We start from the raw sequence: 144179 nt of genomic DNA, 5'->3' as shown, positions 1-144179 counted from the left end.
ATTTTCTGAGCCGCTTCTCCTCACTAGGGTCGCGGGCCTGCCGGAGCCCATCCCAGCTATCCTCGGGCAGGAGGCGGGGTACACCCCGAACTGGTTGCCAGCCAATCGCAGGGCACATACAAACAAACAACCATTCGCACTCACGTTCACACTTACGGGCAATTTAGTGAGCGATGTCTGTTTTTAACACATTAATGTAGTAAGTAGCATTAAAAATTCTGTTTTCTTCAGAAACTTTTCTTTTTCTTGTTCTTTTTCAGTCACTGATGGTGTAGTGGTACACTCGTCTGACTTTGGTGCAGGCAGCGTGGGTTCAGTTCCCACTCAGTGACGTTGTGAATGTGAGTGTGAATGGTTGTCCGTGTCTATATGTGCCCTGCGACTGACTGGCGACCAGTTCAGGGTGGAGTCCGCCTTTTGCCCGAAGTCAGCTGGGATAGGCTCCAGCGTCCCGTGACCCTAACCAGGATAAGCGGTGTTGAAAATGGATGGATGAATGGATGTTCTTTTTCATGTTTTACCTACCAGAGGTCAAATAGCTCAATCAATCTTGGTGATAGGTGTTGCAGATCGGCGCATGTGTCCCATATGTAAACTAACAAATAAAATAAAAAAACATTTTATTTTAATGTTACAAGAACACTATAACCTTCAAATTTAGTATTACATTTGAAAAATAAATGATTGAACTAATTTAACTTTAAATTAAATACTCATTATTTATTTTCTAAAGTAACAGAGAGGCACAGCAAAAGGATGAAAGTGCCACATGCCGCTTGGGAGCCGTGAATTGCAGCCACCCAGCCTAGACATACTATACACATATAGTAATAAATAAAAAGATGTTCTGTTTTTGCACAGATATTAAACTAAAATCCTTATAGCACATCTTTTCAACACGAATGTATCAAAATAGGATTTTTTTTAAAAAGATTCAGCCCTATGGGGGGCACAAGCCAGTGCAAACTGCAGTCCGGTCCCAAGGCCGGATAAATTCAGAGGGTTATGTCCGGAATGGCACCCGGCTTAAAACTTTGCCAAACAAATATGAGCTTTCATCCAAAGAATTCTATACCGGATCGGTCGTGGCCCGGGTAAACAACGTCCCCCACTGGACGCCGGTGGAAATTCAGCTACTGTGGGTCGAAGACAAAGGAGAGGTGGAAAGCGGGTTCTTAGGCAGAAAGAGAAGAGGAAAGAGCAGAACCTAGAACTGAATGTGGGGACTTTCAATGTTGGGACTATGACAGGTAAATCTCTGGAGGTGGTTGACTTGATGATTAGAAGAAAGGTTGATATTGTGTCCAGGAGACCATGTGGAAAGGCAGTAAGGCTAAACGTTTAGAGGCAGGCTTTAAATGATTTTACCATGGTGTAGATGGGAAGAGAAATGGAGTTGGGGTTATTTTAAAGGAATAGTGAGAAATTGAGGGTGTTATGTATAATGTGATTAGTGGCTATGCCCCACAGGCAGGATGTGACCTAGAGGTAAAAGATAAATTCTGGAAGGAGCTAGATGAAATAGTTCTGAGCATCCCAAACAGAGGGAGTGTCGTGATTGGTGCAGATTGTAATGGACATGTTGGTGAAGAAAAAAGGGGTGAGGAAGAAGTGATGGGTAAGTACGGCATCCAGGAAAGGAACTTGGAGGGACAGATGGTGGTGAAAAGGATGGAAATGGCTGCAGTGAACACTTTCTTCCAGAAGAGGGACGAACATAGGGTGACCAACAGGAGCGGCGGTAAAAGCACGCAGGTGGATTACATTTTGTGCAGACGATGTAATCTGAAGGAGGTTACTGGCTGTAAGGTAGTGGTAGAGGAGTGCGTGGCTAGACACCATAGGATGGTGGTGTGTAAGATGACTCTGGTGGTGGGGAGGAAGATTAGGAAGACAAAGGCAGAGCAGAGAACCATGTGGTGGAAGCCGAGAAAGGAACAGTGTTGTGCGGTTTTTCGACAAGAGGTGAGACAGGCTATCGGTGCACAGGAGGAGGTTTCAGAAGACTGGACCACTACAGTCAAGGTGATCAGAGAGACAGGCAGGAGAGTACTTGGTGTATCTTGTGGTAGGAGAGGGTAGAAGGAGACTTAGTGGTGGAACCTCAAAGTACAGGAACTCATACAAGCTATGAAGTGGGACACTGAGAGGACCGAGGAGAGGCGAAAGGATAGATGGGAATGTGTTTAATGGTGCCAGTAGTGTGCTGGATAGATGGAAAGAATACTTTGAGAAGTTGATGAATGAGGAAAATGAAGGAGAAGAAAGAGTAGAAGATGTGTGTGGTAGACCAGGAAGTAGCAATGATTAATAAGGGGGACATTAGAAAGGCATTAAAGAGGATGAAAAAGGAGCTACATTGTCCCTTTGTATATCACATCTTAATGGCTTTGTCTCACTCTCTCTCTACAGAGCTCTCCATAGTGTGGTGTGTGACGGCAAGAGGGTACTGGCCTACGCAATCGCGAAAAGGATGGCTCCTCTCAACAGCTTAGACCTAAAAGATTCGAATGGGATGGTACAGTACAAATTTGAAAAAGTTTCCAGCATTTTTTTTTTTTATTATTAAATAAAGCTTCATTGCCACCAACATTTTACAGAGTGTGAAAACAGAAGGATACATGTTTTATTTGCCAGATGTGTTTTAAAGTTCTACTTTACAATAAATCTAAAGCCCGTGCAGAATGCTTTCACCAAAGGTTTAACACCTTTGATTTTAGGGTGGTTCAGATACCCAAAACAAGTCAAGAACTGTTAGCTACTGTATTTGTAGCACTGTTCGAATCAGCTGGACCCATCACTGGCTCTATAGGATCCAACAGATTTCGAAAACTGATTACAAGCAATGAGAAAATGCTCATTCGGTGAGCTTTGTAAAATGCCCTTGTCAACAACAACCAAAAAAAACTCTTTTATGTTTGCAGACTGCCCTCCTCCTCGCAGCCAAGCACAACCATCACCTGATAGTTGAGGATCTGATTAATTTGGGTGCTCGTGTCAGTGAAAGAAACAACTCGGGAAAGTCGTGTCTTCACCTCAGTGCTGAGAAAGGCTTCATCCGAGTGCTTGAGGTTAGAACCTTGGTTGGAGTAAAACGCCAGTAAATGTGTCCTGATCCCCGCCTGTGTGGAGTTTGCATGTTCTCCCCGTGCCTGCGTGGGTTTTCTCCGGGTACTCCGGTTTCCTCCCACATCCCAAAAACATGCATTAATTGGAGACTCTAAATTGCCCGTAGGCATGACTGTGAGTGCGAATGGTTGTTTGTTTGTATGTGCCCTGCGATTGGCTGGCAACCAGTTCAGGGTGTACCCCGCCTCCTGCCCGATGACAGCTGGGATAGGCTCCAGCACGCCCGCGACGCTAGTGAGGAGAAGCGGCTCAGAAAATGGATGGATGGATATATATATATATATATATGCACTTTTCCCCGTGAATATGAGGAATGAAGTGGAAATAACAGTAATGATTGCTATAGGTACTGATTATCCATAACCAAAACTACAAGCAGTTATTAGGTTTATACATAAATTATTGTCATGTCAATACAACATTTCCTAAAAAGGAGTAAGCCAAAGATGCATTTAATTTGCATATAGAATCTGACGTAGTGCATTTTATTGTATTCTCAGTTTATAGACTCTATTCCATTTGCATTGATGTACTTCAATCCCTGTACCATTCTTTCTTTCCATTTTCAAGTGGCAATCGAAAATCTAAAATAGAAAAAAGGGACTCGTTATTTGGTCATTTGTTTTTTATTTCAACACATAAAAAGAATAATTCATGATTAAACTCAGATCAAAAATATGAAATGGAAAAACAGGCTACAGGACTGAATTTGATTTTAATAATGAATTTGTCAGGTTTGCGTGACTGAAATGTTTGGTAACCAGCGTTAGTATTCCACTATAGCTTGTGAGCGACCGCAGTCAACTGAGACATATCCACGCAGTTCCTCGCGTAAGAGAATGAAAATAAAGGTAACATAATTTTCCATCTTGGAAATTGTCCGTAGATGTGAATGTGATTGCGAATGGTTGTTTGTCTATTTGTGCCCTGCGATTTGCTGGCGACCAGTTCAGGGTGTACCCCGCCTCCCGCCCCAAATCAGTTGAGACAGGCGCCAACACGAGGCAACCCGAGTGAGGAAAAGCTGTTCAGAAAATGGATGGATGGATGGATATTAAATGGCTGATGCATCGTGGTCAGGTGGCATCAGTACGGACTGATTATGGCGGCTAACAAGCTGTATTTTATTTATTTTTTTGCTAATGTTCATTACAAAATGAACATTAGTAATGACCAATTAAATTCAGTCCTATATATCCATCCATCCATTTTCTGAGCCGCTTCTCCTCACTAGGGTAGCGGGTGTGCTGGAGCCTATCCCAGCTGTCATCGGGCAGGAGGCGGGGTACACCCTGAACTGGTTGCCAGCCAATCGCGGGGCACATACAAACAAACAACCATTCGCACTCACAGTCATGCCTACGGGCAGTTTAGAGTCTCCAATTCATGCATGTTTTTGGGATGTGGGAGGAAACCGGAGAAAACCCACGCAGGCACGGGGAGAACATGCAAACTCCACACAGGTGGGGCCGGGCATTGAACCCGGGTCCTCAGAACTGTGAGGCTGACGCTCTAACCAGTCGTCCACCGTGCCACACAGTCCTATATATGGCTTTTTTAATTGTTGTAATTTTGTTTTAGATTTTAAAAAATTAAATAACAAAATTATGGGTCACTTTTTTGTTTTTTTGTATTTCAATTTTCAATTGGCAGTTGAAAGTAAATGAAGGAATGATACACAGATTTGTCCCTGTCATAGATTAAATGTTTGATGCAAGGTGACACTTTCAGAAAAAGAAAAAAGAAAAATCGAGCTTCTGACCGAAATAGAAGCACATTGAACCTTCAAGTAGCAGTAAAATTGGAACAGTGATGACCACTAACATTATTTGCTACAAGATTGCCCACACGTTTTTAAAATACACATTACTTTTTAGTCCCTGTGCCACAGACAAATCGACACCACTAAATATACAAATCAGATGTTACACAAGACATAATCAACTGATCACAAAGCCGAGACAATATTGTACTATGCGTACTACACAGTAAAACATATTTTGTTCTACCTGTATATTATAAAATCGTATATTGCAAAACCAATACACCTTCTAAAATATCTTGAAACTGTTGTTGAGTTTAAATTAATGTCCATATCTTCATATTTCAAATTGTTTGTAGCCCAGGGTGTGTGCTTTTTATTTTCAATTGACTCTTGCCAACTTGACTCTTCACGTGACTCATTAAAGCTACGACTCGTCTTTGAACTCAATCACCTTGTTTTTTTTAAAAGCTAGCAACACAGGTGATACATAACTTGCTTACCTGTAGGCTTTCTTTTAGGTTCTGAAACGTGTTATGATGGAGGGTGTGTACATTGATGTTGAAGCCACCGATAAGTCTGGTAAGTTGTTTTGTGTTTGTTTTAAAGGAAGTCCCCTGTTGAAAACCTTATGTGCTTTAATGTCTCCATGGATCAATTGCCTTTGCCAAGGAGAATTTTCATTGCCATTGGTGCATTCGAATGATTGTTACTGTGCAAATATTTGTTTAGTTTTATCAGAGTTTGGGAGGAAGTCACATATGCTCAGATCATGAGTACGTGTCAAGTGTGACCCTTCAAGTTTCAAGCAAGTACCAAGTAACTGTGGCAAAAATCAAGAAATTCAAGTCGAGTCCCAGCTAAAGTTGAGTGAATTAATCATTTGGGTTAAGCAAGTCATAAATTAATTGATCAACTTTGTAAGTTCATACAGTATAATGCAGTTCAAAAGTTTGGGTCACCCAGACAATTCCATGTTTTCCATCGAAGCTTTCATGCTCATTCATCAAATAGGTTGCAACATGAATAGAAAATCTGACAAGACATTGACGAGGTTAGAAGTAATGATTTTCTTTTTTTTTTTTTTTTTTATTAAATACAAATGTTGTCCTTCAAACTCTCACAAGCATTCATCAAAAGAATTTACCGTTTCAGACAATTACAGCCTTGCAGACCTCTGACATTCTGGCAGTCAATTTGTTTGGGTAATCTAAAGAATTTTCACCCCACGTTTCCAAAAAGGACCTACAGCGTCCAGATGGCCCATCTTTACCAACAAGTTCTCTTTGTGTTTTTTTTAGCCAAGAAAATGGAATTGGCAGTCATATCTAATAATATCAATCTGTTTTGCAGCAATCGGTTAATAACCAATTGCTCTGGGAACGCCCCTTTTACAATGCCAAAATCGATATGCCGCCATGTCATGATGTGACGTCAGCGACAGAACTGGAGACCAAATTCGCTACATAGCCGGTGTGGAAAAATTGAATGTTGCATACTATAGAGTGGTAGTATTTACTCATATTTTATACATCGCCGCTGTCGGGCAGAATCCTCGCACCTCAAAAATGACAACTTTTCAGGAAATAATAAAAAAAAAAAAAACGCCATCTTGCTTGAGGCTCCAAACATCCCTTTGTTCAAGTCGAGATTACACCTTATATTGCTATCATACAACGACAGCACAACCAAATCTCTGTTCAATTGCTAATATAATATTCAGAAATTGTTTTAATTTATTACGCTGTCATTGATTAAAATGGTACAACCACGGCACCAGTACCATCAAAGTCCGTGTTCACATGGCAACACCAACCGTACAAAAGGTCCTTACCTGCACAAAAGCAAACACCTGTTATGTCAACTTTCCAGACTCTTTTTCAAAGTTAGAGCCACAAGAAATTTGATAAATACAATAAGATGACTAAACCCATGTATTAGGCAGAAATGAATCTGCACGCACTTACCTCCATGTGGCTCATGCGGCGTCCTTCTGCAACGAAGCATTACAGCGATCGATTTAACAAAACAAGCTTACTCAAATGTATCTAAACTCGTTATTTTCACTTGTTAATGTCTTAAAACGATCTAGATTTTCAATTCAGCGACAATGATGCCGCATGGCTTTCGCAGAACGAGGAACGAGGCAGAGGCTTCCAACAATTCTCAGACGTTTTGAGCGTTCAAGAGCGTTTATAGATTTGTTCTCAAGCTATTTCACCACTTTAAATTGGTTAATATTCCATAAAGATAACAAACTAAATGGGGACGACGAGTAGTATTGATTTGTGACGCAACCGAGAACACATACTAGTATAATGAAATGTGCTCGTCGTTCCGCGCTGACATCAGCAGGCTGATGCGTCAATCAGGCAGGTGTTCGACCTAAATGTGGGCAGGCCAAAATCTAACTGAAAATCAAATATGTCATCAGAAAACAAGCCAAAAATTACTACTGAGTCTATTTTGGTGGGAACTACTTTGCAGACATCGTTTTTACGTCCAGAAAAATGCAAAAAGTGCCAATGTTTGCAGAATTAGATCCTGCACCAGACACACGTTGGACTGGTCAACAGGTCAATACGATAGAGATTTGATGACTGTGATGGCCACTTAGAGACATAACATTCATAACACCAGCTGACTGCTTTTCCCCTAAATAATTCTTGCATAGTTTGGAGGTGTGTTTTAGGTCATTGTTCTGTTGTAGGAGCAAATTGGCTCCAATCAAGCGCTGCCCACAGGGTATGGCATTGTGTTGAAAAATGTTTAATTTGTAAAAATCTCCCACTTTACCAGCTCTAATAAAATTAATTGGAAATTCTGTTCAAAGTAGAAACAAACAGTAAGATATTCACAAGCCTGAAAATACAGAATAGACACGGATTACAGAATACCGACTTGTATAAGCAGTTATTTATTTTTCTGCTGGTCAAATGTAATTTGATGTTAAATTAACCCAGCTAATGGATAATTAAATTGACTAATAAACATTATTCATGACATAAAAATGTAGCCACAATCTACTTTTCTCATTGGTCCTCCTCAATCCCTCAGGCAGGCAGCTACCTTAGAACCACTGATTATTGACCTAGATTTCATATGGTGAAAAGGTATTATTTTAGGATGTTCACATTACAATCTGGTCAGAATCTACACAATCTGATGTTTTAATTTTTTTTTTTTTCCAAAAGAAATAAAATTCTATCCCATTTGAGCAAATATTTCACTGTGACTACTGGGTAAAATGATGTAATTCATTCATATCTGATCCAGATTGTGCATTTGGCAACTGTTTAAACATGGTCAGATTCCAGGAAGTATGTGTTTGTGCTTTATGCAGATGAAGAATATTTTATGAATCCCAATATAAGCGAGTTCAGGTAGCAGATGACAAATATTTAAGCAATGAAAGTTGTCTGTGCTCTCTGGCTTGTTAAAAATTATATGTCCACTACAGTTGCAGTCCGTAGTCCTGTACTATAGTGATTCCCATTTTTGACACAAAGCAGATAAGTAGCATATATGCATATGAAATAGGACAGTGAAGACTGAAATTTTGTTAACAGCGTTAACAACAAAAATGTACGAATTTAAATTGAGAAAAAAACAAAAACAGGCAAAATGACAACACAAACACTGTAACGGCAGATTTGCCACCATTTTGAAGAATATAAGAAAATGTATAGTATATGTAATTCCTTTTTTTGTATTGTTCTTGTTGATCTGGTATTCACTCAAATTTGAACCACCATTAAAAGTCTAGTCATCCAACTATGTATGTGTTCATAGGAATGAGCGTTCTTCAGTGTGCTTCAGTGGCCCTCAAGGTGACATTGCAGCAGTTGGAACTGAGAAAGAGCCTCAATCACACTAAGCCCCACACACTCCGCAAGGAACAGCTCCTCAAGACCCTGGAGTGTCTCCTGCAAATGGCCAGCTACTCTCATGTCATGGTTCGTACGAGACCAGAGAATGGATGCATAAAGGATAGAATATGGTACTCTGTATGTCCATAGTCAAAACATAAGCTCTCGCAGGAACGAAAATAATGCAATTAACACATAATGGAAATACGAACACCACTGAACAATACATTAAAACCACAACACGACGACATTAACACACAACGGAAATGCAAACGCCACAACATAGCGACATTAATGTTGTGGATCAATATCGCTATGTTGTGGATGGATGGATGGATGTTGCGGTGTTTCTATTTCGGTTGTGTGTTAATGTCATTGTGTTGTGGTTTCAACGTGTTGTGTTGTGGGGTTTGCATTTTTTGTTGTGTGTTAATTTTGTTGTGTTGTGGTATTTGTATTTGTTGTGGCATTTGCGATTGTTGTTACCTGTCTCGGCCACTGCAAAACTATGTATATGATTGCATTGTCCCAAAATGCAATACCTGCACATCTGAAAAGTACAACAGAAGTCTATTACTTCAGAAATGGTTGAGGCATACAGCACAGGAGCAGAAAAAACCTAAATGTTAAGAAATTAAGAGGATTAAAAAATTAAAGAATTAAAAATGAGAGGATTCTGATATTGGAACTAGATCTCTGTATCACGTAACGTGACACAACTGCATTGAACAGACAATATTGTGTAATGAATAAAATACAGGTTTACGTTGGACCCGATTAAGATTGTTCACATGATGTTGTTTATGTCCAGTCATAGCTGAACAGTGTCAATTATAGGTATGTTACAAAAACAAAAAAACTTCAATCACATATATCAAAATAGATGATATAATTAGATAAATAAAATGAGCCTTAGTTTGTAAAAATCAGTTCAGGATTAAGGATTTCATGCCATTTTTTTAACGTCGTGAATCGGCCCAAATTGACGCCGAAATCAGGGAACATTTTGATCTTTGTCAGACCCACAGAATATCTCATCTTAATTGAAAATTTTAAAAAATGAGGTGTTGAAAGGATTTCCCAACAACGTCATCGGCCAGTAGAGCGAGGATTTCATTGAGCGAAACAATGAGAATCGTGATTTCAAGTTCGGGAAATCTGTCACCACGAAATGGAAAGAAAATGGCGGCTGATTTTGTAAAATATTAATGCAACCGGTTGCTTGGTCTTTTCTGAGTTCACCAATAATCATCTTCAGATTTGGATGAACTTTATTGTCTCTACTTAAAGTAACTCGTTCGTATGTCCGTGACAACGCAACCGTGTTTTGATTTCGTGGGGGGGGGGGGGAGACATTTCCAAAAAGGTCATCCAAACATTGCATCTGAGTGGGGAAAAAAAAACCTTTCTCTGAGTTTATTTTGTCGCTTGGGAAGTTTACTATAATCTTTGTCAATATTAGCATGAAGTGAGCTGAAATGACGCTCCAGGTGTCTTTTAAACATGACTGGAAAGTCCCGCATAGCAAAAAAAAAAAGAGGCTCCCAATTTGCTTTACAAAAATGTAGTTCCTCCCATTCAGATTAGCCCCGTGCTCCTCTTCAACTCTGCCATTGTGATTCCCACAGTTGTGCTGGCAGACAGCGAACAGCAATCAATGACTTACGGCTATGGTGTGTGTGTGTGTGTGTGTGTGTGTGTGTGTGTGTTTCTAATCACAAGTTCATTTTCCTTCTGTTCTTTACAATAGGGAACCTGGGGTAAGAACGCCTAAGCCGCAGCATGTCAGCTCGGTCGAGACCCGACAGTAATGTTCTGAGTGTGAACAGGCACGGTTTGTGATAGTGACCATAATTCATCGTCTCTTCCCTCACAAATCCAGTCCTGTTACGTAAAGCATCTAAGGTTGTGTCAATTAAAAAGGCCAGATTTGGAATCAGGTCTTTAAAAATGTTCACAAAGTGTAGGTGCTTATGAGATGGTTTCTGTGAAACGTCCTTGTTTGTTACGTTCAGTAACAACTTGCCTTCAGTGTGTGATCCAGTTGTAAATGTCTAGCTTGATGGTGTATGCTTGTGTGCTATGTATTGTATTTGGCTTAGTTTACTAATTCATGATTTGGATCCCATAAAGTTCCCCATAATTGACTGGTTTGTTTGCATAAAAATGCTATGCCATGCATGTACCAAACAAACAAGTAAACCCATCAGCAGAAAATTAACCTGACCACCTAAATAACCATAATTGATACCATCTTGTTCAGATCTGGACCTTTTGCAGCAGTATCAAATTACTATTAGCTGACTTGAAGATAATGTGCTACTGTAAATATAGCCGAGTCCAATACGATTGTGTGTATCAATTTCCAGCATTGCCCATCGTTATATACAATACAGCTAATACATTTACAACCATGATACTGGATCAAGATCATACTTTTGTATGAGAGGGCATTATATTATGTGTGTTGAACATTTGTAGTGAGAGGTTCTGTTGTTTTATATGTGTTTTTAAATGGTGTGTTTCATGCAGGCTCTTCATTAATGTCACCTTTTACCGTATAATCAGTAAGTGTATATTTTGCGCACATTTACAACTGTCAAACAGTTGAAGACTCACTTTTGGGTCAAGAGCAGCGCTATTATACTGCCAGTTGAATGGAATATTTACTGTACATTGACAATTACTGCATCTAATCAAATAACTGTGTTACAGTGGCATTTCCACTTAATATAACTACTCTTAAACTGTATCGGTATTTGTGTCAAATTGGTATTTGTGTCAAATTGTGAGTACTATACTTATTATATTATTATGTATTATTATTTCATATTTGTACGTATGTTTTGTGATTGGTAAGGAACATAAAGAGAACCCTTTGATAAACGGAGATTTAGACATCACTGTTAATTTTCTTATTGTTATTAGATGGTAGACTCGAGTTGGCAAGGCTAGTATACTGGAATTTATTTGTGTGAAAATACAGCATTGTGTTCTGTATTATGTGCTTCCACGTGACAATGACTCTCTGTGGTGATGTGTGAATATAATAACTGTGCATTGCCATCTTTATGTATGAAAAAAAGTCTATACATACAGTATCCAAGTCTTGCAGCTTTTATTTGTCATTTCTCTCCCCCACACACACACAAATTGAAGGTTAGTACCACCTTTTGATTTGTGCCACAGCCGTTCAAAAAAAGTTTCAAAAAAAATAAAAATAAAGCATACAGCAAATCATGTTGTCAAGAGTCAAATGTTGGTCATATTTTGGGTTTGGAGCGTCTCATGTTTTGTACTCAACAACAAGGCAGACTAAAATTAAAAACCATTTCATCCCTTTTTATACATTTTATAAAGATGAACGTCATTGATTTTAGTGCAAACTGAAATCAAGTTAAACTGCATAGTTCATGTATGAAGTGTTACACAAGACAACAGACATATTTGTTCAGACTTGTGCTACCGGTGTAGGCACTGGTTTTTAATGTTCTTCTTGGATACTCGCAACTAAATGTGTCATCTGGTGACAAAAGGAAGCCACCGAAAAGACAAAAATGTTGTAGCCACGCACATTAGCTTGCTACCAACTTTATTGTGACAGGTACCATGGCATCCAGTAGTTAAATCAAGAACAAACGCGACAGTGCAATTGAATATAAACAGAATTATGATCACCGCTCACCTTTGTGAATGTTCAAAGAGGAACAACAGGTGATTAGGCCAAGTAATTATGGCACATTCAAGTTAAACCGGTTCCCGTGCTCATTTTGTTCAAATAGCATTCTTCTTGAACAGTCGCCGAAGCCCCCTAAAAATAGAGCTAACGACACCACGGCATTGCACCATAAAATGTTGAACTGTTGCCGTAATAAAGACATGAATCCTTCATGTTCATGAACGATAGGGATTAACATTGAGCATGTGTGTTTATGTCACCCACAGTTCATTGAATGTGTGTCTTACTTAACTCTTGCTTTACATATATGTTGCCCTTTTTTTTTTTTTTTTTTGTTCTCATGCAACCTTGACAGTTTGATTGTGTGCAATAGAGTCAAATGACATCCAGCCACTTCTGCTGCATACCAGGTGAAGCTAAAAATAAGTGTTACCTCACCTACTTATCCTGTGTAACTCAGCAGCACCACAGTGAACAGAAACATTGATCTGACACTGTTGTCAGCAAGTTGCTGTAACTCAAGTTAACAGTAACTTACTGGCAACCCTCCTATGAAACGCCTAACAGTGCATGTGCCCATCTTTAAACTTTGAGCACCTTTTATACCTTTTATTCATCATACGTCATAACGTGCTGTCATTTATGACATAAATATGTATGTTTTTCATATTATACAGTTTGTTGCATGTGTATTAAGTCGCTTTTTTTACATTGGAGTTTTATTTTGTTTTGTTTAACTCAGCTTTCTGCAGCCAAGACAGCATTCCGAATGAGAATCTGTTCTCGACTGCCTTACCTGGATGAAGGTTAAATAAAATAAAAATGTATTATTATTTTAGATCTTGATGTATACTACTCATAAAAATGTAATGATATTCTGCTTTCTAGTGAAATTTTTAAATGAACCTAAAATGCACTATAACCTTTACAGGTGAACTTCCTTGGATTTTATCTAAACCTTAGAATGTACAAGTAATGCCCACATTTTCATGGTTTCAGTACATTTTGCACAACTTGGTGCTCTCTTAAAAAAAAAAAAAAAAAAAAAAAGAGTTGAACGGCAAAATTCACAGATGTTTGATCCAGGAAGCGACCAATACATTACCTGGGTCAATTTAAATTGGCATTTAAACAGTCCTCGTCATCATGCTGTTAACATCACGAGACCAAGACATCACTTAAAAATGTATCAAAAGTACTTTTTCATTGTGAGGCTTCAAACAGGTTGTTTTCAGAGGGAAGTGGCCACTGATCTTAGAGGGTCATAGTATCATCAGCAGGTTGGAAGAAAGAAAGCAGCAGTACCAGCCCTAGCAGTCAATGGGGTGGCGTGAGACAGTGCCGAGTATTTGGACGAAAGCATGTGGAAGACATGCTTTCAAAACACTTGGGAACTGTTTTAAATTCAGAAAAGAATGCAAAATATGTCTCCTTGAAAACTGTTTCCACATCTTAACATCTGTGACATGCTTTTGTCAAATCAAAAATGATTGCGCACTTCACTTTACATTCCTGTCCTGTCTCATGCAAATGAACCACTGCTCATCCTGTCCCGCTTCGCAGAGAGGCCAATGCCAAGTATTGCTTCATTACCAAAATGAGCAGGGGCGGAGCTAGTACGTTTCGACAAGTCGAGTTGATATTAATGCCCATGGAGTTATATTAAATGTCAAGGTTATTGTGACTTCTAAATGTAACTTCAGGGCCTTTCCGCCATAAGTGAAGACACACACACAGGGCTGACACATTAAAAAAAAAAAAGAAAGAGGACAACTTTGCGTGGACAATAGAAAAAGGAGAAGACGGATATGCTCATGACATAATGGGAGTTCTTGGCCTTTTGGAGCCTATGGGGGACCGAAAGTAAATAGTTTAACAATTAAATAAGGAACATTTTGAACTAACAATAGCAGACTTATGTTCAGTCTCTCAGATGCTTTAGATTACATCACTTTACAATGGAGACGTCACGTATGTCTTTTATTTCTTATCTTAGACATAACCAGACGCCATTGTTTCATTTATTCCATCTGCATCAACAAGCATTCAGCCAGCATCCCAATGCCACCCCCGTCCATACGGCTGCTCATAATGAAACGAAACCCTTCTCGCTGCTGCAAACAGAGCTTTAGACTGCTGCAGGCCATTGTAAAACAATGCTCATCCACTGTTCTGCTCCCCACCACCACTGGATGTGCTCTGTAAATCCTCCCCGACCCACATAAACCCCCTTGTTTTAAATTCTTGCATCACATCACATGCTCCAATTCTTGAGCAAGCTCCTCTTTACACCTCATGTGATATATATGTATATATATATATATATATATATATCACAAAAAAGGACATACAGTATTATGTAATTATTACCTCTCTGACAGTGTCAATGAAAACTAAGCATTATTATGTGTGTAAATTTATTAGCACTATTGTATATATAATGTTTTTATAGGATCCGATTACATCAGGGGTGTCTAAAACTAACAACTGATATGGCCCATTTTTATTTACAGTACTTACATTTTTCACTGGGAGGCAAGGCAAGGTAGACGTTTTTACATTGGTTTTATAAAGAGCTTTCCGAGATTTGCCCCCCCAAAAAAAATTATTATTATAATTATTTTGAACAAACAGTAACATAGTTTCCATTAGTCGGGCCCTGATGAATAAATATAATTCAGTGACATATAAAAAAATACATCATTGCTTATCATGTCTTACCTATACTGATGGATTGGTTTTAGGGTGTCAAATAAATTCAATCCAAAAAATGTCAAAGAGGCCATTTCATCCTTCGATTTTTTTTTTCTTTTTTTTTTTTCTGTACGTTGGGCTTTGGAAAAGAAATGCGGACACTCCTGCATTATTCCACTATGCAGGTGTTTTCAGGTGAATGCAGTTTGTCGTAAATTGTTTTCTGTGCTTAGAAGGACACCTGGTGGTGGAGGAACCGCTGTGGGTCACGGAAGTCATGACCTTTCCCAGGACTGTTGACTCCCATGAGCATTGTGTCCATGGCTCCTTGCGCTCTTGCTTGTGCTGATTAGGGGCCACCGCCAGGGATTCGGATCCCGTGAAATCACACATTTGCGCTTTCCCATGTCAATACCGCAAATTAATAATGCCGTTTTCTGTTTTGCCCCTTTTATGGTCCCTCCTGGTTTCATTTTTCCCGTCCGCAGAACAATGCACTGTATTCCCAATTGTAAAAGTAACTTCCTAAATAAACTGCGTCATCCTGACACATCTTGCATCCCTGCAATAATAATGTTATATTCATGTTGTGTTCACATTGTCACTAGAACTGTACAACTAATGTAGGTTTTTTAATTGTCACATGCAGATTTTATGAACGCCTTGTGTTCCGTTTGTGACATGCACTCACCATTAATATATTGTCACACAATCTGTTGTACATTTACTGCAGACAACACGCGTGTGAGTAGTGATGTAAGATGAACACTTTAAATGAACAGCTACAAACTGATATCCTTTTGGCATGATTTTTGGTTGCATTTAATTAGATGTGTGTGCCGTCGTCAGTGTTAATTTTGTTTTTTTTCTTTTACATTTTTTGCAGTGCTCAATATTAGTACCTGTGTAGCTTTGTAATTCAGCAAAAGATTGTTTTTGTGCAATCTTGATTCCACAGCTATAGATTGTAAAGCTTTTACTATAATGTAGTATTTCATTCAGACAATAAACTCATTTTCAATCTTGACCTTTTCTCTGTTTACTTTTATGAAATAATGGGTTACGTCGTACATGACCACACAGATGATGACCACTTAGGACAATGACACCCTTTAGAAAAATCCATCTGTATTAAACGAACTAGAGAGTGAATAAACACATTTAATGCCATTCGCTGTCAGCCCAGTCTTTCATTCTGATGGTTCAACTTGCATCTCTCGCCCCTTCATGAAAGTATTGTGTGATATTGCCTCATGCACTTGAAAGGCCTTCCAACTGCTGCGAGAGATACCAAGAGACTTCACTCTCTCTCTCTCTCACACACACACACACATATACACCCACCCTTAGCTTTAAAATGAGATCGACAACTTCTACAGAAAAAAACAACAACAATGTTTTGTCGCACAACGGAAAGCTGCCCTTAGTGCCCTGGTGGCAAGTCCTGGATCAAAGACCTGGTCTTAATGTAAACAAAGGACAAGTATAGATTCATTTTGCATGGTTTTTCCATTCCATGTCGTTAAATCCATCAGTGTTCTGCACTGCTTATCTTCAGTAGGGTCGCAGGTGAGCTGTAGCCTATGCCAGCTGACTTTGGGCGAGAGGCGGAGTACACCCTGATCTGCTCTCAAGCCAATTACTGGACACATGTAGACAAACGAGCATTCACACTCATATTCACAATGAGATGGACAATTTATTCTTCAAGTAGAGGGAGGAAGAAAAGAAAAAAAAGTCTGAGGCAGAGATGAATGATACATGACTGCTTTATTTGGCTGTAATTCACCTGATGCATAATTTCCTGACATTGATTAATAAAAGGACCTGAATTCTCACAAAAAACAACATATCGGTCAGTCAATAACAACAATTCCGTTCAGTCGCACTCATTGTGAGCCAACGTTAATCGTTGTGTGATTGTTTTTTCGCAAAGTACAGCCGAAAAAAAAAAAAGGTAAAACAAGAAGTTAAGGAATTTAGTTGGGACAATGAATAATTCGGTGTCTCTCTGAGTCCAAAACCAAAACCTGAGTATGAATCACACTGGCGAAGAGAACAGAATCTTGACCAGATGATGAGTTGAACTGATGAGGTGGAGAGCTGGAAGCCATGCAGTGAACAGGATAATGCCTTCAAATAACACTCGCACATGCTTTTCCAAAATCAAACATGCATTGGGTATTTCAGTGGGGTTAAGAAGTGTAAATACACAATAATTGAGCGATACAAATCCTCTTAACGATTCAGATTATGAATAATTGCAGAGCATGTTTACATACCTTTTCAGCAATCCCTTAATTCACCTTAGCGCAAATGGTAAATGAACATCATTAAGTAAAAATAAAATACAAAATAAATATGTACTGTAAATATATTATTTAATGTGGATCTGCCTTGATGCCGCTAATGTGTGTCGCAAAAACCACACGCAATTCAATCACTATTCACTAATTCAAGGATCTTTTTTTTTTTTAATCCAGCCGCAAGCTCAAAACTCAAAGTGGTCACAAAGGCTTGTGAGTTCAGTTGGGATCACAGTGGTCACGGACAAGTTCAGCATCTCCTCTGGAAGCCACGTAACTAAGGCTTTGGAGAGTTCATCACCCGTTTAGGGAACCTCTTTGTTTTTCTTTATGGAAACTATGTTTTTATGCGCTCTCCTCTTGGAACATTATTTAAGTAAATATATTTTAATATAAAATTACTACCAAAATCATGCAACTACCGTTTCATTTTAACAAGAATTAAAACCCGTCTGTGCTCTTGGGTGTGGAGGTGGGGTCAGCGTGGGCGCATTTTAGGCACTGCCATCTTGTTTGAGCCGCTGACTGCGAGCCTTGTAGACCTCGATGAGTAAATCTTTCACATACTGAATCTCTCGCTCCACCGACTCCGCCTTGTCGCGAAGTTCCCTGTTCTGCCCTTCTAGCCCATGAAGCTCCTCTTCCAGAGAATCCAACTCTGCCCTTTTCCGCAGCCTGTACCTGCAGAGGATAGGTTTTTGGTTTATTGCCTCGCATCTTGATTAAAGAGATGAATCTCTTGGGATGTAACGGCACTGCAAAAATGCAAATCTTACCATGTGAATTTATCTGATTTCTAGTGAAAACATCTTACTCTACTTATTTTCCTTTTTTCAAAATTTACAGCAAGAAAAAAAAAGACTTGTTTTAAGATACATCATCTTTTTTTAAGAATTCTATCAAGTCAATTCATACCAGTTCCTTTGGCAGAGTCTTCCCAATAATTATAGGGACAAAATGTTTTGTTTTCAGTGAAAGAAATCTGCCAACGGAAATCTGGTATGAAGTGACTTAATAAGATTCTTAAAACAAGATCTTGCATCTTAAAACAAGTATTTTTGTCTCGCAAAAAAAATTATACAAAAGTCAAAACTGCCTTAAAATACAGCAAGATGTTTTCAATAGAAATATGGTAAATTCACAAGGTAAGATTGTGAGTTTTTGCAGTGAGCGAGGACTGCAGACTCAACATCAATTTAGCTGACAAACTTGCGAACATGAGGCTAAATCCCTAAAGCACCAAAACAAACCCTATTGATTCTAAAGGACTACAGCTAAAAAGAGGGAAAACAATTGATACCTGTGAGCAGCGGTTTTGTTTTGGTCTCTCTTCTTCTGCTTCCTCTCCCCAGTGTTCAAATCTAAAGAAGCGCCGCTGACCATCAGCGTGGACTTAATGGAGCAGGGATCGTCCTTTAGCCTCTGGGTCGGGCGGTGGATGGGGGCGCCCAGCAGCGTCCCCTCGCCCTCTCCTCTGGACAGACATTGGTAACTTTGGTCCGCAAGGCATTCTGGATAGAGGTAGTGGCCGTGCTGGGGCTCTACAGCTTGCGACTGCTGGTCCAGTTCGCCGATAAAGCTATGGTATGGCTCTGTGCCGGCCATAGATTGATGGAAGTAGCCGTCGGCAGCCATCATTGTCTCTTGGGGAATACTTCCAGACAGTCCTCCATCTTTGCTGCAGTGCAGGACCTCGAGCCCTGCGCTGTCGTAACTTACATTAACCTTCACGTTGTGCATGAGCTGTCCCTCTCGCTTGTGGTGGCCATCGTAGGAGCCACCGAGGCAAAAACTTCGCGCAATCTCTTCACTGCAAAACATTCCTTCGGAAAAACAATAGCTCTCCTCTTCCTTCAACGATAAAGCACATTCTCTCACCTTCTTGATGCCGCCGAGGCTGTTCTTGCTCACTGTCTTCAACGTGGAGTAGTGGTTCACAGAAAACTCTGTGCTTCCTGAGTAACTTCCCTTGGAGCCCCACGTATCGAGTCCAACTTCCTCCCCGACTTTCACCGCCTCGCTGATGATTCTTCGCCCACTGTTGTGGTGGTAACGGTGGTGATAGTTGTACGGAGCAGGTCGAGCGATTTTTGATCTGCCCATGGGACCGCCACAGAAGCTGGCCAGGTCCAGTTCCCCTGTTGCCAAGGTAACCACAACAGGGCTGCTGTCTGATTGGCTGGTCCCATACGAGCCATAGGGTAACTGGTAATAAGATTGTGAGCCCATAGCTTGGGCACCTTTGTCACATTTCGAGGATTTCTCCAACTTGCTCGCCGTGCCTGTGGACTCGGAGCGGAAATAGTCCTCCAGCTGAGCTAGCTCCTCCTGCAATAGAGAGGTCATGACCTCCAGGTCTGAGGGCACCTTGACATCTTGTTCTAATGGTGAGGGTGGAAGGGATGAGCTGGGAGACGACTCGGTGGTTGACACGAATGAAGATAAATCAACTTTTTCCGTCATCCAATCAGAGTGACCATCACCTAGAAAAAATGAACATCAAGTTGAATAAAAACAGTAAAGCAATCCATTTCTCTTTTGTTTTGAATTTTTTTTAAATGATTCAAACAAAAACTGAATAATAAAAATGGATCACAAAATGTTGAAATACTGTTGGAAAAATAAACAATAATGTTGAAATCAAGCAAAAAACTCTCCCAATAAAATCCAACAACTAACCGATCATCTGAAAATGATTGAACAGCATCGTCTGCGTTCGATATATATCCACTTAGCTGTACTCACTGTACGACATTAGTCCCGTGCTGCACTGCGGCTCCGACCTCGGGATGTGGCAAAATAAAAAAGCATCTTGGCAAATCTCACCAATTAAGCGCTGCCTTTCCACTGGCTCCGCCCCCGTCGTGGGCCGCAATTGGCTGGGGCTAGCCTGTCGGAGAGGGAGAACGTGGAGCCCGCCTGTGGAAATGAGGTGAATTTTCCTGCGAAGGATCGATGCCGCCATTGTATCGTCTGCTGCGATTAAATTGTGAAATGGCACAAATAGTGCAATGGATGGATGAAAGTGTCACACAAACACCTGAAGACCTGGAAAAGGAAAAATAATTAATTTTGGGGGGTTTCACACTTCACACCCAATGAAACAATTCAATTATACATAAAAGAAAAATAACAGAATTCCATGAAAACAAGCAATCGTGAATAACTGTTTTGAAAGCTTCTATACAACTTTTTTTATTTGTTTAAAAAAAATCGACGACTCTTGTCAATTGTTATGTCATTCAAACAAATTAATTGACAATAACAGTTTGAGAACCAATGACACATTGAGATAAAAACGTGCATGAACAAAAACGATTTTTACAGTCCATTAAAAACTTCATTCAAATAATTCCAAAATTGATTTACAATGTTTATTAACATAATAATCAAATAGAATGGTACTTATGCAAAAAGACACATTTTAACAATGGAAACCCCACTTTAAAATGTCATTCTTCAATTCCAACAATCCCAAATAAACAACTTGACAGTCATGTGAGTTTAAACTGGGTCAGCGGAGTTTAAGAGTGAAAAGTAGACATTGAGGCTCCCTTCTCCCCACTAAGTCACAAAGTAGTTGTACTTACCCCATAGTTGTATGTGGTGTCAAGTGCGTTGCGGAAGCAAAGCACACAAAGCTTTCGAATGAGGACGGAGACGAAGTCACGCTTTAAAAAGCCATATCTTCCCTTTTAGGAAGACAGCAATTGCTCTTGAAGCGATATTAGCGGCAAGAACACTTGAAGACACAAAGTTTGGAAATCAATCGCTGACTTCTACAACTCCAGACGCCCCGACCGGATCACATCTCGCGAAATCCCTCCGCGCTTTCCAGCGTTCAGCCGCCTGTTACGTCATCAACTCGACGGGACTTTCCCGCTGCCCAGAGACCTCCACTCACATTCACCACTTTGACTTGTTTTCCTTTGCATTTAGCTCTTGACTGCTACGCATTTCAACGAATTATTTACTTGGCAGTTCATACGAAGGCGTCCAAGGCTAGAGAGCATTTCCCCCCAAAACAAAGTAGTGAACTGTTTTCTTTAAATGGGCAAAATATCTAAGGTACCTACTCGTTCGCCTTCAATTGTGAATTAAAAGTTGAATTCTAGCGAACAAAACAAACAAATAAAACAAAAACAAAAACGTTTACATTGAGAGAGTGGAGAAGTGTGGCTCAGACACTGGCACTAGTTTCCGGTGCGCCTCAGCGGAAGGACACCGTATTGCAGCGTGAAGGTGTAACTTTCGTTGCAGCCCTGTTGCATCAGATCCGCAGGGGGACTCAACTCTTGTGGGCTCACTATTGGCTTATACTGGGAACTTTTCGGTGTGTGTTTCTATTGGCCTCCCATCATTCTTACACTGATTGCTCATCATTTCACACGAGCACCGACCAGGGAGTTGTGTTACTGACCTCCAGAAAAAAAAATAAGATCCCACAGGTCATAATACAATTAACCAGCTAACTGCAATTGAGCTTATCAAAATTGTGTTCATTTTTATGGATCTATTTCTATTTAATGATTAGCGTTAAATTAATAATAAGCAAGCAATTGTGAAACGGAATGGTAACTGAAATACAAATTAATACACTTTAATTCCAAAATATTAAATCAAGAATATGATTGTTGCACATTACAGACTTTTTATTTTTCCCATTCATGTTTTTTAAATCTCTTTATCCCCTTTCTTAAATATTCCATGCATTTCAATCCTCTTTATCATAGTTTTTTTTTTCACAGGTTGATATGGGTCAACAACAGTGGTTGCAATTCATTGCTCAGACAGAATAATTACGACATTAGACAATAGCAAAAATAAAATGCTAAGGTTTAGATTAGTAGTTAGTTAGGTTGATATGGGTCAACAACAGTGGTTGCAATTCATTGCTCAGACAGAATAATTACGACATTAGACAATAGCAAAAATAAAATGCTAAGGTTTAGATTAGTAGTTAGTTTGTACCAATTTATAACAAGAGTATACCCCAAATAAATAAAGGGTTCATAAAATGTTTATAACTGAGTTAATAATTATGTCAGAAACAGTTGCAAAACATTAAAAAACAGTTATAAACATCTCATAGCTCACCATTTCACCCGTTCAAGGTTATTAAATGACATGACATTACAATTTATCACATTTGAATAAAGTGTTGACAGCACGTTATTACACATCTATAAACTCATCATGAGGGTACCCCTTATTGTAAATCCACTTTTTACAGCATTTCCAAATTGTCTACAATTTTACCAAATGCACATTAAATATTCAAATTACCTAAATACAAACTAAATGTTGATTCCCATGTGAGCTTGACCTGGACCTTTCCTCTCACCTAAAGTCAGCCGGGATAAGCTCCAGCTCACCCGTGACTTTAATGAGGACAAAACAGTATAGAAAATGGATGTATAAATGTAACTAAAGCATTCATTCATTCATTCATTTTCTGTACCGCTTGTCCTCACTAGGGTCGCGGGCGTGCTGGAGTCTATCCCGGGTATCTTCGGGCGAGAGGCGGGGTACAACCAGAACTGATCGCCATCCATTCACAGGTCACATAGAAACAAACAAACTGCTCGCACTCACATTCACAGCTCCTGGCAATTTAGAGTCTTCAATTAACCTATCATGCATGTTTTGGGGATGTGTGAGGAAACCGGAGTACCCGGAGAAAACCCACACAATCACGGGAAAAACATGCAAACTCCACACAGGCGGGGCCAGGTCCTTAATAAAACTGATATTGACTGTGTGTTTAATAAGGATTTAGGTAGGCATTGATTGTACCAATGAATTTTAAAGGTGATATTGTACATTTTTCACAATTTAAAACCCAAATATTACCATTCCGTTTCACATTCGAAAAACTCTATTGATCCCTGTGGGGCCAAGTGTTATTCAAAACCCTCTCGGGACAATTTCTCAAAACGTTAGTGACTTTTTGTGGTGGTATTGGAAATATGATTGTGATTGTGATTGTTTGTCTAAAAAATAAATGCGCATGCCCGCTGATCCACAAATGCGCCTTCAACAATTCACAAGGAGAATTGAATATTTACCGTAATTTCTCATGTATAATGCACATTTTTTTCCCCCCCAAAAAACTGTCAAAAGTCAATCGTGCACATTATTCATAGGTATAGGGGGAAAAATAGAAAAAACTTTCACATTTTATAAATGTATGCCGCAATCTAGAGGTTATGAAAAAGCTGTACATTTTCATTTTAAAATGCCACCGTCACCTTGAGGTTATAAGAAAGGTGTAGCCTACACTTTCATTCCAATATGACAGGGGTACGTATGACTGCATATATGTACATTTGTGCTCATAAGTTTAAATACCCTGGAAGAATTTGTGAATTTTTTAATTTTTTATTTTTTTTTAAAATATGACTGATGACTGAACAAGAACGATCGTTAATTTCTTTATGGTTATGTTTTGATTAATGATAATGCTTTTCTGAAATGCTTGACTTTTTAATTTGAATATCATTAAAATAAAATTAAATGTATTTCGCCTGGCCCTTCATTTTTTCTTTTAAGAATTGTACCTATCTTACAAATTCTGCTTGGGTATTCAAACATATGAGCACAACTGTGTGTTTTCTAGTTTACTTAATTAAAGTAGGGCTATGAATTTCAAAATAAAAGCAAGTAAATAAAAAAGAAAGTATTACGTGTTCAAATAAAGTGCTTAACTTCAGAATAGTTCTATGAAAAAAAACTAACAAAATACAGATAACACTTAATGTTTTGATCATATGGGTAGAAGGAAAATCATGCATTGTAAAAATGCATCATACATAGATAGAAGGGTTTTCCAGAATTTTGAGGTCAACTTTGGGAGTGCGTATTATACATGGGTTCGCATTTTTCATGGGAAATTATGGTACAAATTATAAGTCATGATATATAGTCATAACATTAAAAAACACATGTAAATCGCGAATATATTTGTGAATCTGTAAAACGTGCAAATAATTTGTGGATTTGACAAACGTGTGATTCACGGATATATTTGTGGATTTGAAAAACACGTGGAAATAATTTTGAGACATACCTCTTCCCATGTTGATTCACACTATTGTTTTCCCACAAGCGAAAAAAAGCAAGCCATATAAGAGACTCACAGTCAGATTACCCTTTTTATTATTTGTATTTAATTGTTCTTAACTTGGCGGCACGGTGGCCGACTGGTTAGAGCGTCAGCCTCACAGTTCTGAGGACCAGGGTTCAATCCCCGGCCCCGACTGTGTGGAGTTTGCATGTTCTCCCCGTGCCTCCGTGGGTTTTCTCCGGGCACTCCGGTTTCCTCCCACATCCCAAAAACATGCATTCATTGGAGACTCTAAATTGCCCGTAGGCATGACTGTGAGTGCGAATGGTTGTCTGTTTGTATGTGCCCTGCGATTGGCTGGCAACCAGTTCAGGGTGTACCCCGCCTCCTGCCCGATGACAGCTGGGATTGGCTCCAGCACGCCTGCGACCCTAGTGAGGATAAGCGGCTCAGAAAATGGATGGATGGATGTTCTTAACTTCTGATCTGAAAGACCTGTGGGTAATAATATTAATGTAAAAAATCACCAACTCATTGCTAATTATCCCTTACCATTTACGTTACCCCATATTGTGTAATAAGTTGGCCACAATAGGTTTTGAGCTTCTTGCAGGCAAGTTTGCAACAATCTCATCTGCTTTGTGAGTGTTTGGTCGTCTGTGTGGTGACTCTTCATAATGCATTCAAGGACAGATCAGAAAAACCTTATGACACGATTTGTTGTAATGTCTGTTAAAAGTGTGGTGAGAACAGATTCAAAAAGTGCCTCCTAAACTAAGCCCCTGCTCCCAGCTGCACTCAGAGCAGCCACTGTGTGAAGCCACTGTACAGTATGTGGACAGCTTGAACATTAACAATGCACTTCAATATTGGAACATTTAAAAAATAATAATCTTAAATACTGATTCAATTAAAAGGCATTACACATAAAGCTTAAATGAAAATGTTACCTAAATAAATTACTTTTAGTAGATGAAATGCAAATATATTGTACTTATAACTTAAATACAGCTGAATTTAAATGGTTCAATTCCTACCTGAAGGAAAGGAGTTATTTTGTAACCATTGGAAGTGTTCAATCTCATCGAATGGCAATGACCTATGGGGTCCCTCAAGGGTCTGTACACCCCCTGTTCAGCCTGTATATCCTACCCTTGGGTCAAATTCTTCAGAACTTTACTTTTGACTATCATAGCTATGCAGATGACACACAGTTATATCTAGCAGTGTCACCAGATTACTTCAGTTCAATTGAGGTGTTGTGTCACTATCTAAAACAGATACATAAGTGGATGAGCCAAAACCTTCTTCAATTAAACCACAACAAAACTGAGATAATTGTTTTTGGCAATAAAGAAAAGAGGATTACTGTTAGTAAATACCTGGAGGCACTCTCTTTAAAAACCAAAGATCAAGTCCGAAATCTTGGTATACTGATAGATTCCGACCTGACTTTCAACAGTCATATCAAATCAATGACTAAACTGCCTTCTACCATCTGAAGAACATATCCAGAGTGAAGGCTTGCATGTGCCAAGCAGACCAGGAGAAGCTCATCCATGCTTTTATCTCAAGTAGACTTGACTATTGTAATGGTCTTCTAACTGGATGCTCCAAAAGGAGCATTAAACAGCTGCAGCTCATTCAGAATGCTGCAGCTCTGGTTCTGACCAGAACAAAGAGGTCAGAGCATATTACTCCAATTCTAAAGTATTTACACTGGCTTCCAGTCTGCTTTAGAATACATTTTAAAGTTCTGCTACAGGTCTATAAATCACCAAACGGTTTAAGTCCGGCATACGTGAATGAAATGCTAATGGAATATAAACCCAGTAGGGATCTGAGATCGGCAGTCTCAGGTCAAATAGTGGAGCACAGAGTCCAAAGCAAACATGGTGAATTAGCATTAAGCTATTATGTTGCGCACAATGGAATAAGTTGCCAACAGAAGTGACATCAGCCCCAAGTGTGAATGTTTTTAAGTCCAGCTTAAAAACTCATCTTTTTTCTCGTTTTTTAGAGCATTTCCACTTTCAAATGATATTTCTTACACTGCACACTGTTTTAATTGTGCTTTTATTTATTTTTTTCTTTCTTTTAAATGTCTCTAAGCTGTTTTTCCTTTCTTTGTTTTCAAATGCTTTTAATCATGTAAAGCACATTGAGTTACCTTGTGTATGAAATATGCTACATAAATAAATTTGCTTAGCTTTCCTTTCTCAGTGGGAAGCTCCCATTGGGAGCACTTTTTAAAAGTGCATATAATATGTGAAAAGCCATTATGAAACAAAACAAAGATTTTGAACAAACCTCTAAAACGGTTCAGTTGTTAAGATTTGTTAAATTAGAAAAGGGGAAACACAAACTTTATTATATTTCAAGGGGAAACACAAACTTTATTTTTCTTAAATTGAGCATTTTATTTGAACACATAACTTTCTCCTTATTTACCCAGTACTTGCTCTTATTGTGAAATGCAGCCCTACTTTTTTATTTTTTTGTAAATGAGAGCACATGTGCTCATACTGTATGTTAGATTACCGGAGCAGAATTTGAAAAGGACACTTACACACCCACCTAACCGCACCACCGACCACAATCAAACCTCTGACTTCTTCTGCGTTGACCCTCCACGACCAGGAAGTGAGACGCATCTTCAAACAACAAAAGATTAACAAAGCGGCAGGCCCAGACCTTGTGTCCACATCCTGCCTCAAAGTCTGCGCGGACCAGCTCGCTCCAGTCTTCGCACAGATCTTCAATAGATCTCTGGAACTGTGCGAAGTACCATCTGTTTCGAACGCTCCACCATCATCCCAGTACCCAAGAAACCTGCAATCTCGGGTCTGAATGACTACAGGCCTGTCGCCTTGACATCTGTTGTCATGAAGTCCTTTTAATGCCTCGTGCTGGAACACGTCAACAGTGTCACAGGTCCCCTGCTGGACCTGCTGCAGTTTGCCTACAGAGCAAACAGGTCTGCGGATTAAGCAGTCAACATGGGACTGCACTTCATCCTAAAACACCTCGACGGCGCAGGGACCTACTCAAGGATCCTGTTCGTGGACGTCAGTTCTGCGTTCATCACCATCATCCCTGAACTCCTTTCCTTCAAGCTTCTCCAGCTAAGTGTCTCACCTGCCATCTGCCAGTGGATTTACAGCTTCCTGACAGGCAGGACACAGCAGGTGAGGCTGGGGGAGGCCACCTCATCGACACGCACCACCAGCACCGGGGCACCCCAAGATTGTGTCCTCTCTCCGCTGCTCTTCTCTCGCTACACGAACGACTGCACCTCAACGCCCCCGGCTACCAAACTCCTGAAGTTTGCAGACGACACAACAGTCAAGAGCACTTCAAACGCCTCTAACATACCAAATAAATTCACAAAAAAATCATGGTTAAAGCACATTATTACATCTATTCGACTACGCACACAGCTCTTCTCACGAATTAATGTTCCATTCGCATTTTGTTTTTAATTATTTAGGTAAAAATTTTACTATGTGAAAATTTTTTTTATTTCCCTAGATTTAAATGCAGTGGTAATGTTCAAACTGGCGGCACGGTGGACGACTGGTTAGTACATCTGCTTCACAGTTCTGAGGACCGGGGTTCAATCCCCGGCCCCGCCTGTGTGGAGTTTGCATGTTCTCCCCGTGCCTGCGTGGGTTTTCTCCGGGTACTCCGGTTTCCTTCCACATCCCCAAAAAATGCAGGGTAGGTTAATTGAAGACTCTAAATTGCCCGTATGTGTGAATGTGAGTGCGAATGGTTGTTTGTTTCTATGTGCCCTGCAATTGGCTGGCAACCAGTTCAGGGTGTACGCCCGAAGATAGCTGGGATAGGCTCCAGCATGCCCCGTAACCATAGTGAGGATAAGCGGAACGGAAGATGAATGAATGAATCTTCAAACTGCAAAATGTTACAGTGCCGTGTAATAATAACTTCCCTTTTTAAGAATAAAACCTAATTTTTTATTTACACTTAAGCCTCCTATGCTACTATATTTGATACGTTGGTCACGATGGTTGTACTTAGAGAGCTAAATACTTTTTTCGGTGGTATTTTGTGTAAAAGGTTTGGGAACTTGTACCACACTTTGGGGCTAATAAGAGGCGCTTTAAATAGTGGCTGGTGTGGGCTGATTCCCATGACCCATTCCCATTTAACATGAGTTTGAATGTGATTTGTTAATTTAGAACACAACCACATATAAGAAAGTGCGCACACTTGTCCAAGCACATTATTTTAGTTGTTTGTTTTTACTAGCCCATCTCGAAAAGATAATTTTTTAAAAATATATATATTTCAATTGAGTTGTCCAGGTTATAGGTCACAATGACGGAAAATGTTTTGAAATGATTTATGGTTTACAAAAACGTGACTTTTAAATAGGGAGGGGGTGTGCAGACTCTGGCTACAGCCACTGTACATATAGCCTTTGCCCGTTTTTATATTGCTAAGTTTATAAACAAAAAGCAATGGTCAATTTAGACAGATAGGTCACCTCACTCACATCTTGATTGGTTTCTTTCAAGTCCAAACGAAATAAATAAATAAATAAACAAATCAACCCCTGTCATTGTTCAAATTATATATATTGTGTATATTGTGTTTATTCTGGGAAATGATTCAAATTCAAATTACATACACATATTGAGGAGCAAAAAAAAAAAAAAAAAAAAACATAAAAGTGAACACAATCTTATAGAAATGTATGTTTACTCTCCCCCACACCCCGGAGAACTGTGGCTTGTCAACTATGTTTCTGCATCCTGTGACCCTCAGACCGCTCAAGGGCGTTGGGAGCAGTGTGACGGGAAGGACGTGGATATGGGAGAGAATGGCTGAGTCCAAACAAGTCTCACTCCACTCATTAGTAAAACCCGGATGGCTCCGCATGCTCCCTGGCTCCAGTTTCTCTGCCTATCCTCAGCTTCCCTCGCAAACCAAAAGCTGATTGAAGCAGCCTAGTCTTCCTGTTGCTATAGTAATAGGCAACACTGGCTCACCCCTCTCAAAAACATGTTTTTGGCATTCCTACCGCCATGGCTTTTGTGGCCTCCCCCTCCGAGCTCTTACACCCCCATTGTTTACAGTGTGTGTCTTGCTATTTTTGCCGACAGTGCACTTTTTTTTATTATGCATGATGCGCCTCTTTAGTCTCGCATTAAATCGTAATCATACCGGGTCTCCGGGAAAAAGAACGGGGTGCTATGTGCAATACCCCTGCAAGAAATTTGCATCCCATCTGTTCTATAAACTTGAACAAGTTGTTTATGAAGCTGTATAATGAAGCCCATCAACGAGTAATGTTTTTGCAATAGTATTTTGTTGGAAAAAAAAATCGAATATACAGATATTTTTTAAAGATTTTATGTTTTTTATCTTCGTCAAAAAGTAATTAAAGCATTGAAGTTTAAATATTATCCATAAAAGTATTAATAATCTAAAAAAAAATTACATAAATTAAATATAGCAAATATTTCCATGTAATGTAGAACAATAAATTTCCTATGAACTCTCTCTCATTTTCTACAATTCTAATTTCATTTTCAATATGATTGCCTGCTTTTTGTATAATATTGCCCTCCGTCTGTTCAGTTGTACTGTACAAGTGTACAGGAGCCCTCTCCAGTGGTGCATCGTGGGAAGGGAAGAGTCTGTTTCAAAGCCGCAGATGGCCATGCACTCACTCCTCTACTCTGGCACGTTGGCATCAGTTACACCATAATTTCATCACCAGCTGCTCCTTGAGAATCCTGCTTTACATTAACTTTTTACAAGGATTGGCAACACAAAGGCAGGGGTGCACAGCGGTGCCAGCGCTTGAACCCGTTTTGCCTCCAATATTCAAGAGTTTATTTCAACATATTGTTGTTTGTTGCTGAAGCTCCGTATTTGTTGAATGAAATGAATTGAACAAAATCCCTCCTGTTAGACTCGGATCAAAAGGAGGGGAAAACAATAAGGATTAAAAAAAAAACAAGAGACTGGAGACGTATAAGATTGTACCAGTGTGCAGGGCTGTGTTTGAATGATGGCTGGCATATTGTTTTGATAAATGTTCCCTGAGGAGAGTGAGTCACTTTCTCCATGCATCTTTGTGATGGGGAACTAGGCACTGAGAGACAGTCAAAACAAGTCATCATAATAATTAAAGCATTTATTCTAAAATACTGCAGAGCAGCAGGCTCACACTCATACAGGAGCACAAACACAGAAACACACATACTAAATTCAAATTAATTAGTTTCACAGGAAGCCAAATGAGCATGTTATACCCTGACATGGTGATAATTACACTGGCACTCTGCGAGCAAGGAAGAGTATCAAATATAGAGTCTGATCCTGATGATAGACACATCTTCTTCCTGTGATATTATCATTTATTGCATGAGATGTTTGAGACAAAATACAATGATACAAACAGTGTACATTTCCATATACATTATTACAGTGAGAAAGTAAAATATTGAATTTCAACTGCAAATGCAAATGCAAAAAAAAAAAAAACATTAATTAATAATCACTTTAAGTCGGACTTGAAGAGCTGGAGGCTGATTAAATATTTGTACTGTATCATTCAAAAATAAGTATTCTGATAATATAAGTAATATCATAAAGACCACATCTTTTTCAGCCTTTGCATTCACTGGAATTTCTACAGCTTTAATTCATTTGATCAAAAAGTACAGTTATAAGTACTGAAATGTTTTGTTATATGTCAGGGACGCTGATAAGTGATTAGTAAATACACTTTTATTCAACATCTGAAGTTTGACTTCGTGTATTTCACATTTTTAGCATTTAGCACAAAGCATCTCTCTGCCATCTGATGCCTTAATATGGTGAAATGGAAAAAGTCCACTATTTACAACGATTTTGACTTAAATTAACTACAATCATGGAAAAAATGATAAGACAAACATTGTTTTTTTCAATTTCTTGTTTATTTTCATGCTTGCATGCTACCACTAAAGGTACATTACCTTAAGAATACATACAGCCATATTATTTTACGGGCATAATTGTATTCACAGTAAATTTGGTTAATGTCAAGAACACTACGAAAACTGGCTTCATATCAGCTCTTAAATGAAATGTTTATGAGCTGTTTTTGTTGTCACCATTATATTTGTCCAAACATGCCATTCCATGACTGTATATATTCTAATATTTTTTTGGGTGAAAAACCTAGCTCACAGATGGCATACCAATATACAATAACATGGTCTCAATAAGAGGATAATTTTAGGAAAAGTGGCATTAATAGTGCAAGAGTACCCGTTAATGAGTCAAAAGTTAATGAGTAAAAAATTTCAGAGAGAAAAACATTCGTAATATCCTATTTTCATAGTTACTTGGTTTGATGCTATATCAACTTATTGTCGTGTCAAAAATGTGAAAGGGTTTGCTAGAGTGTCACTAATCTGACATGTCCTTCAACAAACATGCCTGATATTCATGAGATTCCTCCATGGTGACTGGAAAGCTTCCTGCGATATTATGTGAGGCCCTGTGTAAAATGCAAGCAAGGTTGCCTGAAGTGTCTATGAGTTCACATCTGGAGAAACCCATATTACTCGATTACTGTTGTCTTTTCACCACAGTCTCTCATTACAACATTGCAATGTGAGGAAACCAAGCTGTCCCAGCATTTTCAAGTCATGGCGGTCTCATTACAGCCGATTGTTGGTAATCGAGTTCCTTTGATCTGGGAGCTGATGGGAGCTGTGTTTTGCTGCAGTTCAAACAATGTTCTCTCTGCTCCCTCAGCACCTTCTGAGAGTCCCGTGGTAGAGCTGGAGCTACCGCCTGAGAGAGAGACAGAGAGAGAGCGTGATCAATGCGGGTAAGATGAAGACAGAGACTCAAAGTAAGTGACTGCTGTTTAGAAGCCAGTCTGAGGTTGAACCAGAAGGGGATTAATTCAGACATTTCATTCTAAACCATTCAAAATACTTACGGTAATTCATACCAACCAGTGTTAACTCATGGTAGAGGTTCCCTAAGAAGGAGCCCTAAAAAAAAATTACATGCAAATATCATGATATACACTCACATTCTCTCTCTGTCGAGGAATGCTCCAATTTAATGTTATAATAATAAAAAATCAAATGTTAACTATTCAGCTGAAAACCAAACAGCTCTATTTATGTTCTGTTGAGCCGATGACCTCTAAGGAACCGCCACTTCCTCATTCATTAACTTGACCCATTACTACCAATATAGTGTGCAATTGGCCATCACACTATGCCCACAACTCAGAAAAATACATCTTCTCTGAAGTGTAATGTATTTTGTGTTATTTTGCACTGCCAGGCAGCGGTGAACCGGACTATGTCCACTACCCGTGGCCCCTTCCTAGCTGGTCAGCGGTTAGAGTGGGGGCCGGAGGTTCTGAACATCGGCGTTAAGGCCGTCAGCCACAAACATCGTGAAGCGAGGAGGAGAGAGAGAAAAAAATAATCTGGCTGTGGCTGCCTAGGCAGCACCTCGGCAGCCACAGCCTGGATGACTTCCTCGCCCTCCTCCTTCTCCTCGATTACCGGCCCGCTGAATTCCAACAGAGACAAAGCGGTGGCCAGCCGAGAATGTCTCTCTGTGGCCCGTGAGAGGGTGTGCTATCTGCATCGCTGATAATTCTTCTCTCCCCACTTAGGAGGAGCCTTGAGTGGTGGCACGTCTTCGATTGACAACTGAAAGTTACGGGAAGGCAGGATTTTGAGAGCATTTACGCATTCACGCCCACAGCATCTGGAAGCTGAAAGAATGTCTCAATTCTTGACCGTTTTGAAGCCTGATTTCACCTACATAATTTCTTTACCCATTCATTCATTGTCCATCTTGTTAACAAGCCTCTTTTCTCTGATGTGTCAAAAATGTAAGGCATTTTTTTGGGTCTGTTTGGCTTCACTTTAATATGACTGATGAATTGGATTTATTTAATAGAGCTTTGCTAACTTTACAAAGAACAAAAGAGTGATACAATTTATCTTCATAAAGGTGAATAAAGTTGATTATGTTTCAGAAGCAAAAATGGTTTCCTACACTTTCTGTTCCGTGTCATGTTTTAGTGTGGTATGGTCAGTGGCGGTTCTAGCATGAATGGGGCCCTATATGAGACCCTCTTTGTCCCCCCCAATCCCACCAAAACACACATGCAAGAATGCACACATACCAAAACACAAAAACACATTGGAGTGAATAAAGCAACAGCAAAGAATAATTGAAATGAAGGAAATTGAGAATTATAGCAACATACATCTTACATTGCACAAATGAAACAAAAACCTAAGGGAATGTTATTTCAAATAAAGAATAATTTTGAATTTTTTTCCTAGAATGTTTGTTTTTTCTCTATAACAATTATATTGCATTACATTGTTAGTCATTTTCTCCATGCAAAACCATTTTTGCATTACATAAAAGGTTATCGTTGATTTACTGATGGATCCCACTCCCCACAAGCAACCAATAAGAGTAGCCTGGGTTGGTATTCGCAGACCCAGCCGCTCAGACAAGCTGGTCTAGCCAATAGATGACATTGGCTTGCTGTCTGCCTCAGGGTAATGTCACCGCCTTCCTCTGACAGAGGGGCTGCGACAAATTTCAGTTCCCATGGGCACAAGCTGGGATTTCCCCGATGCGGGACATGAAAGCCTGGTCAGATGACAAACTGAGCCAGCTGAGCCTGTGCAACCAGGCCACCGTCTGGTTTGGACCATTCTTGGGCCCCTTTATCTCAAGGACTATGTGACTGACTTTTTTAAAACTTCAGTCAGAGCTTTGCTTGTAATGTGGCAGAATAACGCACAAGGCCAAGGCTATGTGGGTAAACTGGCAATCTACCTGGTTTACTCAGCTAGGGAATGCCTAGTTCTGGCCCTTATTTGTATGTGTTTTTTGTTGTTAGCTCTAGAACGGCGGGTCAGGGGTGGGGGGTGGGTGGGGGGGTAGTAGCATACGGCTGTATGTGTAACGACAGCGGTACATCGAGCGACATCTTGTTAGAATCAGTAAAAGCTCTCACTAGCACACAGTCGTTATCCGTGAGTTACTGGACAAAAGACGAACCAACAGGGGACACATACTTAGAAGAGAATGAACTGACGTGGACACAGCCAAACTGGACTGTGGGTGAACTGGTTGATTATTACTTGGGAAACATGGGGAAAATTGATCAGAAAATTCACAGCAGAAGTATCTCTATTTATGTACTGCATATTTATTTCTAAACATTCTGAAAAAAATGGATACTTGGTGGTTGGACAGGCTGATGATAGACAAGTGACTGTCTGGCTGGCTGACGCCTGGCAAAATTGTCGCAGACAGCCAAAGAACAAACATTTTCTGGTGGATCATTTGCTGGGCAGTAGATTGTTATGGAAAAGGCTTTGTGTCATGGAAGAGCTACTGCAGGTGGTCGCAAATGCATGATGTGGGGGCAAATGCAAACAAGAATAATCATTAAAAAAGAAACAACAAAAGTGAACTGACGCAGGGGAACGAAATGCACTCAGACTACTAACACGATACACGAATGGACACCCTTATGGTGAAACATGGTGTTCATTATGGACAATCCGTGATGAGCACAGAAGAACACCGCTCGGGTTATTCCTCCCAATGACGCCCTTCCAGGTCTCACTGTTATTGCCCCCATGAGCATTGAAATCCCCCAGCTGGACCGCTCTCCAGCACCCCCTCCAAGGACTCCAGAAAGGGTGGGTACTCTGAACTGCTGTTTGGTGCATCGGCACAAACAACAGTCAGGACACGTCCCCCCACCCGAAGGCGGAGGGAATCCACCCTCTCGTCCCGACCCGGCCACCAGGCGCTCGCGTTTGTGCCCCACCTCCAGGCCTGGCTCTAGAGGGGGGCCCCGGTGACCCATATACAGGCAAGGGAAACCTAGTTCCATTTATTTTATTCGTCTTTTAGCCGTGCTTTGTCTGGTCCCTCACCTAGGAACTGTTTGCCATGGGTGACCCTGCCAGGGCATAAAGCCCCAGACAACTTAGCTCCTCGGATCACTAGGACACACGAACCCCTCCACCACGATAAGCTGACGGCTCAGTGAGGGGGTCAAATGACTGTATTTCCTCAAATATCTAATATTGTGTTGCTTCAATAATGTGTTTGATGTCTGTAATTAATTATTCATAAATAAAATAAACACAACAGTTCCCCCCATTGATGATTTAACTTTTAAAGATAGTTGTGATTTCCCTTCCATATACTGTTAATAAATTAAATGAAAACATGCTTCATTTACTCATGTTTTTAGCAAACCTGTACTTCTACTTTAGACCAAACCAATCTTTATTTCATTTCTAATGGAGAGACAAGCAAAACAACACCGTTTGTAGGCCCCAGCACTCTGGCATCTCTCCTTGCATGCCTGCATGGGTGTGGTCAGATTCTCTGCGGTGGGCAACAAAAATATGCAGTAAAGCAGTGGTACAGTTGTCCCAGGATGACAACAGTTGAGAAACATTGCTCTATTATCTAGTTTTTAAGTTTTGATCCATTTTTATAAAAGTTTGGCATAGTAAAAAAAACAACAACTATATATATTGTTCAAAAATAGACATTTAAATAATATTTGTAACCATAACATGCTTTTATGCTCAAAGTGCCTTTTAGAGAATCTTATGAAGAAACTGAGGATGAACATGACAACTGCATGCACACAATGAAAGTCAAATTAAATACATTTGCACAAAATACAGCTGAAAAATCACACTTATCTTGGCACTGATCTTTTTTTTTTTTTTTTTTAGAAAAGCCTAACATCAGGAGCTCATCTTATTTTTAGGAAATGAAGGACACAGGCAAGTAGACAACTATGAATATGCCATAAAAAACATAACAAAGAAAACAATACAAATATATTTGTAGACCATACATACAAAACATCCATCCATCCATTTTCTGTGCCGCTTCTCCTCACTAGGGTCGCGGGCGTGCTGGAGCCTATCCCAGCTATCATCGGGCAGGAGGCGGAGTGCACCCTGAAGTGGTTGCCATCCAATCGCAGGGCACATACAAACAAACAATCATTCGCACTCACATTCACACCTACGGGCAATTCCATCCATCCATCCATCCATCCATCCATCCATTTTCTGAGCCGCTTCTCCTCACTGGGGTCGCGGGCGTGCTGGAGCCTATCCCAGCTATCATCGGGCAGGAGGCAGGGTACACTCTGAACTGGTTGCCAGCCAATCGCAGGGCACATATAAACAAACAACCATTCGCACTCACATTCACACCTACGGGCAATTCCATCCATCCATCCATTTTCTGAGCCACTTCTCCTCACTGGGGTCGCGGGCGTGCTGGAGCCTATCCCAGCTATCATCGGGCAGGAGGCGGGGTACACCCTGAACTGGTTGTCAGCCAATCGCAGGGCACATACAAACAAGCAACCATTCGCACTCACATGCACACCGTTTAAGCAGTTTAAAGTGACGAGCAGTGCGATAATCTGGAATGATGTCAATTGTGCAAGTGGTGCAGAAACTTCTCAAGCACATGAGGGGCCAGTATGGGTCAACAACAGATATGCAAATAGTGCAGAGTGACAAGACTACTACAGTGAGTCCACACATATGTATAATAATAATATAAAGTACAATAGGTATAATTTGTAACATATAAGTGGCCCGACAAAGGTGTGACAAAAATCTCAAGACAAAAATTTCATTCCATGTTAAAATGCATATTCCATGTTAAAATGGAATGTTCTGACCCAGCAGTTGAGAATCACTGCCATTAGAGTGTCAAGTGAATTCATAATTAGTATAATAAATTAAAATTAAATTAATTTAAATTCTGAATCAAAGGTTCAGCACTTGCTAGCTCTCAATAGTCAGTCTAAAAATTTTCAATATAGGAACTGTAGATAAAGATAAAAAGAAATACTGGCTTCATTCACATAGATTGATGATCTCAGTAGCAGAGGGGATCAAAGCCCAGAGATGACAAAAGATAAAAGAAGTCCACTGGTGATAATCTTGCTCCCTTACAAATCCAAATAAATGGACTTTTCTGTAAAATACACCGGAGGCACTCACCCACAAGACTGTCACAGAGGTTGTTGATAAATGGTTAAAAAACTGGAACAGTCAGACCACATTTTTTCACACTGTGGAAAACCTTTCCACTTATTGACAAATATACAGAAAAACTATAGTTATACAATTTTTTGAATGTTTAATCTTAGACCCTAGATTTAACTTTATATTGTTCCATCTTATTTTTGAATGACCAAATGCAATACCCTTCAGTAAATATCAAGTAACTGTAACACTAGCCATGTCAAATACAATGGCAAGTGGAGTCCACATCACCTGTTGTGTAAAATACAATCTGATTAAATTCTGGAGTCTTGGCTCTTAAGAGGGGACGACACATACCGCTAATTGGGCGGAATCCCCCATGTCCAATCAAAGTACGCAAAAGCCTGACTAGCAGATATCTTCTATCCATCCATCTTTTGTATTCAGCTTTTCCTCACTAGCATTACTGGTTAGATGGAACCATTCCCATCTGTCTTTGGCTCAGAGGTAGGGTACACACTGAACCAGTGGCGCAGCCAGAAAACTTTGTGTGGGGTGGCCAAGTTTAATCAAAAAATTTCCCCCTTGAAACACACCAGTTTGGGTCACCAGCGTGGTGGCCGACTTTCAGCCTCGCGTGGCTGCAGCCACCCCTGGCCAGCACGTAGTACCGCGCCTGCCCTAAACTGGTCGCCAGCCAATCGAAGGGTAGATAGCTAAAGTACACTGATTGATTAACCTGTAGTTTAGGGTGTGTTATGAGTGATTTTTCCTACCCAATCGGCTCGGGAAACAGGCCAAAAATGTTACATTTTAACCTGCCTCAGACTTCGTGATTGTGCCATGGATTGTAATGATATTCATTTAGGAAGTGACCTGAAATAAGCACTGTTGCCGTACACAAATCGAGGTTGCGTTGAGTGTGTAACAGGTCTCCCAAATCACTCAGTTTGCAATATTAAAAATTATAAAAATGCACAGCTTACTGTTAATGTGTAGAGGTGATGTTATCAAAATGAGTTGTCTACCCCAGAAATTAGGGTTACAATGTGTTTATTATTATTCCAATCCATTCCTTTTTTTTTTTTTGCTGTGGCAGATTTGATGTTTTTTTGCTGCAGATTTGATGGTTTAGTCACAGACTTTCTCAAAAAATGTTGTGCCTTTCTTTCCTACAGTGAAAGTGAGAATAAAACTGCATTAAAATGTACAAAACAGTTTAAATTTATCTTGCCTGGTTGGCAGCTCAGCACCCCTTAACCTCTGATCCTAGAATCACCCTTGATACTATTACTTTGGTACTACAACAGACGAGTAAATATCAACAGCCTTTGAGACTTCCCATTTCACCACCAAAAATGAGATTTTTCATTGAACTTCATATTCATCGTATTAAGGAGATGTCATGCTGTTAGAAAAGCGTATATTATATAAATGAACTGCAAGCAGACAATGTACATGCAAACAGCAAAATATGTGAGCTGGACAATGATTGGGTTGACCTTTTGGCTAATGTTAGCATTTTATGAGCACATAGTGGACCTTCACTTAACATTATTCATTTAGCAAGCTGACTGTGAACAGATTTGCAAATATATGAAAATTTATGAGCGGTTCAATCCCCCTCTTGGCGGTGAAGATGGCGTTGGAAGAATGGCGGCATGTCCTGGAAGGTCCCGAATACCCATTCATCGTGTGGACCGACCACAAGAATTTGGAATACATCCGCTCTTGCGAAGAGGCTGAGCTCCCGTCAAGCCAGGTGGGCATTGTTTTTTGACCGGTTCACCTTTACCTTGTCCAACTGCCCAGGGACCCAGAACACCAAGGCGGATGCTCTGTCCCGCCAGTTCGCCTCGGAGAGTGTCAAGAATGATCCAGATCCCATCTTGTCTCCCCGTTGCTTTCTGGGCTCAATCACATTTGAAATAGAAATGCTGGTAAAGGAGGACCAGGAAGAACAAGCTGATCCTGGTAAGGCTCCCCGGAACTCCCTGTTTGTCCTTGATTTGGTCCGCCCCCAGGTGCTACAGTGGGCCCATTCATCGCGACTTACCTGTCACCCTAGAATCCGCAGAACATTGGCCTTCCTCCGTCAACGCTTCTGGTGGCCCACCATGGAAGATGACACCCGGTCCTTTGTGTCTGCATGCACAGTATGTGCTCAAAATAAGACATCCTCTAAAGTGTTCGCTTCCCATTCCCAGACGCCCTTGGTCGCATGTCGCCGTGGACTTCCCTTTCTGGGCTTCCCCCGTCAAATGGGAACACAGTCATTCTCATTGTGGTGGACAGGTTTTCCAACGCAGCACACTTCCTGGCACTTTCCAAGCTTCCATCTGCCAAGGAGACTGCCGAGCTGTTGGTGCAGCACGTTTTCCGCCTGCATGGCATCCCATCTGATATGGTCTCTGACAGGGGCCCCCAATTCACCTCACAGGTTTGGAGAGCGTTTTGCACAGCCCTTGGTATAGCTGTTAAGTCTATCCTCTAGCTATAAATCCTCAGACTAACGGACAATGTGAGCGCACCAATCAACAGCTGGAGACGTGCTCAGTTGCATATCCCAATCTCGTCCCAATTCATGGAGCACCCACTTTGCCTGGGTTGAGTATGCCCATAATTCACTGCCCAGCACCTCCTTGGCTGTGTCCCCTTTTCAATGCTCCTTAGGCTAACAACCTCCACTGTTCCCATCGCAGTAGCATGAGCTTGAGGTCCCTTCAGTGCAGGCCCACTTATGCCGGTGCTCCAAGGTCTGGAAGCAGATCCGCGCTGCCCTTCTCCGGTCCTCTGCCATGTCTCAGGTACAAGCCAACCGCCGCCGCATCCATGCACCTGCTTACACGGTTGGTCAGAAAATGTGGCTCAGTGCGAAGCATCTATCACTCAAGGTTGAATCCAAAAAAACTGTCCCCAGCCCGTTTCATTGGCCCCTATGAGATTGTGGCTGTGGTACATCCATGTGCGGTACGCCTTTAGCTCCCTGCCTCTCTCAGCATCCACCCCACCTTCCATGTTTCCTAGATAAAACCGGTTTCTTCCAGTCCTCTTGTTTTGGGGAACGTGGGAGGAAGCCGGAATAGAGAGAGAAAACCCAACCAACATGGGAAAAAAACATGAAAACTCCACAGGCCAGAGCCTGTATTTGAACCCCCAACCTCAGACCTGTGAGGCAGATGTGCTAACCACTCAAACACCATTTATTATTGTTGAAATAAATGTTATTTATAGATTGGGTTGCTGAGAGGTTGAGTATTCCTCTTCATTGCTTAATTGTCTATAGTTCAAAATGAAAAGCAAAAAGGGCATAACATCCTACTTATATACCATGAAGATGAAAAAACAATGAGGCAGACACTGAGACCAAATGATGGGGTCGAGAGAGCTGAAGAGAAGCAAGTTGAGAGCGCCACTAACAGAGCAGAGGACTTGGGAGACACAGGTGTTCAAAGGGAGGACATAGAGTAGGAAAAAGAAACGGATGGAAATCCTGGGAGTCCTCCTTGAGCTGTTACCTTATCATGGTGGATGGGTTTGTGTGTCCCAATGATCCTAGGAGCTAAACTAAATGGCAGGGTCACCCATGACAAACAGGTCCTCGGTGAGGGACCAGACAAAGCACGGCTCTAAATACCCCTATGATGATTCAAAACAGAGAAAAGCGTTTGCCCTTGTCCGGACATGGGTCACCGGGGCCCCCCTCTGGAGCCAGGTCTGGAGGTGTGGCTCGAAGGCGAGCGCCTGGTGGCCGGGCCTGCACCCATGGGGGCCAGCCGGGCTCAGCCCGAAAGGGTAACGTGGGTCCCTCTTCCCATGGGCTCACCACCTGTGGGAAGGGCCATAGGGGTCGGGTGCATTGTGAGCTGGGTGGTGACCGAAGGCAGGGACCTTCGCGATCCGATCTCGGACTACAGAAGCTGGCTCTAGGGACATGGAATGTCACCTCTCTGGGAGGGAAGGAGCCCGAGCTGGTGTGTTAGGTCGAGAAGTTCCGACGAGATATAGTCGGGCTCACCTCCACACACAGCTTGGGCTCTGGTACCCGTCCTCTCGAGAGGGGTTGGACTCTCTTCCACTCTGTAGTTGCCCGCGGTGAGTGGCGCTGAGCAGGTATGGGTATACTTATTGCCCCCCGGCTCGGCACCTGTACGTTGGGGCTCACCCCGGTGGACGAGAGGGTAGCCTCCCTCCGCCTTCGGGTGGGGGGACGTGTCCTGACTGTTGTTTGTACCTATGCACCAAACAGCAGTTCAGAGTACCCACCCTTTTTGGAGTCCTTGGAGGGGGTGCTGGAGAGTGCTCCCACTGGGGATTCCGTCGTTCTGCTGGGGGACTTCGATGCTCACGTGGGCAATGACAGTGAGACCTGGAGGGGCGTGATTGGGAGGAACGGCCCCACCGATCAGAACCCAAGTGGTGTTCTGTTATTGGCTTTTGTGCTCATCACCGATTGTCCATAACGAACACCATGTTCAAGCATAAGGGTGTCCACACGTGCACTTGGCACCGGGACACCCCATGTTGCAGATCGATGATCGACTTTGTGGTCGTGTCATCGGACTTGCTGCCGCATGTCTTGGACACTCGGGTGAAGAGAGGGGCAGAGCTGTCAACTGTTCACCACCTGGTGGTGAGTTGGCTCCGATGGTGGTGCCCCCGCGACCCGACCTCACATAAGCGGAGGAAAATGAATGAATTAATGAATCCTGGGAGTGAGGAGGCTGGGAGTGAGATACAATCAGAGAGTAAGACAGAGAAAGAATATACAGGTTTGTGCATCTACAAGCACCGGACCATTAAGTTTGTGTAAACTTGTGTAAACATTTGCCTGCTCAATGTGTGCACGCAAGTGACTTTATTTTAATAACATTACAATTAACATCAAATTAATGTTTATTTAACAGGTATGATATCTACAACCTTGCTTTAAAAAATTGAAAATTTTGCAGTCCTAATTCCTGGTCATGCTTTAGAGTAAAATGAAAGAATGCACTGAATACAATAAGAATATCAATCAATGTAATTCATAAATAGAATGCATATCTAAATACAGTGAAGCCATTTAAACAATAGTCTACAGTATGTGTACTCTTCATTTTTAACTAAAGACAAAAAAGCATCCATCCATCCATTTTCCGTACCGCTTCTCCTCACTAGGGTCGCGAGCGTGCTGGAGACTATACCAGCTATCTTCGGGCGGGAGGCGCGGTCTACCCTGAACTGGTCGCCAGCCAATCGCAAGGCACATACAAACAAGCAACCATTCGCACTCACATGCACACCAACGGGCAATTTAGAGTCTTCAATCAACCTACCATGCATGTTTTTGAGGAATACACAACATTTCAGCAACTCAGTATATAAATAACATTTATTATAATAGGATAATGTTGCTGGCTTGGTTGGTTTTGTGCTGTGGTAAATTCAACTAACATTAGCCAAAAGCATACAATCAACTCCAGGCTGCTATGATAATTCATAAAGTTAGCCTACAACACTTCTTCAACAGAAGTCGTACCAATAATTCAATGTCCGTGGTAATAGTTTCTTGCTCATTCTATCTCCTGTTGGGTGGATACTTCTAGCTCATGGTGTTTATCAACAAAACTTATTATTGACCATTATTTTTCATTTAAACAACACACTAAAGCAGGCATCTTCAGTTAAAATCCATTGAGGTCAGGTTGTAAGGTCTGGGCAAAGGTCTGGACCTCAGAATGTTTCGATTTGCATAGCCGACCCATCCATTCATTTTCTGTACGCCTTATTCTCACTGGAGTCGCGGGTGTGCCGGAGACTATCCCAGCTTACTTTGAGCAAGATGTGGGTAGCACCCTGAATAGTGCTCCAGCAAATCACAGGGCACATATAGACAAGTGAGCATTGGCACTCACATTCACACTATTTTGGGTTTGCACTGAACATGTTTTTTAGAATGTGGGAGGAAACCAGAGTACCCCGTGAAAACCCAGTCAGGTACGGAAAGAACATGCATGCATCTATGCATCTATGCATCTATGGGGGGCACAAGCCAGTGCAAACTGTAGGCCGGTCCCAAGCCCGGATAAATGTGGATGGTTGAGTCAGGAAGGGCATCCGGGTTAAAACTTTGCCAAAACAATGTGAGCGTTCATCTAAAGAATTCCATACCGGATCGGTCGTGGCTCGGGTTAACAACGTCCGCCCCCGGCACTGTTGACCTGCAGGGCACCGGTGGAAATTCAGCTACTGTGGGTCGAAGACGAAGGAGAGGTGGAAAGCAGGTTCTGAGGCAGAAGGAGAAGAGGAAAGAATAGATCCTAGAATTGAATGTGGGGACTTTGAATGTTGGGACTATGACAGGAAAATCTCGGGAGTTGGTTGACATGATGATTAGGAGAAAGGTTTAAATATTGTGTGTCCAGGAGACCAGGTGGATAGGCAGTAAGGCTTGAAGTTTAGGGGCAGGCTTTAAATTATTTTACCATGGTGTTGATGGGAAGAGAAATGGAGTAGGGGTTATTTTTAAAGGAAGAGTTAGCTAAGTGGACGACTGGTTAGCACATCTGCCTCACAGTTCTGAGGGCCGGGGTTCAAATCCTGGCCCTGCCTAAGAAAAAGTGGGACACTGAGAGGACCGAGGTGAGGCAAAAGGAATACATTGAGATGTGACGTAGGGCAAAAGTAGAGGTACCAAAGGCCAAACAAGAGACATACGATGACATGTATGCCAGGTTGGAGACTCAAGAAGGAGAAAAGGATCTATACAAGGTGGCCAGACAGAGGGATAGAGATGTGAAGGATGTGCAGCAGGTTAGGTTGATGACGGAAAGAGAGGGAAATGTGTTGATTGGTGCCAGTTGTGTGCTGGATGGATGGAAAGAATACTTGATTGTAGTTTCTGTGCAATGGAGTTGATGAATGAGAAAAATGAGAGAGAAGGAAGAGTAGAAGAGGCAAGTGTGGTGGACCAGGAAGTGGCAATGGTTAGTAAGGGGGAAGTTAGAAAGGCATTAAAGAGGAAGAAAATGGAAAGGCAGTTGGTCCTGATGACATTTCTGTCGAGGTATGGAAGCATCTAGGAGAGGTGGCTGTGGAATTTTTGACTAGCTTGTTCAACAGAATTCTAGCGGGTGAGAAGATGCCTGAGGAATGGAGGAAAAGTGTGCTGGTGCCTATTTTTAAGAACAAGAGTGATGTGCAGAGCTGTGGAAACAATAGAGGAATAAAGTTGATGAGCCACACAATGAAGTTATGGGAAAGAGTTGTGGAGGCTTGACTAAGGACATAATTGAGTATTTGCGAGCAACAGTATGGTTTCATGCCTAGAAAGAGTACCACAGATGCAAAATTTGCCTTGCGGATGTTGATAGAAAAGTACAGAGAAGGTCAGAAGGAGCAAAATTGTGTCTTTGTGGATCTAGAGATCTATGACAGAGTACCCAGAGAGGAACTGTGGTACTGCATGCAGAAGTCTGGAGTGGCAGAGAAGTATGTTAGAATAATACAGGACATGTACGAGGGCAGCAGAACAGTGGTGAGGTGTGCTGTAGGTGTGACAGACAAATTTAAGGTGGAGGTGGGACTGGATGAGGGATCAGCCTAGAGCCCCTTCCTGTTTGCAGTGGTGATGGATAGGCTGACAGATGAGGTTAGACTAGAATCCCTGTGGAACATGATGTTTGCAGATGACATTGTGATCTGCAATGAAAGCAGGGAGCAGGTGGAGGAACAGTTAGAAAGATAGAGGCATGCACTGGACAGCAGAGGAATGAAGATTAGTCAAAGTGAGACAGAATATATGTGGATCAATGAGAGGGGTGGAGGGGGAAGAGTGAGGCGAGAGGGAGAAGAGATAGCAAGGGTGGAGGACTTGAAATACTTGGGGTCAGCAGTCCAAAGCAATGGTGAGTGTGGTCAGGAAGTGAAGAAACTGGTCCAAGAAGAAGAAGAAGAATCATATTTTATTGTCATGAACATGCATGCATGCATGCACACGAAATTTGTTCTCTGCATTTAACCCATCACAGTGAACGGGTGGAGGAAGGTGTCAGGTGTGTTGTGTGACAGGAGAGTCTGCAAGGATGAAGGGCAAAATTTATAAAACAGTGGTGAGGCCAGCCATGATCAGAATCAGAATCATCTTTATTTGCCAAGTATGTCCAAAACACACAAGGAATTTTCAGTTGGAGCCGCTCTAGTACAACAGACAGTCAATTTGCAGAACACTTTGGAGACATAAAGACATTGACAAAAAACAATTGTGCAAAAAGATGCAGAGTCCTCTAGCAGTGCGAATGACTAATATTGCAATAGTCCGGTGCAATGACCATTGTGCAAAGGGCGCTGAGACTTCAAGGAGTGTATGCGGCTTAAAGTGACGAGTAGTGCGATAATCTGGGACAATGTTGGTTGTGCAAATGTTATAGATAATCCTCAATCAGTGTGCAAATGGAGCAGATTCTACTCTGGCATGATGTATGGATTACAGACAGTGGCACTGAAGAGACAACAGGAAGCAGAGCTGAAGGTGGCGGAAATGAAGATGTTGAGGTTCGCTCTCTGAGTGACCAGGTTGGATAAAATTAGAAATGAGCTCATCAGAGGGAAAGCCAAGGTTAGATGATTTGGATACAAAGTTAGAGAGAGCATACGTTGATGGTTTGGACACTTCCAGAGGAGAAATAATGAGTATATTGGTAGAAGGGTGATGGGGATGGAGCTGCCACGCAAGAGAGCTAGAGGAAGACCAAAGAGAAGGTTGATGGAAGTCGTGAGGGAAGACATGAGGGCAGTTGGTGTTTCAAGAGGAGGATGCAGGAGCTTACATGGAAAAGGATGACACGCTGGGGCAACCCCTAACGGGACAAGCCGAAAGGAAAAGAAGAAGGATGGAAAGAACATGGAAACTCCACACAGGAAGGCTGGAGCCTGGATTTGAACTCATGTCCTCAGAACTGTGGGGAGGATGTGCTAACTCGTTGGCCACTGTGAGTCCATTTTGAAATATGCAAATGTTTTGTTTCCCGTTCAAAACAATTTTGAGGCAACTACTACAATACATGAACAGTCATTCATTCATTCATTCATCTACCGTTCCGCTCATCCTCACCAGGGTCGCGAGCCCATCCCAGCAATCTTCGGGCGAGAGTACACCCTGAACTGGTCACTAGCCTTTCGCAGGGCAAATAGAAACAAACAACCATACGCACTCACATTCACACCTACGGGCAATTTAGAGTCTTCAATTAACCTAACGCGAGAGTTAAATAAGACACACATTCAACGAACTACGAGTAACGTAAACACACATGATCAATGTTACATTAACCCTTATCGTTCATGAACATTAAGGATTAACGTCTTCATTACGGAAACAGTTCAACATTTTATGGCGCAATGCATACTGGGAGCACATGGCTTCACAATTCACTTTTTATACGCTTAAACACCTTTTAAACTCTTAAACATAGAGTAATGTGCAGTAGTACTGTACACGATGTACATTTTATTCCTTGTAATATGTATTTTAATGAATTTTCTTTTTTGTCGAGCCGGGGGCCAATAAGTATACCCGCACCTGCTCGGCGCCTCTCACCGTGGGCAACTCCAGAGTGGAAGAGAGTCCTCCCCTCTCGAGAGGACTGGTACCAGAGCCCAAGCTGTGTGTGGAGGAGAGTCCGACTATATCTAGTCGGAACTTCTCGACCTCACACACCAGCTCGGGCTCCTTCCCTGCCAGAGAGGTGACATTCCACGTCCCTAGAGCCAGCTTCTGTAGCCGGGGATCGGATCGCCAAGGTCCCCGCCTTCGGCCACCGCCCAGCTCACACGGCACCCGACCCCTATGGCCCCGCCCACAGGTGGTGAGCCCATGGGAAGGGGGACCCACATTACCCTTTCGGGCTGTGCCCGGCCGGGCCCCATGGGTGCAGGCCCGGCCACCAGGTGCTCGCCTTCGAGCCCCACCACCAGGCCTGGCTCCAGTGGGGGGCCCCGGTGACCCGTGTCGGGGCAAGGGAAAACGAAGTCCATTGTTTGTCGTCATCATTAGGGGTCTTTAAGCCGTGCTTTGTCTGGTCCCTCACCTAGGACCTGTTTGTCATGGGTGACCCTCCCAGACAACTTAGCTCCTAGGATCACTGGGACGCACAAACCCCTCCACCACGACAAGGTGACGGCTCAAGGAGGGGGGATAACAATTTAAAAGTGAATTTTAAAGTATAACTGTATTGATTGATTTTATAATCTTTGTTTTGGTTATCCTCTTCGTTGGGGGAGGGGGGTGGGCCACAGCATTGTTGCCCCCTCAAGAACCGGCACTGCTTTAACAGGAAGATGAATGAGTTGGTCAGCATTCCTTTCGATTTATTGGCACTAACATTGTGAGCAGAGTCGAGAGTGAATTTGTAACATTGACAGCCTCAGGAATTACAATAACGTATGTGATCAATCATTTTGAAGTATTCTTAGGTGATGTTGTACGCTTGAAAATTGCGACAGGAGCAACACAAAAGATGCCATTGGCGATTCCCCCACCCACCTCTCTCAAATTCTTCATGAATTGTTGGAGTGGACAACTGGCAGCAGGCCAGTCCGGTTTTGAACTTTTGGGCAGTGAAGCTCGTTTGGCAGCAGGGTGGAGAGTGCAAAAAAAAAGCAGAGAACGCGGGGGAGTGTTCGTGAAGGCGGATGGGTGGGGGGCGGTGGCTCGCTGGACTCTATATAAAAAAAAAAAAAAAAAAAAAAAAAAAAAAAAAAAAAAAAGCATAGTCCAAAAGGTTTGCACTCAGTTCACCAGTGTCCAAGTCCTCCGGTGCAGAAGTTTCTCGGCCCCGTCGGAACAAGGCGCTGTGTGTGCGACACAAACATGGCACCTGTCCTCCAAATGCTGGCGCTCATGCTTGCATCTGTCTTTCTGCAAAGTGCGTCACCGGCTCCTCTCAATGACACGTAAGTAGAGCCAATGTAGTCGCGACTGGTCCGTGGAAACATCAGAAGTTTGTTGTCCGCACGACGTGTGTATGCATATTAGGATTCCTAGTTTTGGAATCATGTGCGTTTAAAGTTGATTGACCTCTATTTTTTAACATGTCATTTTCGTATCGACAGTTTACATTGTAGTACCGACCAATCAAGTTCGTCACATACTTGGTTAAGGGCCTCAGTATTCAATGTACCACGAATTCAAACTTATGTCCTTTATTTCTCATTGGCAGCAGCGTGTAAGTCCAGCGATTGGAGGCTGTGGTTGCAATTGGGAAATGAAAACATGAGAAATAACTCGGCTATCGTGCTACGTTCACGTGTCATTGCTATTTGGTGACTCGGTATTCATCCGTTGCACATTACACATGCACATACAGATAAACACAAAGTATAAATATTGAAATAATGAGGATATTTTCTTAATTTACTCTCTAATTGACTTAGTGTGGAATCTGGGTCGGTTTAGTTTGTAATAGAAAGCTGATATACTGGCAGGAAGCCATTACTTATTCTGTTGCATGAATGGCAACAGGTGAATGCACAGGTTTATTGTACCTTATGCCAAATAACGGAACATCATATAATTGCTTTGGGTGTCATTATACATCATTGGCATAGATAGATACCAGATTATTCAGACAAAATAAGTGAAGGTGACAAGTGGCACGACCAGTTAGCGCATCTGCCTCACAGTTCTGAGGACTGGGGTTCAAATCCTGGCCTGGCCTATGTAGAGTTTGCATGTTCTGGTAATAATCTTTGTTGGGAATCACTCCGCTATTGGTTCTCTGGATTGGATTTAAGGAAGCAAGGAGCAGGGCTGACTTAACTTGTTGGTACAATGAACATGACTCGGCTGAAGCTGTAAACATGACCAAATGTCTGCTGTGAAGTTTGCTCTTTGTTTATTTGTTAAGCTCTGGCCACAAAACTTGATAGTTGTTCTTAGAGAGGAATTCAGATCATGAATGTTCACTTAAAACCCACGGTTTGTTTCAATTGTACACGATAAACAGATGTCTGACATTTCAGTCTTTAATATTTTGCTAAATTTGCTCTCCAAAATATTCAGGTTATGTGACACCGAAGTATTTTCCCAGCGCAATTTTTGTCTTCTCTCCATCCGTGCAGCATCTTTGCGGTGACTGTGAGCTCCCAGGTGAGCGGAGGTGCGCAGGAAACCTTGTGCGCCATCATCCAGGGCCCCACGGAGCTCGTCACGTTGACTGTCACCCTGGACATGGACTCTGGCAGCACTGTCATCCTGGAGAAGGAGGTCAAGCAGGACTTCTACCAGTGCACGAACTTTCAGGTCTGTCATCAACCAAAATATATTTATCTATACAGCTATCCATCATTATGTACCAAATTATGTATCTGGCACCATGAATGAAAAGATATCAGTACAGCTCTTTGGTAAATAACTGCTCTGGACTGTGTCCCACCACAGCAAGTTGTTTTGAAACCAAACAGGCCTTGTTCGTTTTTTTTTTTATGTGAAATGACCGTCCGAGTGACCCCAATCAGTCTCTGATAATAATCTGATAACTTGTGATTTCACTCAGTTCCCCAGAGTTTAACCCGAGCTGTGTCAGACCTGGTCTGGCATTTCTCGAACTGGAGCTCAACAAAGGCCGCTTTCTGCTGGAGGCCAGCAATGTACCTGCATTCCTCTGGAAAACATTCCCCACCCCCGACCGACCCTTAGTCCTTCAACACACGCATGCATGTGGACCAAAAAACGGCCCTCACATATTTTGGAAGCTATCCCTTGTTATGTAATAATGGCCCCATTTGCATTGTGAAAACAAGTGAAAACATATGCTTGCGAGTATAGTGATTTCATAGTTGACCCCGCAAAGTGGTTTACTGTTACAACACAGGGCCTTTTGCAATTAAAATGGCATTAATCATATTTGTACAAAGAGCCCTTATATCTGTTTGTCACTCCTCCCCTTCCTCAATTTACAATCTCTCTGTTGTCTTCTGTCTGACGTGTGTGATTCTTGGCGCCGTAGGTCCCAGCAGTGCGCACTAATACTGTGGCAACCATAAATGTCACTGTTAAAGGGGAGAGTGCCTCCATGAACAAGAAGACCAAAATCCTCATTGTTCCCGCCGCGTTTATCCACATTATCCAGACTGATAAAACTGTCTACAAACCTGGACAGACCGGTAAGTATCACCACAATCAAAATATTCAGAGTTGAGAACTCTTTTGAGGTAGAATAGCTTGTTGCTGTATAACCAGCCTATCTCTACACTGTATAACAATACATTTACAATAGTAGTAATTCTGTAATAATTGAGCCAGAAGAGCCGATTGTAGCCTCAATTTATTAATTACTATATAATTAACGAGTTAAAATAAAAATTTATAATTAAATTATTAATAAAACAATAAAATTAATATAATAATTAACCCTCTCCTTGAGTCACTACCGCGATTCTCAAGCATGGCTTTTGTTAATGGTATGCGATAATGAATTCCTTAGTGGTGGTAAATGGTCACGAACGCTGTTTAGCTTCAACAAAACAGCAGCGCTAGCAATATTAAGCTAGCATTAGCACTGTAAACAAGGTGACATTAGCCACGGCTGCTACGTTGGATGATGACTTGACTGATTCATAATGGAGTATTGATTTGAAGTTTTACTTTTGGAATGTACAAATCAAAAATAGGTGATAAACTTACCTGTTGAACAGAAATGAAAAAGTTGCTAAACTAATCCTGCATCACTTCTGAATCCTCCTCAGGCTGACCCAAAGCGACCAATATAGCCAAACCCTACTGAACTGTTGCGCAGTGTGTCGAGTTTGGCACCTGTTGTCATGATTACCCGATTACCGTAATTTCTCGTGTATAATGCGCACCTCCAAAATTGACCAAAATTCTGGAAAACCCTTCTACCCATCTATAATGCATTTTTACAATGCATGATTTTGCTTCTACCCATATGATAAAAACAAAGTATTTTTTTCAAGGAATTATTCTGAAGTTAAGCACTTTTTTTGACTATATATATATATATATATATATATAATACTTTATTTACTTATTTTGAAATTCACAGCCTTACTTTTTTTAGTAAATGAGATGGGTAGAATTCTTTAAAGAAAACATGAAGGGCTAGGCGAAACTTAATTTTAATGGAATTCAAATTAAGCTGTCAAGCATTTCAGAAAAGCATTATCATTAAACGAAACAGAACCAAAAAGAAATGAATGATGGTTGTTGTTCACTCATATTTAAAAAACAAAAAACAAAACAATATTTCACAAATTCTGCCAGGGTATGTAAATTTATGAGCACAACTGTACATACAGTATAGGCAGTCATTCGTACCCCTGCCATATTGGAATGAAAGTGTAGGCCACACCTTTTTCATAACCTCAAGGTGGCGGCGACATTGGAATGAAAGTGTACAGATTTTTCATAACCTCTAGATGGCAGCATACATTTATAAAATGTGAAAGCTTTTTCATTTTCCCCTATACCGATGTATAATGCGCACTATTGACTTTTGACAATTTTTGGGGGGAAACTATTAGTATGCTCGTGAGTGCACGACAAATAATCGAGTCAGTGACGCCTTCACTCTCTGATTGGTTGTTATTCCTCAGACGCGGTGGATAAAATATGACCAAAAATATTTTTGGGGAAAATTATGAAAATCCCCTTCCGACTAAGACTGAAAAACAAAATTTAATAACTCAGCCTTGACATGTGACATGCAAAGCAAACAAATAGGTGAGTAGAGGTGAGTCAACTTAACGAATCGTGCTTAACATCCTTATCTCTCGCAGTTTGTAAAACTAAGTGAATCACTGTACAGTGAAACACAACAAATGATGTGACCGGCATTAACTTTGATGAGGCTTGGAGGAAGGTGTAAGATATTAAACATATTATTCCTTTTTATTCCAGGACTGTCAAATTTACAGCGATGTGCAGTATTTAAGACAAACACCATAAACCACCAAGATATATTTAGCATCAGATACGTAGATCTCTTTTTGTAGCAACTACTGTATGGATAAGTTTTCATATGAAATATATACTTATTTAGAACAGCATAATGGCTCTCTACGACAAACTATTTGTCACTTTTGTTACTCAGCTTGTTTCAATTTGTATTTTTGCTACTTAGTGTATAATGGAGAACAGCCAACATAATTCTGTTACAGATTAAGAATCATGAAATGCATGGGATTTTCTTCAGATAGCGCTGAATAATTTGAATGCAATAATATAAACTACAGTCTACTGTATGTGTATTTATTACATTCTCATGATAAATACATTGTGAAATGTGTTGTGTAATACACTGGTCCATGTAATTATTGTGACTAGTCTGTGGTGAAAGAAAGGTTGGGGCCCATAGCTGTACAGTATGTCTTTTCACAAGGCAGAAGACAGAATAATAGTTCCTTTGGCTCCTTTTTACTCTCATCCTCTATTCTGCTCTTTGTAAGACAAATGTATTTTGCACGGTAATTTTCTCTTTGAGAACCATGTTTTGAGGCATAACATGGAGAAAAATGTCCTTTCCTTTTTGCTTTAATCGATTTTACCTTTGTCATGTATTTAAAGCAATGCTTGAAGACTTTCTTATTAATTTCCTACATTCCTGTACAGTGCAATTCCGAATCGTTTCCATGGATTCCGGTTTCATCCCTGTGGACCGGATGGTAAGTTTTCAACTAGTTTTTGTCTTTCAAGGGGTTGTTAAACTGAATGCAAAGGTGAACTTTGTCTGTGGTGATTTCTGGTAAATGTGAAGTACAAACCTCTGTTTTTGCTTTGGACAGTGGGATGTGAAAGGAGGGCTCTTTGTTGGTTTTTGAAGCCAGCGTGGGTGTGATGCGCTGTGTGGAGTAGTGTGATAAACATGCTGTTAGTTCATTTGCCTCACATTGCATCTGACCCAAACATCTGAATCAATACAGGCTCAAGGCCTTTTCCATTAGTGAGGAGACAATCTGCCGTGCATGATGAACATCTGACAAAAGGAATTAAGAGTACTGCACCAAGTTTGGGTTTTTCTCTTTACCTTTTGCCCCATGGTGTATAGCGGTTTACCTACAAGGTTTTTTTTTTATATTAATCCCTTATTTACTCCTCCAAGGCCAAATGTAAAACTCTGACATATTTGATGGAAAAAATGTGAAGCTCTAATTCTGCTGTTTCTTAAAATAAAAAAAAAAATAAAAATAAATAAATAATACAGGTGGCACGGTGAGGACTTGTAAGAGCATGTGCCTCACAGTTCTGAGGACCGGGTTTCAACCCCCAGCCCCGCCTGTGGAGTTTGCATGTTCTTCCCGTACCTGCGTAGGTTTTCTCCGGGCACTCCGGTTTCCTCCCACACCCCAAAAACATGCATGGCAGGTTAATTGACAACTCGAAATTGCCCGTAGGTGTGAGTGGTTGTTTGTTTGTATGTGCCCTGCGATTGGCTGGCAACCAGTTCAGGGTTGTCAGCCAACCCTGAACTCCTCTCCGATGATAAGCTGGGATATAGGCTCCTGCACGCCCCCGAGCCTAGGGAGGAGAAGCGGCTCAGAAAATGGATGGATGGATGGATAAATAAAAAAAATTCTCTGCACCATTGCTCATTAAATTAAAACCCCCCCAAAAAAAACAATCTGAGAACAAAACGTGCAGAACAGTATGCACTGGAACTTTTCTCAGCCATGACATTCATCAATTAAGATGAAAAAAATAAAGCTATTTCAGCCAAAAACATCCTTGCCAATCAAATTATTTACAAAGGAGCCCTTCTTTAAGATCACCTTAACAATGCTCTGATACACTGCAATAATAAGTCCAGAGCCACCAGCAGCTTCAAATACCAGTTTGCTGCTCATCAATGTTTTTTGAGCAGCTGCTTTCCTTTCCCAATGCATTGGCCGAACAGAACTTAATATGGACAAGCCTGTTTGGTTGCTGAATCACACACAAATTTAACAGTAGGCCCTAAAGTGATTTTTTTTGGTCCAGTGTTTTCACCACCAACACACAACAATGTTGCTGGTGCTTAAACTACTGTAGGTAGCGACTGCACTAACTGGCTAGTTATAGTGTACGTATGGTATTTTCTGCCAGAGTGACATGTTAATCTAGTCTCGAGAATTTGGAATGTTCATGCCTGCTGGCGAAGTAAAATAAAACAGCTTAAGCTGCAAGCATGTACTGGCTAATTGTAGCCGCAGGGTGGAAAGATTACTTTGGAAATGTAGTTAGTTACAATTACAAGTACCCTGTTGAAAATGTCAAACAAAATCACAAACAAACTAATGGATTGCACCATCCAGGTCCATCCATTCTCGTAACTGCTTATCCTCACCAGGTGTGCTAATAGTAATTTACAACGCTGTTGCCAGTAAGTTACTATATACCTGATTACACTCCTTAGTGACAACAGTGTTAAGTTAATGTTTTGCGTCATCGTGGTGCTAATGAGTTAGATGAGGTAAACAGGAGCTCTTTTGGATTGCAGAAAAAGTAGGCCAGGTAATGCTTATTTTAAAATCACTTAACATCCAGCAAAGCTGACCGGGATGTCACTCTGTTGCACACAACCCACAGCCAGGGTTTCATGAAGAAAAGCACAACAAACATGTAACGCGAGAGTTAAATGAACTCTGGGTAACATAAACACGAATTATCAATAAACACATAAACACGAATGATCAATGTTGCAGTTAATCCTTACCGTTTAAATATTACGGATGAACATCTTTATGACAACAGTTCAACATTTTATGGCGTAATGCATGCTGGAAGCACACGACTCCACAATTCTGTTGCATGCTAAATATAGTACCTCTGTGTGACGTCAACCAAAAATCCATTGATGCTATGGAAAATAGTTCATTACTGTAAAATCACTTTGAAGTATTTTACTGTATGTGGTAAATAACTGTTGAATTTACAGTAATGTCTGAAAGTGTCGTGACATATTTCACCAGCAACTAATGAGTTTGACTTTTGTTTTTGTTCTTTTTCAGTACACAGTGGTGGAGCTTCAGGTAAGAAGCACATTTTGAGCCACACCGACACATTCTGTTCGCTTGAGTGGTTATTGAGAGCCACAGCGAAAGGGGGATTTTGTTGCGTTTGAAACCTGATATAATGGGTGTGTTTCCTCAAGGGGGATTTCACTGAATCACGTGTATGAATCTCGGGAGAATCTTGCGTTTGTTCTAATGTTCTCGACTCACTCACACAATTAGCGATTTAACACAGCATAAGGTGGAAACTGTTTTTTATTCAATCAGCGATGAGACAAAGCTGGACATTGTCACCAATCGTAAACTATAACATTATCCCTCTTCAGGTTGTTCGGTGATTGTGACGATTCTACCCCAAACGAGACCACTACAGGGCCAATAAGCACACTTCTGTCTTCTGTTTTCATGTAGGATCCCAATTCCAATCGAATTGCTCAGTGGTTGGATAGATTTGTTGCCGCTGGAATCCTTGATCTTTCCCATCCCATGATTCCAGAGGCAGCACAAGGAACCTATGTAATCACTGCCACCACAGACAAAGGAGAGAAAATCTCCCACAGCTTTGACATCAAGGAATATGGTCTGCTATAGTTGCTATGTAATTGTTGTGCTCGACTGTATTAATTTAAGGTTCCTTTTTTGTAAATGTTTCTTTATTTTGATTTTTCTTTTAGTTTTGCCCAAATTTGAGGTAACTGTCCACCTCCCGAGTGTGATTACAATCCTGGACCAGCAGGTCACGCTGAAGATTTGTGGAAAGTGAGTGTTTTAGTGTGACTTTGCCTCTTCGTCGTCGCTTTCTGTCAGGCAGGAAAGCTACAGGGAGATATTGGAACTTTTAGGTTGTGAAAACATTTTGGTCTGAAAATCATGTTAACGGAATAAGAATTTAATGTAATGCCATACTCTTCAGATTCATCAGTGATACGTCTTATAATATGTGTATAAGCAATGTAGTGCACGCATTTTGTTGTAGTCAGTCTCATAGTTCATGTTTTGCTTGCTTTATCACCTGTTTTTGGTGGAATTGTCAGCAGACAGCAATCATCATTGATGTTAGTTATAATAATAAAGATAAAAATGTCTATGAAATTGACTTGTGCTTCTCCCTGCAGATACACTTATGGAAAACCAGTTGTTGGCTCAGTCAAGGCGGTGTTTTGTAGGAATGCTTTTCGCTTTTACTGGCGTGCCACATTAGAAAACAGCCTCTGCAAGACATATAAACTGACAGTGAGTAGTTGACATAATACTGTTGCTTCATGTAAATCCATGAACGTTTTGAGTCTAAAAGTGACACTCTTCTAGACCGATCGCAGCGGTTGTGCTACACAAATGGTAAGCATGGCAGACTTCGCCCTCAACAAGAACATCTATGACGATAGTTTTGTGGTGGATGCCGAATTGGAGGAGCATGGCACAGGTAAGCTAGTGGAATGTTTTACTTTCCATAATGTTCATTCTATGACTCGATGCCTTGGCGTAATCTATAATCATATTTCCCGTTTAGGGGTGATCCTGAAGGGTACAACGCAGGCAAGCTTCAGTGCCCTTATCAGAACCGTCACTTTTGAAGATGTACCTCAAGCATACAAGCGTGGAATCCCATTTGAGGGAAAGGTAGTCACTTTTTTTTTTAGTTATGAAAGCCGGTATAAAACCATGTCAATCCAATGATCAAAAGGATAAATTGCATTGGATTGCGTACATTGATAGTTTTTTGTTTTAGGTTAAAGTTTTAAATATTTACAAATTCATCCAAATACTTTTGCATCTCTGAAAATAGATGTACTTGCTGAAATTCCGAAATGAGAAATACCATTTTTTTTTTTTTTTTTTAGAAATCTCTAAAAGGTGAAAATCAAAACTTCAATCACATCTTAATTGTTTAAAATCCATTGTGGTAGTGTATTTATGTGATTTTTACGTGATGATTGGGTCCATTATCGTGATCAAATAGTGCTACTGAAATGCTTGGCTGTTTTAGTTTTACATACAGTATTTACATAGAGGTGACGGAGCAACATCTTGTTTTAATTTTACATTAATGATGGGAGTCTCTTGAGGAGCTCGTAGATCAAGCAAAGGAGGTCAAGATGGTGGCGCGCTAGTTGTCGCTTTTTGGAGTAACTTATCACGGTCTCCTCCTGTTCAGGAGCCAGGATGCCTCTCAAGTCTCCAAAGTATTAACGAGGCCCAACCATACTTCACCACATCACTAATATAAGCTTGCTGACATGCACGATGTCGACATATTTTATTTTGTAGGGTATTTATGTGACTTTTTTAAGTTTCACGAATGTTTGTCCACTGGGAGAACGCATAAAATGTTGACCAACTAAACATTTTGTCCTCATTCATCTTGTTTGCAGGTCAAAATGACTGGTCCAGACAGAAAACCTGTGGCCAATGAGCCTGTCTACTTAATCGCCCCAGACTCAATTACCTTAACACTCACCACAAACACAGACGGCGTGGCCTCGTTTTCACTGGACACCAGCAACTGGGGGGACTATGTCAATCTTCAGGTTTGTGACTCCTCTGTTTTAGGTAACTGTGGTACATACTGAAGAAATAAAAAAAATTTTTAACCGACAAGAGTCACAGGCTAAATATGCCAACAACAGTATCAAAACATGTCATCATAAACTCTGTCTGATGCTAGTGATGTTAGCAGCTGTTAGCGGCTAACAACACAAAAGGCTAGTCCAGACACCACCAATGTAGCTCTGGTTGGTATGATAATGCAAGGCTCCTCATTCATTAAAATGCTTTCGCAGCTATTATTTTAAGGTGAAATTACTACTTATCAGTGTTTTTATAGAAAAACAGTTGAAGCACCAAATGGGTACCATGGAAATAACAGTAAGACTCTACTCTTTGATGTGACACCTTTTTTTTTTATTTTTTTATTTTTATTTTTTTTTTTAAATGCAGCTATAAATAACAGATAACATCTTGATTCATTCAGAAAACTTTGCAATTGAAATACATTTTATAACTATACAGCAGACGCAGCAATTGCCCTGATTCCTTTTCCTGGTCTTGTCGCATGGTCTCCTGGCCACTTGTTAGGCAGAATTTGTGGAACACAATCATATTACCACAAAGCCCAACAGGAAAAGAGGCAGGAACAGGAAGTCAGACAAACAAACTCAGGAAATTACTCAAAGAACAACATGAGGAATATGAGATGATGACGTATGAATCACTGCTATGTTAAAAATAAAATATATTTGAAAGAGAGAAGTATATCAGAAGTATCTGTCAACTTGGCCGAACCTAAATTCAAAGTCACTCCCGGTTTATTATTGCGTTAACGCTTCCTCATGAATTTCTCTGTTTTGTTTTGGTGTTAACAGGCCAAGTCCAAACTGGTTGAAGATGATGAGCCATATGTTCCAGATATGCGGAAACCAGAGTACAGGACAGCTTTCCACAATGTTTCTCCCTTCTACTCCAAGAGTAGTAGCTTTTTGAAGCTCATGCAGGTCAGCGGGATGATCTCCTGTGACAAAGATGCCGCAGTAAGAGCAAAGTACATCATCCAGGGAGAGGAGCTCAAGAAGGGACAGGAGACCCTTGACTTTTTCTATTTGGTGAGTCCAGTTACTGTCAGTATTGGCAAAGTCACTCTAACTCGAAATTTTGTCGAAATGTGTACACTGAATATACAAGTTCCAAATGTCTGTGTGGGAAAACTCATTTCTTATTGTGTGTGTACGTCTAAGGTGATGTCCAAAGGTGCAATCATGCAGCACGGTCATCTCCAAGTGGCTGTTAGCGTGGGTACAGGTACAATCACTTTTTTTTCTTTTTCCTACCTGCGTGGATTGTAACTGGGTATGCTGGATTCTTCGCACATTCTAAAGACGTTTTAGTTTAATCAATGACTCTCAATCCGGGGTGGCCAAACATTTTTTTCACCCAGGGCCACATACAGGAAATGGCCACCTGGAAACTATTTGACTTCCAAAAGCAATCCAAGCAATTATGTATTGTTTTTATATACATTATAATTAAGTTTTTATATCCTAGAGTCTTGCACAAAATAAAGCTACGCCAGTTTTTGTGCTGCGTCGCAGATGCGCAAACTATGAAAATGAAGACCATTATTTCAAAACCTTTAAGAGTAACCCTTTTTTATTGCTTGAAACATTTTTAGTTTCATTCTACATTTCCCATTTTGTTCTTACGTCTGTCAGTGAACAAAGGAGAGTTGTCCATATCCCTCCATGAAGTGATCAACCTGGCGCCGTTTGCACAGGTTGTAGTTTACACTGTGTTGCCTGGTGGCGAGGCTGTGGCAGACAGTCAGGATTTCCCCATCCAGCTCTGTCTCAAGAACAAGGTTGTACCTGGTGTTATTTTTAAATACACAAACAAATGATAAATACTTGAGTTTGAATGGAATTAAGATCTTTTGAAAACTGGATTTATCGCCACTGACCCACTGTTGTCCTCTGTACAGGTTTCTCTTAAGTTCTCGTCCCTCCAAGAGCTTCCATCAGAGAAGACCACATTGAAACTTCAGGCTCAGCCAGGCTCTTTGTGCTCTGTGAGAGCCATTGACCAAAGCATCCTACTGCTGAAGTCAGAGAAGGAACTCACTGTTGGCTATGTAAGATCCCTTCAACTTCATACCAAGACACGTCTCACCCCCATATACATTCGTTTCTACAACACTGACTGTATTGACGGTGACACAGCAGTCAAGTCTCCTCACATTAGGAAGGTTCATGGCTCAAATCTGTTGGCTTGGACCTTTCTATATAGAATTTACCCGCGTCCCTCCGCCTGTTCGGATTCTGGTTCGGCACGCCGGCTTGGTCCCACTATCCAAAAACATGTACACCCATACTATGTATCGATGCGCAGCGATGTAAGATTACTGGCACTAGAAGGCACGCTTAGTTACTGTCGTCCTTGCTGTTTTTCATTTACTTGTCTTATATTTATAGTATGATATAGAAGTTTTTTTCATTCAAATTACTGAATTATTACTGCATTTACAACGACTGTGTTGATGATAGACTCGGGCACATTCTGACTACATTGTGAGAATGGAACTGTCGTAAACCAAGGCGCCCCCTGTATCTTATTTTCACTGAAGACGAGAAGACAAATTTTTGAAAGGCTAATTTCCCCTCACTGTGGTTAAGAGAAGAAAAAAAATCACTGGCCACATGACTGTAGAAGCCTTTTGGATTAGAGATGAAATGTCTTCTACAACCAAGTCCAGTTGTCAGCAGTTCAGCTTTGGCAGATATAAAAAAAAAATTAAACAAATCTTTCCAGACAAAACAGCATTCACACATGGTGTAACGTGCCATGTAATCATGAAATGTAAAATATTTTTCATTATCTCCAAGACCATTTTCTCTCGTCTTTTATACACAGTAAAGTATACACTTTATTTTTGAATCCAAAGAGCTAGTTTATTTCTAGCCTTGTTGGGTGTCTTTTGACGTAGTACTGTAAATATGACCGCCAATTTTTTTTAAATTTTCTTTAAAAAAAAAAAAAAAAAAGTCAGTTGTGTGGGACAGACAAAACGTAATGCGTGGATCAGACTAAAAGACAAATTTGGTCTTTCACGATTGCACTGTCAGACTACTGCAATAAAATCTTGTATTCGGATACCACCACAGCCCGTCTTTTACGATCACTAGGCTTTATCACAGGATACATGTTACCATGGCAACGACAACAACAATGGATTGCGCCGTGTGTATTATAAGAACAAAATGGGACAAAACGTGTTGGTCACCGGTGCTCGGGAGAGGACGTTCATTTAAGGCTTGCTTGAGGTATGTTCACGTACTTTTAATACGATACGGCTCGCAAGCAGGCAACAAAACGTTTTGTAGACTAGCAAGCTAGTGCTAGCACTCACGGTTGTACGTAAACATGCCTTTGTTCTGTCGACTCAAGCTCTAAAGTTTTGGTGTGTGTGAAGTAACTGAATTACAATAAAGTAATTTAATTACAGTAAGTTAGCAACCATTTTCTGTCACATTGTAATGTTGGTTTGACCTGACTGATTAGAATACATGACCTGACTAGAGAATATTTTTGAAGATGCTCAGTATACAGTACATAATCACATACAGTAAATGAACAAGTCATAGACGCATTGCTCAATCTTGTGATCAGATCGGTTATCGTTTTTTTAAACTGTGATCGGTCCCAAAAATCCTGATCGTGTAAAGACTCGTAAATATTATGCCAACAAAAAATATTTTGATACATTGTCTATTCAGCAATACAGTGCTATATTTTACTGCATACAGTATAATACAGCCAGTCACAAGGACTCAAGCCACGTATGACACAACTTTGCATTTCTCTGCTTTATGCGGTTGCTGTCTTCCCCCAAATTTTCAAAGTATTCAGTTTATCTTCAGAAATATGTTTGTTTGCCTTTCACTAACAAAGCACAAAGCTCTCTTTTAAAAATGGGATACGAGCTGTCAGGATGTTTTGTGTGCAAAACCACGGCGACGACCTGCCAGGTTGTCGTCCTGCTCACTATCCCTAATCAGTTGGCCAACTGGCCACCCCTTACAAATACAAACAGCTGGCTACTTGAAATTACCACAGAGGGGGGAAAAAACAAGACAATGTTTTGCTAATGTTTTCTTTGCTTAAAATGTCAATGCTTGTGTAGTCTTCAAGTATTGACATGGATAAATTTGCTTTAATAAAATCATGAGTGAAATTTCACCATGTTTTGCGTTATCTTGTGAAGAATGCAGATATTTTGCATTTAGATATCAGTCTTTAAAACCAGATGTCCTTGGCATAAATCCCATTCTACAAATACAAATCTAACTTTAATTTTTAAACTTTGGTGAGAGTATTAATAGTATTGTGTTTAACTCTATGTAGGTGTACAGTCAGCTCCCTCTGCAGAAGGTGACAGGATACTCATATGAGATTGAAGACGACGAGCCATATCCCTGCCTTCCTGAGACAATCCCAGAGCCTCAACCTGAGATGTTGGTGGCTCTAGAACGGCGGAGCAAGCGCTCATTTTACTTTGGGACAACCAATCATAAGAATGATGTTTACAGCGTCTTTAAAGTAAGACTTGACTATCAAGTAGGCTACAATAAGTACTGACATGACCTGCTTTTAACGTTAGGGCATGTGCCTATTTTCCATGGAATTACTGTATAGTACAAGGCCCGTGGGCCACATGCGGCCTGCTCGCATTCTGTCCAGTCCACTGACATGCATTAGTTTACAGGCAGATCTAACACAATCAACGCGGCCGACGCGGTTCCGCATCCCGCAACGAGCCAGCTGCTCAAAGCGGGGTCTATGTACAGTATATTTTCAAAGATTCAAGAAATTTTATTGTCATACCAACACACATTTACACGCTATGGCACAACAATTTGATTGGGGATGACCACTTCACCACCTGAGCCATTTTAAGATATGAAATTAATGTGACATATTGGTGTGACCCTCTACAACATCCAGTTTCTCCCTTGGCCCCCTGGGAATATGAAATGCCCACACTGCCAACTGTGACGCACCAGATTCATTAGTTTATCAATAAGTTTGTTAAACGAAGATGTTTTGAAAAAATGAACATTTTCAACTTTGGAGAATGTGCATTTGTGTTCCAACGCGACCGTTCACCAGGGCACAAAATAAGTTGCATCAAGGCATACTTCGATGAGATGAATGTTTTGTGACTTGACAAATGTTTCTCTTTTCCAGGAAATCGGAATCAAGCTAGTGACAAATTCTGATGTGAAGAAACCCTATGACTGCCTAAGACGTAAATTTGAGTATTACTATGATGGTATGTTTGCTATAGACAGTAATCCCCAGCTATATTGTGATTTTGCAGCACTAGCTGCTCTCGGATTTCACACTGGAACACGTTTCTTTGTTCACGGATTCCACTGCTTATAGCAAGGCATCCGAAACCGACAATGTATTGTTTTCATAAAATTGTATTCTTCTGAATAGCTGAAAAGGGGCACAGAGTTTCATTCCTTCCACTGTGGAAATACAGCACACCGAAGAGTCACTGCCGGTGCATGTAACATAGCACCTCAGTACGCCAAAGTGCATAGTACCCCCTGCAGAAAATGGGGAATTGCTGTATTTGAATTTACTACTGGGTCACTGATGGTGTAGTGGTACAGTCGCCTGACTTTGGTGCGGGCAGCGTGGGTTCAGTTCCCACTCAGTGACGGTGTGAATGTGAGTGCGAATGGTTGTCCGTGTCTATATGTGCCCTGCGATTGACTGTTGACCAGCTCGGGGTATAGTCCGCCTTTTGCCCGAAGTCAGCTAGGATAGGCTCCAGTGTTGAAAATGGATGGATGGATGAATTTACGACTGTCCCCTATTTATTCAAATGTAGTGACAATGACTGTGATCTGACAGCTGATCTGTGTGGATTCCTATTAAAGGTGAATGTTTCTCTCTTGGCAGATGTTGCAGATTTTCCGGTTTCCATGGCTTTCAATGTGATGCGAGGCTCTGGTAGCGGTGAGAAAAATATGGAGGAGAAGAAGGAGACCATTAGAACATCCTTCCCGGAGACGTGGATCTGGGACCTAGTTTCTGTTGGGTAAACACAAAAACTTGATTTCATTTTATCAAGTTTCTCTGTGTCACCGCATAATTTCTTGACTTTTCTTGCCATATTGTTCGAGGTCAAAGCTTTCTGTTTATTTGTCTCTTTTGTGTGCGCGTGAATAGAGGCAATGGTTTAGTGAATGTGGAGAAGACGGTCCCAGACACCATCACCAAGTGGGCTGCTGGAGCTTTCTGTGTCTCCTCTGTGGGCTTCGGTGTGGCCCCCACCACTGCGCTGACGGTCTTCCAGCCCTTCTTCGTCAGTCTTACGCTGCCCTACTCTGTCATCCGTGGGGAAGTGTTTTCTCTAAAAGCCACAGTCTTCAACTATCTCTCCAAATGCATCATGGTAAACAATTAGTTAGAGATGGAATGAAAGCAATACTATGTACCGCCTGGCTGGGACGTTTTGAATAGGATTCAAAATAATTGAAGTTTGGTTGTTTTATGAAATCTAACATCCCTTTCTTGGATCACCTACTTTTTAAGCACATAATAGCATTGGTAGAGTCGCTGCAATACCTCTTGTGTTAAGCTGTGTGCACCGCCTGGACAAACCCTCCGTAAATAGCGGCTAATACAACGGCTATTTAAATGAACACACATTAAACTTGACACTAATCTAAAAACTTCTTCCACATTTTATGCTGTTTTTCTGGTGGTGTGCATGTTATGGCACCACATAACTGGAATTATAACTTGCTTTTTCCACCCACATGCAAGGCGCAACCAGATCCTCCTGAAGGAATTTATTTATTCGACTGTAATTGTTTGCTTACAGATACTGTGTGTCTGCAGGTGGAAGTTATGCTCGCTCAGTCTGAGATGTATAACTTCAGGAACTGCGACGGCTGCCAGTACAGTGTGTGTCTATGCGGTGATGAGAGCAGAACCTTCACTTGGATTGTCACTCCAACTGCCCTTGGTAATAATGACATCACTTGAAATAATTTTGGCTTCCTCATCTTATTTTGAATAATGTGATGTTCAGTAAATTATTCATTATGTATTGGTATTAGAACTTACAGGTTATTTCATTCAATCTTGACTCTGAATATTATGGTATTTGATTTTAACTTTTTAAAAAAAAAAAAAAAATTAAATGGTTAAATATTGTATTAGTTATAATCCCCCAAGAGGAAATTCAATTTACTCTGCTGTATATATTTTTTGTTGCACACCACACAAACTAGAACATATGAAAGCACTCATATTTTAAATACACCCAATATCTGAACTGAAAACTAGCAAGGATATGAAAAGACGCGATATGTGAGACAGAATATCAAGAAGTTATAGATACCTATAGCTTCCAAACTATAATTGAGAAAAAGTACATTAGTGGAGGCAGCATGGACAGAGGCTAGTCTGGCTTACTTGGATATTGATATTGTTCAAGTTAAAAGTTGTCATCACAATCATTTAGAGCAGCTGTTCGCAAACATTTTCCACCATGTACCACCTCAAAGAATACCTACCGCTCCAAGTACCACCATAGACTTAAAAATAGTATGAGGGGAAAGGAACTTAAGTACACCTATTTTGGATAATTTGAAACAAGAAAACATGCAATATCACATTATATTGCAAATGTTTCTCCGAGTTGAACCATAAAAAAATAAAAACTGCAAATGGATTATTATAATTTATACACTATGAATAGTATGTTACCAATCCAGCCCTATGGCGGGTTCACCCAAAGAATTCCATACCGGATTGGTCGTGGCCCGGGTTAACAACATCCGCCACCGGCGCCGTCAACCTGCAGGGCGCCGGTGGAAATTCAGCTACTGTGGGTCGAAGTCGAAGAGGTGGAAAGCGGGTTATTCGGCAGAAGGAGAAGAGGAAAGCACAGAGCCTCGAACTCGGGAGTTGGTTGACATGATGATAAGGAGAAAGGTTGATGTGTATCCAGGAGACCAGGTGGAAAGGTAGTAAGGCTAGAAGTTTAGGGACATGGTTTAAATTATGTGATGAGGTTGAAACTTGAAGGTGAGGGTGTTATGTATGTGATTAGTGGCTATGCCCCACAGGTAGGATGTGATCTAGAGGTGCAAGAGAAATTCTGGAAGGAGCTAGACGAAGTAGTTCTGAGCATCCCAGACAGAGAGAGTCATGATTGGTACAGATTGTAATGGACATGTTGGTGAAGGAAATGGGGGTGAGGAAGAAGTGATGGGTAAGTACGGCATTCAGGAAAGGAACTTGGAGGGACAGATGGTGGTAGACTTTACGAAAAGGATGCAAATGGCTGTAATGAACATGTTTTTCCAGAAGAGGCAGGAACATAGGGTGACCTACAAGAGCGGAGGTAGAAGCACGCCTGTGGATTACATCAGACGATGTAAGCTGAAGGAGGTTACTGAATGTAGGGGAGAGTGTGGCTAGACAGCATAGGATGGTGTGTAAGATAACTGGTGGTGGGGAGGAAGGTTAGGAAGACAAAGGCAGAGCAGAGAACCATGTGGTGGAAGCTGAGACGGGACGAGTGTTGTGCAGCTTTTCGGAAAGAGGTGAGACAGGCTCTCGGTGGACAGGAGGAGCATCCAGAAGACTGGACCACTACAGCCAAGGTGATCAGAGAGGCAGGCAGGAAAGGAGAGAAGCTGGAACCTCACAGTATCAATCATACAAGGAAAAAGGTTTAGCTAAGAAGTGGGACACTGAGAGGACCGAAGAGAGGCGAAATGAATACATTGAGATGCGACATAGGGCAAAGGTAGAGGTGGCAAAGGCCAAATGAGGCATATATTTATGCCAGGTTGGACACTAAAGAAGGAGAAAAGGATCTATACAGGTTGGCCAGACAGAGGGATTGAGATGGGAAGGATGTGCAGCAGGTTAGGGTCATTAAGGATAGAGATGGAAATATGTTGACTGGTGCCAGTAGTGTGCTAGATAGATGGAAAGAATAATTCAAGGAGTTGATGAATGAGGAAAATGAGAGAGAAGGGAGAGTCGAAGAGGTGGACCAGGAAGAGGCAATGATTAGTACGGGGGGACTTAGAAAGGCATCAAAGGGGAGGAAAAATGGAAAGGCAGTTGGTCCTGATGACATTCCTTTGGAGGTATGGAAGCATCTAGGAGAGGTGGCTGTGGAGTTTTTGACCAGCTTGTGCAATAGAATTGTAGCGCGTGAGAAGATGCCGGAGGAATGGAGGAAAAGTGTGCTGGTGCCCATTTTTAAGAACAAGGGTGATGTGCAGAGCTGCGGGAACTACAGAGGATTAAAGTTGATGAGGCTCACAATGAAATTATGGGAAAGAGGAGTGGAGGCTAGACTCAGGACAGAAGTGAGTACTTGCGAGCAACAGTATGGTTTCATGCATAGAGTACCACAGATGCATTATTTGCCTTGAGGATGTTGATGGAAACGTACAGAAAAGGTCAGAAGGAGCTACATTGTGTCTTTGTAGATCTAGAGAAAGCCTATGACAAGAGTACCCAGAGAGGAGCTGTGGTACTTGTTGGATTTATCTCACCAAACATTATTATGAATAAACACAAAAGGAATGAAGACGTTGGTCATTTTACTCATGAGGAGGGCGCATGGGAGATTGTTCAGGTTACAGCCTCTCAACACGCTCTAAACAATCTCCCCCGTCGCTCCTACATTTATTCGAAAATAGGAGAGTTCTACAAGACATAATATTCTAAGCATTAAGACACAACACAAAACATAGGACCAGACGACACCTGTCCCGTCCCCGACCACATCCGATCACGTCCTTGGTCAAGGCGCCCTTCCATCAAATGTTGCTGAGTCATCTTCTTGAAGGCGAGACATCTTTCTATCTAAATATTGTCCATAATACTAATGCAGGCTACTAATGCAAAATACTAATGCAAGCTAAGCAAATAAATGATAACTACTAAGATATATCTAACAGTACTGCATGCAGAAGTCTGAAGTGGCAGAGAAGTATGTTAGAATAATACATGACATGTACAAGGGCAGCAGAACAGTGGTGAGGTGTGCTGTAGGTGTGACAGATGAATTTAAGGTGGAGATGGGACTGCATCTGGGATCAGCCCTGAGCCCCTTCCTGTTTTCAGTGGTGATGGATAGGCTGATGGATGAGGTTAGACTGGAATCCCCGTGGACCATGATGTTTGCAGATGACATTGTGAACGCAGGGAGCAAGTGGAGGAACAGTTAGAAAGATGGAGGCATGCACTGGAAAGCAGAGGAATGAAGATTAGCCAAAGTAAAACAGAATATACGTGCATGAGTGAGAGGGATTTTAGGGGAAGAGTGAGGCTTCAGGTCATTAGCTCATCAGAGGTTTGATGTTTTGGAGACAAAGTTAGAGAGAGCAGACTTCGATGGTTTGGACACATCCAGAGGAGAAATAGAGTATATTGGTAGAAGGATGATGAGGATGGAGCTGCCAGGCAAGAGAGCTGGAGGAAGGCCAAAGAGAAGGTTGATGGATGTCGTGAGGGAAGACATGAGGGCAGTTGGTGTTCGAGAGGAGGATGCAGGAGAAAAGGTCGACGCGCTGTGGCGACCCCTAAAGGGACAAGCCGAAAGGAAGAGAATAGTATGTTACCATGTACCGAGGGAAAACTATAATAACCGAGTACACGCAACCATGACAAAAATGTGTTTCAAACTTGAAAATAAAAGTAAATTGAAAGGGAATGACAATGTGAAACAAAAACTGGATGGATTATGGTACAAACGTATTTGGAGCACAAGCTGGCCGGAAAGCTGAAGAGTTTTAGTTGCTTCCATCAAGCGCCGATGAGGACAAGGCTCTGGTGAATGTCAAATCGTGCTGCTCCATCTCCTCTTCTAGGCATGCTGACAATCACTTGTACTCACACGTCAGGTAGCATCTCTGATGAAACACTTGGAAACCTTTTCCTCAGGGTCTGATCTGTACTTGGTCTCAGTGAGAACAATTTTGGGCTGTGAAAGACAAGGAGGGTTGGGAGATAAAGAGGTATGGGGAGAGTGTGCATTTTAAGGAAACAAATGGGGTTTTTAATGATGGTGAATAAGACAGAAATCTGGGGGAGAAAACAAGATTCAGAGGAGGTGGGCAGGATAAACCCTAAAAATAAATTGGACTGGAAAGCCGTTCATGGTAAATTTGTTGAAGGCTGGACTGAAGATGCATGCCTTAACATGACCTCTGAATAAGACTGTTTGTTTGCACAAAGGCAAGGTCGACCTGAAGGTGAGCGCCGAGGCCCTGAAGACCAACTTGCTGTGTGGCAATGAGGTGGCTTCTGTCCCTGACGTGGGCCGTATTGACACCGTGGTCCGCAGCCTGCTGGTGGAGGTTAGTACCTCTCAGACACAACGTACTGTATATTGTCATTTCAAAGCGCAACATATTATAGCATTGTCATAGAATACACTGTCGAACAAATTTCTTACCCAATAAAAAACAGTTTCAACAGACATGCAACACAAACAGCTGACATTACATACGTGATTGATGATAAATGTCAGGAAACACCATTGAAATAAAATTATAATAATCAACAAAATAAAACATGACAGAGAATGACTGCCCAAACTGGAGCCCAAAACATTTTTTATTCCTTTCAGCAGCATGGCCTCTCTTCAATGCAATCCGTTTAAAAATAATTACATTCATAATAATTGGATTGAACACTGATGATCTCCAATTATTAAGGAGCACAAAGGATATATCAGCCTCGAGATGAATGGTCTAATTTGAATAGTGTCTCTGTAATGCATTCCAGTTTAACATTTTCTACGTTGGTCTCCCATCTAGGCTGAAGGAACGCCTCAGTCAGTGAGTCACAATGCGCTCCTCTGTCCTGCAGGTGAGCTTTCCCATGTACAAGTTGTTTGGAAAATCTCAGACACAATTTTGGGGGTTTGAATTCAACTCACTGACATTTAGCAGCTCCTTGTTTTACACACATGAGTTTGACAAATTAATATTCATTGTCATTTTGTCACAAAATAGCAAGGTTTGTCATGCTCTAGGTTTGTCTGTATTGTTTTTGAGCGACCTATTTTCTACAGTTTTTTTTATATTGTAACTCTGGTTGTTATTGATAGTTATTAAATCATTTCTTCCCATTAAATTATCAGGATAATCCTCACATTGATAAAAAAAAAGATGAGTTGCAATAAATGGAAGTGTCATGAACGGAACAAAGGACAGGACCCAAAATGCACGACTTAAATTCAAATGGACAGTTTAAAAAAGAGAGGTTTAATAAACGGGCAGACACAGGCAGGCAATCCGAAAAGGCAACAGTATCCAAAAAATGTGAGGCAAAAAGGCAAGGTCAATAATCAGAACAGGGTCTAGGCTTATATAAATCGGTGACGTAGAAACAAGGAATGCTGGAACATGGCAACAAGGTACAACGAACTGGCGACCAGAAAGAATGAGACATGAGGTTAAATGCATGGTGTAATTAGGGTAAACAAGGCACAGGTGGGGAAGATGCACTCAGGAGCAGGTGTATGAAACGGGGAAGACAACAACCATAACACCCACCCTTGACAGAAAGATCCTTAAAGATCCCATTAAACTTGTTCAGACGCTCTTATCGCAGTCTAGTCTCATCAGATATGAACACAATTTGCTCTGTGTGCAGGACCACAAATGCAAGTCGCGCAATTGGCTTCAGTTTGAATTTAACATGGTCGAATCAGATGAGGTAATTTTTCATCTTATCCCTATTGGATCCAGATGAAATTTTAATGCTTAATGGAACTTTACCTCCGTCCCAGAGCTTAGTTTGTAGCAGTTCTTGTTTAAATTCATTATTATTCTTTATTATAGTAATTTAAAACAGTTTAATTCTGCTGTACATTTGTTGCTTGTATTACACCACAACACAAAGAAACAGAACAACATTATGGTGGTATTTTGAAAATGGAAGTCTTGGTGTGAGTTCTCCCATTAGAGATGGAAACCTTTTTGGCCATATGAGATTAAATTGTTGTTATTTATTACTAAAGCACAATTGGCCAGTATTTGTTCAAAGGTAAGTGATGACACTCACTCAATCTATGTCTGTTTTGTTGCCAGAGGGACCAGTGGAAAAGAAAATTTCTCTTTTGATGCCAGAGATGTTTGTTGCTGGATCTGCCAGAGCCACTGTCTCTGTACTGGGTAAAAATACCTGTTATTGTCTGACAGCATTTTCATAGAGGCCTACATAGAACCCTCCCTCATGAGATTTTTTTTTACTGAAGGTGACCTGATGGGCCGAGCCATTAAGAACCTGGACCAACTCCTGGCAATGCCATATGGCTGTGGCGAGCAGAACATGTTGCTGTTTGCTCCCAACATCTTCATTCTCAACTACCTGAATAGCACAGGTCAACTGACTGCTGAGATTCTGGACAAAGCGACGCGCTTCCTTGAGAGCGGTGAGTCATCATTCCCACCTTTTACAGAATGGTTCACAAAACAAGACTATCCAAAACAGATCAACATATGGTACAGTAAAAGGCAAGGTCATTTTCATTATCAAAACAGCTTGAAAAGTAAGCTAAGCTAAGTAGGTAGTTTAAATCGACCCGATAATGAATGTGTAAATATTTGTTTGCTACTTGTTAACATGACGAATAATTATGAATACATGTGGCATAATTCAGACACATATTGTTTGCATAAATTATGATTATGACAAGTGATTCTCAACGTATCGTACGTGCACCACGAGTGGTATGTGAGCTCCCTCTAGCGGTATGAGAAAATCACTGCACAGTTCAGTTGTATTTAACGTAAACATTTTGGCAACTTCAGTCGAGTGAGGATTAGCGTAAAGTAAGATGAATGAATGAGTTCAGGGTGTACCCAGCCTCCTGCCTGCAGTTGCTGGGATAGGCTCCAGCACGCCTGCCACCCGAGTGAGAATAAGTGGTACAGAAAATGGATGGATGGATGGATTTTTTTTATTTAAATTTTTTTTTAACTTTATTGAGGTGCAATTTTTATTTAACATTTATGTACAATATAGTTTGACTGTATCCTTTTTTAATTAGTTTCCTATAATTATGTGCGCTGTTAATGTTCAAACTATATGTAATGTCACAATGGCTTACAATAATAGTAAATATATACTCACCTCTGTCTCGTTTTTTGATGAACACTTGGGTCTACTATGCTACTGTATTTTACTTGTGGTAATGATAGTGGTACTTTTTGGAGAATTTTTTTTTTTTTTTTTGTGGGTGGAACCTGTAAAACGTTTTGAGAACTTCTACATTATGGACATACAATTTTAGTCATTTTTAAAAACTTGCAGCCATAATTATAAACCTAGAGGAGAGATGGCATTTTGTGCAAGTGAAACACAATGAGACCATATTTCCTGCAGCGTGTGTTCACAATCGGGAATATGATGTGCATTTGTCTGTGTGTTCCAGGATACCAAAGGGAGCTCATCTACAAACATGACGATGGCTCCTATAGTGCCTTTGGGAAAAGCGATGAATCTGGCAACACCTGGTCAGTAGAAAAGCAGAGGGGCAAATCAGTGATGGTGCTTTGTAGCAATTAAAAAGGATTGGCATTTTGAAAGAAAAATCAAACATGGCTCAGTTGTGGAAACAGTGAGTATTGAACATCTTGAAAGTAGAAAAGAGCAATACAAATGAAAGCCCATTTACCATTGAAAATATCAATAATCCTTTCCAGTATCAATTTGTCGCCTTCTTAAAATGTTGAGCAATTGGACAGTGTAAACAGGCATACAAGTATAAAAAGACTAAGTATTGAAAAATAAAAAATTAAATAACCATTATTCATACAAAATATAATGTAAATTACCTTTTGAGAATGTTTTTAAAAAAGGTCAAACAAAGCTTAATTTGTTTGGGAAAATTACTGCTTATAAGGGCAATCACCTCGCATGAAGAGTTCACAAATTTCACGACAGTAATCCCTCATTTATTGTGGGGGTTAGGTTCCAGAACACCTCTGCAATAGGTGAAATCTGCAGTGTTGACCACGTTTCTTGAATTATATTTACATATTTAAAGCTGTATGAACCTCCTCAGACTCGTATTAATCTTCTGCAGAACACTTTCTGTACTCTTAGTGCACAGTAATTATGTGCATTACTGTATGTTTATGTACATTTTATTCCTTGTGATGTGTTTTAATTTTTTCTTTTATATTTTTTACTTACAATTTTAAAATTACAACATACACTCAAAATCCCACTATACGGTAAATTAGGCACGATATAAAAATGAAAAGAAATCCGCAATACACTGAATCTGCAATAGATGAGCTGCCATATAGCGAGGGAACACTATTTAACTTTTATAATTATTTTTTCTTTTTACTGTTCATAGTGGCTAACATTTTTTGTATTCTCTGTTTGCTGTTAATTTAGATGACTGGTAGTGTACTGTATATGCAGAGGGATATTAGTCTTTGTGACATGACTTGCCTTCCAAGCAGTTAAGGTCTTATCCGTTAGAGTTTTAAATTTGCCATATTGCCTTAGCAGTCACGACAGACGTGTGCTCCATTTCCCGTTCTATGGTCATCAGTTTTTCTCTTTGCCATCACTTGTACCCTGATGTGATTGTATCACTAAAAGGAAAAAAAAAAAAGCAGATCAATACACCTGTGGAGTAAATCCTTTTTAATGCTCACTAAACTGAAGTATCGCGAGACCTATAAATGTCTCACGTGAAGTCATAAGTGACGGCATTTTCACCCCTGAGGTTTTGTGCACCTTAATTGTTTTATTACAGTTCTACTTTTGAGGTTCCACTGTACTGGATATGAAGGGTTTTTGTACACCACAAAAATTAAGTGCAGTTATTGAATGTCTCTGTGAAATGTTTGTTGACCTGTTTTTAAATATGAAGTGGTAAGAGATCGCTGGTGTTACATTGTGACTGAAAAGTTTTAATTCATCTGGCATTGTTTCACTTTTTACTGTCACAAAAATATTTTGTGTATTTGAGCCTCTCGCCGTATGTCACATTTAGCCTTGATGGTGATCTGAAAAGACCAAAAATACCAGAATAAATGATGTAACACACAATACAGTGCAGTTGCATCAGATGTCATAGAACATTTTTCAGTACTTAGCACTTTATTGTACAGTGACTTTATGAAGCTTAAAGTTCACACTTAATTTGATGTGAGACTAAAAATGGCACCCATGAGGCAAGCGTACACATCTGTTTTTGGCACCAGAAAACATCCTAGCCATTTACTTCATGAGGAAGCTGCCAGAAAATGTTAATATTTCCTTTAAATGGGCTTAAAGCACATCGCTGGGGGGGATTTAACAAACGTTTTGGTTTGGCACTTGGCGAGTATGTATGGGGGTGGCTGTTTGTGGAAACAAGGACTCAAGTGTCCAATCACATTAATATTTGCTGCAAAAGATTAGACGAAACAGCTTGAATGTGTTTTCTTAAAGTCATGTAGGACTGTAATGAGGGCAAAACAAGTTTGTTCACACTTATCACATCAGGCAGCTTTATAAGAGTTGGGGGTGTTATGTGAACAAATAATAATAATAGCTTATAGAGCCTCTCAAGGGACCCAAAGATGCTTGAACCTTAAAGTAACAGGAAGTACATCCAATTGTACCCAGGGAGAGTTCAATCAAACAAAGGGTGGGTTTTATGGGGTTGGCAGTTCCCCCAAAGTTAATAAAACGATAAATCTATTTTCCTTAACTCAGTCATATGTCACTATAACTTCAAACTCCACTTTACATTACGATTGTGGTGCACCCCCAAATTTTTAATCGTAATATCACCAACCAAGTATGCAATAGAAATTTATGCATTGAAGAAAACGTCCTCGTCACAGCCCAAATGAATGTAATCTTAAACCGAGCACTCTGGAGGAATAGGGGAGTGTTTCACTTCATAAGAGGGATTGTGTTTACACAGTTAATATTGACACTACTACAAGTAGTGTCCTGTTAATTTCTGGCTGAGTATTTTCTGCATTCATAACAGTATTGCAGTGGGATCCTGGAGTGTCACAACATTCATTCATTCAGCTTCCGTACCGCTTATCCTCACATTGTTAGGATATTTCATTGATTTTGTACAATATTTTAGTTCGCACTCAAAGCATTGCTGCCCCTCTGTCTAATTCAGCTGAACTCTCTTGTAGACACAGAGGCTTCATATCACACACAAGGTCATTATGTAATTGTTATATGGCTGGGTTCATTTCGGGGTTACCGCCACAGGCACACTGTGCTTTGATTTGTTTTCAGAAGTGTGTGTGTGTGTGTGTGTGTGTGTGTGTGTGTGCGCGCGCATGCGCGCACGTGTCTATTTCTCTCTAGGCTGACCTCCTTTGTGATGAAGTCCTTTTGGGGGGCGAGGCCTTACATCTTTGTAGATCCCAAGCACGTTATGGATGCCAAGAAATGGTTGTACTCTAAGCAGGGGCGTGATGGCTGCATCAGATCTGTGGGGAAACTTTTCCACAATGGCATGAAGGTAATGATGTCAGTGTGGCCATTGACATGCTTGCACTGCTGTCCCTGTATGTTAGTTTAGTGTTTTACAAAGCAATACGAATGCATATTTTACTATCCCATCAGGGAGGAGTGAGCGACGACGTGTCCCTGACGGCTTACATCGTTGCCGCCCTGTTAGAACTGGACTCCGACACTAAAGTGAGTCAAACATCGCTCCCCTTTTGTATCCAACACTGGACCCCAACCTCATGTGATGTCATGTTTTGCGTGATCTTCATTTTAAATGGGTTAATACAAGTAAAAAGTAAAATCATGGGCTTTTTAAATGCATTAGCTGCAAAAATCTCTCACTCAGCTATCAGAAGATGACAATTCCTGCATTATTACAATAATCAGGATATTTCCTTTTGTCTGTCATTTCATTGCTGTTTCAAATTAAATCTTATTTAAAGGGGGCCCACCCATCAAGTTTACAACAAAGTGTTTCTATTTTCTGTGCTGGCCATCTCTAAAAATGTCTGTCAGAAAGTTGTTCAGATTTTGGCTTAAATAAGTACCACACAGTTTAACCCTACATCAGAATCATCTTTATTTGCCAAGTATGTCCAAAAAACATAAGGAATTTGTCTCCGGGAGTTGGAGCCGCTCGAGTACGACAACAGACCGTCAATTTACAGAACACTTTGGAGACAGAAAGACATTGACAAGTCACTGAGCAGTAAAGGGCTGCTAGTTATCTGGTAATGCCGGTAAATATTTGTATTTATTTTTTTATTTTTTGACAATTGTGCAAAAAGATGCAGAGTCCTCTTGCACTTCGAGCAGTTCGAATGACTAATATTGCAATAGTCCGGTGCAATGACCATTGTGCAAAGTGTAATCATCCAAAGTGCAGTTTGGTGACTTTGTGAGTAACTTCCGCCTCCATGAGTGAGTCTATGGGGCCTTTTTTGCACTATATAAAAAGACACTTTTTTTCCTCACTGACATGAACTTTTACTGTTTTAGGACAATTAGGTTGACCAAATTGTGTTCTTTTCTAAATGACAGAAGGATTTTTTTTTTAAAAACAATTTTCTATTATTTTCTTCAAAGTCAGAATTTTATATACATTTCATTAGTGTTTGGTACCATTGCCTTTAAACCGTATAAATTGGGTCAAGTGTTTTAGCATTCCGCAAGCTTCTCACAATGGTTTGCAGGAATATTGCCCCACTCCTCCTGACATAACTGGTGGAACTGAGCCAAGTTCGTAGGCTTGCTCGCACGTGTGTTTTCAGGTCTGCCCATACATTTTCAATATGATTGTGATCTGGGCTTTGCGATGGCCACACCAGAACATTGACTTTGTTATCCTTAAGCCACTTTGTAACCAGTTTATTATGGTTCAGGTCATTGTCCATTTGCAGCCAAGCTTTAAATTCCTGGCTGATGTCTTGATGTTGCTTCAGTATTTCCACGTTGTGTTCTTTCCTCATGATGCCATCTATTGTGTGAAGTGTACCAATCCCTCTTTAAGCAAACAGCCCCACTACATGATGCTGCCACACCCATATTTCACAGTTGGGATGGTGTTCTCAGGCTTGCAAGCTTCCCCCTTTTCCCTCCTAACATAACAATGCTCATTATGGACAAACAGTTCAATTTTAGTTTCATCAGACCACAAGACGGCTTTTAGAGAAATGGCTTCTTTCTGGCAGAGTGGCCTTTCAGCCAATGTCGGTACAGAACTCGTTTCTCTGTGGATAATGACACAATTTTTTACTTTCTCATGATATCACACAAGGAAGCAGTGGGTTTCAGGTGTGCCCCGTTGAACTACATCCACAGATATGGCTCTAATTAACTCAGAAGCTTCCAAAGAAATAAAATCATCATCTGGCTTTTCCCAAATTGTTTATAAAGGCATCGTAATCTTACTGTATATAAATTTCGAACTAAGAGGAAAGTAATGAAAAATTCCCTAAAAAAAAAATTACTCATTTTTCTGGCATTGAGCGAATAGAAATGATTTTGGTAATCCTAATTGACCAAAACAGGTTTAGTTAGATTTTATGCCAGAAAGTAGGAAAAAAAGCATGTACAGTATTTTTGCATAGTGCAAGTAAACATCTGGTGTCAACTATGGATATACACAATTAGTTTTCTGTAGCCGTCTGTAGGAATTAAAATTAGATTTTTAAACAGGTAGGCGGTATCACCAGTCACATTATGAGTTCACTCTTTAGACTACTCAATCCCTCATATCTTTGTGTGTTTTATGACAGGATCCTGTGATCCAGAGGTGTTTGGGCTGTCTGAAAGAGGCAGCCGGCCAAATGGACAATTTGTACACCACAGCGCTGATGGCCTACACCTTCACTCTGGCTAGGGACGAGGCGATGAGGCTCAAGCTTGTCAGCTACCTGCACCAGCAGTCCAGTACAATGGGTACATCATGTTACACATGACGCAATGTTGGATTCCTTTCACATCTCCTTTCATTTTTGTTGAATGGAAACTGCTCCAAGTATGTACACTGCAGTTATACTCCACTCTTAATTTATAAACACAATGATAAAGAGGAATTACATCTGACCGTATCAATCAAAACTGACCTTTATAATATCACAATGTTTGATACAGCTCTTGTACTGTATATCTCATTAGATTGTGCAAGTTGGTGTACAGTATGTGTCTGTTCAAATGGTACATAGGCCTGGAGGAGATGGGATTCATTGTGGTCGCCTTGACCCAAGCATTTGTATAAAAATTAGGTAACCAAAGATAATAAATAGCTGTCATAATAATACAGTGCAGTTTTACATCACTGTTAATTAAAGGCACAGTGAACTTAAATTGTTCATCAATATTGAGGATTATTACAGGTATTTTTTTTAAGCATAATTGTTGCACTCGTTCTGTTCTTAGTTGTCCCAGTTTTGGGGGGAAAAAAGTTACAACAACCCTAAATTCCACATTCCCTGTACCAGTGTTTCCAAATGTTTATTGGGCCATCACTATACTTATATATACTTACATATATAAATATAATAATTATGAATTATGTACCTAGTGGAAGAACATTTCATTTTTCTGCCTGTCGCTATACGTCGCAGGCATAAAGAGATGACCAAAGATGCATTATTTGTAGGGAAAAAATATTTTTAGACCAATTAAGTAAAATTGTATTTCCAGCAGCACACTTGATCCCTGCCCTATACTGTACTTTTTATTGCTCTCAGTACTTAATGGTTACCAAAGAGCTCAATGTCATGTTTCCCAGTCCTTTCTGTGATACATTTTGATTGCTAATATTTTTGCGAAGGGGGAACCCGCCACTGGGAGCGAACAGGGGCCTCTATGAAAGGACTGGATTCTCTGGAGGTGGAGATCACTTCCTATGTGCTGCTGGCACTGCTCTCCGGGCCTGTCTTGCCAAATTTTGGTCTGGACTACAGCTCCGGCATTGTGCGCTGGCTCACACAGCAGCAAAATCCTTACGGTGGTTTTTCTTCAACACAGGTAGGCAAAATTGTGAGAGGTTTGTACCATACTCTGCAGACTTAATGACTCTATACTCATAACCTCCTTAGGACACTGTGGTGGCCCTCCAAGCGCTGGCTAAATACGGTGCCGCCACCTATAGCGTTGGAGGCAGGACTGTCGTGACGGTGACGTCATTAGGAGGTCTGAACAAGCAGTTCATAGTTGACCAGAGAAATCGGCTCCTGTACCAGGAGGAGAAGCTGAGCGAAGTCCCCGGAGAGTACACGATCAAAGCAGAGGGACAGAGCTGTGTTCTGGCACAGGTGCGATCTTAGCTGGCAGCTTAGCAGTTTTTAACTAGGCTAATGCTAATGCATGCTAATAATTGTCAGTTACTTTGCTTCGACAATTGTATCCAAGCAGGTTTATTCATTGGTAGCTGGAAATGAAATGGTATGAACATTTCATGTCACGATTACCATGACCAAAATTATCATCGCCATATTGCTCAAAGAAATGTCTGCAAGTCAATCACATGTGAAAGCCCGATTGACCTTTTTGACTGCGACACCCAAAGTGAATTTTCACAAAATTGACAGTACTTGAAATGACTAAAATAGATGTGATATATTTAATTGTGGTTGGACTGAGAAAAAATAAATCATTTAAGGTATGGGTGTCGAACTCAAATTCAATTTGGGACAAAATTTAAAATCGGGCCAAACTCAATATTTATTGAATATTGACTGTGATTGTGCATGTTATCCCGTTTTGCTTAAACACTGAATCTGGAATAAACAAACTTTAATATTATAAACACAAGAACTCTAATTTGTAAAAGAAGACATCAGTCTTCTTTTGATTCATAAAATAATTCTTATTTTGATTCATAAAACAAATGATTTTGTTTCTATCTGTAGCTTTTCGAGGAAATCTTTTTTTCAAAGACTAACAACAAAACAACTCCCAACAAATATTGTACTTCAATGAAAATCCAACCTTTCAACTACTAACAGTCCCTGCCATGGAGTAGAAAAAGTGTGTAAAGAAAACATTCTTTCAAATATGTTCTATTCTTTCGGTACAGCCACATTGACTTTGCACACAAGACAAACAAGTCAGTCCTTTACTTTAGTGAACAGATAATTGCCTCCCACCTGGCTTGAAAGCTCCTGTTTTCCATCTTTCCGACAGTGAGACCTTCCAGGTCTCACTGTCATTGCCCACGTGAGCATTGAAGTCCCCCAGCAGAACGATGGAGTTCCCAGCGGGAGCGCTCTCCAGCACCCCCTCCAAGGACTCCAAAAAGGGTGGGAACTGCTGTTTGGAGCATAAGCACAAACAGTCAGGACCCGTCCCCCCACCCGAAGGCGGAGGGAGGCTACTCTCTCGTCCACCGTGGTGAGCCCCAACCTACAGGCGCTAAGTCGGGGGGGGCAATAAGTATCCCGACACCTGCTTGGCGCCTCTCACCATGGGCAACTCCAGAGTGGAAGAGAATCCAACCCCTCGAGAGGACTGGTACCAGAGCCCAAGCTGTGCATGGAATTGAATTTTATAACATTTATCAGATAAATACTTTACATGATTTCGATTGAAATTGAATTTGGTCTGTAAAATCAAATAAAATATCAAATATTGTATTTCCCATCACAGCAAAAACAGATGAGTGACATTTATAACAAAGTGCACTTATAGGAATGATTTCAAGCTGATTGACTCGGGGGAGCAATATATTCATTCACCAGGCTCAAAGTCCTAAATTCAAGTTGGCAATATTCAAGCTTTTGTCATTTTATCCAGGCTTGAGCTGGCTCCCAAATTAGTTTTTTTTTTTTCTTTTTTTTTTTCTCTCCTCTACTCGAGGGCTGATCATATAGGCTAGTTGAAACTCAGAGATAATTCTTAGTTTCTCCCACATTGCAGGAATAAGTGGACACAGACTCTGGTTATGACTGTTCAACATTCTGGCATTAAAAAAAACAGCAGCTTAATAAAATGGTCGGTACCCAAAACGGTTCTGCTTGGGAATGTACTTGTACCTTTTTGGGTAGAAGTATGCGTATCCCTGGGTCTAATAATTAGCCCATTAGGGTTATGTAGTGTAGATTGTACATTGAGGGACATAATTTGACTCCTCCTACATCCCTGTTTTTGATTGTCTCATTTAACATCCTGCAATTGTGAGATGAAAGTGAGGTTTAAGAGCACATGTTGGTCCTTCCTGTCCCCTCACAGATTTCCATGCTTTACAACGTCCCCCCTCCTCCAGACTTTTCCGCCTTCAACATCTCCACTAATACCATGTCCAAGTGCAACCCCCCCAAGCCACAGATCATCCTCTTTGTCCATGTCAGGTCAGTGTGTGCGCATATCTGTCTTTGCCTCGACAGTCATTGACCAGCTTGTCAAATAAACGTGATTTGCATGCATAAAATGACCTCCAAAGCATGTTGAGCCTAATTGTTTTATCCCGTCTCATATGATACGGTATAATATAATCATTTAATACTGTACAGTCCTCTAAAGTTATTTTTTTCACAGCTGTGAGGTGTTGGAAAGCTTGAAAGTGTGATTTTGTTTTGGCTCCAAAATGCTGCTGCTGTCAGGCCATCTAAATTGAAATTTTATTCTCGTTTTTCCCTCAGTGCAAGAGCAAAACAAGGAAATGCTTTGTTTCATTGTATCTTTATTCACTGTTTTTATTTTAGCCCTTTCATGTATTATGAATGAAAACATAATTTGATAGCCAAACCAAATGAATTCCTGAAACAATCCATAACTCTTTTTTTCCATAATCTGCAAGAGATGATGAGAGAGAGAAACAATTGCGTTGTGTTTGCAGGTACCAGGGCATGAGAGAGGAGACGAACATGGTCATCATTAACATCAAACTCCTGTCCGGACACATTTTGGATAAAAGCTCACTGGAGTCTGTGGGTTCATTTGTTCTTCTGGCCTCACATATTTGTGTCACCTGTTGTCATTGGAACTACGCTGATGGCAATTTACTGTGTGATGTTCTAGTTAAAGAAAGACCGCTCAGTGAAGCGCGTTGACCTGGATGAAGGTTATATCAACATCTACTTGGACGGGGTAGGAGCAATTTTTTTTTAATTTATAAAGTCTATCCTCTATAAAATGCGGAGTTGGACTTTATAAATGAAAAAGTACTTCTTTAGCTGTTGTCATTTTTGGTTGTATTAGTTTCTGTACTACTACTCACAAGATGTTAGGGGGGCTTTCGGATTAAAATTGCAGGATGACCGAAAATGCACAACCCTTCACAGGAAAACTCCATTTGACCTCATCGAAACTTTTGAATGCACATGTCTAACTGGACAAGGAGTTAGCTGGATAGCAAAATTAACAACAGGTGTTTTCACCATGAAAATTTCCAATGATGTCCGTTTCTATGACAACCTGCTGATGACACTCTGTGACACTCAAAAAGCTTCGTGGCCACTTCACTCTGAGAAAAATCCAGTTTGAAGCCTTGCAGTGGCGAGTACTATTGATCAATTGTTACGCATCATCTTGGTCTCATGATGTTGAAATTTGAACAGCATGATGAAGAGTACTGATGAAATACAAATTTTAATTGAACCAGGAAGTGTAAATATTCATGGAAAACTCACTGCTGTTAATTTTGCCCTTTATTTTAAGACTTGTGGCTCCATTTTCATTGTGCATCTGGAGCAAAGCGCAAAAACGGGTGGCTCTTGATTTTTGTGCAAATGCAAGGCTCGCTGTGCGTCTTTGCCAATTTGGCAGACCAGTCTGCGCCAAGCTCGGCGTTCCGGTGCAGTGACAATTTGGTGGCCCGAAGTTGGTCTAAACTTACACCTGGTAAGACCACATATAAATCTTGGCGCATCTCGTTTAACGTGATTTTGGTGGATGTCAGATGTATTCCATTCTTAAATATGAGAACAGTGAGGCTCAAACCCTCTGAACCATTGTAGAAAACAATTCATTGAACACATTACTACAGTGGACCCCCGCAAATTTCGCAGGTTGGGCGTCTGCAAGATTCCCCTTTTCAGTGATTTTTTTTTTTCAAGATTTACGGTTTCTTTTATTTTTCAATGTTTCTTTTTTTCTGAAGGGGGTGGGGGGACAACCACATTTTTTCGTGGAAAACGCTGAGAGGAACCACTTTGATGGGCTGTGAATGAAGTTGGCTGTAGACTCACCCACAGTGGCGCAGCCCGCCCCACTTCAGGATCCGCTATGTTGCGCTGGTCTACCAAATTACTAACACTGGTCTAACCTGCCCCTGGCGTACAGTTACGCCACCCGTAACGTAAGATTTGAAAATAGAGCCCAAAAAACTGTTTCCTTCAATTTACTGTGTACTGCTAAGATGCCACACTATTCGTTTGGAGGATGCGGTTATAACCCTCCCACCTACACACCTTGCAGTAGAAACGCATACCCGATCAGAGATGGTGTGTCATGGCGAGTTGAACTGTGTCCATATGGTCGAAATGCGGCTTCATTGGCGTGTGGTTTGTTTTCAGCTGAAGAAAGGTGAGACGATGATTTACAGCGTCACACTGGAGGAAGACGTGCCTGTCAGGAACCTGAAAGCAGCTGTGGTCAAAGTGTACGACTACTACCAGACAAGTAAGGTCCTCCTGTTATGATTGTCCCCTTTCACGTCTGTTGTTTCTGTTATAACACTGGCTTGTATATAGTTTAAAATTGTGCTTGTTTTTACTCTGCTGCTACCAACCAGTGACTTTATCTTTGCAGAATAAAGAGAGTGAACATCCTTGTATCCAAGTTTAACATACAATTATTTTATCTTATTTGCAGGTGATGTGGCCGTGACAGAGTACACATCCCCCTGTGCAGAGAGTAAGTCACATTGATTTAGTTTTACGCTTGGTTTAGTAGTTAAAACCCTGAAGTCTAATAGTCATTTGACACAGTTTGAGGAAAATGCATGACCTCAGTTCAGAATAAGCTTTGATTGTGGTGTGCTTTTTATTTGGCTTTTTGCAACACTTGTCCCCACCAAAAATGTGTGTGTATGCGTTTATGAGACAACACTGGACATACACACACACACACAGTTGTACACTGGGAGTGAAAAACCTCCAGCTTTACCATAAACTTCAAGTTGGACAGTGGTTAACATTGTTATTTTACGTATTTTTGTACGTGTTCTGACTTCATCAATATAAAGTATTTTGCATTTGAATGACAGTTATGTTGAAACAGTAATAAAACAATCTATAGTTATTCGAGGTTTTATGGTGACAGTTAAACGGATTATCAGATCATTTGTGTTGTTTCCTATAGGAAATAGTTTCAAAAGTCCAACAAATTGGAAGTCAACGAGTGCCCTGGAAAAATTGTTTGACCAAGAGGTTTCACTCTTTCAAAATGTAATTTCAATCAACTCAAATAGTAATGCTAGTTTAAAGGATGATCCTTTTGGTTAGGGTTATGCAATACATACTGGGAGATCATTTATAGTAATTTAAATGCATTTGCTTTGCAGGTATCAACAAGCTTTAAATGAACATAGGGGAGACTACTCAGATTCTTATCTGGAAGACTAGATGTTCATCAAACATAGATGTGACTTTTTTCTTTTCCCGTTGTATTAATTTTAAGGGAATCCCTGTGATTGCAAATGATTTCTTTCCTTTTTCTGAATGTTCCTTTCTTTTAAAAAAAATAAAAATTGTTGCCTCACCTCAACACTGGAAATGTGTTAACACTTTTAACACACTGAACCCAAGAAAATCAGACTGTGTTGTGTAACAGTTTTAATAGGATTGATAAATCCATGTTTTTAACTCAAAGTTGAGGATAATACAAGGTACCAATAACTGAATAAATGAATGCTGTGGCTTTTTATAAGTTGATACAATTCATCACTACAGTACCATACAATTTGAAATGTAAGTCATGAAATAAAATTGACAAAACAAAAAAAAGTCAGTGTTTCATTTCATCTACTACTTCCATCCAGGCACCTATACAGCATTTTTTTTTTCCCCCCAATACGGATAACATCAGTACATCATATATCAACAGACAGGATTTAACAGCCTTGCCATTGTCAAATTTGGTTTCCACACAGGAAGAGTAAAGGCAAAGAAGAGGTTTGTAGACAATTTATAAGAGGTAAACTTCACTGATGAACAACAACCTTCAATTATCATGACCACCCTACTCAGCTAGAAGCAGTTCCGTGTCGTCCTCTGCTTGCTACAAACTGGCACATTTATGCCAGATCTGTCGACTGACAAATTCATGGTCAACACAGACACCGACATCAAGCAACTCTTGTGTAGTATGCTCACGATCACTGGGAATTTACAGAAGCAGTAATGTTACAATGAATCATGCTGCTGCGTGGGAGATGACTGATATTTGCAATTATGACTCAAGACAAGACTCATTTGTTTTGGTTGTTTGATAAAATCACACTCCTGAATTGTATCTCAGTATTGTCTTAAGGTGTTATTTTGGGATGGGCGGGTCAATACCTTCATAATGCCAGGATCCAGACATTACACTGCAAAATCTCTCTTACCAAGAATATTTGTCCTATATATGGTCAAAACTAATTAAAATAAGACTCATCACATAAAAAGTAACCTGGTTTTAGACAATTTTTACTTGAAAGTACAAAAAAAATTGCCAGTGGAGTAAGTTAAAAAAAATAAAAAAAATAAAATAATAAAAAAAAAAACTGGCAATCTTTTTTCAATGAAGTTGGGACGTTGGGTTAAACAAAAACAGAATACAATGATTTGCAAATCATGTTCAACCTATATTTAATTGAATACACTACAAAGACAAGATATTTCATCTTCAAACTAAACTGTTTTTAGCAAATAATCATTAACTTAGAATTTTATGGCTGCAAAAAAGCTGGGACAGGGTCATATTTACCACTGTTCTACATCACCTTTTGTTTTAACATTCAATAAACGTTTGGGAACTGAGAACACTAATTGTTGAAGCTTTATAGGTGGAATTCTTTCCCATTCTTGCTTGATGTACAGCTTCAGCTGTTCAACTGTCCGGGGTCTCCGTTGTATTTTACGCTTCATAATGTGCCACACATTTGCAATGGGAGACAGGTCTGGACTGCAGGCAGGCAGGCCAGTCTAGTACCCGCACTCTTTTACTACAAAGCCACGCTGTTGTAACACGTGCAGAATGTGGTTTGGTATTGTCTTGCTGAAATAAGCAGGGGCGTCCATGAAAAACACGTTGCTTGGATGGCAGCATGTTTTTCCAAAACTGGAATGTACCTTTCAGCATTAGTGGTGCCTTCACAGATGTAAGTTAACCATGCCATTGGCACTAACACAGCCCTATATCATCACAGATGCTGGCTTTCGAATTTTGCGTCCATAAAAGTCCGGATGGTTCTTTCCCCCTTTGGCCCGAAGGACACGACATCCACAATTTCCAAAAACAATTACAAATGTGGACTCTTCGGACCACAGAACACTTTTCCACTTTGCATCAGTCCATCTTGGAGTCCATCAGAGAAGCCAACGGCGTTGATAAATGGCTTTTGCTTTGCATAGTAGAGTTTCAAGTTGCACTTACGGATGTAGCGCCAAACTGTATTTACTGACATTGGTTTTCTGAAGTGTTCCTGAGCCCATGTGGTGATATCCTTTACACATTTATGTCGGTTTTTGATGCAGTGCCACCTGAGGGAATCGAAGGTCACGGGCATTCAATGTTGGTTTTCGGCTTTGCCGCTGACATTCAGTGATTTCTCCAGATTCTCTGAACCTTTTGACGATGATATGGACCGTAGATGAGGATTGTACATTGCAATTGTACATTGAGGAACATTGTCCTTAAACTGTTCCACTGTTTTCTCACGCACTTGTTCACAAAGAGGTGAACCTCGCCCCATCTTTGCTTGTGAATGACTGAGCAATTCAGGGAAGCTCCTTTTATACCCAATCGTGGCACCCACCTGTTCCCAATTAGCCTGTTCACCTGTGGGATGTTGCAAACAGGTGTTTGAGCATTCCTCAACTTTCTCAGTCTTTTTTGCCACCCGTCCCAGTTTTTTTGGAATGTGTTGCAACCATAAAATTCCAAGTTGATGATTACTTGCTAAAAACCATAGTTTATCAGTTTGAACATTAGATATCGTATCTTTGTAGTGTATTCAATTAAATATAGGTTGAACATGATTTGCAAATCATTGTATTCTGTTTTTATTTAACACAACTTCATTGGAATTGTGGTTGTACTTATTTCAAGTAAAACAAACAAACAAAAAAAAAAAGTGAAAATTATGCATCCATCCATTTTCCGTACCGCTTATCCTCACTAGGGTCGCGGGTGTGCTGGAGTCTATCCCAGCTATCTTTGGGCGAGAAGCGGGGTACACCTGGTTGCCAGCCAATCTCAGGGCACATATAAACAAACAACCATTCACACTCACATGCACACCAAGGAGCAGTTTAGAGTCTTCAATTAACCTACCATGCATGTTTTTGGGATGTGGGAGGAAACCGGAGTACCCGGAGAAAACCCACGCAGGCACGGGGAGAACATGCAAACTCCACTCAGGCGAGGCCGGATTTGAACCCCGGTCCTCAGAACTGTGAGGCAAACCAATCACCCACTGTTCCGCCTGAAAATTTTAGGTGATGAGTATTTTGTGCAATCAGATTAGATGTGAGACTTGACTAGAAACGAGACACATATTCCTGGTAAGAGTTTTTGCAGTGTACTCATTTGGTGTCTATGTAATATTTAGATAGACTGGAATTTATTTTGTCCTGTTTTTTTTTTTTTTTAAACAATTTCAGTAATTTATTCACAGTTTTGTCAATAAAAAAAAAAAAAAAAAATTGTTATGATTCGATTTGTTTGGTATTGCCCATCCGTAGCGTCTGTATGTGGATTGCTTTCGGTCAGGAGTGAGGCATCATGCCTTCCCAGCTGTGTAGTGTCGTTAGCTAAAAGCTTGCAAGGTTTAGAAAAAGATGGGGCTGTGTTTGAGGTCACAAGACGGCAACATGAAGACATTGCACAGCTGTTAAGCTAATGTAATGAGCTGTTAAGCTAATGTAATGAGCTTTGTCATGTTAAGCATTAAGATAGGAAGTAGGAAGAAGCCCCTAAAACACTAAATGTTGTCTTTGGGTTGAAGTTGATATGGAACTTGATAGCTAGTGATATTACTAATAGGTCCCTCCTTTTGCGTCAATAATGCTGAGCTAACAGCCTACCAGTGTTTAAAAAAAAAAAAAAAAGCAAAAAAAAAAAAAAAAACCTGTGGACTAGAAATAGGGAGTATGTTCAGAGTCTCTGCCGAAAACGAGCTCGTCCTCACTTGCGTTGTCAGTTCAGGAATTGAGTGTACCCCTCGGCTCCTGTAACTATTCCGTCCATCCAGATCCGCATGGCCTCTGCCGAGGGCGCCACCATGTAATAGAGGCGGTCGTAGGTCTTCACGCAAAACGTCAAGGCGGGATTTGGGCTCTGAAGGACACAGACAAATGAAAACAAACTGGACTGTACTTGAAATCCTCCACACTTTCTTACACTCCTTTGTGTTTAAATTAGCTGTTTTATATGATGATTTTGATCTTTTTAAAACTGCACTTCAGATATTGTGTGTGAATGCTTATTGCCAGTGTAAGGTTTATTCTTCTCACACTAAGACTTTATTCCTTTAAAATTATGCATCCATTCATTTTGCATAGCGCTTCTCCTCACACGGGTCGCGGGCGTGCTGGAGCCTATCCCAGCTGACTTCGGGCGAGAGGCGGGGTACCCTTTAAAATTATGAATGAATATAAATATAATTGAATTTACATTATCTTCAAAGGATGACGCAAGAAGAAAGTTGTAACATTTTGAAAGATTCTAATTCTTCCCCAAATATAAGTTCTTTATTCTGTGGCTCTAGTTAGTATTCCACAGCACATCAGAACAATCCACATTACCATGGCCCCAATCGACCCTGTGAACAGCTTTGGAGCAATATGATTGTCAACTTGGAAATATGCCAATACGGTCCAGTATTTTCGAACTTATAAGTACGCAGCCCAAATAAAATGCACATTTTGTTTTTAATTCACTGCCAGTGCTCCTATTTTTGTTGTTGTTTTTGTCAGTCAGTTTTTAACTTAAACTGTTAGTCGTTTGCTGAGATTTTGTTTTTCCTATGGTTTCACCTGCTACACATGATACAGTGAACACTAGCTCAGACAAATTCAATCACATACAGTATCATGCAAAAGTCTTGCACCATTCCTAGCTTTTGTGTTAACCTTTTCCCCAGCTGTAAACCGTAAACAGTAGGCCAGATACATTACATGAGCATTACACAAAATTATACAAAAGCAAAAATCTGCGGATCTCTTTGGAAGGGTGGCACGTGGGTCAAAGGACACCCCGTGGAATTTTGGTGGGAATTTCGAGAGAAGTCTTGACAAAGGATTTTATTTTCAACTTTTTTCAACAGGTATTCCGGACACACTCCCTGGCGCCTTAAGTATTAGAACAGAGATGAAAATTCCTTTATTTCTTTGCTGTAGACTAAAGATCATGGCCCTTTGTAAGAAGGGGGACCAGAGGGTGTGTTCAAACTACAGGTGGATCACCCTGGTAAGGTCTATTCAGGGATCCTGGAGAGGAGGGTCCGTCGGGAAGTCGAATCTCAGATTCAGGAGGAGCAGTGTGGTTTTCGTCCTGGCCGTGGAACAGTGGACCAGCTCTCCACCCTTGGTAGGGGTCCTCGAGGGTGCATGGGAGTTCGCCCAAGCAGTCTTCATGTGTTTTGTGGACTTGGAGAAGGCGTTCGACCATGTCCGTCGGGGGGTCCTGTGGGGGGTGCTTCAGGAGTATGGGGTACCGAACCCCCTAATATGGGCTGTTCGGTCCCTGCACGACTGGATTCAGAGTTTGGTCCGCATATCCGGCAGTAAGTCGGACTCGAGGGTTGGACACTTTTATGGACAGAATTTCTAGGCGCAGCCAAGGCGTAGAGGGGGTCCGGTTTTGCGGCCTCAGTATTGCATCTCTGCTTTTTGCTGATGATGTGGTTCTGTTGCCTTCATCAAGCCGTGAGCTCCAACTCTCACTGGAGCAGTTCGCAGCCGAGTGTGAAGCGGCTGGGATGAGATCAGCACCTCCAAATCTGAGACCATGGTCCTCAGTCGGAAAAGGGTGGCGTGCCCTCTCCAGGTCGGGGATGAGATCTTGCCCCAAGTCGAGGAGTTCAAGTATCTTTGGGTCTTGTGCACGAGTGAGGGAAGAATAGAACGGGAGATCGACAGGCAGATCGGTGCAGCGTCTGCAGTGATGCGGACTTTGTATCAGTCCGTTGTGGTAAAGAAGGAGCTAAGCCGAAAGGCGAAGCTCTCGATTTACCGGTCGATGTATGTTCCTACGCTCACCTATGGTTCCTCCGCAGGGTGTCTGGGCTCTGACACATTACTTTGACAAGATTTAGTATTATTTGTAACTAAACAGCACCTTTTTAGGTGAGCAAAAGTATTGGAACAGATAGACTTGTTGTTTCGGGGGTTACTCCTATTCCCATTCCTCTATAGTGGGTCTTGCATGACTTCAGATGTTTGTAAGTTGACACTAACATGATTAAAGTCAAGTAGACTAGTCGCTGATGAGGTCATAGATTTGTTTTTTCAGTACTACTCCCCACAGGTGTGTGTCACCTGTGGGGAGTAGCTGGACCCAAGAGCAGGCGGAGGCAGATGTAAAATGATCAACAGTTTATTGAGGAATAGTTATGGAGGTGGTCCTGGATGTGTTGGCAGGCAGAGACAGGCTTGAGCAACGATACGTGGAATGTGGGATGAATCTTTAGGGACTGTGGCAGTGTTAACTGGACGGAAGTGGGATTAATGATTTTGGTGATGGCAAAATGACGGGACTCTGTTTGAAGGGGAAGGTCGTGGGAAGAGAGGAAGACGGATTCACCCACCTTGTATTTGGGCGTCGGGGAGCGATGACGCTGCGCGAGCTTCACATTTTTCCGGTTTGACGTATAGATGGTTCTCGAGGAGGCGCTGGAGGACTTGGCGTACATTGATGTGGTGTTCTTCAGGGGAGCGTGAGAAAATGAGGATGTCATCGAGGTATACAAACACGAACCGGTTGAGCATGTCACGGAGGACATCAGTAATTAATGTTTGGAACACTGCAGGGGCGTTGGTTCTTTTGGGACTAAGAGATTGTAGAGTCGGCTGGTGGGAAGTGGCGCTCCCGGCAAGAGGTCTATGGCGCAATCATACGGGCGGTGGGGGGTAGAGAGATGGCTAAGTCCTTGCTGAATACTTGGGAGAGGTCCACTGGGGTGGCAAAGGGTGGTGGGTCTTCTGAGGGCAGAAAGCAGGCAGTGGGAATGGCAATGAGGACTCCATCCGGTGAAGGATAAACGAGTCCAGTCTATGGCGGGGTTGTGGAGTTGGACCCAGGGAATACCAAGAACTAAGGGGGTCTCAGGGGAAGGAATGACAAAAATGGAAATGTTTTCCCAGTGATTGCCTGAAATAAGGAGTGTGATGGGCACTGTTTGGTGGGTGACCAGGGAAATTACTCGGCCATCCAGGGCTATGACTTTTTTCGGGGACAGAAGTGGTTGGAGATATTTCTTCATGAATAAAATTATCATTGACAACGGAATCAATAAGGGCATTGATGGGGGTGTTATGAGCAGAAATGATAATGCAAGCGGGAACGGTCATGCGCAGGGGAGAGCTTGAGAGAACGTAGGTTTGGCTCACCGCGACGCTCTCGGGACAAGGTGAGCCTGGTCTTGTGACCGGATTGACCGCAGTAGATACACAGCCGCTGGACGACACGACGCTGACATAAGGTGGGCCGTGGTACCGCTAGGACAAGCTGCAATACTTGGGCGAGGATTTCCGGGAACAGGCAGGCTTATATACACCGGTGGTTATGAGGGTGATTGAAGACAGGTGTTGAGAACAGAGAGGGGAGGGGGGAGAGAGAGGACACAAAGTGCCCTCCCGGCTCCAATAATATAATGGAACTGCAGGGCATTATATGACAATGTTTCTATTTAAATGACCTATTCATTTACTGTATATACTTGTGTATTTAATTGCTCAAAAAATTATATTTACAATGAATAATGTATCTTTGTTCTTCTATTTATGTCAGTGAGGCATAGTGACAGACAGAACAAATGCATGGTCTTCTATTAGATGGCAGGAAGGACATACAGTAATTAATGTATCCACTTTTTGTGACATTTTTGTTTGTTGGTGTGCTGTGAGATTTTTAAATTGTAAAATATGTTCTGTGGCTCAATAGAGGTTGGAAATCACTGCTCTAGTCACATCGTGTATTCTAATCAGTGAGGTCAAACCAACATTCAAGATTCGGAATACAAGATTTTATTGCCGTAGTCTGACAGTGCAATCGTGAGAGCAACTTTGTCTTGTAATCTGACCCAGGCATTACGTGTTGTCTGTTCCACACCGCCGACATGTTTTTTTGTTTTTTTAAATAACTTTATTGGCCGTCAGATATTTACAGGATGACGCCAAAAGACACGCGACAAGGCTAAAAATAAACTAGCTTTTGGATTCAAATATACTGTGCACAATGGCAACGCGGAGTAAATGTCTTTTGCGGAGCCGATCAATGACGTTATTGAACGGATCGGCAAATTATGACAAAGCCAATCAGCATAAAATGCTAATTATCGGCCGATACCGTTAAGGCTGATAAAAATCGGTGTCAAGTCTACATTTTACATAACAAACACATTAGAAATAGGCATGGGCCAGTTAGCGGTTTCAAGGTATACTGTGGTTTTAAAAAGTAATTGTTTCAAAAGTCAGCGAGCCTGACAACTTTCCCTCCTGTCCAAAAAGTTGGTTCTTTTGGGAATTTTCACCCTGTGTCAAAATCAAGGTAACGTTAATATATTACTATAACGCTGCCTTAAAAAGAACGTTTGCAACCAGCTACAAGAACTAGCGTGCCTATATTGTGACACATTCCTGTAAATTCTAGTTATTTACCACATACCATACAGGAAAAATACTTTCAAGTGATTATACTGTACAGTAAACCGGATCATGGGATTTTGGTTGACGTCACAGAGAATTACTGTATTTTGCAGCAGTATTGTGTACTTACTTTCCAGTGTTTTAGTGCATGTTATGTGGTAAATAACTAGAATTTACAGCAATGTCTCAGTGTGCTGTAATATACTGTATGTTCCCAGCATGCATTGTAATATTCTTGGCTCCAAAGTGTTGAAGCATTTCGGTGTAATTAACAAGATGTGTATACACTAAGAGACACATCCAAGAAAATACGATAATACAAGAAAGAGAATGATCATAATCTATTTTGTAGAAATACTGAACACTAACAATGTGGCACCGTTGCAGAAAAAGTTATTTAATATGCTTCTATTATATACATGTGGGTTTGGTAGTAGCAGTACGTTTCTATTGGAGAAAGGTCATTGTAGAGGTCAAGAGACTGAGGCCAATTGCTACTTTCACAGAATGTCACCTGATTTAGGTAAGCTAAACAACTATCCCTCCATTTTCTACCGCTTATCTGAGGTCGGGTCGCGGGGGCAGTAGCTTTAGCAGGGACCGGCTCTTCCGGGGGGAACCCGAGGCGTTCTCATTCCAGCCAGAAGACGTAGTCTCTCTTGTGTGTCCTGGGTCGTCCCCGGGGTCTAATAAACTAGTTTTGCGCAAACAATGATTCACAGCCGGTGTATGAGTATGATGTATTGAGTGGTGCATGACTCCAGAATCCAATTCAGACTACTCACCTGCCACTTTTTTATTTTTTTTATTTTTTTTATTTCTTAAAGTAACTTCCTGGCAATGCAAATCTTACCTTGTGAACTTATTTTAGGTCTTGTGAAAACATCTTACTTTACTTATTCAGCAAGATAAAAGGGCTACTTTTAAGATGCATCTTATTTCAAAAATCTTTTCAGGTCAATTCATTGTTTTCACTTAAAATGACATTTGTCCCAAAAATTAAATGAAATGAAAAATGACTCAACAAAAAAAGATGTAATCTTTTATCAAATACACATGTAATTACCTGAAAATCCTGGCTCATATTCAGCTTATGTCAAACACTAACATTTTCAAACTGCTACAGAAAAAAATTAAACAAATTGGCTTTACTACTTTTGGAAGGGTGTGTATATAGTAATTATAAAGAATAGAATAGCTAAAACAACAAATATAATGGTGGCTTAGACTTTTTCACAGTAGAGTATTTCTTTAGAAATAAAAATAAAACCAAAAATAATTTATTATAAATGTAGGGATATATCTTATGGTTCATATAAATAAGTAAGCTCTAGAATTCCACACGTATAACATTCAACTGGAGTCCGGAGAAAATGGGAAGGGCCGAGGGAACAAGCAGGATTAGCAGATCACACAAAACACAATGACGTGTAAATCTAGGTCTAAGTCATTCTCATTCACTGGCAGGTTGCTAACCACGGGGATACAATTGGACAGGTGCACGGGCAGTATGGCGGATACATACACTAGTCAGATTCAAGTTAAACAAAGCCCCTCTGGAGGTGAGAGCAGCCGGCAAAAGCAAAATAGGCAGAAAGAAAGCAAATGATGATATGTGCAAGAACAGGTTGAATTGAAAAAAAAAAATGACAAAAAAGATAATTGAGGGAATCAAGTTAGAATTCTGAGAGCAGCATACCTTTGTGGCGCTGCGGAGGTGATCATAATAAACCTCTTCGATAGCCTGGAAGTATATCAGACCCTTCAGCTTGGTCTCATGTTTGTCTAAAGGGGGAAAAGGCATCTTGCTTTGATCAAAAGCTGGGGGGGGGAAAAAAAAAAAAAACTTTTCAGTGAGAATCAGTTGCACCTTATCTTATACAATGACTCGGTTCACATCTTTAAAACAACAGGTCCAACTCTGATGATGAGCTTGTTTGTGGTGATGGATAAAAAATGTCAAGCACAGCACTTTTCGCCCTCTCTTTTCCAAGCAAAGCTGCTCTTATTGTATGTTCACATTTGCCTGCCTTCTTACGCTACTCTGGTACATCATTGCACTTTGTTTCATCAGCCACTGCAGAACTGCAGTAAGGAACCGGTGGGGAAGTCAACACCCCATTTCTACCTACGGGCACAAACACTCCACAAGCCAACTTAAAGGGTGTAGTAGGTAGAGATGCAGCACTTCATTTCGAGGAATAGTTTAATACAGCGCTATTATCTGCTAATGACCTGTTTAGCATTCAAATAGCCTTGCGTTTGCATCTCATTTGATTGAGAACAAAATCGTACGTTGGGGATGATTAGCAGGAATTCACAGCACTCACGATTTGGGTGTGTCACTTGTCGTTGCTTATTGTTCAAGGTCAAGAGATGAGGGCAAGTGATGCATCTCAATCAGCCTCCTCGGAGAGCACCGCCGCCACGCGCATTTTAACGACGGCACAAGTCTGAGCCTCCTCACTTGAAACAAGGTGCGCTTTAAGCGGAACCTTCGGAGGACTTCAAAGCCCTGAAAGTGAACAAGTGTCCCGTAGCGCACGCCGACACATCAATGACACCGCCGTGCACGCACTGCTGCTCAATACATGTCCAGACATCATTCTGGGGAAAATAGTCTGCCATGTTACAGGTTTGACTAAAATATTCAAGCTTATTGTGCATATCTGAAGGCCTTTTGTGCCCTGTCCTTGCCGAATGATCTGACACAAAAAAACAAGTCTTCAATTGGAACGCTATATACTGTACAATGTGGCTTGTTTCTTTGTTGCACTTACTGTCTGACTTAGTGTATCCAGTACGGCTTATTATATACTATTTATTAATTTAATCTGATCGTTATCTCTTCAGTTCTAGGGGACCATAATCATAAAGAGTTTATTATAATTTCACGTTTGTTTTGGGAAAACATTGGAACATTGGAAATTCCATATACCTACACCGACTGCATGTTCTCCCCGTGCCTGCGTGGGTTTTATCCAGGCACTCCGGTTTCCTCCCACATCCCAAAAACATGCATGGTACAACTCTAAATTGCCTGTAGGTGTGAATGCGAATGGTTGTTTGTTTCTATGTGCCCTGCGATTGGCTGGCAACCGGTTCAGGGTGTACCCCGACTCCTGCCCAATGATAGCTGGGATAGGCTCCATTCCGCCCCGCGACACTAGTGAGGAGAAGCGGCTCAGAAAATGGAAGGATCGAAGGAAGGACCAGGCGAAAGACATTTAATTGTATTTTAATGAGATTCAAATTAAACTATCAAGCATTTCAGAAAAGCATTATCATTAAACAAAACATAACCATAAAGAAATGAATGATGGTTGTTGTTCAGTCATCAGTCGTATTTAAAAAAACAAAAACAAAAAAAACAAAAAAGAAAACAATATTTCACAAATTCTGCCTGGGTATGTAAACGTATGAGCACAATTGTACAGATATGCAGTCATATGTACCCCTGTCACATTGGAATGAAAGTGTAGTCTCTAATTTTTTCATAACCTCTAGGTGGCATCCTAGAATGAAAGTGTACAACTTTTTCATAACCTCTAGGGGGCGGTGGCATAGTGGAATGAAAGTGTACAGCTTTTTCATAACCTTTAGATGGCGGCATACATTTATAAAATGTGAGTCTTTTTCATTTTCTTCTATACCTATGAATAATGTGCACTATTGACTTTTGACCATTTTCGGGTGTAAAAAATGTGCATTATACACGAGAAATTACGGTAATATACTGAAAATATATACAGTTATATATATATATATATATATATATATATATATATATATATATATAATTAATCAAATAACTTATTTTGGGTCCCTTAATGCTAACAGTAGTAAAGATATGAATTACAGGCAGAACAGTTGACTGTTGTTCAATACTGCTTCCTTTAGTATTTGTTTAGTTTTACAACTGAGATTTCAAGTACAAACACAGGTACATGCTTAAGATTCAGGCCATAAATGTATGCAGTATATTAAAGTAACAAAGAGTCACGTTACTGGCAAAACATTATTCATGCTTGATAGCCTTTAACAATAAATTGCATTTCTTCTAATCTTTTCTTTGCCATCAAGTGATGACTTCAAAATAGAAACCAGAGCCGCCTTTGTCAGATGTCAAAACATCATCTTTGACAGTTGCATTTCAAATATGATGTACAGAGAAAGAGTTAAACTGAAACAGGAGACAATCTTTGTCTTATTCTTTTTTTTAAAAGCTTCCTGAAAACAAAGTTTCCATCAAGGAAAGTGTGTCCACAGTCAAGCAAGAGCTGAAATTTACTGAAAACTTGGTATTGTTGTTTGGTTGAATGTCTTTGTCTTGGTGTAATGTATAAAATAATAATAATAATAAATACATCCAATTTTGTTTTATGTTTGCTTGAACGTCATTATCTTTGTCTTATGTTGTAATATGTTAATGTTTAAGAAAATAAATAAATAAAGGGCCCAAAATCAGCACACACAAAAAAAGCCAATTTTTGCCGATTTGAAAAGGGCTAATAAATTTGATTAATCTCTATGAATGGTTATTTTAGCAAATCTGGTAAAGAAAGACAAAAAAATAGGACAGCGTGAATGGGATTAAGAAGCCATTTTTGGTGGAGTATTAATGTCCAGCTCTCAGCCTATCATAGATTAGCCTCAATTTAAAAACATTTCCGCATGATGGATTTTACACCGTGTTTGTAATATATTTCCTTTTGAGGCGGTCAAAGACAAACCAGCGTTTCTTCCACGACTTGATCTTGCCTCCCATCTTGACCAGGTAGCCCTTGCACATCTTCTCAGTGAGGATGATGTGGTAGCAGGTGTCCACGCTGTGGCCTGACGTCTCAATGTGAGTGCGAAGGTCAAACTCCTCCTTCCTAATTGGCAGGTAGCGTGTCATAGGACGGGCCTGGACACATGGAGAACAGAAGGGTCAAAAGCGGGGGCGTGACGAGCATGCAGAATGTCACGATCACAGAGATATGAATACATGACAGTAGGTTATCATTTATTGGTCTGTCCCCCCCCCCCCCCCATAATTTATTTCATAACATTTTAATGTTTATTGTCATACAGCTGTCACATACCGCATGTTACATATCATAAACCCCACCCTAGAGATGGGGAAATGCAACATGTAGTATTTCTCCTACAGCTTGTTAACTTCCATGAAGATATCCATGAAATAAATATCACAGCTAAAAACTGTCAACTGCTAAGTGTGATGATGACAAATACTCATCGGTTGCTGAGGTCATTCAATACTAGCCTGATTTGATGGATCTAATGCAGGTTGAGGTAGTTTTTTAATAATTGCTCAATAGAACAGCAAGTTTGAAAGTGTGTTGATAAATTAGGAATACCTTGGTTTTGCATCAAAAATGGGTTTCAATAAAGGATTATCTTATTTTAAAAACATGGACTAATGTGGAAAACACCATATGTTATAATTTTTTTAAAAAACTGACACAAAACATCAAGCAGCAGAGACTTCAATCCAGAAACCTTCAGAAGGCCATGTCTGTAAAATTTGAAAAATAATTTGGAAGAGAGGCCAATTTCACACCACACATTTCTAATTACGTCTCCTTTCACTGACCTGTGAGAAGTTCTTGGCTCTCATCGTAACTTCCTTCTCCACCAGCTGCTGTCGGTGGAGGGTTTCATCCTGCGGTCTTTTCTCTGCTTCTTCTCTCCTTTTCTGCTCTTCCTCCAGCATCTGATGGTGAGCGAAGCTCTCCTGTTCCTGGAGGAGAGCTCTTCCGTTTCATATTTTTGACTAGTGTACACGTTAATAAATATTACTTGTTTTTACCCCGCTGGTCACTGTTATTGTTAAAACCCTATTACAGTATCTCCAGACAAGCTCTTCATTCAGACAGGAATTTTAGCACTGCATTAGAACCTTCAAGGCACAGAGTGATGAAATCAACTGATAAAAAGGCCAATAAAAATGAATGAAAGGACTTCATTATAGTATTGAATCGTTCTATATTCCTTTATTGATCGCATCACTGCAAAAAGTCATCCATCACCGAAATCTGATTCCAAACAATCTCATACTGGTGCGTCCACGATCGCATAACTCCACTGCCGGAATGACACTTACCCGAAACTCGATAAGTCTGGCTTTCTCCATCTGGGCCTCCTTCAGCATTTTCTCCATCTCTTCAAGCTTCAGTGAGTCTGCTCCTCCAACACCTATGGTGAAAACAAAAACAGAATCTGGATTCAAATTGATTCAGTGATATTTGTGTTTTTACGCAGTGATGAGCAACTCTTTTCAAGTGTCCTTGCCAGCGTGGAAATACGGTAAAAAACAAAACAAAAAAATCATGGTATTTAGTAAGGCGGCTATGCTTCATTGAAACATGTTCTTGTTTGTGCATGAGAAATTGTATCTTCACTAGGACAGGTTGCTTTTACAATGATGCAGCGTGAGGTTGGAAATATGTACATTTTAATATCAGCACATAGTGGAACATTTAACATAGCTAGACATTTTGAATGACTTGCAACGTGACGAACCGGAATTTAATGCATACTTTTGTTCATATACTGTGTGAGACCACGGTTGGATGTGTCAAAAACTGGATTAGAATAAGGGCTAATACTGACTGAGTGGAAACATGCAGGTTTCCTCTGTTTATCTTTCCCCTTGGTCTCCAATGTGCACTTTTAATTAGTGCATGAATGCCATTAAAATTATCCTAAATATTTTACCAATACAGTTTTGTCTCTTGTGAGCTACAACCGACCTGTGAACAATGGGTTCAACTGAGAGCATCCCCCAGTGAACACTTTTGTAACACAGCACCAACAGATGGTCCCCAAATTAAAACGTGCAAATAAAGTCTAACTGTTGGGGAGCAGTCTGGGAAATTGTGCCTGTGGGTGCTTTTGTCTGTGTGCCTGACTGAATTCTTCATAAAATGGCTAAATGGGATTTTTCAGAATCGTAGGCCCTACGCTCATTACAGTATTAATAAATCTGGTGATGTTGCACTGCCCACTAGGGAGGTGTATTTTGATGGCATTTAGTATAAATCCACATATTACATTCAGCCACCTATCCACGGTGTGCTACTGACGAATTCACCTATTTGCAGATTTGTTTTTAAACCCATGCTTTGTGACAGTATTTGCTGGGAAACTCGGCTATTCGCTGTTTTGTGCTCTTTCTGAATCCCCCTAAGATGCCACAAGATGGTGCCACCAAACACCTGTCTCATAGAAAAGTAATCCTACTTTTCAATTAAAATGGGCCTATGGCATATTGCTGCCAAAAAGCTGTGTTGAAGTGACAACACAACTGAGAGACTAGTTTTGATTTGTTTGGACCTGGAGGCAAAATAAATTACAAGAGTCATTCCCATGCGCTCGGGTGCATATTTTCAGACCAATTCACCTGTAAGCCATTTATTTTTAAAGGTAATTTTATATATATAATTTTATATATATAATTTTATATATATATATTATATATTCAAGAATAATTTCTTTTCTGGACTTGATAAATTATCATTGTTGTGGTAACACTTGGCACGGCGTTCACGAAAGTAGCAAGTCATTGGCGGAACGGCGTTGGCACCGTAGATGCAGTGGGATACTTTAGGGAAAGTCAACTATTTATTCATGGTTAAAGTACTCCGGGGTAGTGCCCGAAATCTGGCATATTTCTTTAGACAAGACTCGCCCTGTGTGTGTGATCGAGTCCACCTCCGCAATACGTAAAGTTTGTGAACTAGAAATACCCTATTTAAATATACCCTAGGCATGTTGTTGTTGCATTTATGGTGCTTTAATTTTTAGAAAGGCCTATAAAAACACCTAAAACAATATAACCACATTTTACTCCATAATATATTGAGAGAGAGCAAGTGCAATGGAAAACGCAAAAATATTGTACAAACAGTATAAAAGATAGAGTAACAACTGCAATAAAAATCTGAAATATTGCAGGACCGCGAAGCAAGAAACGTGATATGGTAGAGGATTACGGTTTCTGTATTCCGTGATGATGCACACCAATTTCTCAGGCTTCAACAACAAGTTCCCTTGGAGTCTTGATTGATGCATCAGTACTATCCATCCATTTTCTGTACCGCTTATCCTCACTAGTGTCGCAGGCGTGCTGGAGCCTATCCCAACTTTCTTCGGGCGAGAGGCGGGGTACACACTGAACTGATCGCGAGCCAATCGGAGGGCACATAGAAACAAACAACCATTCGCACTCACATTCTCACCTACGGGCAATATAGAGTCTTCAATTAACCTACCATGGATGTGGGGGGAAACCTGAGTCCCTGGAGAAAACCCACGCAGCCACTGGGAGGACATGCAAACTCCACACAAAGGAGGCCGGATTTGAACCCGGGTCCTCAGAACTGGATTTGTAATGTAAATATTTGTATCCCTCCCTGGCTTATTTGTTGATAATGATTCAACAAATCTAGTGAGGCCGGATTTGAACCCAGTTCCTCAGAACTGTGAAGCCGACAGGCTAACCAGTCACCCACCGTGCCGCTTTTGTGAAAATGTCTTTTCAATTGTAGTTTAAGTTAATTCATTCGTTTTCATTTTATATTATAACTTTATTCGGAAACTATCATTTGCAAGAAGGCGAAGCACTTACATGCCGACTTGTTGATAAGAGAAGAACCTGCAAATCATGAACTCAAGGTAAGGTGGAGTTCATTTGTTATTCTTCATAATTACACCACCTGCTTGTTAAAGTTAAGGTTTAAGTGATTTCCGACTGGCTGTGGACACACCAGAGGGACTCGCCACGTGACACTGGGTAGTGCAGGGCAGTTGCATTTGAATGAGGAGGACACATCCGCTTGTATTTGTTGTTGACTTGGTTAATCGAGATTTTTGATCGATCACACCTTGTCATGTCTTATATACAGTATTGTATAGCTTCTTATTGTGTTCAAAGTGTACAAACTGTTACTAAAATAGGGTCTCTTGCGGAGGATGTAACCAATTATTCAGGTTTACATTATTTCTTATGGGAAAATGATGTTCAATTTACAAACCCCGTTCAAGAACCAATTGAATTTGTAAATCGAGGCATCACTGTACCCGGATAAATGATCTCGTGAGCAGGCGGAGTTGTTCCCCGTGGACACACTGGTGTCCATACTGTCAGAGCTCTCCAGACTCAGCGTGTCGTAGGGCTGCTCTCTGGCTGATGCTGGATGACTTAGCTTGATGAGGAGACTGCCCTGGATCACTGTCAAGCTTGGAACGGAACACCTGAAGATGGAGCACAAAACTGGATAAGGGGTTGTAGTTCAGAAACCTGAATATACTGTAATGTATTAGGAATGCACTGTGATGGTCGATCCACCACGGATGAGATGTTTGCACCTGCAGGGAAATTGTTGTGAGATGTGGTTAAATAAGACAATGAATCCATATTATAGAATCCACATGTGCGTTTTACGATCAAAGAAGCCTGCTGACATGACTGTGTGGTTTAACAAATGGCACTTTGATGCTGCAATCACATACTGCTGAAGTGAGCTGCAGTAGCAAAAAAAGAGGACTGCCTTGATAGAACTTGACGTTTTACTGAACACTGGTGTAAGCAATGTGATATCAAAAGCTTTTTATCACGAGGGGCAGTTGTTGGCTTGCTGTACTTTCAAAATGCAGCATGCGTGGGTGGAATGCAACATGATTTAGCACATGACACGAAGGGCTTTATTTTCTTTGGCAGCGCATCTGCAGCGGGGCGCAAATGCCTACAGATCTTGATTTTTGTGCAAACGCAAGGCTGGCTGCGCGTTTGCCAATTTGGCAGACCATTCTGCGTCAAGCAGGGGGTCGTTCTGGTGCAGAATTGAGGCTGGCGGAGTCACAATTTGGTGGCAGAAAGACGATTTAAATTTACGCCTGCTCAGAGCATGTCTAAGTCCTGGTGCTAGGAAGAAAAATACTGCACAAAGAAAAGTCAGTTGAATTGACTTAATTTGGGAGCTCATGCAGAGATCGCAGCGATTATGCATCATTCTCTTCTGCAGAGATGTCAGAGTCAAGACTGTCATTGGCCCACATTAAAAGGGAATGACAGGAGTCGCTTGTATTGGCGGGGAATGAAGTTGGCTGGTGACAGTCACAGTGGTGCAGCCCACCCACCCTCAGATCCGCCAGGGGGCTCCAGTCTACGAAATGACCAACACCGAGCTAACCCACCCCTGGTACACAGTTGCACTGCTCGCCGAGCCGGTTTCACACCGGTCATGAAAATAGGGCCCTCAGTGTTTTACAAAGAGATTAATTGGCTTAAAACAGAAAGCTGCAAGAAAGGACAGGATGAATGGAAAAGAGATAGAAGACCCTCTACCTGCAGTGCTGGCCTGCGGCCTGACAGCGACTTGGCCGGCAGAGGGGGAGACCAGAACTGGCTGGAACCCGCCAACAGCTCCTGGTACCGTTGTTCTAAATCTAGTTTGGGCAATGGAGGCCTGCTGCCCTCAGACTTGTATTGCAGAGCCCACCGAGCAGCAGGAGCACAGAGAGGCAGGTGCAGCACGGAAAAGACAAGCAAATTGAAGAGGAAAACAATGCAGAGATTAGAAAGCATTTAAAAACAGGAAGGAGGAGAGTTGAAACATTTTTTTTTTTATATATACTTTGAAATGTGTTCTTAAATATCTCCAACACATTGTTACTATCAAGTGTGGTATTCTTAATACCCTCCAGCTGCTATATCCCTGTTTTACATATCTGTATATTAATTCTACGCGTCTTCTGCAATGGCCCAGTTTCTCACAGTAGCATTAACATGTTCATCCTGTTCTGTTTTACTTAATCTTTCCTTTAATGTATCTCCCCTGCAGTTTGAATTAAGAAGTGACGTCCCTCCTTGAGCAGAATTACAACTCACTGCAGACACACTCGTTCATTGTAATGAGGGGATTTTCTTACAATATTGAGCAGAATACAAAAAGATTCAAAAATCAAAATGGACTCCTCACGCATGTTAGTTCTCCCCACGAATCAGCAAATATAATGACAATAATAAAAGAAAACTATATTATTGTGATCTAACATTATTACAAATTATGTATTTTTTTGGGGGGAGGGAGGCTGAAAGTAAAATGAACTACAGTGTAACTCATCCCGAACATTCACCAGTAATCGCCACGTTCACATCAACGAAGCCAAACTGATCTATAACTGAATTCTAATACATCAGACTAATTCTAACATCATGACTGTGGCATGCATCATCAACTCATTTTGCCCAACGGCCTTTCTGTCATGAATGCCCCAGTATATAAATAAAAGCTCCTTCCCACCACTCTTTGAAAATAACAACAATACTTTGGTGCAACACATAGAAAGAGCTCTGCTAAACCACATTTCAAAATGTCTCAATGGGCCTTGGTAGACTGTAACAAGTCTGGGAATATTCCAAAACACTTACATTATAGACTAAAAGTGATCTTTAAGTAAGAGTTGCACTTTTAATATTTATCAAAATGAGAAAATGAGAAAGTGATGCAAAATAGGTTAAGAAAAATCACAGACTGACATCTAATGTGCCAGACACAGAGGGGGGAGAGGGAATTGGACATTTAGAGATTATGTGTCAGGAGTAAAAGGAGAAGGACAGCACACACCTCCACGGGGAAAAACAAGGAGGAGCTGGGAGGCGAGGGGGGGGGGCTGGAGAAGGCGGTTTCTATGGCTCCAGACTGCACGGGATGGCGAAGAGGAGAGGTGGGGGAGGATTCCACCTTTGGCATCCCATACATCTGACTCAACTGGCTCACTCTCACATACTCCTTCCCAAACACATGCACACGCACCAGGAGTAAGGCAGAGGAAGAGGAGAAACATCAGCAGACAAATGAGCAAAACGGGCCCCGCAGGGGTAAAATGCATCAACATACTTGTACATCGCAACAAATGCAGAAATACATAGTTTGTGTGAAAGAATCCTATTTATAGCAACATCAAAATAACAATAACAGCAAAGCTGCTTCAGGGTCTTTTGGTCTCCATTTAAATGTCTCGGAAATTTTCAGATCCAGATTTAGCCCAATCAAACTCGAGATTGGAATTGTAGAGAATTAAAAAAACACGTATAAAGAGGCTCAGACATTTTGATTTAACAAGCCAATTGGTAAATACGTCATTTCATAACGCTATACATACTTGCATATGGCCGATAATAGTATGAGATTGGGGTCATGCTCAGAAAACAACAATAAATTGAAAAGAACTAGCAAAATGTGACTATTACGTTTTAAATCCATTTTATTTTATTTTTACAGATTTGGGGTTTTACTGAACTTAGTCAAATTGTATTATAAATAACTATTATGGTTACCTCATTTTAAATGTCACAAAATGTTTTCGCTAAATTTATCTCCATTCTGGCAGTGTACAGTAGTTTGATTAGCAGCTGACCAGCAGAGGGAGCAACATGACATGGAAATAAAAGTTAAAAGGGAAAGAGAAAAATACAGTCAGGAGCGAGGAGGAGTGAACTAACAGAGCACACAAGAGAGGAGACAGGGAGCAATGGTACATCTACACCAAAGAACAGCGGTGTGAGATGGCCTTGTTGCGTTCAAGGTAGCCGCTGCTGTACATTATAAAGACATCAGCCAGCTTCATTTACTCCTGACCACCAGCCAGCAACAGTCAAGACTGAAAACAAGTTCGTTAAACCTAACTGATGCAGTGAGTAGCTACTAGTTTCTTAAGACAATGCGTCCGAAGGCAACTTTCTGCCAAAGATAGTGGTTGTGGATCATTGGTAACATCAGAACTAAGGAGGTTGCCTTCAGAAAGGAAAATAGTGAACGTCAATGTTTTATCATGAGGTTACCAGATAACTGAAACGTTAGTGAAAATCAACATCCTCGATTCATCCATTTTCTGTACCACCTTTCCTGTTCATTTAGAACACAAGGAAGACTACATCCTGGACTGTCTGTCACTGCTATGTTTAATCACAAAATAAAAGTACTAGTGTTGGAATCCATGGCACTGAAATAGTGATAGTGCCTTTTGATATTTGTGTGCTTGTATTTCTTTTTCTTTTTTTTTACCCCAACACAGCAGATTGTGAGATGCCTGCCGGTAATTGATTTTCATTGTTCCCATGAGGCGGCACGGTGGCCGACTGGTTAGAGCATCTGCCTCACAGTTCTGAGGACCGGAGTTCAATCCCCGGCCCCGCCTGTGTGGAGTTTGCATGTTCTCCCCGTGCCTGCGTGGGTTTTCTCCGGGTACTCCGGTTTCCTCCCACATCCCAAAAACATGCATGGTAGGTTAATTGAAGACTCTAAGTTGCCCGTAGGTGTGAAAGTGAGTGTGAATGGTTGTTTGTTTATATGTGTGCCCTGCGATTGGCTGGTGACCAGTTCAGGGTGTACCCCGCCTCCTACCCGATGATAGCTGGGATAGGCTCCAGCACGCCCGCGACCCTTGTGAGGATAAGCGGCTCAGAAAATGGATGGATGTTCCCATGACAGTGACAGTATTCTATTCTATAACCCCCTATTGACAAGCTTTGATAGGTGTTGGAGAATGTTGGCGAATAATTAAAGGTAAAGGCAATGAAGAGTGAGTTTTTATTGGCCAGGGTGGGAAGTTGTTGTTTTCATTGTTTATGCAAACCAAACAGACACAATGGGAGTCGTACTGTGAACAGGACATTAATGATGCAGAGAATGATGAGCAGAGCGGAAGCTTCACACAAGGAGGGTTTGATGGGTTACCTCTGTTGAGCTGCTGGAGCGCTACTGACAGACAGGAGAGGGGTGTATGTAAGAGGGAGAGGCTCTTAACAGTGGATTCTAGGTGGAGAGAACATCTTCACATAAAATGTCAGATACTGTGCAACTCCTGTTTTGATAATTAAAGGTTAAAGTAATGTGAAAAAAAACAAAAGAAGATGCACAAGTTCTGTTGTGGCTTTGTTGACTGAAATAAAACTGGTGATAGAGTGAAGTAGTTATTTCAAGCAATGGAAAGTTTGACTGCACTTAAAAGTACACTAACAAACCACATGAATGAAAGAATCATTTGTCACCAAAGCAAAGCTGTCTGATATTTGAAGGTCAGAGTCACTCCAGTGTGTGAGTGTACCTTTTCACTGAATTACTACAACACGAGTAATTAGATTTCGTGTAGTGTCGTGTTTCGAGAAGTTCTATTTCCTCGCTGACAGTTTTTGGCTGTTACTTCAGCCGTTGTCAGAGCTGTCATGCCGAAACTGTCAGAAAGGCAAGAGAACTTCTCTTTACAAAAAAAGTAGAACAGTAATTATTACTTTTCGGATGGCTGTAGAGGATTTTGGGAAGCTCTTTCCTCCAGTTAAACTGTGGTACCTTTGTTCCAAATCAGATAGCCTCTCCTTCTCCTGTATCACAAAGACAAATCTTTTAAAGCGATTCATAAACATATTCTACAGGCCAATGAATAAAGTGCAATGCATTCAAATCTGTAGACGTCCTGGCAGATCTGCAGCATGCCTTCATGAACATTATTTATTGCAATTAGCCAGCATTTGAATAGTGAACCTTCTGGCGCATTTGCAGCGTGATGGTCCTGTCTTTGGCGAGACGCTAAAATTCCTGAGATCCCTGGAGGCCCAGCTGGCCTGGTTCTCCAAAGCAGACACTTTCTCCTGAATAAGCGCAAAATAATGTCATTGGAAGCTACAAACAAAACAAAACAACATAAACTTACAGAGACCAAGTATCTGAATTGGTTAAAGTATGAAAGTACATATTTAATTGTATTCACTTCACAATACACTTGTTGGTGTTGCACATAATACCTGCAGAAAATGAGAGGTCATGACACACATGCCTCTGAATGATCAAGGTTGGTTGGATTGTGATGGATGCTTGCTACTGGAACCAGTGTGTGTGTGCGTGTCGTCAAAATTTAAGATGAGTGCACACTGTTAAAATATAGTGTCCCTTTATCAATTTGAATGTGACCAGCCATCTCAATTTAGATAAAAGGACATTTATATTTGGACTACCTAGTGAAGAAGTTGGTGAATTCTTCCAACTCCGGAAACGAATCAGAATTGAAGGAGAGCCTATTTTTAAATATCCATCCATTTTCCATACCGCTTATCCTAAAATGTTAACTGTTTCAATAACCACTGACTGGTGTTTTTGTATCCCGAGGGCATGAGGCTTCCATACCTTCCTCTTGGCCACAGTGCTGTGGTACTCTGCTCTCTCCTGCAGCAACTGCTGGCTCATTGTTTCCCTTTCCTCCTCCAAGCTGCTTTCTCTCTCAAGTTGTTGAAACTCCAGATCTTCAAACTTCTTGGTTCCTGCTTCCAAAGCTTCTCCATCCTAACAAATGGTCACATGTGACAACATGGGTAAATCACCACCAAGCCATCCATCCATCCATTTTCTGTACCGCTTATCCTCACTAGGGTCGCGGGCGTGCCGGAGCCTATCCCAGCTATCTTCGGGCGAGAGGCAGGGTAGACTCTGAACTGGTCACCAGCCAATCGCAGGGCACATACAGTGGGTACGGAAGGTTTTCAGACCACTTAAATTTGTCACTCTTTGTTATATTGCAGCCATTTGTTCAAATAATTTAAATTAATTCTTTCCTCATTAATGTACACACAGTACCCCATATTGACAGAAAAATAACAGCCAGAAGTAGTCAGACCCTTTGCTGTGGCACTCATATTTAACTCTGGTGCTGTCCATTTCTTCTGATCATCCTTGAGATGGTTCTACACCTTCATTGGAGTCCAGCTGTGTTTGATTATACTGATTGGACTTCATTAGGAAAGCCACAAACTATATAAGACCTTACAGCTCACAGTGTATGTCAGAGCAAATGAGAATCATGAGGTCAAAGGAACTGCCTGAAGAGCTCAGAGACAGAAGGCAAGGCAAGGCACAGATCTGGCCAAGGTTACAAAAAAATATTTTTTTTGCTGCACTTCAGGTTCCTAAGAGCACAGTGGCAGCCATAATCGTGAAATGAAAGATGTTTGGGATGATCAGAACCCTTCCTAGAGCTCGCCGTCTGGCCAAACTGAGTGAATCGAGGGAGCAGAGACTTGGTGACAGAGGTAAAGACGAAACCAAAGATCACTGTGGCTGAGCTCCAGAAATGCAGTCGGGAGATGGTAGAAAGTTCTAGAAAGTCAACCATCGCTGCAGCCCTCCACCAGTCGGGGTTTTATGGCAGAGTGGCCCGACGGAAGCCTCTCCTCAGTGCAAGACACATGATAGCCCGCATGGAGTTTGCTAAAAAACACCTGAAGGACTCCAAGATGGTGAGAAATAAGACTCTCTGGTCTGATGAGACCAAGATAGAAATTGTTGGCCTTAATTCTAAGTGACATGTGTGGAGAAAAGCAGGCACTGCTCATCACCTGTCCAATACAGTCCCAACAGTGAAGCATGGTGGTGGCAGCATCATGCTATGGGGGTGTTTTTCAGCTGCAAGGACAGGGAGACTGGTTGCAATCGAAGGAAAGATCAATGCGCCCAAGTACAGGGATATCATGGATGACAACCTTCTCCAGTGCTCAGAACCTCAGATTGGGCTGAAGGTTTGCCTTCAAAAAAGACAATGACCATAAGCACACAGCTAAAGTACCGAAGGAGTGGCTTCAGAACAACTCAGTAACTGCTTTTGATTGGCCCAGACAGAGCCCTGACTTAAAACCAATTGAGCATCTCTGGAAAGACCTGAAAATGAAACTACCACAGTGAGTGTGAGTGTATGAGTAATGTTTAATTGACAAGACAGAAATGTGACAACAAACTCAAGACAAAAAAAGTTGGCAGCATGATGCAATGGAATTGTAAGTTAGCTGTTTAAGAAGTTGATGGCAAGAGGGAAGAAGCTGTTGGAATGTCTGCTAGTTTTAGTTTGCATTGATCGGTAGCGCCTACCTGAGGGAAGGAACTGGAAGAACTGGTGACCGGGATGTGGAGGGTCCGAGAGGATTTTGCACGGTCTTGTCTTAGTTCTTAGTCTTAGTTAGTCCTCAAGGGTGGGTAGGGGTGACCGACAATCTTTTCAGCAGTTTTGATTGTCGGTTGCAGTCGGAGTGTGTCCTTTTTTGTAGCAGCACCAAACCAGACTGTGATGGAAGAACACAGGACTGATTCGATGACCGCTGTGTAGAACTGCTTCAACAGCTCCTGTGGCAGGCCGTGCTTCCTCAGAAGCCGCACTAAGTACATCCGCTGCTGGGCCTTTTTGAGGACGGTGTTGATGTTGATCGCCCACTTCAGGTCCTGAGAGACTGTAATTCCCAGGAACTTGAAGGTCTCGACGGTTGACACAAGTGTCCTTTTCAAATCTGCAGGAGAAGGTATTCAAGTCGTCGGCTAGTCTACTATTGTCCTCAGCTTGGGGGGGATCGTCGCTTGTAATTGGTCAGCGATTGTAATGCATGCCAGACTGATTTAGAGTTGTAGCGCTAAACTGTTTTTCCAACTTTGCTGCATAGTTTCTCTTTGGAATGTTACTTTCTTGAGTCAGCTGGTTTCTAGTGCGGGTCCCTGTCCCCGCTTTGATATGCGTCCTCCTTAGCTTGGCGAAGTTTCTTAAGTTTGTCAGTGAACCACGGCTTGTTGTTATTGAATGTGCGAAATGACTTTGTTGGTACACACACCTTTTCACAGAAACTGATATAGGATGTGACAGTGTCCGAATATTCATCCAGGCTGTGAGCTGAATTTTCAAAGACACTCCAGTCTGTGCAGTCTAAACAGCTTTGAAGTTCAGTCGAGTTGAAGGATTGCACCAACAAAGGCACCTCCACCCTGTTGAGTACCACCACTTGGGAGTTGGAACAGGCAACAGCGACACCCACGGGCGACGGAACGACACTCCAGACATGGGTCATAAGACAGTCTGTGGCAGATTCGATTTGGAATTCATATTTTAAGAACGCCACTAGTGACTGTATTGCTGCAAACTTGAATGTCTAACGTCGAATCTGTTGTTAACTGAACCAGATGAACTGTTTCACCCCACACCACAAATGTCACATGGAAAATAGTAATGTTTCATTACATGTATGAAAGAGGATGAGTGTGGAACAATGCAAGGTGAGGAAATGGTCTCGTTATCGTAAATCCCCTTTTTTCATCCCAGTCGAGCCATAAAAGGGGCCGGAGCTGGGATCAGACAGAAGTTTTGAAGTTTTTGGTGGAGAGGTTTTTCCTTTGGTCTCACCCGAATAACTCGCCGACGACCAGGCCAGGCAGGACGCCCACCTCACCCGAGGTGACGAGGACATATCGAATGATCCCCGGTAATCCATCAACCTTAATGATAAATAAAGTTTAGTTTTTTTTTTTTTTTTTTTTTTTTTTTTTGGCTATTCTTTTTTTAATGCAAACCAGTCTGAATAAACAATTACAATACGTCATGTGACACGTTATTTGGGCATATTGGACAATACCTCTGCGGCACGGTGGCCGACTGGTTAGAGCGTCAGCCTCACAGTTCTGAGGACCCGGGTTCAATCCCCGGCCCCGCCTGTGTGGAGTTTGCATGTTCTCCCCGTGCCTGCGTGGGTTTTCTCCGGGCACTCCGGTTTCCTCCCACATTCCAAAAATGTGCATGAATTGGAGACTCTAAATTGCCCGTAGGCATGACTGTGAGTGCGAATGGTTGTTTGTTCCTATGTACCCTGCGATTGGCTGGCAACCAGTTCAGGGTGTATCCCGCCTCCTGCCCGATGACAGCTGGGATAGGCTCCGGCATGCCCGCGACCTGAGTGAGGAGAAGCGGCTCAGAAAATGGATGGATGGACAATAATACATGACCTCAGAGTTTTTATTTGTTGTTTCTTGGGGGGATGGATGTATTTTCTTGACAGTGCAACTGAACAGTTACATGAAATAGGGAATCAGAGAGAAGGGGAATGAAATGTATGAAAAGGCAACAACAACAGCCTTTGTATTTGGGTGACCTGCACTACCCACCGAGCTAACCAACAACCCGACCCTTGAGTTTTTGATTAAATCCGGTTGGGTGCAAAAAAAAAAACAAAAAAAAAATCTTCCCTTTGTTTGTTCTCAGGTCCATCCAACCACACCACAATCCATTTTTGAAGGCTCACAGTCACAAAACAAATGCAGCATTTGTTTTAAAAGAGGGGAGTATGCATATGTTTTTGCTCATATGAAAAGACAGCTGTTTCTCACGGAGGTATGTTTCTGTTTCAAATCCAGTATAATCCATGTATTTTATGTGAATTGAGCTATTTTTTCTTGGTAGGCAAATTATGCCAAAATGAAAATGAATGTTTTCTTTTTAGTATTTAATACAACTCAAATTCCAATGAAGTTGGGACGTTGTGTTACAGAATACAATTTGCAAATCATTTTCAACCTATATTTAATTGAATACACTAAAAAGACAACAAAGACAAGATATTTAATGTTCAAACTGATAAACTTGATTGCTTTTAGCAAATAATCATTAACTTAGAATTTTATGGCTACAACACAATATTTTATTCCACTGGTTTTAAACCACAAAATAATCCTAAACTGGGAAAATAACACCAACAGGTTGTTGCAGCCATAAAATTCTAAGTTAATGATTATTTGCTAAAAACAATCAAGTTTATCAGTTTGAACATTAAATATCTTGTCTTTGTAGTGTATTCAATTAAATATAGGTTGAACATGATTTGCTAATCATTGTTTTCTGTTTTTATTTATGTTTAACCCAACTTTATTGAAAAAAATTACCAGTTGGAGTCAAGTTTTTTTTTTTAACTTACTCCACTGGCAATTTTTTTTACTTATTTCAAGTAAAAATTAGCTTGAAACAAGTGAAAATTGTCTAAAACCAGGTGACTTTTTATGTGATGAGTCTTATTTTAATTAGTTTTGACCAGATATAGGACAAATATTATTGGTAAGATATTGAGATTTTGCAGTGTAATGTCTGGATATAATAAGATCCTGACATTATCAAGGTATTGACCCGCCCATCCCAAAAAAACACCCTAGTCTATACTGAGATAAAATTTAGGAGTGTGATTTTATCAAACAACCAAAACAAATGAGCTATGTCAGTCATCTCCCACGCAGCAGCACGATGCATTGTAACATTACTGCTTCTGTAAATTCCCACTGTGATTCTGAGCGTACTACACGAGAGTGGCTTGATGTTGGTGTCTTGTGTTGACCATGAATTTGTCAGTCGACAGGTCTGTCATGAATGTGCCAGTTTGTAGCAAGCAGAGGAGGACATGGAACTGCTTCAAGCTGAGTCGGGTGGTCATGATAATTGAAGGTTGTTGATCCTCAGATAGTGACGTATACCTCTTATAAATTGTCTGAAAACCTTATGTCTGCCTTGCCTTTACTCTTCCTGTGTGGAAACCAAATTTGACAAGCTGACACTGTTAAATCCTGTCTGTCGATATATGATGACTGATGTAATCTGTATTGAAAAAAAAAATACATAAAAATATAGTGTAAAGAAGAAGGTGCCTCGATGGAAGTAGACTTGAAATGAAACACTATGACACTTTTTTTTTTTGCTTTGTCAATTTTATTACGTGACTGTTACATTTCAAATTGTATGGTACTGTAGTGATTAATTTTATCTACTTATAAAATGGTACAGCACCATTCTAAATATGCCCACTCACAGAGCATTCATTTAATCAGTTATTGGTACCTTGCATTATCCTCCACTTTGAGTTAAAAACATGGATTTGTCAATCCTATTAAAACTGTCACAGAACACAGTCTGATTTTCTTGTGTTCAGTGTATAAAAAGTGTGAACACATTTCCAGTGTTGAGGTGAGGAAGCAATATTTTTTTAAAAGAAAGGAACACAGAAAAAGGAAAAGAACATCATTTGCAATCACAGGGATTCCCTTAAAATCAAGACACCAATGGAAAAAAAAGTCACATCTATGTTTGATGAACATCGAGTCTTCCAGATGAGAATCTGAGTCGTCTCCTCTATGTTCATTTAAATCTCGTTGACACCTGCAAAGCAAACACATTTAAATTACGATATATATCTCCCAGTATGTATTGCATAACCCTAACCAAAAGGATCCCCCTTTCAACGAGCATTACTATTTGAGTTGATTGAAATTAAATTTTGAAATACAGTGACATCTCTTGAGGTCAAAAATGTCGACTTCCAATTTGTTGGACTTTTGAAACTATTTCCAATAGGAAACAATACAAATGATCTGATAATCCGTTTAACTGTCACCATAAAACCTTGAATAAGTTTTAATATAGTTTTAATATAGTTTTAATATAACTGTCATAAAAATGCAAAATACTTGATATCTATATAGTCAGAACACATACTAAAATAATACGTAAAGTAACAATGTTAACCACTGTCCAACTTGAAGTGTATGGTTTATGGTAAAGCTGGAGGTTTTTCACTCCCAGTGTACAAGTGTGTGTGTGTGTGTATATATATAATAAACACATACACACAAATATAGACACACACGTTTTTGGGTGGGACAAGCGTTGCAAAAAGCCAAATAAAAAGCACACTACATAATCAGAGCTTATTCTGAACTGAGGTCATGCATTTTCCTCAAATTGTGTCAAATTACTATTAGACTTCAGGGTTTTAATTTCCACTAAACCAAGCGTAAAACTAAATCAACGTGACTTACTTTCTGCACAGGGGGATGTGTACTCTGTCACGGCCACATCACCTGCAAATAAGATACAAATAATTGTATGTTAAACTTTTGGATACAAGGATGTTCACTTTCTTTTTTCTGCAAAGATAAAGTCACTGGTTGGTAGCAGCAGAGTAAAAACAAGCACAATTTTAAACTTTATACAAGCCAGTGTTATAACAGAAACGACAGACATGAAAGACGGGGCGATCATAACAGGAGGATCTTACTTGTCTGGTAGTAGTCGTACACTTTGACCACAGCTGCTTTCAGGTTCCTGACAGGCACGTCTTCCTCCAGTGTGACGCTGTAAATCATCGTCTCACCTTTCTTCAGCTGAAAACACAAACCACACGCCAATGAAGCCGCATTTCGACCATATGGACACAGTTCAACTCGCCATGACACACCATCTCTGATCGGTTATGCGTTTCTACTGCAAGGTGTGTAGGTGGGAGGGTTATAACCGCATCCTCCAAACGAATAGTGTGGCATCTTAGCAGTACACAGTAAATTGAAGGAAACAGTTTTTTGGGCTCTATTTTCAAATTTGACGTTACGGGTGGTGTAACTGTACGCCAGGGGCTGCGCCACTGTGGGTGAGTCTACAGCCAACTTCATTCACAGCCCATCAAAGTGGTTCCTCTCAGCGTTTTCCACGAAAAAATGTGGTTGCCCCCCCACCCCCTTCAGAAAAAAAGAAAAATTGAAAAATAAAAGAAACCGTAAATCTTGAAAAAAAAAATCACTGAAAAGGGGAATCTTGCGGACACCCAACCTGCGAAATTTGCGGGGGTCCACTGTAATAATAATGTGTTCAATTAATTGTTTTCTACAATGATTCAGAGGGTTTGAGCCTCCCTGTTCTCATATTTAAGAATGGAATACATCTGACATCCACCACGGATGTGCACAGACCTCAGAAACTGTCTGCCTGTGCCCTGATCAAATGCACCAAAATCGCGTTAGACTAGATGCGCCAAGATTTATATGTGGTCTTACCAGGCGTAAGTTTAGACCAACTTTGTGCCACCAAAACGTCACTCTCCCGGTGCTCATCTCCAAAACGAACCCTCACTGCACCGGAACGCCGAGCTTAGCGCAGACTGGTCTGCCAAATTGGCAAAGACGCACAGCGAGCCTTGCATTTGCACAAAAATCAAGAGCCACCCGTTTTTGCGCTTTGCTCCAGATGCACAATGAAAATGGAGCCACAAGTCTTAAAATAAAGGGCAAAATTAACAGCATGAATATTTACACTTCCTGGTTCAATTAAAATTAGTATTTAGTATTAGTATAACGTGTCACATGACGTATTTCAACAGTGCTCTTCATCATGCAGTTCAAATGTCGACATCATGAGACCAAGATGACGCGTAACAATTGATCAACAGTACTCGCCACTGCAAGGCTTCAAACTGGATTTTTCTCAGAGTGAAGTGGCCACGAAGCTTTTTGAGTGTCACAGAGTGTCATCAGCAGGTGGTCATAGAAACGGACATCATTGGAAATTTTCATGGTTCAAACACCTGTTATTAATTTTGCCATCCAGCTAACTCTTTGTCCAGTTGGACATGTGCATTCAAAAGTTTCGATGAGGTCAAATGGAGTTTTCCTGTGAAGGGTTGTGCATTTTCGGTCATCCTGCAGTTTTAATCCGAAAGCCTCCCTAACGGCTTGTGAGTAGTAGTATTGAAACTAATACAACCAAAAATGACAACAGCTAAAGAAGCACTTTTTCATTTATAAAGTCCAACTCTGCATTTTATAGAGTATAGATTTTATAGATTTAAAAAAAAAATTCCTACCCCGTCCAAGTAGATGTTGATATAACCTTCATCCAGGTCAACGCGCTTCACTGAGCGGTCTTTCTTTAACTAGAACATCACACAGTAAACTGCCATCAGCGTAGTTCCAATGACAACAGGTGACACAAATATGTGAGTGCAGAAGAACAAATGAACCCACCGACTCCAGAGAGCTTTTATCCAAAATGTGTCCGGACAGGAGTTTGATGTTAATGATGACCATGTTCGTCTCCTCTCTCATGCCCTGGTACCTGCAAACACAACACAAATGGTTTCTCTCTCTCATCATCTCTTGCAGATTATGGACAAAAAGAGTTATGGATTGTTTAAGGAATTCATTTGGTTTGGCTATCAAAATATGTATTCATTCATAATACATGAAGGGGCAAAAATAAAAACAGTGAATAAAGATACAACGAACAAAGCATTTCCTTGTTTTGCTCTTGCACTGAGGGAAAAACGAGAACAAAACTTTCAATTTAGATGGCCTCATAGCAGCAGCATTTTGGAGCCAAAACAAAATCACACTTTCAAGCTTTCCAACACCTCACGGCTGTGAAAAAAACGACCTTTTACAGTACTGTGCAGTATTAAATGATGGTATTATACTGTATCATATGAGACGGGATAAAACAATTAGGTTCAACATGCTTTGGAGGTCATTTTATGCATGCAAATCACATGTTTATTTGACAATGACTGTCGAGGCAAATATTTGACAATGACTGTCGAGGCAAAGACAGATATGCGCACACACTGACCTGACATGGACAAAGAGGACGATCTGTGGCCTGGGGGGGTTGCACTTGGAGATGGTATTAGCGGAGATTTCGAAGGCGGAAAAGTCTGGAGGAGGGGGGATGTTGTAATGCATGGAAATCTGTGAGGGGACAGGAAGGACCAACATGTGCTCTTAAACCTCACTTTCATCTCACAATTGCAGGATGTTAAATGAGACAATCAAAAACAGGGATGTAGGAGGAGTCAAATTATGTCCCTCAATGTACAATCTTCACTACATAACCCTAATGGGTTAATTATTTGACCCAGGGATACGCATACTTCTACCCAAAAAGGTACAAGTACATTCCCAAGCAGAACCTTTTTGGGTACCGACCATTTTATTAAGCTGCTGTTGTTTTTGAATGCTATATTTTTGATGCCAGAATGTTGAACAGTCATAACCAGAGTCTGTGTCCACTTATTCCTGCAATGTTGAAGAAACTAAGAATTATCTCCCTTGAGTAGAAAACAAAGCTCGGATTTGGGAGCCAGCTCAGGCCTGGATAAGATGACAAAAGCTTGAATATTGCCAACTTGAATTTCGGACTTCGAGCCTAGTGAATGAATATATTGCTCCCCCGAGTCAATCAGCTTGAAATCATTCCTATAAGTGCACTTTGTTATAAATGGCACACATCTGTTTGTGCTGTGGTGGGAAATACAATATTTTGATTGATATTTTATTGGATTTTACATAGACCAAATTCAATTTCAATTGAAATCATGTAAAATATTTGATCTGATTAAATGTTATAAAATTAAATTCCTTATACGTGACAAACTCGGGCCCGCGGGCCATATGTAATTCTATTTGGCCCAAATATGTATTCGAGCTGGCCTCTCGGTATATAGCGCATGCACCGCTAATACTACAAATCCTAGAATGCTTTGCTCGCGTGTTGGTGCGTCAGTCGAGAGCAGCAAGTGCTACCGAGGCTTCTCTGTCAAATTTACACCTCCCCACCACCAAAATGGCCAAAAACATGGAAAACAGGAGCTTTCAAGCCAGGTGGGAGGCGATTATCTGTTCACGCAAGTAAAGGACTGACTTGTTTGTCTTGTGTGCAAAGTCAATGTGGCTGTAACGAAAGAATAGAACATATTTGAAAGAATGTCTTCTTTACACACTTTTTCTACTCCATGGCAGGGACTATTCATAGTTGAAAGGTTGGATTTTCATTGAAGTACGATATTTGTTGGGAGTTGTTTTGTTGTTAGCGTTTGAAAAACAATTTCCTCGAAAAGCTACAGATAGAAACAAAACCATTTATTTTATGAATCAAAATAAGAAACAAATACCACTAATGTCTTCTTTTACAAATTAGAGTTCTTGTGTTTATAATATTAAAGTTTGCTTATTCCAGATTCAGTGTTTAAGCAAAACGGGATAACATGCACAATCACAGTCAATATTCAATAAATATTGAGTTTGGCCCGATTTTAAATTTTGTCCCAAATTGAATTTGAGTTTGACACCCATACCTTAAATTATTTATGTTTTCTCAGTCCAACCACTATTAAATATATCACATCTATTTTAGTCATTTCAAGTACTGTCAATTTTGTGAAAATTAACTTTGGGTGTCGCAGTCAAAAAGGTCAATCGGGCTTTCACATGTGATTGACTTGCAGACATTTCTTTGAGCAATATGGCGATGATAATTTTGGTCATGGTAATCGTGACGTGAAATGTTCATACCATTTCATTTCCAGCTACCAATGAATAAACCTGCTAGGATACAGCAAAGTAACTGACAATTATTAGCATGCATTAGCATTAGCCTAGTTAAAAACTGCTAAGCTGCCAGCTAAGATCGCACCTGTGCCAGAACACAGCTCTGTCCCTCTGCTTTGATCGTGTACTCTCCGGGGACTTCGCTCAGCTTCTCCTCCTGGTACAGGAGGCGATTTCTCTGGTCAACTATGAACTGCTTGTTCAGACATCCTAATGACGTCACCGTCACGACAGTCCTGCCTCCAACGCTATAGGTGGCGGCACCGTATTTAGCCAGCGCTTGGAGTGCCACCACGGTGTCCTAAGGAGCATATGAGTATAGAGTCATTAAGTCTGCAGAGTATGGTAGAACCTTCTCACAATTTTGCCTACCTGTGTTGAAGAAAAACCACCGTAAGGATTTTGCTGCTGTGTGAGCCAGCGCACAATGCCAGAGCTGTAGCCCAGACCAAAATTTGGCAGGGCAGGGCCGGAGAGCAGTGCCAGCAGCACATAGGAAGTGATCTCCACCTCCAGAGAATCCAGTCCTTTCATAGAGGCCCCCGTTCGCTCCCAGTGGCGGGTTCCCCCTTCGCAAGAATATTAGCAATCAAAATGTATCACAGAAAGGACTGGGAAACATGACATTGAGCTCTTTGGTAACCATTAAGTACTGAGGCTGACAGCAATAAAAAGTACAGTATAGGGCAGGGATCAAGTGTGCTGCTAGAAATGATACAATTTTACTTAATTGGTCTAAAAATATTTTTTCCCCTTCAAATAATGCATCTTTGGTCATCTATTTAAGCCTGCGACGTATAGCGACAGGCCGGAAAATTAAATGTTCTTCCACTAGATTCCAGAAGGTACATATTTAGTGTGTATACATACAGAATACATCATTCGTATATTTATATATGTAAGTATATATAAGTATAGTGATGGCCCAATAAACATTTGGAAACACTGGTACAGGGAATGTGGAATTCAGGGTACACTGTAACTGTGTTTTCTTCCCCCAAAAAACAGGGACAACTAAGAACAACAGAACGAGTGCAACAATTACGCTTAAAAAAAAAATACCGGTAATAATCCTCAATTTTGATGAACAATTTAAGTTCACTATGCCTTTAATTAACAGTGATGTAAAACTGCACTGTATTATCATGTCAGCTATATATTATCTTTGGTTACCTAATTTTTATACAAATGCTTGGGTCACGGCGACCACAATGAATCCCATCTCCTACAGGCCTATGTACCATTTGAACAGACACATACTGTACACCGACTTGCACAATCTAATGAGATATACAGTATAAGAGCTGTATCAAACATTGTGATATTATAAAGGTCAGTTTTGATTGATACGGTCAGATGTAATTCCTCTTTATCATTGTGTTTATAAATTAAGAGTGGAGTATAACTGCAGTGTACACACTTGGAGCTGTTTCCATTCAACAAAAATGAAAGGAGATTTGAAAGGAATCCAACATTGCGTCATGTGTGTAACATGATGATGTACCCATTGTACTGGACTGCTGGTGCAGGTAGCTGACAAGCTTGAGCCTCATCGCCTCGTCCCTAGCCAGAGTGAAGGTGTAGGCCATCAGCGCTGTGGTGTACAAATTGTCCATTTGGCCGGCTGCCTCTTTCAGACAGCCCAAACACCTCTGGATCACAGGATCCTGTCATAAAACACACACAAAGATATGAGGGATTGAGTAGTCTCAAGAGTGAACTCATAATGTGACTGGTGACACCGCCTACACAGTAAATACTGGCCATGCTTTTTTTTTTTCAACTTTCTGGCATAAAATCAGACTAAACCTGTTTTGGTCAATTAGGATTACCAAAATTATTTCTATTCGCTAAATGCCAGAAAAATGAGAATGATTTTTTTGGGGGGAATTTTTCATTACTTTTCTCTTAGTCCGAAATTTATATACAGTAACATTACGAGGCCTTTATAAACAATTTGGGAAAAGCCAGACGATGATGTTATTTCTTTGGAAGCTTCTGATAGGTTTATTGACAACATCTGAGTTAATTAGAGCCATATCTGTGGATGTATTTTAACGAGGCACACCTAAAACCCACTGCTTCTTTGTGTGATATCATGAGAAAGTTAAAAAAAAACAAAATAAACGCCCAAGATATCTGGAAGAGAATTGCGGACTTGCACAAGCTTGGTTCATCCCTGGGTGCAACTTCCAGATGCCTAAACATGCCATGTTCCATTGTATAAGCCTGTCCTCTTGCTGTGCTTTGGAAATGATATTATTGTTGGATGCCAATCAGAAGCAGAGAACTTGATGGAATTTCTTGCTTTGGAACGAGAACCACCACCAAACATTTTCAAAAGGTTGCAAAATGTCTATGGGGAAGCTGTAATAGGCTGCAGCACAGTCAAAAAGTGGGTGTCCAGGATCAAAGGCAAAGAACCAGAGCCGAGCACTTCGCCAAGGATTAACCGCTGAAGATGATCTGCCGCTCCTTTGCTTGTCATGGAGGTCACTCAAAGCAGGCTCTTGTTCTTCGCCTTTCATACTTAACACCCATTTTTCGACTGTGTTGTAATCTATTATAGAGTGATTTCAACCAGGTTGTTAAAGACAATGTTAAGTGCACTGTAATTTGTGATCCCAGGTGTATTTTGACAAAACCATGCCACCGGCATATTAAGACACCTGGGAATTGTTTATGGAAAAATAATTCATAGAAATTGAAGAAAATGTTAACTTAGCAATACTTGAATGCAACCAAGAGAGGTGCTGTTGAATAAATAAATACATAAACTAAAACACTGTCATTAACCTTTCCCCATAGTGAAATTTTGTCAAATGCCCATCCTGAGTTGCAATGAGTGCTGACAAGAAGCAAGCGCTGTTATGACATTTGACCCCTACTGCCTCAAGCATCTTGTGTCAGATATACTGTATAAAGTTTGAAGAGGATCTTTTGAGAATCATCAACAGCGAACAGCTACAGTACGAACCCAGCAGGCAAGGCGGGATTAATTAATACAAAAATATGTACGTATTAACCCATTTAAAATGAAGATCAAGCAAAACATGACATCACAAGAGGTTGGGTTCCAAGTGTTGGATACAAAAGGGGAGCGACGTTTGACTCACTTTAGTGTCGGAGTCCAGTTCTAACAGGGCGGCAACGATGTAAGCCGTCAGGGACACGTCGTCGCTCACTCCTCCCTGATGGGATAGTAAAATATGCATTTGTATTGCTTTGTAAAACACTGAACGAACATACAGGGACAGCAGTGCAAGCATGTCAATGGCCACACTGACATCATTACCTTCATGCCATTGTGGAAGAGTTTCCCCACAGATCTGATGCAGCCATCACGCCCCTGCTTCGAGTACAACCATTTCTTGGCATCCATAACGTGCTTGGGATCGACAAAGATGTAAGGCCTCGCCCCCCCAAATGACTTCATCACAAAGGCGGTCAGCCTAGAGAGAGACAGACACACACACACACACATACACACTTTTGAAAACATTCAAAGCACAGTGTGCCTGTGGCGGTAACCCCGAAATGAACCCAGGCATATTACAATTACATAATGACCTTGTTTGTGATATGAAGCCTCTGTGTCTACAAGAGAGTTCAGCTGAATTAGACAGAGGGGCAGCAATGGTTTTGAGTGCAAACTAAAATATTGTATGAAATCACAGAAATATCCTAACAATGTGAGGATAAGCGGTACGGAAGCTGACTGAATGAAAATTGTGACACTCTAGGATCCCACTGCAATACTATTATGAATGCAGTCAGAAATGAACAGGACAGTGTCAATATTATTATTAATATTATATATTAACTGTGTAAACACAATCCCTCTTATGAAGTGAAACACTCCCCTATTCCTCCAGTGCTCGGTTTAAGATTACATTCATTTGAGATTACATTCACTGTGACGAGGACGTTTTCCTCAATGGATACTTGGTTGGTGATGTTATTACGATTACAAATTTGGGGGAGCACCACAATGGTAATGTAAAGTGGAGTTTGAAGTTATAGATAGTGATATATTCCTGAGTTAAGGAAAATAAATTAATCGTTTTATGAATTTTGGGGGAACCGGCAACCGCATAAAACCCACCCTTTGTTTGATTTAACGCTGCCTGGGTACAATTGGATGTACTTCCTGTTACGTTAAGGTTCAAGCATCTTTGAATCCCTTGAAAGGCGCTATAAGCTATTATTATTATTATTATTATTATTTGCTCACATAACACCCCCAAGTCTTGTAAAGCTGCCTGATGTGATAAGTGTGAACAAACTTGTTTTTCCCTCATTACAGTCCGACAGTACGTCAAGAAAACAACACATTCAAGCTGTTTCATCTCATCTTTTTTTGCAAATATTAATGTGATTGGACACTTGAGTCCTTGTTTCCACAAACAGCCACCCCCATACATACTCGCCAAGTGCCAAACTGCCCGGCATCCTTTCAGCAAAACCAAAACGTTTGTTAAATCCCCCCCAGCAATGTGATTTAAGCCCATTTAAAGGAAATATTAACATTTTCTGGCAGCTTCCTCATGAAGTAAATGGGTAGGATGTTTTCTGGTGCCAAAAACAGATGTGTACGCTTGCCTCATGGGTGCCATTTTTAGTCTCACATCAAATTAAGTGTGAACTTCAAGCTTAATAAAGTCAGTGTACAATAAAGTGCTAAGTACTGAAAAATGTTCTATGACATCTGATGCAACTGCACTGCATTGTGTGTTACATCATTTATTCTGGTATTTTTGGTCTTTTCAGATCACCATCAAGGCTCAATGTGACATACGGCGAGAGGCTCAAATACACTATAAATATTTTTGTGACAGTAAAAAGTGAAACAATGCCAGATGAATGAATAAAACTTTTCAAACAGTCACAATGTAACACCAGCGATCTCTTGGCACTTCATATTTAAAAACAGGTCAACAAACATTTCGCAGACACATTGAAAAACTGTACTTAATTTATGTGGTGGACAAAACCCTTCATACTCAGTACAGTGCAACCTCAAAAGTCAAACTGGAATAAAACAATTAAGGTGCACAAAACCTCAGGAGGGAAAATGCCGTCACTTATGACTTCACGTGAGACATTTATAGGTCTCGCGATACTTCAGTTTAGTGAGCATTGAAAAGGATTTACTTCATCGGTCTATTGATCTGCTTTTTTTTCTTTCTTCCTTTTAGTGATACAACCACATCAGCGTACAAGTGATGGCAAAGAGAAAAACTGTGATGACCATAGAACTGGAAATGGAGCACACGTCAGTCGTGGCTGCTAAGGCACTATGGCAAATTTAAAACCCTAACGGATGAAGATCTTAACTGCTTGGAAGGCGAGTCATGTAACAAAGACTAATATCCCTCTGCATATTCAGTATACTACCAGTCATCTAAGTTAACAGTGAGCCAAGTATAATTATTTTTTCTTTTTACTGTTCGTAGTGCTTAACTTTTGTGTATTAAGGTTAAATACAGTGTTCCCTCGCTAAATGGCGGCTCATCTATTGCAGATTCAGTGGATTGCGGATTTCTTTTCATTTTCATATCGCGCCTAATTCCCTGTATCGTGGGCTTTTGAGTGTATGTTGTCATTTTAAATTGTAAATAAATGTGTAAAAAAAAAAAGTGCACAGTAATTATGTGCATTACTGTATGTTTAAGAGGATAGAAAGTGTTCTGCAGAAGATTAATACGAGTCAGAGGAGGTTCATACAGCTTTAAATGTGTAAATATAATTCAAAAAATGTGGTCAACACCGCGGATTTCACCTATTGCGGGGGTGAGGTTCCAGAGCACCTCCGCATTACTGTGGGATTACTATCGTGAAATTTTTTAACTCTTCATGCGAGGTGAGGCGGCACGGTGGACGACTGGTTAGAGCGTCAGCCTCACAGTTCTGAGGACCCGGGTTCAATCGCCGGCCCCGACTGTGTGGAGTTTGCATGTTCTCCCCGTGCCTGCGTGGGTTTTCTCCGGGCACTCCGGTTTCCTCCCACATCCCAAAAACATGCATAAATTGGAGACTCTAAATTGCCCGTAAGTGTGATTGTGAGTGCGAATGGTTGTCTGTGTGTATGTGCCCTGCGATTGGCTGGCAACCAGTTCAGGGTGTACCCCGCCTCCTGCCCGATGACAGCTGGGATAGGCTCCAGCACGCCCGTGACCTTAGTGAGGAGAAGCGGCTCAGAAAATGGATGGATGAATGGATGCGAGGTGATTCGCCTTTATAAGCAGTCATTTTCCCTTTTTTCCCATACTTACATAAGTTACATTTCATACAAGTTAAGCTTAGTTTAACTTTTTTTTTTTTGCATTCTCAAGAAAAAGTAATTTACATTATATTTTGTATGAATAATGGTAATTTATTTTTTATTTTTCAACTGTTATTGTCTTTTTATACTTGTATGCCTGTTTACACTGTCCAATTGCTCAACAGTTTAAGGTTTTAAGAAGGCGACAGATGGACGCTGGAAAGGATTATTTCTATTTTCAATGGTAAATGGGCTTTCATTTGTATTGCTCTTTTCAACTTTCAAGATGCTCGATACTCAACACTGTTTCCACAACTGAGCCATGTTTGATTTTTCTTTCAAAATGCCAATCCTTTTAAATTGCTACAAAGCACCATCACTGATTAGCCCCTCTGCTTTTCTACTCACCAGGTGTTGCCAGATTCATCGCTTTTCCCAAAGGCACTGTAGGAGCCATCGTCATGCTTGTAGATGAGCTCCCTTTGGTATCCTGGAACACACATATAGACAAATGCACGTCATATTCCCGATTGTGAACACACGCTGCAGGAAATATGGTCTCATTGTGTTTCACTTGCACAAAATGCCATCTCTCCTCGAGGTTTATAATTACGGCTGCAAGTTTTTAAAAATGACTAAAATCGTATGTCCATAATGTAGAAGTTCTCAAAACGTTTTACAAGTTCCACCCACCTAAAAAAAATAATACTGAGCTCCAAAAAGTACCACTATCATACCACAAAAAAAATACAGTAGCATAGTAGACCCAGGTGTCCATAAAACACGAGACAGAGGTGACGAGACTATTATTGTAAGCCATTGTGACATGACATATAGTTTGAACATTAACAGTGCACTTAATTATAGGAAACACAAATTAAAAAGGATTCAGTCAAACTATATTGCACATAAATGTTAAATAAAAATTGCACCTCAATGAAGTAAAAAAAATAAATAAATCCATCCATCCATTTTCTGTAGCACTTATCCTCACTCGGGTCCCAGCAACTGCAGGCAGGAGGCTGGGTACACCCTGAACTCATTCATTCATCTTACTTGACGCTAATCCTCACGAGACTGAAGTTGCCAAAATGTTGACGTTAAATACAACTGAACTGTGCAGTGATTTTCTCATACCACTAGAGGGAGCTCACATACCACTCGTGGTGCACGTACGATACGTTGAGAATCACTTGTCATCATGTATGCAAACAATATGTGTCTGAATTATGCCACATGTATTCATAATTATTCAAGGTCATGTTAACAAGTAGCAAACAAATATTTACACATTCATTATCGGGTCGATTTAAACTACCTACTGAGCATAGCTTACTTTTCAAGCTGTTTTGATGATGAAAATGACCTTGCCTTTTACTGTACCATATGTTGATCTGTTTTGGATAGTCTTGTTTTGTGAACCCTTCTGTAAAAGGTGGGAATGATGACTCACCGCTCTCGAGGAAGCGCGTCGCTTTGTCCAGAATCTCAGCAGTCAGTTGACCTGTGCTTTTCAGGTAGTTGAGAATGAAGATGTTGGGAGCAAACTTCAACATGTTCTGCTCTCCACAGCCATATGGCATTGCCAGGAGTTGGTCCAGGTTCTTAATGGCTCGGCCCATCAGGTCACCTTCAGTAAAAAAATCTCATGAGGGAGGGTTCTATGTGGAGGACCTTTATGAAAATGCTGTCTGAGAGCATAACAACAGGTATTTTTACCCAGTACAGAGACAGATGCTCTGGCAGATCCAGCAACAAACAGCTCTGGCAACACAAGAGAGATTTTCTTTTCCACTGGTCCCTCTGGAAACAAAACAAAGAGAAAACGAGTGAGTGAGTATCATCACTTACCTTTGAACAAATACTGGCCACTTGTGCTTTAGTAATAAATAACAACAATTTAATCTCATATGGCCAAAAAGGTTTCCATCTCTAATGGGAGAACTCACACCAAGACTTACATTTCAAAATACTACTTTAATGTTGTTGTTCTGTTTCTTTGTGTTGTGGTGTAATACAAGCAACAAATAATGTACAGCAGGAATTAAACTGCTTTAAGTTACTATTGTAAAGAATAATAATGAATTTAAAGAAGAACTGCTACAATCTTAAGATCTGGGACGGAGGTAAAGTTTCATGAAGCATTAAAATTTCATCTCGATCCAAAAGGGACAAGATGAAAAATTACAACCTCATCTGATAAAACCGTGTTAAATGGGATTTTCCATGTTAAATTCAAACTGCAGCCAATTGCGCGATTTGCATTTGTGGTTTGTCATTACAGCTTGTGATCCTGCACACAAAGAGAGTGTTCATCTCTGATGAGACAAGACTACAATAAGAGCGTCTGAACAAGTTTAATTGGATCTTTCAGGATCATTCATTTATTTTCAAATGGAACTCATCTTTTTCCATCAATGTGAGGATTATCCTGATAATTTAATGGGAAGAAACGATTTAATAACTATCAATTACAACCAGTTACAATATAAAAAAAACTGTAGAAAATAGGTCGCTCAAAAACAATACAGACAAACCTAGAGCATGACAAACCTTGCTATTTTGTGACAAAATGACAATGAATATTAATTTGTCAAACTCATGTGTGTAAAACAAGGAGCTGCTAAATGTCAGTGAGTTGAATTCAAACCCCCAAAATTGTGTCCGAGATTTTCCAAACAACTTGTACATGGGAAAGCTCACCTGCAGGACAGAGGAGCGCGTTGTGACTCACTGACTGAGGCGTTCCTTCAGCCTAGATGGGAGACCAACGTAGAAAATGTTAAACTGGAATGAATTACAGAGACACTATTCAAATTAGACGTAGTTCATCGAGAGGCTGATATATCCTTTGTGCGCCTTCATAATTGGAGATCATCTGTGTTCAATTCAATTATTATGAATGTAATTATTTTTAAACGGATTGCATTGAAGAGAGGCCATGCTGCTGAAAGGAATAAAAAATGTTTTGGGCTCCAGTTTGGGCAGTCATTCTCTGTCATGTTTTATTTTGTTGATTATTATTATTTTATTTCAATGGTGTTTCCTGACATTTATCATCAATCACGTATGTAATGTCAGCTGTTTGTGTTGCATGTCTGTTGAAACTGTTTTTTATTGGGTAAGAAATTTGTACGACAGTGTATTCTATGACAATGCTACAATATGTTGCGCTTTGAAATGACAATATATAGTACGTTGTGTCTGAGAGGTACTAACCTCCACCAGCAGGCTGCGGACCACGGTGTCAATACGGCCCACGTCAGGGACAGAAGCCACCTCATTGCCACACAGCAAGTTGGTCTTCAGGGCCTCGGCGCTCACCTTCAGGTCGACCTTGCCTTTGTGCAAACAAACAGTCTTATTCAGAGGTCATGTTAAGGCATGCATCTTCAGTCCAGCCTTCAACAAATTTACCATGAACGGCTTTCCAGTCCAATTTATTTTTAGGGTTTATCCTGCCCACTTCCTCTGAATCTTGTTTTCTCCCCCAGATTTCTGTCTTATTCACTGTCATTAATCCCCATTTGTTTCCTTACAATGCACACTCTCCCCATACCTCTTTATCTCCCACCCCCTCCTTGTCTTTCACATCCCGAAATTGTTCTCACTGAGGCCAAGTACAGATCAGACCCTGAGGAAAAGGTTTCCAAGTGTTTCATCAGAGATGCCACCTGACGTGTTAGTACAAGTGATTGTCAGCATGCCTCGAAGAGGAGATGGACAGCACGATTTGACATTCAGCAGCGCCTCGTCCTCGTCGCTGCTTGATAGAAGCAATTAAAACTCCTCCGCTTTCCGGCCAGCTTGTGCTCCAAATACAATGTTTGTACCATAATCCATCCAGTTTTGTTTCACATTGTCATTCCCTTTCTCCCTTTCAGTTTGAGACACATTTTTGTAATGGTTCCGTGTACTCTGTTCGTATAGTTTTCCCTCGGTACACACGGTAACATACCATTCATAGTGTATAAATGCCAATCATCCATTTGTATTTTTTATTTTATTTTTTCATGGAGAAACATTTGCAATATAATATGTGATATTGCATGTTTTTTTTTAATTATCCAAAATAGAGGTGTACTTAAGTACCCTTTTTTTTCCTCCTATACGACCTTTACGTCTATGGTGGTACTTGGAGCGCTAGGTATTCTTTGAGGTGGTACATGGTGGAAAATGTTTGCGAACAGCTGCTCTAAATGATTGTGATGACTACTTTTAACTTGAACAATATCAATATCCAAGTAAACCAGACTAGCCTCAGTGCATGCTGCCTCCACTCATGTACTTTACCTCAATTATAGTTTGGAAACTACAACTTCTTGATATTCTGTCTCACAGATCGCATCCACTTCATCTTTTCATATCCTTGCTCGTTTTCAGTTCAGATATCGGGTGTATAATGATGTAGTCATTATTACCAAGGGCAGTTGGAGTGACAATCCAAGTGAAGGTTCTGCTCTCATCACCGCGTAGACACACACTGTACTGGCAGCCGTCGCAGTTCCTGAAGTTATACATCTCAGACTGAGCGAGCATAACTTTCACCTGCAGACACACACACAGACAGTATCTGTAAGCAAACAATTACAGTCGAATAAATCAATTAGTTCAGGAGGATCTAATTCCAACAGTTATATGTGGTGCCATAACATGAACACCACCAGAAAGACAGCATAAAATGTGGAAGAATTTTTACATTAGTGTCAATTTTAATGTGTGTGTGTTCCTTTAAATAGCCGTTGTATTTGCCGCTATTTACGGAGGGTTTGTCCAGGCAATGTGGTGCACACAGCTTAACACACACGAGGTATTGCGGCTGCTCTACCAATGCTATTATGTGCTTAAAAAGTAGGTGATCCAAGAAAGGGATGTTAGATTTCATAAAACAACCAAACTTCAATTCTTTTGAATCCTATTCAAAATTGTATTGCTTTTATTCCATCGCTAACTCATTGATGTTTACCATGATGCATTTGGAGAGATAGTTGAAGACGGTGGCTTTTAGAGTAAACACTTCCCCACGGATGACAGAGTAGGGCAGCGTAAGACTGACGAAGAAGGGCTGGAAGACCGTCAGCGCAGTGGTGGGCGCCACACCGAAGCCCACAGAGGAGACACAGAAAGCTCCAGCAGCCCACTTGGTGATGGTGTCTGGGACCGTCTTCTCCACATTCACTAAACCATTGCCTCTATTCACGCGCACACAAAAGAGACAAATAAACAGAAAGCTTTGAGCTCGAACAATATGGCTAGAAAAGTCAAGAAATTATACGGTGACACAGAGAAACTTGATTAAATGAAATCAAGTTTTTGTGTTTACCCAACAGAAACTAGGTCCCAGATCCACGTCTCCGGGAAGGATGTTCTAATGGTCTCCTTCTTCTCCTCCATATTTTTCTCACCGCCACCAGAGCCTCGCATCGCCTTGGGAACCGGAAAATTTGCTAATAAGAGAGAAAGATTTACCTTTAATAGGACTCCACATTGATCAGCTGTCAGATCACAGTCATTGTCACTACATTTGAATAAATAGAGAACAATATCAGTAGTAAATACAAATACAGCAATTCCCCGTTTTCTGCAGGGGGTACGATGCGCTTTGGCGTACTGAGGTGCTATGTTACATGCACCGGCAGTGACTCTTCGGTGTGCTGTATTTCCACAGTGGAAGGAATGAAACTCTGTGCCCTTTCCCAGCAAAGCAGAGTATTTCCAGCTCTTCAGAAGAATACAATTCAATGAAAACAATACATTGTCGGCTTCGGATGCCTTGCTTGTCGCAAACATACCATCAAAGTAATACTCTAATTTACGTCGTCGGCAGTCATAGGGTTTCTTCACATCAGAATTTGTCACAAGCTTGACTCCGATTTCCTGGAAAAGAGAGAAACATTTGTCAAATCACAAAAAAATTAATCTCATCGAAGCTTGCCTTGATGCACCTTATTTTGTGCCCTGGGGAACCGTCGGGTTGGAACACAAATGCACATTCTCCAAAGTTCAAAATGTTAATTTTTTCAAAACATCTTTGTTTAACAAAATCCCTTATCGATAAACCAATGAATCTGGTGTGTCACAGTTGGCACCGTGGGCATTTCATATTCCCAGGGTGCCAAGGGAGAAACTGGATCTTGTAGAGGGTCACACCAATATGGTAACCTGATGTGTCATATTAACTTAATATCTTAAAATGGCTCGGGTGGTGAAGTGGTCATCCCCAATCAAATTGTTGTGCCATAGCGTGTAAATGTGTGTTGGTATGACAATAAAATTTCTTGAATCTTTGAAAATATACTGTACATAGACCCCGCTTTGAGCAGGTGGCTCATTGCTGGGATGCAGAACCGCATCGGCCGCGTTGATTGTGTTAGATCTGCCTGTAAACTAATGCATGCCAGTGGACTGGACAGAATGCGAGCAGGCCGCATGTGGCCCACGGGCCCTGTACTATACAGTAATTCCATGCGAGATAGGCACATGCCCTAATGTTAAAAGCAGGTCAATGTCAGTACTTAATGTAGCCTACTTGATGGTCAAGTCTTACTTTAAAGACGTTGTAGACATCATTCTTCTGATTGGTTGGTCCAAAGTAAAATGACTGCTTGCTCCTCCGCGGTTCTGGAGCCACCAACAGCTCAGGTTGAGGCTCTCGGATTGGCTCAGGAAGGCAGGGATATGGCTCGTAGTCTTCAATCTCATACGGGTATCCTGCCAGCTTCTGCAGAGGGAGCTGACTGTACACCTACACAGAGTTAAACACAATACTATTAAAACTCTCACCAAACTTTAAAAATTAAAGTTAGATTTGTAGTTGTAGAATGGGATTTATGCCAAGGACATCTGGTTTTAAAGACTGATATCTCAATGCAAAATATCTGCATTCTTCACAAGATAACTCAAAACATGGTTAAATTTCACCCATCGTGATTTTATTCAAGCAAATTTATCCATGTCAATACTTGAAGACTACACAAGCATTGACATTTTACTAACATTTTAAGCAAAGAAAACTACATTTGCAAAACATTGTCTTGTTTTCCCACCCCCCCTCCTTCGTGGTAATTTCAAGTGGCCAGCTGTTTGCATCTGTAAGTGGTGGCCAGTTGGCCACTTGATTAGGGAGGAGGACGACAAACTGGCAGGTCGTCGCCGTGGTTTTGCGCACAAAACATCCTGACAGCTCGTATCCCATTTTTAAAAGAGAGCTTTGTGCTTTGTTAGTGAAAGGCAAACAAACATATTTCTGAAGATAAACTGAATACTTTGAAAATTTGGGGGAAGACAGCCACCGCATTAAGCAGAGAAATGCAAAGTTTTGTCATACGTGGCTTGAGTCCTTGTGACTGGCTGTATTATACTGTATGTAATAAGATATGGTACTGTATTGCTGAATAGACAATATGTCAAAATATTTTTTCTTGGCATAATATTTACTAGTCTTTACACGATCAGGATTTTTGGGGCCGATCACCGATCAGCGAGTTTAAAAAAACGATAACCGAACCGATCACAAGATGGAGCAATGTGTCTATTTGAATGACTTGTTCATTTCCTGAATATAATTATGTACTGTATAGTGAGTATCTTCAAAGTATTCTCTCGTCAGATCATGTATTCTAATCAGTCAGGTCAAACCAACATTACAATGTGACAGAAATAATGGTTGCTAACTTACTGTAATGAAATTACTTTATTGTAATTCAGTTACTTCACACACACCAAAACTTTAGAGCTTGAGTCGACAGAACAAAGGCATGTTTACGTACAACCGTGAGTGCTAGCACTAGCTTGCTAGTCTACAAAATGTTTTGTTGTCTGCTTGCGAGCCGTATCGTATTAAAAGTACGTGAACATACCTAAAGCAAGCCTTAAATGAACGTCCTCTCCCGAGCACCGGTGACCACCACCACACGTTTTTCCCCATTTTGTTCTTATAATACACGCTTCGCAATGTCGTCGCCATGGTAACAAGTGTCTACTATCACGTTTGAGTTGACAAGATAAAGCCCCGTGATCGTAAAAGACGGAATGCAATAATTTTATTGCAGTAGTCTGACATGTGCAAGTGCAATCGTGAAAGACCAACTTTTGTCTTGTTGTCTGATCAACGCATTACATGTTGTCTGTCCCACACCGCCGATAAGTTGCTTTTTTTTAAATAGCTTTATTGGCGGTCAGATATTTACAGTATTACGTTGACAGACACGCAACAAGGCTAAAAATAAACTAGCTTTTTGGATTCAAATATACCGTGTATACTTTACTGTGTGTAAAAGACTAGAGAAAATTGTCTTTGAGATATAAATGAAAAATATTTTTACATTTCATGATTACATCGCACGTTACAGCATGTGGGAATGCTGTTTTGTCTGGAAATAGATTTGTTTAAAAAATGTGTATATCTGCCAAAGATGAACTGCTGACAACTGGACTTGGTTGAAGAAGACATTTCATCTCTAATCCAAAAGGCTTCTACAGTAATGTGGCCAGTGATTTTTTTTCTTCTCTTAACCAAAGTGAGGGAAAATTAGCTTTTTAAAAATTAGTCTTCTTGTCTTCAGTGAAAATAAGATACAGGGGGCGCCTTGGTTTACGACAGAGTTCCATTCTCACAATGTAACCCGAATTTGTAAGCAAGTCAGAATGTGCCATAGTCTATCATCAACACAATAGTTGTAAATGCAGTAAATTACAGTAATGATGCAGTAATTATACAGTAATTTGGATGAAAAAAAATCATCATACTATAAATATAAAACAAGCAAATGAAAAACAGTAAGGACGACAGTAACTAAGCGTGCCTTCTAGTAATCTAGCCAGTAATCTTACGTCGCTGCGCATCGATACATAGTATGGGTGTACATGATTTTAGACAGTGGGACCAAGCCGGCGTGTCGAACCAGAACCCCCACAGGCGGAGGGACGCATGTAAATTCCATATAGAAAGGCCCAAGCCAACAGATTTGAGCCCTGAACCTTCCTGATGTGAAGTGACTTGATTGCTGTGTCACCATCAATAAAGTCAGTGTTGTAGAAATGAATGTATATACAGGGGGTGAGACGTGTCTTGGTATGAAGTTGAAGGGATCTTACATAGTCAACAGTGAGTTCCCTCTCTGACTTCAGCAGTAGGATGCTTTGGTCAATGGCTCTCACAGAGCACAAAGAGCCTGGCTGAGCCTGGAGTTTCAATGTGGTCTTCTCTGATGGAAGCTCTTGGAGGGACGAGAACTTAAGAGAAACCTGTACAGAGGACAACAGTGGGTCAGTGGCGATAAATCCAGTTTTCAAAAGATCTTAATTCCATTCAAACTCAAGTATTTATCATTTGTTTGTGTATTTAAAAATAACACCAGGTACAACCTTGTTCTTGAGACAGAGCTGGATGGGGAAATCCTGACTGTCTGCCACAGCCTCGCCATCAGGCAACACAGTGTAAACTACAACCTGTGCAAACGGCGCCAGGTTGATCACTTCATGGAGGGATATGGACAACTCTCCTTTGTTCACTGACAGACGTAAGAACAAAATGGGAAATGTTGTAGAATGTAACTAAAATGTTTCAAGCAATAAAAAAGGGTTACTCTTAATGGTTTTCACATAATGGTCTCCATTTACAGAGTTGGCGCATCTGCGACGCAGCACAAAAAGTGGCGTATCTTTATTTTCGTGCAATTCCAAGTGCCCATTTGCCAATTTGGCAGACCGGTCTGCGCAAAGCTGAGCGTACTCACGCAACGAGGATGTGTCCTTTGACATGCGCCAGGCCCATGTGGCAATTTAGTGGTAGAAAGTGGGTCTCAACTAACGTCGGCTGGGGCCACATCTAATTTTTGGCGCCAAGTAGACCGCTGGTGAAACGCGATTTTGTTGAATTTGGTTGAGGCAGAAGCAGAAAGATTCTTAGGTCCGCGGACATGTGTGGTGGATGTCAGATGTATTCTATTTATAAATATGTAAACAGCGGGCATCAAACCCTCTGAATCATTGTAGAAATCAATTCATTGAACGCATCATTATAATTATTGTTAATTATTATCATATTCATGATTATTATCCATCCATCCATTTTCTGAGCCGCTTCTCCTCACTAGGGTTGCGGGCGTGCTGGAGCCAATCCCAGCTGTCATCGGGCAGGAGGCAGGGTACACCCTGAACTGGTTGCCAGCCAATCTCAGGGCACATAGGAACAAACAACCATTCGCACTCACAGTCATGCCTACGGGCAATTTAGAGTCTCCAATTAATTCATGTTTTTGGGATGTGGGAGGAAACCGGAGTGCCCGGAGAAAACCCACGCAGGCACGGGGAGAACATGCAAACTCCACATAGGCGGGGCCGGGGATTGAACCCGGGTCCTCAGAACTGTGAGGCTGACGCTCTAACCAGTCGGCCACCGTGCCGCCATGATTATTATATATTTTTTAAATCATTCCACTGTCCGGCACGCAGCTATGAGGAGGGGGGGGGACATGCAAACGTTTGGGGGTCCACGAACATATTCAAGTTGTCGGCATTTATCAGCTCAGTATGTAGATTTAATTTAAAGGGTACCCGGTCAGGTTCTCTGTTGCCGCACCCGCCAAGAGCAGTGACAACACTCCACTCACGCACGGATCGCTGCGTTCTCTTCCGCACGGTGATGTCTCCAGGCAAGGCTGTGAGTGCGCCATATTTTAGGGGAATGAAGTCAACTGTGTTGACTCCCACAACGGTGCAGACCGACCCTTTTTTTAAATACATCAACTTGGACACATCTGCAAAATTGCGAAAACCCAGTCTAACCTGCCTCTGTCTAGATTTATGGCGCCCGCCCGACTGGATTTATGCCTGTCACGAAAATAGAGCCCAAGGAAATCAGATTAGAGAGCATGTTTGACTGGTAAGTAAACAACATCAACCACTAGACTAAAACCAAGCAAATCTATTAACTATTTACAACTAAAATAATAATAACAAAATTACTCTTAATAATGGTTAAGAAAGGATAATTATGTTTCAGATCATTTGCTCTATTTTCTGCTCTGTGTCAAGGTCCTATTTGTGTACGTTTCACATTAATGATCCTTAAGTAACTGCTTTGAAAAATTCAGCCTCCTACAGATTGCTCTTGTTATGTATGGTTCAATGTTGCGAGCCACCCCAAAATCCTGAAAAATACTCAACTATTCACCTTGTCACCTTCAGCAGAATGCTGTGATGTTTCAAACTAACTAGAATGTATGTAAAAACAATACATAATTGGTTGATGGATTGCGTTTGGAAGTCTTAATAGTTTCCAGGTGGCCCTCGGTGAAAAAAATGTTTGGCCACCCCGGATTGAGAGTTATTGATTAAACTACCACATCGTTAGAATGTGCGAAGAATCCAGCATACCCAGTAAAAATCCACGCAGGTAGGAAAAAGAAAAAAAAGTGACTGTCAAATTAAATTACCTGTACCCAGGCGAACAGCCACTTGGAGATGACCGTGCTGCATGATTGCACCTTTGGACATCACCTTAGAAGTACACACACAATAAGAAGTCAAGTGTGAGTTTTCCCACACAGACATTTGGAATTGTATATTCAGTGTACACAGTGATAACATTTCTAGTAAGACTGACTTTGTAAATACTGACAGTAACTGGACTCACCAAATAGAAAAAGTCAAGGGTCTCCTGTCCCTTCTTGAGCTCCTCTCCCTGGATGATGTACTTGGCTCTTACTGCGGCATTTTTGTCGCAGGAGATCGTCCCGCTGACCTGCATGAGCTTCAAAAAGCTACTACTCTTGGAGTAGAAGGGAGAAACATTGTGGAAAGCTGTCCCGTACTCTGGTTTCCGAATACCTGGAACATATGGCTCATCATCTTCAACCAGTTTGGACTTGGCCTATTAACACCAAAACAAAACAATAGTGAAATTCATGAGAGGAAGCGTTAACGCAACAGTAGCGACTTGAATTTAGGTTCGGCCAAGTTGACTTAGATACTTCTGATATACTTCTTTCTTTCAAATATATTTTATTTTTAAACATACGTCATCATCTCATATTCCTCATGTTGTTCTTGGAGTAATTTCCTGAGTGTGTTTGTCTGACTTCCTGTTTCTGCCTAACAAGTGGCCAGGAAACCATGCAACAAGACCAGGAAAAGGAATCATTGCTGCGTCTGCTGTATAGTTACAAAATATATTTCAGTTGCAAAGTTTTTGTAATGAATCAAGACGGTATCGGTTATTTATAGCTGCATTTTTTTTTAAAGAAAGTGTCACATCAAAGAGTATAATCTTACTGTTATTTCCATGGTATACATTTTGTGCTTCAACTAATGTTTTCCGATAAAAACACTGATAAGTAGTAATATCACCTTAAAATAATAGCTGCGAAAGCATTTTAATGAATGAGGAGCCTTGCATTACCATACCAACCAGAGCTACATTGGTGGTGTCTGGACTAGCCTTTTGTGTTGTTAGCCGCTAACACCTGCTCACATCACTAGCATCAGACAGAGTTTATGATGACATATTTTGATACTGTTGAGCTTGGCATATTTAGCCTGTGACTATGTCGGTTAAAAAAATGTTTTTATTTCTTCAGTATGTACCACAGTTGCCTAAAACAGAGGAGTCACAAACCTGAAGATTGACATAATCCCCCCAGTTGCTGGTGTCCAGTGAAAACGAGGCCACGCCGTCTGTGTTTGTGGTGAGTGTTAAGGTAATTGAGTCTGGGGCGATTAAGTAGACAGGCTCATTGGCCACAGGTTTTCTGTCTGGACCAGTCATTTTGACCTGCAAACAAGATGAATGAGGACAAAATGTTTAGTTCAACATTTTATGCCTTCTCCCAGTGGACAAACATTCGTGAAACTTAAAAAAGTCAATTCAATACCCTACAAAATGAAATATGTCAACATCGTGCATGTCAGCAAGCTTATATAAGTGATGTGGTGAAGTATGGTTGGGCCTCGTTAATACTTTGGAGACTTGAGAGGCATCCTGGCTCCTGAACAGGAGGAGACCGTGATAAGTTACTCCAAAAAGCGATAACTAGCGCGCCACCATCTTGACCTCCTTTGCTTGATCTACGAGCTCCTCAAGAGACTCCCAACATTAATGTAAAATTTAAACAAGATGTTGCTCCGTCATCTCTATGTAAATACTGTATGTAAAACTAAAACAGCCAAGCATTTCAGTAGCACTATTTGATCACGATAATGGACCCAATCATCACGTAAAAATCACATAAATACACTACCACAATGGATTTTAAACAATTAAGATGTGATTGAAGTTTTGATTTTCACCTTTTAGAGATTTCTAAAAAAAAAAAAAAAAAATGGTATTTCTCATTTCGGAATTTCAGCAAGTACATCTATTTTCAGAGATGCAAAAGTATTTGGATGAATTTGTAAATATTTAAAACTTTAACCTAAAACAAAAAACTATCAATGTACGCAATCCAATGCAATTTATCCTTTTGATCATTGGATTGACATGGTTTTATACCGGCTTTCATAACTAAAAAAAAAAGTGACTACCTTTCCCTCAAATGGGATTCCACGCTTGTATGCTTGAGGTACATCTTCAAAAGTGACTGTTCTGATAAGGGCACTGAATCTTGCCTGCGTTGTACCCTTCAGGATCACCCCTAAACGGGAAATATGATAATAGATTACGCCAAGGCATCGAGACATAGAATGAACATTATGGTAAGTAAAACATTCCACGATCTTACCTGTGCCATGCTCCTCTAATTCGGCATCCACCACAAAACTATCATCATAGAAGTTCTTGTTGAGGGCAAAGTCTGCCATGCTCACCATTTGTGTAGCACAACCACTGCGATCGGTCTAGAAGAGTGTCACTTTTAGACTCAAAAGGTTCATGGATTTACATGAAGCAACAGTTAACAGTATTATGTCAACGACTCACTCTCAGTTTATATGTCTTGCAGAGGTCTTTCCGTAATATGGCACGCCAGTAAAAGTGAAAAGCATTCCGACAAAACACCGCCTTGACTGAGCCAACAACTGGTTTTCCATAAGTGTATCTGCAGGGAGAAGCACAAGTTAATTTCATGCAGACATTTTTATCTTATTATAACTAACATCAATGATGATTGCTGTCTGCTGACAATTCCACCAAAAACAGGTGATAAAGCAAGCAAAACTTGAAATATGAGACTGACTACAACAAAATGCGTGCACTACATTGCTTATACACATATTATAAGACGTATCACTGATGAATCTGAAGAGTATGGCATTACATTAAATTCTTATTCCATTAACATGATTTTCAGACCAACATTTTTTCACAACCTAAAAGTTCCAAAATCTCCCTGTAGCTTTCCTGCCTGACAGAAACCGACGACGAAGAAGCAAAGTCACACTAAAACACTCACTTTCCACAAATCTTCAGCGTGACCTGCTGGTCCAGGATTGTAATCACACTCGGGAGGTGGACAGTTACCTCAAATTTGGGCAAAACTAAAAGAAAAATCAAAATAAAGAAACATTAACAAAAAAGGAACCTTAAATTAATACAGTCGAGCACAACAATTGCATAGCAACTATAGCAGACCATATTCCTTGATGTCAAAGCTGTGGGAGATTTTCTCTCCTTTGTCTGTGGTGGCAGTGATTACATAGGTTCCTTGTGCTGCCTCTGGAATCATGGGATGGGAAAGATCAAGGATTCCAGCGGCAACAAATCTATCCAACCACTGAGCAATTCGATTGGAATTGGGATCCTACATTAAAACAGACAGAAGACAGAAGTGCGCTTATTGACGCTGTAGTGGTCTCGTTTGGGGTAGAATCGTCACAATCACCAAACAACCTGAAGAGGGACAATGTTTACTTTCTGTTTTACTTTCTGTAGCACATGATTGGTGACAATGTCCAGCTTTGTCTAATAGCTGATTGAATAAAAAACTGTTTCCACCGTATGCTGTGTTAAATCGCTAATTGTGTGAGTGAGTTGAGCAAGATTCTCCTGGAGATTCATACCCGTGATTCAGTGAAATCCCCCTTGAGGAAACAAACCCATTATATCAGGTTTCAAACGCAACAAAATCCCCCTTTCGCTGTGGCTCCCAATAACCACTCAAGCGAACAGAATGTGTCGGTGTGGCTCAAAATGTGCTTCTTACCTGAAGCTCCACCACTGTGTACTGAAAAAGAACAAAAACAAAAATCAAACTCATTAGTTGCTGGTGAAATATGTCACTACATCTTCAGACATTACTGTAAATTCTACAGTTATAACCACAACATTGATCATTCGTGTCGATGTTACCCAGAGTTAATTAAATGTGTGTCTTATTTCACTCTCGCGTTACATGCATGTTGCGCTTTTTTTCATAAAACCCTGGCTGTGGGTTGTGTGCAACAGAGTGACATCCCGGTCAGCGTTGCTGGATGTTAAGTGATGCTAAAATAAGCATTACCTGGCCTACTTTTTCTGAAATCCAAAGAGCTCCTGTTTACCTCATCTAACTCATCAGCACCACGATGAAGCAAAACATTAACTTAACACTGTTGTCACGAAGGAGTGTCATCAGGTTTATAGTAACTTACTGGCCACAGCATTGTAAATTACTATAAGCACACCTGGTGAGGATAAGCAGTTACGAGAAAAGATGGATGGACCTGGACGGTGCAATCCATTAGTTTGTCTGTGATTTTGTTTTTTGACATTTTCAGCAGAGTAACTTGTAATTGTTACCAACTACATTTCCAAAGTAATCTTTCCACCTTGCGGCTACAATGAGCCAGTACATGCTTGCAGCTTAAGCCGTTTTATTTTACTTAGCCAGCAGGGATGAACATTCCAAATTCTCGAGACGAGATTAACATGTCACTCTGGCAGAAAATACCATACGTACACTATAACTAGCCAGTTAGTGCAGTCGCTACCTACAGTAGTTTAAGCACCAGCAACATTGTTGTGTGTTGGTGGTGAAAACACTGGAACAAAAAAAATCACTTTAGGGCCTACTGTTAAATTTGTGTGTGATTCAGCAACCAAACAGGCTTGTCCATATTAAGTTCTGTTCGGCCAATGCATTGTATTAGGAAAGCAGCTGCTCAAAAACCATTGATGAGCAGCAAACGGGTATTTGAAGCTGCTGGTGGCTCTGGACTTATTATTGCAGTGTATAAGAGCGTTGTTAAGGTGATATTAAAGAAGGGCTCCTATGTAAATAATTTGATGCTTTTGGCCGAAATAGCTTTTTAATTTTTTTTCATTTTAATTGATGAATGTAATGACAGAAATATGATGATTTATAATATATTAAATATTTTTTTTAATGTTTTTTTTATAGCCTAAAACTTGGACAGAAAAACAGTATTGATTATTTTGGGAAATGAACATTACACCAGATAACTAATAAATTGGAAAACAGTGTATTTATTGGTAGGTAAATACAGATTGACATGTGTTCTCATTTGTTGTTCTTTCACCTCACAAATTGTGTGGAAATATGTCAATGAGCCAAAATGCCAAAGAAGGAACTGAGGACTTGACGGTACAAAATATCATAGGAATCTCTATATAACGTGTAAATAAATCATGGTTCAGAGGAAATGTCAAGGCTGAGAAAAGTTCCAGTGCATACTGTTCTGCACATTTTGTTCTCAGATTGGGTTTGAATTTAATGAGCAATGGTGCCGAGAATGTTTTTAATTTTTTATTATTTATTTATTTTGAGAAATAGCAGAATTAGAGCTTCACATTTTTTTCCATCAAACATGTTTGAGTTTTACGTTTGGCCTTGGAGGAGTAGATAAGGGATTCATACTATCAAAAAACAACACCCTGGTTTCTAGCTGGCTGTTTTTCCATTCAAATAAAAGCAAAAGACTGATCTGGTAGGTAAACCGCTATACACCATGGGGCAAAAGGTAAAGAGAAAAACCCAAACTTGGTGCACTACTCTTAATTCCTTTTGTCAGATGTTCATCATGCACGGCAGATTGTCTCCTCGCTAATGGAAAAGGCCTTGAGCCTGTATTGATTCAGATGTTTGGGTCAGATGCAGTGTGAGGCAAATGAACTGACAGCATGTTTATCACACTACTCCACACAGCGCATCACACCCACGCTGGCTTCAAAAACCAACAAAGAGCCCTCCTTTCACATCCCACAGTCCTAAGCAAAACCAGAGGCTTGTACTTAACATTTACCAGAAATCACAACAGACAAAGTTCACCTTTGCATTCAGTTTAACAACCCCTTGAAAGACAAAAACTAGTTGAAAACTTACCATCCGGTCCACAGGGATGAAACCGGAATCCATGGAAACGATTCGGAATTGCACTGTACAGGAATGTAGGAAATTAATAAGAAAGTCTTCAAGCATTGCTTTAAATACATGACATAAAGGTAAAATATCAGATTAAAGCAAAAAGGAAAGAGGACATTTTTCTCCGTGTTATGCCTCAAAACATGGTTCTCAAAGACAAAATTACCGTGCAAAATACATTTGTCTAACAAAGTTTAGAATAGAGGATGAGAGTAAAAAGGAGCCAAAGGAACTATTATTCTGTCTTCTGCCTTGTGAAAAGACATATTGTACAGCTATGGGCCCCAACCTTTTTCACCACAGACTAGTAACACAATAATTACATGGACCAGTGTATTACATAACGCATTTCACAATGTATTCATCATGAGAATGTAATAAATACACATACAGTAGACTGTAGTGTATATTATTGCTTTCAAATTATTCAGCGCGATCTGAGGAAAATCCCATGCATTTCATGATTTTTAATCTGCAACATAATTATGTTGGCTGTTCTCCATTGTACACTGTAAGTAGCAAAAATACAAATGAAACAAGCTGAGTAACAAAATTGACAATTAACTAGTTTGTCCTAGAGAGCCATTACGCAGATGTGAAAGTAATAAATATGTCCGTCATACCTGTTCAAAATATCAAGTATATATTTCATATGAAAACATATACATCCAGTCGTTGCTATGAAAAGAGATGTATGTTTCTGATGCTAAATATATCTTGGTGGTTTATGGTGTGTTTGTCTTAAAGACTGCACATCGCTGTCAATTTTGACAGTCCTGGAATAAAATGGAATAATATGTTTAATATCTTACACCTTCCTCCAAGTCAAGTAGAGGGTTAATTAATATTAATAATAATTATTTACATTATTTTTTTTTAATATGAAGTAATTATTACTTATTATACATAATTATAAATGTTAACTAGTTTATTAATTATATCATAATAAATTAATAAAATGAGGCTACAATCGGCTCTTCTGGCTCAGAATTATGACAGAATTACTACTATTGTAAATGTATTGTTATACAGTGTAGAGATAGGCTGGTTATACAGCAACGAGCTATTCTACCTCGAAACAGTTCTCAACTCTGAATATTTTGATCGTGGTGATACTTACCGGTCTGTCCAGGTTTGTAGACAGTTTTATCAGTCTGGATAATGTGGATAAAAGCGGCGGGCACAATGAGGATTTTGGTCTTCTTGTTCATGGAGTCACTCTTCCCTTTAACAGTGACATTTATGGTTGCCACAGTATTAGTGCGCACTGCTGGGACCTACGGCGCCAAGAATCACACACGTCAGACAGAGAGGACAACAGATAGATTGTAATTTAATTTTAATTTTAATTTTAATTTAATTTAAATGTAATTTTAATTAAAAATGTCTATTGCAAAGCCCCTGTGTTGTAACAGCAAACCACTTTGCGGGGTCAACTATGAAATCACTCTATACTCACAAGCATATGTTCACTTGTTTTCACAATGCAAATGGGGCTGTTATTACATAACAAAAGATAGCTTCCAAAATTTGT

The 144179-nt window shown here is 40.7% G+C and overlaps 5 protein-coding genes across 12 annotated transcripts in view; 2 read left to right on the top strand and 3 right to left on the bottom strand.

Annotated features, from left to right (window-relative positions):
- zgc:113279 (uncharacterized protein LOC553749 homolog) overlaps positions 1 to 11946 on the top strand; it is a 14792-nt gene extending 2846 nt beyond the window's left edge. For all 8 annotated transcript variants that reach the window (XM_061681845.1, XM_061681840.1, XM_061681844.1 and 5 more), the window contains 5 exons: positions 2413 to 2518; positions 2925 to 3071; positions 5413 to 5473; positions 8684 to 8847; positions 10511 to 11946. In XM_061681845.1, coding sequence (XP_061537829.1) covers positions 2413 to 2518; positions 2925 to 3071; positions 5413 to 5473; positions 8684 to 8847; positions 10511 to 10534 — 502 coding nt within the window. In that variant the 3' untranslated portion in view covers positions 10535 to 11946. The remainder of the gene's footprint in view (positions 1 to 2412; positions 2519 to 2924; positions 3072 to 5412; positions 5474 to 8683; positions 8848 to 10510) is intronic.
- Positions 11947 to 16884: 4938 nt separating this feature from the next.
- On the bottom strand, positions 16885 to 21636 carry atf5b (activating transcription factor 5b). The gene is made up of 4 exons (XM_061681604.1): positions 21030 to 21636; positions 20266 to 20487; positions 18740 to 19922; positions 16885 to 18120 (listed from the first exon to the last, which is right to left on the bottom strand). The coding sequence occupies exons 2-4, from the start codon at positions 20402 to 20404 to the stop codon at positions 17934 to 17936; spliced, it is 1509 nt and encodes a 502-aa protein (XP_061537588.1). The 5' UTR covers positions 20405 to 20487; positions 21030 to 21636; the 3' UTR covers positions 16885 to 17933.
- A 26696-nt stretch (positions 21637 to 48332) lies between these two features.
- Positions 48333 to 84780, top strand: LOC133404779 (alpha-2-macroglobulin-like protein 1). Its single transcript, XM_061681070.1, has 36 exons — positions 48333 to 48513; positions 49681 to 49861; positions 50568 to 50724; positions 53189 to 53241; positions 55564 to 55584; positions 55978 to 56146; positions 56241 to 56325; positions 56682 to 56799; positions 56875 to 56989; positions 57077 to 57186; positions 57939 to 58094; positions 58929 to 59165; positions 59298 to 59361; positions 59772 to 59917; positions 60038 to 60187; positions 62458 to 62652; positions 63301 to 63385; positions 64027 to 64165; positions 64297 to 64522; positions 64972 to 65098; positions 69343 to 69464; positions 69927 to 69978; positions 71205 to 71288; positions 71372 to 71548; positions 72551 to 72632; positions 75460 to 75616; positions 75721 to 75795; positions 77865 to 78027; positions 78905 to 79101; positions 79173 to 79388; positions 81304 to 81422; positions 81911 to 82001; positions 82093 to 82161; positions 83589 to 83694; positions 83887 to 83928; positions 84578 to 84780. Exons 1-36 carry the CDS (start codon positions 48431 to 48433, stop codon positions 84592 to 84594), a joined length of 4386 nt encoding a protein of 1461 aa, XP_061537054.1. The 5' UTR covers positions 48333 to 48430; the 3' UTR covers positions 84595 to 84780.
- Positions 84781 to 88416: 3636 nt separating this feature from the next.
- On the bottom strand, positions 88417 to 98719 carry LOC133404780 (pleckstrin homology-like domain family B member 1). The gene is made up of 4 exons (XM_061681071.1): positions 98686 to 98719; positions 97777 to 97995; positions 94786 to 94890; positions 88417 to 88557 (listed from the first exon to the last, which is right to left on the bottom strand). Exons 1-4 carry the CDS (start codon positions 98707 to 98709, stop codon positions 88417 to 88419), a joined length of 489 nt encoding a protein of 162 aa, XP_061537055.1. The 5' UTR covers positions 98710 to 98719.
- A 14935-nt stretch (positions 98720 to 113654) lies between these two features.
- Positions 113655 to 143877, bottom strand: LOC133405249 (alpha-2-macroglobulin-like protein 1). The gene is made up of 34 exons (XM_061682065.1): positions 143766 to 143877; positions 142607 to 142659; positions 140489 to 140509; positions 139918 to 140086; positions 139739 to 139823; positions 139267 to 139384; positions 139070 to 139184; positions 138873 to 138982; positions 137968 to 138123; positions 136987 to 137223; positions 136787 to 136850; positions 134715 to 134860; positions 134445 to 134594; positions 131896 to 132093; positions 131141 to 131225; positions 130672 to 130795; positions 130315 to 130540; positions 129770 to 129896; positions 128568 to 128689; positions 128052 to 128103; positions 127068 to 127151; positions 126802 to 126978; positions 125757 to 125838; positions 122379 to 122535; positions 122200 to 122274; positions 120588 to 120750; positions 119456 to 119652; positions 119169 to 119384; positions 117327 to 117445; positions 116726 to 116816; positions 116566 to 116634; positions 114988 to 115093; positions 114749 to 114790; positions 113655 to 114089 (listed from the first exon to the last, which is right to left on the bottom strand). Exons 1-34 carry the CDS (start codon positions 143854 to 143856, stop codon positions 114073 to 114075), a joined length of 4044 nt encoding a protein of 1347 aa, XP_061538049.1. The 5' UTR covers positions 143857 to 143877; the 3' UTR covers positions 113655 to 114072.
- Positions 143878 to 144179: the final 302 nt, after the last annotated feature.

The sequence above is a fragment of the Phycodurus eques genome, chromosome 7, assembly GCF_024500275.1.
Source record: "Phycodurus eques isolate BA_2022a chromosome 7, UOR_Pequ_1.1, whole genome shotgun sequence".
NCBI lineage: Eukaryota > Metazoa > Chordata > Actinopteri > Syngnathiformes > Syngnathidae > Phycodurus > Phycodurus eques.
This window is presented reverse-complemented; position numbering and strand designations above follow the sequence as displayed.

Coding starts and splice junctions, on each gene's coding strand:
- atf5b (XM_061681604.1), bottom strand. CDS start 20,404: ATGGCGGCATCGATCCTTCGCAGGAAAATTCACCTCATTTCCACAGGC. Junction 19,923..20,265: donor GGAAAGGCAGCGCTTAATTG/GTGAGATTTGCC, acceptor CATTTTTTCTAG/GTGATGGTCACTCTGATTGG. Junction 18,121..18,739: donor AACAAAACCGCTGCTCACAG/GTATCAATTGTT, acceptor TATCCTCTGCAG/GTACAGGCTGCGGAAAAGGG.
- LOC133404779 (XM_061681070.1), top strand. CDS start 48,431: ATGGCACCTGTCCTCCAAATGCTGGCGCTCATGCTTGCATCTGTCTTT. Junction 48,514..49,680: donor CCGGCTCCTCTCAATGACAC/GTAAGTAGAGCC, acceptor CCATCCGTGCAG/CATCTTTGCGGTGACTGTGA. Junction 53,242..55,563: donor TCATCCCTGTGGACCGGATG/GTAAGTTTTCAA, acceptor GTTCTTTTTCAG/TACACAGTGGTGGAGCTTCA.
- LOC133404780 (XM_061681071.1), bottom strand. CDS start 98,709: ATGAGAGCCAAGAACTTCTCACAG. Junction 97,996..98,685: donor GAGCCAAGAACTTCTCACAG/GTCAGTGAAAGG, acceptor CCATGTGTCCAG/GCCCGTCCTATGACACGCTA. Junction 88,558..94,785: donor ACCTCCGCAGCGCCACAAAG/GTATGCTGCTCT, acceptor TGTGTCCTTCAG/AGCCCAAATCCCGCCTTGAC.
- LOC133405249 (XM_061682065.1), bottom strand. CDS start 143,856: ATGAACAAGAAGACCAAAATCCTCATTGTGCCCGCCGCTTTTATCCAC. Junction 126,979..127,067: donor AGCATCTGTCTCTGTACTGG/GTAAAAATACCT, acceptor TTTTTACTGAAG/GTGACCTGATGGGCCGAGCC. Junction 125,839..126,801: donor GACGCGCTTCCTCGAGAGCG/GTGAGTCATCAT, acceptor TGTGTGTTCCAG/GATACCAAAGGGAGCTCATC.